Here is a 121,581-nt window from a genome sequence, read left to right on the forward strand (position 1 = left end):
AGTGAGTAGCCCATAAGGATGCTACCAGTCAAATTTTGTTGAAATCTGACCAGCGGTTATGGAGAAGAATTCGATTATTGACGGACAACGGACGACGGACGCTGCGGTATCCCATAAGCTCACCTCGGTCCTTCGGACCAGGTGAGCTAAAAAGACATTAAAATTATGTATTTAGTAATACAGTCAAACCTGTGTATAAAGGGGACAAGGCTAAAGTGTCCTTTATAGAGAGGTGTCCTTTATATAGAGGTCAGTGTTTTGACGAATTTTGTCCCCTGAGCGGTTCAACCTAAGCAATCTTTCCATACACAAACACATGCATTTGTCTCATTTTCTTTTTCATTTGGTTCATTTTGGAATAAATGAATAGTAACATTATTATTATTTAAAGGAATATGAACAGTATATTTATATTTTTCATTTCTATCAAATCAGAAAAAATGAATCTGAAACAATTATTTGATAAATTGTATATACATAATGTATACAGGTATCTGTGTTTTTCTTATTCACTTTCAGCTACAAACTGCATAAGAAATAAAAAGCAAGGTTATTCAGGACAAGTAATTAACATCTTCAAATAAATAAAACAAATCTTTCCTATTAATTAATACCCACAATTGCACAGTTTCTATATAGTCTCTATCCACAGTCTCTTAAAACTTTTGTTAATTTTAACAGTTCTTTTTTTTTCAAATACACATTTAATCTAAGTTGAACAGTCTCTAAAATATTATTCACAAAAGTTCTATCATGATCACCGGACATTTTCTATTCATCATGACGCACTAAGAAGAAGTCACTAATCTTGGGCTGGTAAATTGCTGCAGAGGTGTGGATGTCTGAAACAGTGTTGTCCATGGCCATGACTGATGACAAAAGCTGAGTATTTCCTCTCTGTAGGGCGAATTGCTTCAAAGTCTCTAGATAATCCAATGCTGTGGTTACACTGACATCATCACATTTGTTCACATCTGTCTCATCGTCGTCGTCGTTGTAATGGTCATCTTCTTCAGCTGGATCAGTGAGAAGTGTCATCGCATCTGCATTCCAGTCTCTCATTGTGTCGTCACTAGTTGTAATATCACAATCAATGGAAGACAGTTCTCTGAATTCTACACCAAAGATATCACGGGAAATCTTTAACACTGCCAAGGGAACATCATCATCAGCACCAGCATCAGTGTCGATATCAGCAGCATCTGGGGTGTTGTCTCAGAGTCTCGGTAGATGGTGCTGGTAGTGGTTGTAGAAAGCCGGCCTTGCTGAAACACTTGGTGATGGTGCTGCTGTCAACATCTGTCCACGCTGAGCTCACCCAGTAGATGACACCCAGGATGGTGATGTGCTTCAGCAGCTGTGATCCTGTTAGACGTTTCTGGCGATCCATCTGTGCGATGAGGTACTGAAGCTGGCGTTTGCGGTACTTCAGCTTCATGGCCTGGATGATACCTTGATCCATGGGCTGGAGGTGGGAAGTTGTATTCGGTGGGAAGAACTTGAGTTTCACATTGCTGAGGTCCACTTTAGGGTGTGTTGGAGCGTTGTCAAGGAATAACAGAACATTGCGACCCTGCCTCTTCATCTTCCTGTTGAATCGGTTCAACCAGTCGCTGAAAATTGTGCTTGTCATCCAGGCTTTCTTGTTGAATCTATAGAGTACTGGGAGTGATGCAATGTCTATTCCCTTGAAACATCTAGGGCGTTCACACATTCCAATCACCAGTAGCTGCTCTTTCTCCCCAATCACATTACTACACACAGACACGGTAATCCTCTCCTTTAAGCGCTTTCCACCATTACAGCCCTTTCCTTTCTCGTGGAACGACTTGCCTGACAGAGAGTCCTTGAAAATCAAACCAGTTTCGTCCATATTGTAGACATCCTTTGGGTCGTATCCTTCACAGATCTTGGGAAGTTTATGTTTCCAGTCACTAACAACGTTTACATCCACATCACCACTTTCACCACTCATTGTCTTAAACACGATGTTGTGCCGATGAAGAAATGAATCCAACCAGCCATTGGAACCCTTGAACGTATCGATATCGAAGTCTTTGGCAAACTTGATGGCTTTCTCTCGCAACATGGGTCCGGAAACACAAATTGATCTTGACGTACAGTCCTGAAACCATTCCCAACACAGTTTGTTGATCTCCTCGTTGCCTGTCTTCCTCATCTTTCGACGACTATCTAGTGGCGCGTTGTTCTCGTAGTCATTCAGAACATATGCTTTTCTCTTTAAGATGCTTTGATCTGTGTCCGTCCAACACCAAGTTTCTCTGCCACAGCTCTAATACTCATGCCTTTCTCAGACAATCTGTAAAAAAACAAACAATACATTATTACAAACTCAAGCACACAAAAATCATTTTGATTCATTTAGCAAATTGGTTTATTAATTTGTATTGAATGATCGCAGCTATATTAAAAAAAACTCAAATTCTATGAAGATGAGAAAAAATATAAATGCATTACAAAAAATACTAATTTGGGCTGATTAGCCTCATTTAGTGAATTGGCCAATTATTTTTAATTGAATGACACGTTTAATTTAACATTATTTCCGCACTTTAATTAAGACAGATTAACCTATGATCAATTTCTGTAAACCTACCTAATAACGTCTATACGTTGTTCTAAGGACAGAGCCTTTCGTGTAGGTTTCGAACAAGCCATAATACATGTGTATCGTCTGTGTTCCCAATTAAAAAGTGGCACAAAATGAGAAAATCGATGTTTGGGATCGTTCAAATATTTCCATTTGGGGTTGACAATATCTTTTCGCCACTCATTGGTCCGTACATGTTATTGTTCTAGACACATTGTTAATGAGCCGAGTAAAGTGTCCACGCTGTCTTGAATCTCTGTTATTTCAGACAAAACAAATGTAAACACATGTAGTCGTGAACTGTCTGACATCAAAAAGTCGCTATACTAACAATGGTTCATACCCAACGAGTCCCGAAGGTGTATTTCAACAGATATAATGCAAACCCAAGAGTGTAACGAAATGTGACGTAAGGGAAATAACTCTAATTGGCTAACACAGAAGAACATTGCCAATATGGCTTCCTTTGTTGTTATACCGATGCACAGGTTCAAAATAAGATGTTCGCTGTTTGTATAATAGAATATTTACTGTCTTAAGGTTAAATTTAAGTGTCCGCTTTCTTCATAGAAAGTGTCCGCTATAGACATTCAATTCATTAAGTGATTTTCATTCAAATACGATGTCATTTCTTGTGTCCACTATACTGTATATTTATGTAGTCTAACTTCTACTGTACTGAAAGCTTACGGTTTTTGGTTTTTTTTTCGAGTGAAGGTACCGACGTTCGGAAAATTTATTTGTGTCCGTTATATGGAAATTTTACCGACTTACGGACTAAATTAAGTGTCCGCTGTCCGCATTGAGGTGTCCGCTATATACATGACATTTATATAGTGATTTTCGTTGGGGATTCCTAGCACTGTCCGTTATGGACAGGTGTCCGCTATTGCAGGTTTGGCTGTAAATAGCTGTGGTATTATGTGATTTAAATACTTATTACCAGGTACTCCTGTTAATTCTTTTGAGAAAAAACCCCAACAAACTACAAGACATTCTATTGGAGCTGCAGTGCATGTGACTGGGTGCATGGTTAAGATATGACAAAATACAACAAGACACTCAATGTCACAGAGTTTGAATCCCATTTGTGGCAGTTTTCCTGTATTAATGCTGGGTTTTTTTTCTCTAGGTACTCCAGATTTCTTCGATCCTGGCAATTTAACATGCTAATCAAACCACACCAAGCAAAAAAGTATCTGTTTTCTTTTTCACACTCACTAAAAACATCCTAACCAAAGATCTAGAGTCAGAATTCATTATTAGAATAAAAAAGTTGTTTTATTCCTAATGACTTCCTACTTTTCTTGCATCAAGATACAATTGAACCCTGGTATAATGAAATCCTCACCAGAGAATGGAGTACAAATTGTAGCTAACACATGTGTATGTACATTCTGTACATGGAAATCATTCCAATATGATTTGAAACAATTAAAACAGTTTAGCATCAGCATTTCTTTCAATATTTGATATATAGATGTTTCAACATTTGAGATATAGATGTTGATTATTGTAAATTCTGCCTTAGCACAATCTCTGTATAAAGACCACCTGCTTATAATTTTAAACCACTTTTAAGTGTCTAAAATGGATGTTTATAACACAATTTGGTCTGTGTATAAAGTATAAAGATCTATATTATAGATAAGTTTGACTATAGTTATCAAATGCACACAAAAACACAGTATATCAGATGTGTCCTCTAGTAAATAGATTACTTTCACATTTAAAAATTTTGAGGCAGAGTGGTCAAGGTGTTCCAACAGTACCACTACCCCTTCACCTCTGGGTTTCAAGTTTGAACCCTAATAGGAAAGCTACCAAAGTACTGATCATCGGTTTATTGATTTTCTCTGGATAATTCAGCTTCCTCCAACTAAACATGGTGCAAGGTACAATTTAATAGGCAGTAAAGATCTTTGCAAATACTCACATAGGGTAAGAGAAAAAGAATCGTTCACTCTCTTTTGGTGAGAGGAGATCTCGACCCTCGGGATAAGATTTTTATACTTTTTGTTTGACAACTTAAGAATTTTACTCCTTGGTTTGTTTTCCTGTCTCAGCCCAAAGGGGTTTTGTGATTTTATTACTTTTTAATATTCAACCTATATATTGTTTGTGTGATATATTGGTTCTTTGGTAGTATGCGTTAACGTTGGAAAAATAATACTGTATTATAAGTCCTAGGCCAATCAAATATTACCTAAAGATCCTTGGAGAGTCTCAAAAGAGTGTCCTCTACCAGATGTGAGGGAAACTTCTATAGGTAGGGTCTTTAAGTCCAAAATCATATCTAATCATCTTATGAGGTTTTGAAATATTAAGTTTGGGGAGTCTAATTGATACATACCAGTCGTCAGTGTTCGCTTATTTATATATACCTTTTACGGTAATATTGGAAAATATACAGAAAAAACATGGTTATAATTAACCTCTGGAGAACAACAAAACAACCTTGTTATACAAATATACTTTCAGTAGTTTGTTATATGCACACGGCGGTGGCCGACTGGTTAAGATGTCTCTGACTTAATACCACAAGCCCTTCACTACTGGGTCACGAGTTCGAATCCAGGTAATGCCAGGTACAGGCCGCTGGTCAGTGGCTTTTCTTCGGGTACTCCTGCTTTTCTCCACCAACAAACCTGGCACATCCTAACATGACCCTGACTGTTAATAGGAGGTTGAAACCCAAACCACATGTGGAGTGTTGTAAATTAATTGTTTATGGAACACTAAATAGATAGGGAGGAGCTGGGAATGTGACTGGGTGTTATGTTTTAAATGAAACCTGTAACTATATAAGGTATAATTTAAGCCATAGTTATAATTTATGATCAATTACAACATGTGGTCATATATAATCCTTAAATGAATGAGTGGCATCTTCCAGTTATAGGAAATAAAAGAAGTGTGGAAAGGGTACTTGCGTGTCCACAAATAGATTCATATTCATATATATATGAATGGGCAGAAAAATTCAATCCATTTTCTGATTTTAAACCCATTTATCTTTATTTCTTCAGTTCACAAATTCAGATATCTGAATTAACAATATATATACTCTTAAATATCTTCATATAAAATACAGATATCTATATTTATTGCTATAAGTATATATTATACAAATATCTGTATTATATTACAGATATCTGTAAAATACAGAATTGTTACATTTCTAAATTCAAAGATATATTAATTTAAAATAAATTGAAGATATCTGTAATTGAAATAAAGATATCCGTATTCAATGGGTATAAATATATGCCATAGTACCTGACAATAAGAGTTATTTGATTAAAAGAATTGATGGTGGTCTACAAAGGATCCTTTTCATGTAGTGCATTCATGCTGATAGCTACTCGAGGGTTTACTATAGCTGACATTATATCCACCTCTGGACTATCTCATAGTTATAGCTGTTGAAGTTAAACATTACTACAAACTAGTAAACTTGTATCCATAGTATCCTAATAAATTTGGTATCCATCTACATGTATATAGGCCCTATGTTTCCTGTGTGTTCTAGGTCTCTACATAAAAATATTGACTGATTGGAGTTCGGTCTGCAATTATCTGCAGCCAAGGAGATGCAAATGAATTTCACAGGTGACATGACAAAACTATAAAACATAAAGAAACGTTTGTATGGTCACTTTAATGTCCTCAATTTCAAATCGATGAATAGTTAATCAAATACGCGTATTATATCAATTTCACACAGACATCTTCCCATGATATGAATAACAATGACGGCGGCTGCAAAGTCTCCTAACTTAACAACGAATACTAACAGTTAGGCCTAACTCAGAAAAATACAAATGAATGACAATGCATTCAAAATAACTTGAAATCTAACAATAACGAGTATCTCACCAATCCTGCTCTGGTAGATTTTCTATCTCAGCATGCTGGCAACTGATCATTAAAGAAAATGACAGGAATTTCGCCCTTGTTTCAGTTTGCGTATCCTTATCAAACTTACTGAGCTGTGCTTTCGCCACTGTAAACATTCGCAGCCATATTTCTCTATTCGGAGGTTTTTCGAACTATGTCGTGATTCACGGCATGGCGGCTTCGGCACACACTCCCGAGGTGTTATATTTCCGAAGATTACCGGAAATTTCTCCGAGGGGATCCGATTGTGTGAGGAAGGCTCTGGGTTCTGTCCCCTAGCCGAGACACACCAAAGTCTTTATAAGTAGTAGTTTCTGCTCCTCCTTAGCGCTCAGCATACAGGGAGTGGGACGACTGGTTCGCCCGTTGTCAGTATAATGTGACCGGCGGGGCGTGTTGCTTGGTGTCTTCGGCGGCATGCTTCAGTGATATAGCACTATAAAAAGGGCAACAGTTCCACTATACAAGAAGACACAACACGAATATACCGCAGTCTCCCAAAACACGCACCTCGCACAACAAACACGCAACACACTGCATACATGGGAGGCCGTCCTTACATGACCATAGCTGTTAATAGGACGTTAATAAATCAAACAAAATACAAAATATAATGATAATATATATCTATATATGTACGAGCAACTTGAAGTGACAAATAAACTTATATTGTCGTGTAATGTACGGTAGCCTTATGAAGACTTGCTAAAGTCCGATGTTTTGCATGGAGTTTTCTTGATGTTAGCGTTCTTATGAATTCAAAAGAAATTTGAATGTTATAAGTAACCAAATAATGTACCTTTTACTTGGCAAAAGTATATGACCATTATTTATTATAAGTCAAAAGTAGGCAAAGCAAAACTCATGATAAAAAGTTCTGCACGATAATATTTCGCCAAACAGATACTGTTAGGCTTACGAAGACTTGCTAAAGTCCGAAACATTACATGAAGTTTTCTTGATGTTAACGGCTAGCGTTCTTGTGAACGTAATGGAATAATGTACCTTTTATTTGGCAAAAGTATATGGCCATAATTTATTATTGAAACGTCGTCAAAGCAACCCATTTTAGTTTTCTAAAAAGGAAACCAAAACATATCCGGAAGTGGTAATATTTCTTATAGTATATTTTTTCCGAAAATATTTCTAAATGTTAGGTGGATATTAAGATACTGATATTTTTACTTACTTTTTTGTCCCTGCAGGTAGGGCGTTAGAATTGTACCTGCTGCCCCTATTGCATGATCGTAAAAGGCGACTAGGATCTCAGCGGCGTAGCTAGGTCTGGATAGGTCTGCATGCATGGGGGTGCAGGGGGCTTTTGCCCCCTTCTCATGATCCAGGGGCGGAGCCCCGTCCGCCCCCCATAAGCTGACGGGAAATTGTTACAATGTAGTAACCATTTTACTTCTATGGTAACTTTTAATTATTGTATATACCAATGGTAAATGGAGGTCACGATATTTAGGTGATAACCATGCAAAACTATACACAAAATTAGAACAGTGGTGATTTTTAGCCCACCATCATCAGATGGTGGGCTATTCAAATCGCCTTTCGTCCGTGGTTCGTCGTCCGTCCGTCCGTCCTTCCGTCTGTCCTTCCGTCCGTCCGTCCGTTAACAATTCTTGTTACCGCTATTTCTCAGAAAGTACTGAAGGGATCTTTCTCAAATTTCATATGTCGGTTCCCTTAGGACCCTCGTTGTGCATATTGCATTTTGGGACCGATCGGTCAACAAGATGGCCGACAGACAGCCATCTTTGTTTTTGATAGTTAAAGTTTGTTACCGCTATTTCTCAAAAAGTGCTGAAGGGATCTTTCTCAAATTTCATATACAGGTTTCCCTATGACCCTAGTTGTGCATATCACATTTTGGGACCGATCAATGAACAAGATGGCGGAGAGGCGGCCATCTTGGATTTTGATAGTTAAAGTTTGTTACCGCTATTTCTCAAAAAGTATTGAAGGGATCTTTCTCAAATTTCATATATAGGTTCCCCTAGGGCCCTAGTTGTGCATGTTGCATTTTGGGACCGATCGGTGAACAAGATGGCCGACAGGCGGCCATCTTGTAATTTGATAGTTAAAGTTTGTTACCGCTATTTCTCAAAAAGTACTGAAGGGATCTTTCTCAAATTTCATATATAGGTTCCCCTAGGGACCTAGTTGTGCATGTTGCATTTTGGGACCGATCGGTGAACAAAATGGCCGCCAGGCAGCCATCTTGGATTTTGATAGTAAAAGTTTGTTACCGCTATTTCTCAAAAAGTACTGAAGGGATCTTTCTCAAATTTCATATATAGGTTCCCCTAGGGCCCTAGTTGTGCATGTTGCATTTTGGTACCGATCGATCGTTGAACAAGATGGCCGATAGGCGGTCAACTTGGATTTTGATAGTTAAAGTTTGTTACTGCTATTTCTCAAAAAGTACATAAGGGATCTTTCTCAAATCTCATATGTCGGTTCCCCTAGGACCCTTGTTGTGCATATTGCATTTTGGGACAGACTGGTCAACAAGATGGTCGACAGGCGGCCATCTTTGTTTTTGATAGTTAAAGTTTGTTACCGCTATTTCTCAAAAAGTGCTGAAGGGATCTTTCTCAAATTTCATATACAGGTTTCCCTAGGACCCTAGTTGTGCATATCACATTTTGGGACCGATCAATGAACAAGATGGCGGAGAGGCGGCCATCTTGGATTTTGATAGTTAAAGTTTGTTACCGCTATTTCTCAAAAAGTATTGAAGGGATCTTTCTCAAATTTCATATATAGGTTCCCCTAGGGCCCTAGTTGTGCATGTTGCATTTTGGGACCGATCGGTGAACAAGATGGCCGACAGGCGGCCATCTTGTAATTTGATAGTTAAAGTTTGTTACTGCTATTTCTCAAAAAGTACATAAGGGATCTTTCTCAAATCTCATATGTCGGTTCCCCTAGGACCCTTGTTGTGCATATTGCATTTTGGGACAGACTGGTCAACAAGATGGTCGACAGGCGGCCATCTTGGATTTTAATGGTTAAAGTTTGTTACCACTATTTCTCAAAAAGTGCTAAAGGGATATTTCTCAAATTTCATATACAGGTTCCCCTAGGACCCTAATTGTGCATATTGCGTTTTGGTACCGATCGGTGAACAAGATGGCCGACAGGCGGTCATCTTGGATTTTGATAGTTAAAGTTTGTTACTGCTATTTCTCAAAAAGTACTGAAGGGACCTATCTCAAATTTCATATGTCGGTTCCCCTAGGACCTTAGTTGTGCATATTGCATTTTGGGACCGACTGGTCAACAAGATGGTCGACAGGCGGCCATCTTGGATTTTAATGGTTAAAGTTTGTTACCACTATTTCTCAAAAAGTGCTAAAGGGATATTTCTCAAATTTCATATACAGGTTCCCCTAGGACCCTAATTGTGCATATTGCATTTTGGGACCGATCGGAAACAAGATGACCGACTGACGGCCATCTTGGATTTTGATAGTTAAAGTTTGTTATCAATATTTCTCAAAAAGTACTGAAGGGATCTTTCTCAAATTCCATGCATAGTTTCCCCTTGTACCCTAGTTGTGCATAGTACATTTAAGGACTGATCCATAATGCCTTTCGGCACTGATCGGTAAACAAGATGGCAAACCGGCCGCCATCTTAGATTTCATTGTTGAAGTTTGTTACCACTATGTCTTAGAAAGTACTATAGCGATCTGTTTCAAATTTTATATGTAGTGTATTTGAAAAAGTTTGAAAAGCAGGGAAAAGATCCCTCTTTCCATTGTCAGACATAGATCATTCTTTGGTGGGCGCCAAGATCCCTCTGGGATCTCTTGTGATCGTTAAGGTTTGATATCCCTATTTCTCAAAAAGTGCTGAAGGGATCTTTCTCAAATTTAATATGTAGGTTCCCCTAGGGCCCTTGTTGTGCATATTGCATTTTTGGACCAATCGGTGAATAAAATGGCCGCCAGGCCGCCATCTTGGATTTTGATAGTTAAAGTTTGTTATGGCTATTTCTCAGATAGTACTGAAGGGATCTGTCTCAAATTTCATATGTCGGTTCGCCTAGGGACCTAGTTGTGCATATTGCATTTTGGGACCGATCGGTCAACAAGATGGCTGCCAGGCAGCCATCTTGGATTTTGTTATTCAAAGTTTGTTATCGCTATTTCTCAGAAAGTACAGAAGGGATCTGTCTCAAAATTCATATGTAGGTTCCCCTAGGGCCCTAGTTGTGCATATTGCGATTTGGGACCGATCGGTCAACAAGATTGCTGCCAGGCAGCCATCTTGGATTTTTATATTCAAAGTTTGTAATCGCTTTTCTCAGAAAGTATTGAATGGATCTTTCTCAGATTTCACATGTAGGTTCCCCTAGGGCCTTAGTTGTGCATATTGTGATTTGGGACCGATTGATCAACAAGATGGCCGCCAAGGAGTCATCTTGGATTTTGATAGTTGAAGTTTGTTACCGCTATTTCACAAAAGGTACTGAAGCGATCTATCTCAAATTTTATATGTAGTGTGTTTGAAAAAGTTTAAAAAGTAGAGAAAAGATCCATCTTTCCTTTGTCAGATATAGATCATTCTTTGGTGGGCGCCAAGATCCCTCTGGGATCTCTTGTTTTATATACATATAATCGTACTATACTAGACTCCCCTGGCAAGTGCTCGAACAAAAAACACGGATTTTGGCTGTAAAAATTAAAATAGTAAGCAATGGGAGAATATTGTGTTATTTTAACTGATGAAAAACTAATGGCGAATATTTTAAACAAAATTAAAATTTAAGTTTACGTGTTGGTTTGTTCATGACAGTGAGTCAAAGACCACTGTCAAAATGGCGTAAATTGCGTAAGAAGGGACCAGTCCTCGACCACCTCAATAAAAAAATTAAACATTGTATTTATGACCTATTTTTCTACCTATTCTGTTCTATTTCTAACAATTACAACAACAAAAATTATTTTCTAAATCAACAATCTGTTCATATTCGACAAAAATAAAAGTCAACTATTTTGCGAGTAGACACCGGAAATCATGGATTAACATGCGTTTTAACGGGGCGGGAAGTGAACCAAAATTAAAAAATTCACTTTTGGCCAAGAACATGTTTCAATTACTATTTTAGTTGTTTTGCTATCATTTTAATATAGTTATATGTTTTTAGAATATTTCTAACTTTTCATGCGATGTTGTTTATTTTGGTATTCGTAAATTTTTACCGATTCAAAATCCACATTTGCTTTAGGGATTTTGGTGAAGAAGTCTGATATTGTCTTCTACAAGATTCAAACATAATCAAATTTAACAAATAAATGCACATGGTAACCGGAAATATATAGACTATTCTAATAAATTTCCAGAATGGTCAATCTTCAAGTCTTTCAAATGTGCACAAAGTTATGTTAGGCATACAGTTGGACATAATATATGTATTTATACGTAATTTATATTCTGCAGCGTTACGTGTATTCAAATGTTGTGGTTTTTTTCTGACTGTTTAAAAATGTAAGACACAACATGAATACACCGCAGACTCCCAAAACACGCACCTCGCACAACATACACGCAACACACCGCATACATGGGAGGCCGTCCTTACATGACCATAGCTGTTAATAGGACGTTAATTAATCAAACAAACAAAAAGATATGTTGGAAAGCGATATGTAATCGTTCTTATATTAGCAAATAATTGTAAATCACGAAGAAACATTATTATTAAGGAATTTTGAACATAACACAATGGTTACAATGATTGAGAAATACTTGTTTCTCGTATTTTCTGTTCCAATGCCACGGCTATAGTCAAATTAGCGACACTCACGTGCACTGTTGTGTACGTACGATGTAGGTGTGAGGGAACATGGATAATTTTATACAAAACACTTTAATATCCAAATTTGTGTAAAGACTGCTTGCCACTGAAATATTTTGCAAAAACAACAGGGATTTTACAAGAGCTTACCTGTGTTTCTATTTTTAAATGAACACTCCCGTATTTACAAAGGTGTACCAACTCTTCCTAATAAACCAAATTGCTATGTGTGTTTACGGTGAGAATAATTTGCAACTTTCTGAAACGAATTCTCTAAACAGTGGTAGTTTTCTAGTTGTAAATATATGTCACTTGCCATTGGTATGCTTCCCTTAGATTCTAAAAATCAGATTTCATTTCTGAATTATAGTGCAGAAAACTCGCCTCCATTTTGTAACATCTGACATCAGAAGTGTAGGGACTATATTAATAAAATTTGTATTTCAAATAATTTTTCAAGTAAAATATTGATAGCAGTATCTTTCAGATAGATTGATAAAAAAGCTGTTTCATTTTAATAATAATGCTGGTTCCTGATATATGGAGCTAGATTTTCACAAAAGAGGACACATTTTGCCATTGGTTTTGTTCATGGAGCATGATGCATAGGTTAATTACACATGTAGCATGTCCCTGACTGGTACAAGTATACAAGTAGAGCATTACACATGTAGCATGTCCCTGACTGGTACAAGTATACAAGTAGAGCTGGGGTCCTTGATGGGTTGAAGAAGAAGATAAAGAAGGGAAATCAGTGCCCTTATATATAGACGCAGACTACAGGTATTACTCGAAGTCATTCAAATACATTTCGCAGACTCATTATGACAGTTCATGCATAATTTTTACCCATATTTTGTGGATATGGATAAATCTGTAACCGACAAACAAACAAGAACTGTTTATAATACATGTTTGTACATGTATATTTTTCAGAATATTTCTGCGTTATGATTACTGTCGGCGTACATTCATGCTTCCTGTTGCTTGTACGACGTTGGTGCATTTTAGAGGAAAGATTCCAGCAAGGAGGTTGTGTGTATTGATTGTGCAAATGGCCACTGAATCAAGGTATATATTCATTTATATTATTGAAAATTGTACCATCTTGAATGCCTAGGCGAGTCTCATACTTTCTAGCATACTAGTATATGCATGAGTGTGTATAAAATATATAATTGAAGTGACATTTAATTTAATGGCATTTATTATTTCATAATTTTAATTAGTCAATACCCCACAAGGGGCAATAAGAGAAATAATGGAGCAAGAAGAGCTTCAGCGTTTGCAACAAGGTATCAAATCTAAGAGAAGTAGACTGTCTGCTTTTGTATGTTAAGATTAGCTGGAACACTGACACGTCAAATAGGGCCCGCTTTGTGTTGAAGAAATGGACACACGGATGGACGCACAGGCAGATGGACAACCGGATTAATTACTATAATCTAATAACAAGACTGAGTGAACTATCTCAAGAGACAAATATCTAGATAAATAGAGAACATAAACAGAAGATATTGATGTTTAATATTACTGATTAATTTTTAGTTATGGTATTTACATTTGCATATAGAGAAACAATGAATACATGTAACCTAATTATAACACTACTATAATTTCAATCATATGTATTTTGTAGATAAGGAGGCTTTTCGAAAGTTTTAAAAGAAGCATGTGAGCCTACTAACAAAACTGTTACCAAAGAATGATGTAGGCCAACAGAAGGCTCTTCACATGCCAGCAAAAGATCAACAGGGGTCATGATCATGGAAAGATCAACAGAAGTTAGGGAACGATCAACAAAGGTCATTGAGAGATCAACAGAGGTCAGAGAAAGATCAACAAAATCAGAGGAATCTGGTAGCAGAATAGATAAGCCAAGCCAAGGATTTTTGGCCAAAGGTGCAACACAATTTCTTATTGAAGTGTAATCTACAATCTCAAAACAGGTTGAGTCCGGAAGAATTACCAAAACGTTAATGTGGCAGTTAATATCACGGCAACTGTGTAAAAAAAGGGCTATGATTTTAGTAGTGGTGTGATGTCATGTCGGTGGAAGAGTCTGATAAGAGCCTACAAACTTATTTGAAACTGATTTAATTGTTTGTGTACTTGGTGTATATAATACTCCAGAGAATGACTTCAAAAAGCAGCACTGGTAGCTGATCTTTTCTTGTAGTATCAATTTGATTCATAACCTTTATGTATACTGCCTTCTGAGAATGACTTTCATAAAAGGAGAACTGTGATAGCTCATGTTAGATCTTTACAGTATTGATCCAAAACCTTACATCTGTCAAGGTAGACATACAGGTAATTGTATATTTCATGTAGTAATTTCTGTTTACATTCAAACATTTATTACATTTTTGTTTTAGTTGATTCAAATTTTTTTACATATATACATGTTTGTATCTGGAGTTAATGTTGGCTAATAATTAATAAATGATTGTTTTAGACAGCAACCAACTAAATAATTTTACATAGACCACAGTGTTAAACTTTGTTAACGTTTTGCACTGTATTATTAAAACAAAAGAATATTAGTTAGCTATTGTGTTCTATAATTAAAGTCTAGGTTCTAATTCTAATGCTTTTTTACCTATTCATTATCAAAGTTGATATTTTGAACCTAAATCTCAATATGAATTTCCAAATTCATATCATGGTTATCTAGGAATAATTACCTGTCAGAAAACATTTTTACTTTTGAAATTCATAATTAGCCAGCCAATCAGCGGCCGGGTTAAAATTCTATCCTGGGCTCAATCTTGTATACACAGGGGCCATTTCGAAGGTCTTTTTTATTTAGTTGGTTGATCCCTTTAGGAGGAGTATTTTGAACACTATTCAGTTGATATACTTTCTTGTTTCAGGTATGTTACGTATGTATGTTTGATTTATTTCAGATTAAGTTATTTTCAAATAATTTCAGATATTGACATGTAATCATTTCTGTTTAAAAAATTTTTTTATACAAAGACCTAATTTGTTTTCAATATTCTAAAGTGAATAGAATCATTTCATTGTGTTCTCTTCATTATACAGTTTAAAAACACCAACAACTTCTGACAATAAACATGTAGTATATATAGTCAAATAATTGGCTACCTGTACAAAGTTAGCATTTGTTGAGCTGTCGCTAAGTTACAACAATTTGTCATGTTCTTAAAGGTACCAAATTCTGCAAACGGAGATGTATACATGAACACATTCCTTACATGTTTAGGTTCTTGTCAGAATTTTTATGACAAACATCTGTTTGACTGTAAGTATAAAGTATACGTCCCAAGTAATATTGTAAAAAAGGACACAGCTTTTATACTAATTCCTGATTCTTTAATTGAACACTGCTAAATATATGATGACGAAAATGGATTCAACTATTCCACTTAACACCATGCAGCTGTAAAATAGTTCAACTAGCAACTAAGATAAGTTGGCAATCAGTTTAATATTTAACAAGATTTCTTGTGATTACCGCTCGGTCTTTGGCGGCATGCGTCAGTAATATAGCACTATAAAAAGGGCAACAGTTCCACTATACAAGAAGACACAACATGAACATACCACAGTCTCCCAAAACACGCACCTCGCACGACATACACGCAACACACCGCAAACACGGGAGACCGTCCTTACATGACCATAGCTGTTAATAGGACGTTAATTAATCAAACAAACAATTTTTATTGCTCCCTCAGCTTCACTCTCATAGACATAACCATACTGATGGTTGCCATCGTTACATTCATCTTGAGAGAGATAATCCTCAACACTATCTCCAGAAAGTTTACATACATTATGGAGAAAACAGCATGCCAGTATAATTTCAACAGCAGTTTTAACCTGATTTTGTGTTTAGAAGCTGAAGGCGTCTGAAACGTCCTTTGATGGTTGCCAGCGTTACCTTCATCTTGAGAGAGATAATCCTCAACATCATCTCCAGGAAGTATGCGTAACCCAAAAGCCCTCTCAATATTCATTCTGCTGGCAGAATGGTAGTTGTTATATCTGTTCTCAGAATTAGTTAGATGACCATTTTCCCTATAGGGATCAACCAACTAAATGAAAAAAGACCTTCGAAATGGCCCCTGTGTATACAAGATTGAGCCCAGGATAGAATTTTAACCCGGCCGCTGATTGGCTGGCTAATTATGAATTTCAAAAGTAAAAATGTTTTCTGACAGGTAATTATTCCTAGATAACCATAATATCAATTTGGAAATTCATATTGAGATTTAGGTTCAAAATATCAATTTTGATAATGAATAGGTAAAAACATTATAATTTCCGGATATTTTAGTGCAAAATGCGCCTGATTTCAATAAAGCTACCCTGGTTGGAGTTTGAGCAGAAGGACCCAAACTTTTTTTTCTATCTAGTGTTATATGAGAACCTAGACTTTAATTATAGAACACAATACCTAACTTATATTTCTTTGTTTTAATAATACAGTACAAAACTTTAACAAAGTTTAACACTGTGGTCTATGTAAAATCATTTAGTTGGTTGCTCTCTATAGGGAGTTAGAAGCCAGCGTCTGAGTGGATATGCTGCATCAGAAGCAATGTGATACTGCATGTTGCACATATGAAGACCATTATCCCAAAAGTCTCGAATTCCGCAAAACCGTGCATCGTGACAACTTCCCGGATAGCCAACAAATACATGGGAAAATTGCATGTTGTGTCTACACACATCCTGTACTTGTTAAGAATGAAATCCTTTTCGGTTAACGTAACGTTGGGGATGTGATTGGGGTTTACTTATAGGAATGTAAGTACTATCTAGAGCACCAAATATTCCTGGAAATCCATTTCGAATGGCAAATATGACTGATTCGGCCTGCATTTCATGGACAGTTGGCCACAAAATAAATTTATATTTCAGGTATTATTTGATTATAACCCTAGACACTTTGTTTCTGCAATCAATCACTATTGATTCTGATACACCAAAGCGATCTGAACTTTTCTTTATAATGTCTAAACCTCCAAAATACCATAAAGTTATCAACACTTGTTTTTCACTTGCAATAGGCTGGTGCCCACCAGTTCATGGATCTACTTGAAGTTCTGGTACGTCTTTAATATTGTCAACCAGTGCCAAGACGACATATCTGGACATCCTAAATATTCTCTTAAAGATGTATCCAGTGTATTTTAGCTCGCTTTCGTGGTCTACAATATAGATATCCATAAGTAATATGTCTTAAAAAACACTTTAAATTGTCATGGATATATATGACATTATTATCGAAAACCAATTCTGAAATTAACTTTTTTCCTATTTGATCTTGGAATTGAGCCTGTATTTATCAGAGACATATATGTCTGTATTTATATAATACTGAAGATATACATAGCTGAACTGGGCTAGGGTTACAGCCATGGGGCAAATGCGCTTGAACCTGGTAATTAATTTAACAACCATAGTTAAAATCCACTACACACGAAATAAGTTAAATATGTTATCAACACTGAATATGACAAAACAACAATTTTACTGACGACGTCGAAATCAAAGTTGTTATGTGTGATGGTGCTAGACGTAGAAAATACAGATTCTGATCTGTTGAAGAAATGTTATGACAAAATCCTGATCGTTGTCGTCCTTGTCATCAATTAAGTCTATTACTGTCATCAGCATTGCTATGTCCGCCATATTGGTGTACCTACTTCCTGTCCATTTACGCTCGGGACGTCTTGTTGTGCGGAACACTTCGGAACAGTTCAGAACACCCCACCCAAGCAGCATCATTGTTTTTGTTTTTCATAATATATGCCATATCATACTCCAAATCGTAGGGAAATGTATGAGAAGTACACTGGTGACCATATAGATAGTTTTGTCTATAAAGTTATTTACAATCCAATCCGATATTGTAACTAAAAATAGACAAAACAAACGCTATTTTCAATTTCTGTTATTTATATTAGAATACAATAATGACGTAGGAATCTAGTGTATACAGGGTGTGAAATTCCCTGTGAAGGTCAAATAAGTTCAATTTTGATATTTGAAATAGATATCGCATAGGTCAAAATAGAGACAGTCTTTACTGTGTACTACTTTGTTGGGTTAAGTATGGAGTCCCATGTAAACCCAATATTGGATTTATGCTCAAAAAGTACTTTCCGCCTTAGGAAGTGTTATCACTGCTTCTACTGTCTGTAATATAAATTTTGTACCTCGTATAAGCTAGTCTTTATTAAATGCTGGGAAGGTGGACTCTTGACACTCTCAAATCTGAATTATGTTATTAATTAAGCATATTTAAATTTAACACAAAATCATACGTTGAGATAATTTCATTTCAAAATAATTTTATTAAATCGTTAGATTTAATAGGGATTGGGCAGCAGGCTATGCCTATATAAGCCCTCTCCCTGAAAATACGTTGAGATAATGAACTAATATATTTAAAAGTACAGGAAGTGTCGCCCAAACATGATGGCTGTATCTGTTCCTCCTGACACCAGATTTTGCAGAGCTGTGACGTATGACTACTACAGTAATTTTCACAACAGTTACGTATACTAACTCCTTTCACTAGTTGTTACCTGAATATACATACAGCCACGACACACTATGATTACTCGTCAAAAAAGACAACTGACGAGGCATTATAGTCGTCTAAAAGATGATCAACCTCACATGCTTCGTCCTCTTCTTCATACTGCACCTTATTAACGGCATTCACACCATCGATATCTGGAAAAGTTATTATTGAACCTAATATATATGAATAGGCCTGACAAAAAGTTAAGAATTAGACAAATCTAATAGCCATCAACTGATTTTTTGACGGGCAAGATAATAGCTACGAACTGAATTTGTTGACGACGAGCTTATGGCCATGAACTCGACTTGTTGAAAGACAAATATAGTGAACACACAAGGCACATAGATTTCTGATAAGTGGCCAACACAAACTGACGGATGAATAATCACTTAGGGCACGTGTACTTTTGATATGAGCCCTATTAAATTGATCTAGAATAATGAATACAAAGATCCTCGGGGAATATAAATTAAATGTTCTGTAGATAATATCCCATTAACTAGACAAGTGAGATGTTATCAGCAGAAAAATAATTTTGTATCACACATGAATATAGAGTACAATTTATTATTAGTTATAAAGTCAGTTACTAAAGTAGTTGAAGCGTCTAACATTCCCTCAAGCGCGTTCAAGTTTCGTTTGCGTTTCTTTCGTTTAGTTTCGTTTGCTTTTTGTTTCGTCGAGGAGTTTTGTTTCGATTTCGTTTGCGTTTTGATTCGATTTCGTTTGCGTTTTGATTCGATTTCGTTTGCGTGCGTTTGCGATCCAATTCGCTTACCGGATGTTATTTATTGATACTTGATTAGAAATGGTTGACTGCGCATGTGTTGGCAAAACTAAAAGTAGAGTCAATTGACGGTGTAAGCCGATAAATTTACGTGTTCTAGACAATGTAGCAAACATACACAAATAAAATTGAAGAGAATCCTTTTGTATCCAGATATTAATTAATGCGGTACATGTAACGTATACACATTGTTTGATAGTACGGATCGTCTGTATACCTTGATCGTCTGTATTCCTTTCTGAAAGAACTTATATAGTACTAGCTATACACGTGTATGTGCTACAGGGGGACAGGTACAACACCCGCAGGGCTCGACAAAGTGGACTGAAGGATTACACACAGTACAGGAGGTCGTATTGCTGGTCATAATAAGTCACTGGTACATACATTATAAAGATAGATATCCGACTCATCACTGTTACCATTGGATCACATTGTTTTCTAGTGATACACACTATTTAAATAATAAAATAACACAATTGATAATATCTCAACCATCGCTTAGTACAGTATTTAAAACGAATATATTTTCTTTTGAAATTTTATGTCAAATACAGAACGTACGGAAGTCAATATATATTAAATCATAATTGAGGTATATACATATTATATCTCAATCATCGCTTAGTACAGTGTTTAAAACGAATATTTTTCTTTTGAAATTTTATGTAAAATAAAGAACGTACGGAAGTCAATATATATTAAATCATAATTGACGTATATACATACACGTACTGACATACAGTTGATGCCTTCACTTTGTGTCGAATGTCATCATAAATTGTTAATCAAAAGCATCGTGTTGAGGTCATTAGGTTATATAAGCCTATTATATAGTTTTTCGTTAAATTGGCAATAGTATTATATTATTTATGTGAAAAATCTAATATTTTTAGCCCACCATCATCAGATGGTGGGCTATTCAAATCGCCTTTCGTCCGTGGTCCTTCCGTCCGTCCGTCCGTTATCAATTCTTGTTACCGCTATTTCTCAGAAAGTGCTAAAGGGATCTTTTTCAAATTTCATATGTAGGTTCCCCTAGGACCCTAGTTGTGCATATTGCATATTGGGACCGATCGGTGAATAAGATGGCCGAAAGGCGGCCATCTTGGATTTTGATAGTTAAAGATTGTTACCGCTATTTCTCAAAAAGTGCTGAAGGGATCTTTCTCAAATTTCATATACAGGTTCCCCTAGGACCTTAGTTGTGCATCTTGCATATTGGGACCGATCGGTGAACAAGATGGCCGACAGGCAGCCATCTTGGATTTTGATAGTTAAAGTTTGTTACCGCTATTTCTCAAAAAGGACTGAAGGGATCTTTCTCAAATTTCATATATAGGTTTCCCTAGGGCCCTAGTTGTGCATATTGCATTTTGGGACCGATCGATGAACAAGATGGCCGACAGGTGGTCATCCTGGATTTTGATATAAAAGTTTGTTACCGCTATTTCTCAAAAAGTGCATAAGGGATCTTTCTCAATTTTCATATACAGGATCCCCTAGGATCCTAGCTGTGCATATTGTATTTTGGGACCGATCGGTAAACAAGATGGCCGACTTACGGCCATCTTGGATTTTGATAGTTAAAGTTTGTTATCGCTATTTCTCAGAAAGCACTGAAGGGATCTTTCTCAAATTCCATGCATAGGTTCCCCTTGTACCCTAGTTGTGTGTGCATAGTACCTTTTAGGACTGATGCATAATGCCTTTCGGGACTGATCGGTTAACAAGATAGGCAACCGGCCGCCATCTTAGATTTCATTGTTGAAGTTTGTTACCAGTATTTCTTAGAAAGTACTATAGCGATCTGTCTCAAATTTTGTATGTAGTGTGTTTGAAAAAGTTTGAAAATCAGGGAAAAGATCCCTCTTTCCATTGTCAGACATTGATCATTCTTTGGTGGGCGCAAAGATCCCTCTGGGATATCTTGTTCTATATATTTTTAAATTGATGTACATGTAATTGCTCATAAAACAATGTGTACATTATGTTGTAGACACACATACAAATGTACACCAGCAAAATTTGAAAGACGATAATATACATTATATATAATATATACTGTATATATCTTCTATATTTACACGTATTCTTGACTGATATGATTGATCATTGTATTTTATTAATATGCTGATGTAACAAAACACATGAGAAATAATATCACCGTAGAGCTGGTTTGCTGTAATGATTTAGAATAACAATATTTTTATTTTTGTTGTATGCTTTGGTACATGTACATGCACGTTATTATATATCGTAACCTACACAAATATGTGAGGAACCGTGCGCGTCTGAGGCTACATGTATCAACGAGTCATTGTTCATGTGTGACTGCACTTGACCAGGTGTGATACAAGTTGACATAAAATCAAAATATGCCGCTGCAAAATAACAAATGGTAAAAATGACAACAGGTAGATCGAGTGGGGATGGGATAGGGTAGTGTGTTGTGTTGTTCGTGAATTATAAAACAAATATAAGACCTCCAACTGGGTCAGGTAAATGCTACAGTCCACATTGATATCCATGTAATGGGTACGTATACGAAGACCTGCTCCGGAGATTTATACATGTATAACATAACTACCTAACCGCTAGACCTAGGGTTTATACTTGCAGTAGTCAAACGTACATATACACAATACATGTAATGTAAATTATGTAACCCCGGCGAAGCGGATAGTCTCAAACGGTAGAGGAGATATCAAGGTAAAAGAAAATAGAGATAAAAGGAAGGAGGAGATAGCATCGATTTTAAAACAAGAAAACCATACCTACGCGCAGGTTTCTGCCTCCCATGACCTGTAGAGGACTTCCGATGAATGTTTTTGCTTGTTTTCCTTAAGTACTGTTTGTCATTATCGGGGAAAAATCAGCAAACCGAAATCTGGATACAATACCGCTTTTATAAACGGCATGTGTTACGATATATCATCAAAATTGAGTCGTGTTCGAATACTGCCGGCCGTCGAAAGAATATATGCCATAACTTGGGGTTTTGACAACATATATGTTCCTCAGTAATCTAGTTGTTTCGAACTACATGTATGCTATGCAAACCATTACATGGCGCGCACAAACATGATTGATGTTTTATAAGCTTTTGGAACAACACATAATTTATGGACTGTAATAGTCCTGTTTGTATGATTTATGTAGGTTTAGGTGAAGAAATCATAATTACTAATTTTTAGCTCACAAGGGCCGGTGAGCTTATGTCATGGTGCGAAGTCCGTCGTCCGTCCGTCGTCCGTCCGTCTGTCCGTCAACATTTCCGTTAAATCGCTACTAGTCATAGAGTTCTACATGGATTGTAACCAAATTTGGCCACAAACATCCTTGGGGAAGGGAACAGAACTTGTATAAGTTTTGGCTCTGGTCCCCTGGGGGCAGGAGGGGCGGGGCCCAATAGGGGAAATAGAGGTAAATCCTTTAAATCGCTACTAGTCATAGAGTTCTACATGGATTGTAACCAAATTTGGCCACAAACATCCTTGGGGGAAGTGGAACAGAATTTTTATAAATTTTGGCTCTGGCCCCCACGGGGACTGGAGGGATGGGGTCCAATAGGGGAAATAGGGGTAAATCCTTTAAATCGCTACTAGGCATAGAGTTCTACATGGATTGTAACCAAATTTGGCCACAAACATCCTTGGGGGAAGTGGAACAGAATTTTTATAAATTTTGGCTCTGGCCCCCACGGGCAGGAGAGATGGGGCCCAATAGGCCCCCACGGGCAGGAGAGATGGGGCCCAATAGGGGAAATAGAGGTAAATCCTTTTAAATCACTACTTGTCATAGAGTTCTACATGGATCGTGACCAAATTTGGCCATAAACATCCATGGGGGAAGGGAACAGAACTTGTATAAATAAATTTTCGCCAGGTGAGCGATACAGGCCCTCTGGGCCTCTTGTTTTACTTCACTGTAGACGTGTATAATACAATTTGGTAACAGTTCAATGCTTATTTTTACATTTTTTTTTTGTTGGTTGTTGAAAGGACCTATTTCACGAATGATGGAAATTTACCCACGAAACAATTTTATTAAAACTATGCAACAACATTAATGCAAACCCTCGCGAAAGAGGTCCTTTTAACACAACGTATATCGGCTTTAAATTTGCCGCTTAAATATATTTTCTCAAGTCTTCATTAACAATAGACACGCAAAGTTGTTTTTGACCATTTAAAAAAAATCCGACATTATAATGTCAATCTGTAACAAAAACAGTTTTACTCTATACTTTTCATACGAAAAGAAAAAAAAATATTCCGCATGATTCGTGATCTTGGTCGTTTAAAAATTGGAGACAGTGAGATGTGTATTTTTTATCAACTCCAGCGGATTTACAAATATCGGCATGGAAGTTGGAAAATGGTCTTTTCGAAAGTGGTTTTCAAGTATACCAGAATTCGTGTGTACTAGGCGATTAAACTGCGGTTCTTTTGTATTGTGTGAAAAGTGCGCAAGGACCGTCAACCGTGTCTGATTTTGAAATTAACAATTTCAGCATTTTTTACAGGACAACTGGCTTAACCAGTACTGTACTTTCTTTTATCCCGTGGTGCTTTATTAGAATGCATCCCTCTTGATATTTTTTTCTATTGAGTAGAATAGTTGATTATGACGTATTCACTATCAAGTGTTTCTCTTTTTTGAATGTGAACGAATTGGTTGAAAGCTGATCGTAGAACTCAATTCCGCGCGTGGCGAAGTGGATAGTCAAATTAAACAAGACATTTGTTGAGCAATTTGAGAGGTAAGTAGATATTCTTTCCATGAGTATTTTGTCAAAAATTGCTTCGTGCTTTGTATGTTTTAAAGTGCCAGATCTGGAAGTTTCAGGAGACCATCTAATACTCCGTTAGCTTTTTAAAACCGTTCATCTCTAATTATATCTATGTTGTGAAGAATGTATGCCATGTGTCTATTGACTGCCCCCAGATTGATGATCAGAGTGTTTTTGTAGTACATCTGCTTCTTATCTGCAGACGTGTCTGTTTGTTTTGGCTGAGCTTCAGCATGAATCTGCCAGATTATCTACGGTAACATTGACTAGGTCCATTTGTCGTCCCCTGACATCAATATTCGAGTCTAAAATCAAAACAATGGAAAATCAGATTGATCAATGGAACGAGCTATTTCTATTTTTTCAATACATACGTTTAACCAGTTTTCCCTTTTACACATTCCTCATGTCTCTTTTCCTAGTTTTTGTCATTTCTCATATTTTCTCTCTCGCTTTTTCTATTACTTTCTTCTTTTTTTGTTTTCTCTCTTTCAGTCTTTTGATTTTTATTCAATTTTATTTTATTAACAACAAACTTGAGTCAATATTAGTACATTTTTATTGACATACTGTACCTTGATAGACTTTGATGCCCCAGGAATTTCTTCTAAAGCAGGGCCATTAAAATATAAATCCATCATTTTGGATATCATTTCAGACACTACATTTGATGCTGTCAAATATTCAATATCTTCAAAGGACAGTGATAGCAGTAGTCTTCGTCTATACTGTTTTTCTAAAAAAAATTGGAGGAATACTAATAGCTGTTCCACTTCCAGAGCTTTGAAGAGAGAAATCCTTCTGCATTTCTAAGTAGATTTAACCCCTGTCTGGTGATGGAAGTGATATTGCTCTTGGTTCTGTCCCCTGGCCGAGAAACACAAAAGTATATAAAAGTGGTAGTTACTGCTGCTTGGCACTCAGCATAAAGGGAGTGGGACGACTGGTTCGCCCGTTGTTAGTATAATGTGACCAGGTGTGTGTGTGTTGCTTGGTGTCTTCGGTGGCATACTTAAGTGATATAGCACTATATAAAGAGCAACAGTTCCACTATACCAGGAGACACAACACGAACATACCGCAGTCTCCCAAAACACGCACCTCGCACTTCACACAAGCTACACACTGCATACATGGGAGGCCATTCTTACATGACCCTGGCTACTAATAGGACGTTAAAATAATCAAACAAACATTATAAGAAAATTACGGCTACTGCACGTTGACATCATTATAAAACAAATATATCAAAATAAAAACGATTTAATAGCCTTTTGATATAATAAATATTTATTTAATCAAAAATATCACATTAAAGTTTTAAAAATGCGCCATAATGAATATAGCATACTCATCATTGCATCTTAAAATAAAAACATGTTCATTCACATCATTGGGGTTTTCATCAAACAGAGTACTAGTATTTTATAGGAGTATCATATCGGTGTTTCACAAAATTAATTGGTATGATTTGCTGATCAAGATCACAACAAAATCTGTGCGTACCTCTAATTAAATCACAAAGCGGTTTATGATGGGTGTACGATCAAATTGCTGTGATTTATGTCCATGACATCAACTTTCTTACAATTATAATCTTTTACCTATCATTCAACTTATATTGATGGAGGTGTTTTAAATGAGAAAGTATAAACATGTCAACCTGTCAAATCCGACGTTATAAACAGCATAAATGTTAAGGCAATGAAAACCCTTGTTACAAGCACGATTAATTTTTATTGGTATAAAGAACTTGCAATCTGATTAAAATACGGATCCTTATTATCACTACGCTCATAAGAGGATCTGGCAACATCCCATTAGGGGGCCCGTTCTGGTGACCTTTGGAAATGGCCAAACAAAATGCTGCTGCCTGAATCTTAACTTATTCTTGACTTAAATTTGACGAGATAGTTTGAAAAAGCTCTCAGAATTATTTTTGTGTATATAATTATTTCGCCCAAAGAACACAACAAAGCTAAATGTATATAAAAACGGGGACGAAATGGATTTATCAATTGACATAACTATGTATTTGATCTCTAGTACACGTGGCAAAAATTCATCCGAACAGAACCCCTTATGGAATGTTGTCAGATTCTGTATTGAACGTAGTGGTTATATGGATCTGGATTTTAATCAATTTGAATAACTTGCACATGTTTGGTAACAAACCGTCGTTGTTATACGTTGGTCCTATCATATTAAAGGATATTATTGCCGGAAATATCAATGTTTAACGTAGTTACAAGACTTTATAATTCTGTATGGCAAACCGCAAAAATATGGCAACCATATCAATCTAAATCACAGTATCTCTCTGAAAAGAAGCATACTGGACATTATTCTGTTGAAATCATTGTTGGAAGGTATTATTTACTTGAATCAATATTGCTACCATTTTCTATGGACTGCTATTGTGGTTGATCTAATTTTCGAGGGATACATTTTTGCTATATTTGCGGATCTGCAAATAAAATAGCAATTGTGGTATGTGAGGGAACTTGCAGCTTATTTATGTAAGAAATCGATATATATGGGAATATGTATCCAAGGGGGATCGCGAAATGTTCTCAAACGAAAATAAACAAATTTGCAGTATCTGAAATCCAGCAGGAGTTTCGAAAGATTGGAATGCTGCGGTAATTATTAATGTTTGTCCAATGATCGTTGAAACTTTTCACAAAAATCGACTTGAACTTCAGGAAATAGAAACAGTATCGGGAAACGTGACGGTTCTTCTAGGGCAGTCTGGATCACAAACATCGACATAAACTCAAGGGAATAGAAACAAAAGTGTCACTAGAAGACGTATCATCCAGAGCAGCGTGAACCTAAGGCAGCGTCATACACCTGTCATACGACTTAACTAGTCCATTATCAGTCACACGAGCAACGCTCAATTGTTGTCCAGGTCATCCACTGTTAATCGACACCGACCTGTTTGTAGCTTCGTAGATATAATCTAATATCTGGAATAGACGAAATATTTAAAAAGGCATATTGTTTGTAGCTATGTAGATATAGGCTTCTATTGAATAAACGTAAATAATAGACAAATAATCATAAATATAGGGAAATATGTGTCGCCTTATTCGAATAAAATTGAAAAAATGAACTCCTAAGGCATGAAAACGTCAGAATAATTTTGTTATGCATTGCAAGTTTACAAAAAATATTTGCATTCCGAGAACAAATCTATGACACAACACAACCCTATATATGCTGATTTACTGATTGCAAAAGCAATACAAATACACTGATGTGCATATTTTGTGATAATTTGATATAATAAATATATATACACACAAACAATAAAACATAAAGTTTTGTCCAAATAACATATATAATTTATATTTGTCGGCAGTGAAGAATCTTTAATAAATATTGTAAACTCTGATATATGAATAGTTACCAATAAAGTGGCCAGTCCTTGTTCCTGGCTTTCTCCCTGTCGATCGAATCTGAAGTAACATCAATATAACTATTTGATTTTGTTGGTTTGAATTAGCATAAGTGATTAATATTTAATATTTCTTGTTAGACATCAATATTGCCATGATGTGAATGATTTATAATTCAAGTCTATAATAAAAACTAGATACGAATGCAAGGTAACAATCACTGAAGCATGCAATGATTGACTTGCCTCCTATACGCTCTAGCCTCGTATTCATATTTCGCTTAGAACAGGTACAACTTTGGAAAATCTATAACGCATTTACACAAAGACATACGACGAACATGCCACAATCGTCCAAATCATACGAACAAGAATTTCACGTAATGTTGTATACATATGACGATAAATCCCTTTGTCGTAAAATTACTACTTCTCAAAAGTTGTTTATCTTCATTGCTTCCTAATGACATCATTCACCATATATGTATTTATCTCCATTTATATATCATCATTATTTGTTTCTTGATTGTTTCTTTAGATGTTCACAAAATGCAACACCTTATTTGACACAATGAATGTTTTGCCCATGTCTACTTACCCAGAGACACATTGTCGTAATCCCTTGGCGGCCCTGATTCCTCTGCTTTATCGAGGTTATTAACTAGATCAACCTGTATTTTGTTTTTATACATCGCCTCCTTAGCACGTGCTTTAGGATCATTTTCATATGTATTGCTTGCCCCTGAAATAAAGAACCCCTTGATTTAATTTAATTACGTATGTCAAAACATTCGACATTAAACTTTATTTTTGGAGTAGAATATTATTGTTTAAACGTGCATGCGTTCACTTCTTGGGCGATTCAACGTAAGATAAAATATTTTAGATGATATAAACCTACTTAAACATATCTGTCGTCGCAATAAAAACTTTTTAATCATTAAGCCTACCAAAGTATTATATTTGCTGAATACCTACCGAGAGAGGCGTTTTTGTAAGTGTGAGCCTCTAGAGCCTTAAAGTCTGTATATCTGCCTTCGTCATCGTCTGGATAGTAAGACGAACAGGATGCGGCAGCGCTACAGGGTCCAGGACTCGTGGGCTGCATCTGGTTATCCTGCTCTCGCCGTCTATTGTTCATGTTGTCGTTGTGGGAGTTGGTGCCCCCATTTACAGCGTATACTGGATTGACTATCCCGGCCATGCCATCTGGAATAGTGGCGTAAAACGTGTGGATGGAAGTTTGTGTATGTAGAATAGAATACCAAAAATAACTAGCCTAAACAAGTCAATTTAATCATTCAAAAAAAAAAAAAAAAGTACAGAAGGGCTTTCACACAATTTTTTTATATCTAACGGATTTTAATTTTCCAATTTTCACATATTTGATCATAGGTGATTTGATATAAATGTAAATAACCAAGAAAAATTTTAAGCAAAAAATGCAAAACTAAGTAGACGTTAAAAATCATTTATAGTAAAGTTCAAAGTTACCTTATCTACGAGTGCCCCTCTAAACAATTTATGAAATCATAACTACCTATGCCAGGGAGGTTTCAGAGGTTGAGCAAGCAGTAGAAACAATACCTACCAACAAATATTACCTAGGAACTGCTCGACATACGATTTACAATTCTAGACCGAGAGGTGAAGAGCTTGTGAGCCTGTTGCACATGATTTAATATGTCGCAGGGACCGCTTCCCCTTCATTATCGTCAGGCTAGTTAGAAGCATGATTATTGTCATTTGTGCATGAATTATTAAATCTCCACTTACTTCCTTGATTTCTGGCTGAGTAAAACTGCAGGGTGTCAGTCTTTGTTTCTTTTAGGCGTTTGACTCTGTTCCGGAAGTAAAACACCAACAAAATCATCACCACAGCCAGGACAACTGCTACTACTGACATGGCAACCACAGTCCCGTTAACGCCAGATTCCTGCGGCGGAGCCACCCTGGTCTCAACAGTAGCAGAGGCTGTAAACAATCACTATATCGTCAATTTCATTTTACATTTTCAAATTGATATAATGGTGGATATTAACGTTAACGGTAAATAGGACATTTCTTGTTTTTAATATAATAATAAGGATAAGGAGCGTCTGTTGATACAACATTTGGATTATAAATGGGATCGAATATCGATTTTTTTTGCGACGATCTAAAATAGCAATCTTGCTGTAGATAATTCATTCCAAATTGTAATTAGAAGATAACGGCGCCCTTTTATTTGACTATTTCCTGATTTGGTAAACAAGAGACTAAGTTATGGTCTACCATTTCCTTTCACATTTTACGGGGATAATAGTAATGTTGTATTTTCTTCCAAACATACATAAAGCATGATAAAGAACTTTTACATTGCATAACTTATGCTTTTTGGTAAATGCTTATAGAGAACCATACATTTTCGAATGTGCCTTTGAAGAATTTTCACAGTTTAATTCATCAAACCCTAAGGTTTTTTCTTATTACAAAATTGGATTTCAAAATTTTCGACCAATTATGACTCGTATAACTAAAGTGATGTAAAACACTTACAGATACAGCCGTGTACGGGGTGACACGTTTCTTTCTCATCACAGCTACATAGTTTTTGACAGTCTTGTCCGTAATACCCCTCACTACAGCCTACGAGTACAGTACATTGCAAGTTAGTTTAGAGATGGACACTTAGTGTTTTGTATGTCGGGACCACCACTTACAGTGTGCAATGTTAAAACAAATTGTATTTTATATTAAATGACCTAGCTTATTTTTATATACGGTAAACATTTGGTTGAATGGTTGTAATATCGATCAATGCATTCGTGACAGATTACTGGATTCTACATACATGGGTACTATTTGCAATAGTGTCCGGGAAGCGGACACTTTCGAAGTGGTGACAGATTTAACGTGGGTGTATTGTGGCGTCACTATTTCATGACGTCATTATAACGTTGCACTAGACATGACATGAATATGTGGTTTACAGGGATGGAAAGGAATGTTTCTGCAAAGCACGGCTTCCTATATTCACGAAATTGAATCTCGTTTGAAAAAAAATAGATTTCTGCGACAGTTTTATGTTGTGTTTATAATGTAACAACATTGTGTACAATTACGATAGCGTTGCGAGGTGTCATTGGATGTGTTGCTAATATGACGAAAGAAATGAAAAGGCGTTGTACAAAAATGTAAGGGCCATGTTCTAAACCGATTATGGCCTGGTAAGGAGAGCGCTATTGCCTCATATTATTGTCACTCGTTCCAAATGAATAAATACATTGTAGTATTACCGTCAGATCCAATGATAAACTGTCTTACTTTCTGCGCACCTGAAGTCGGTGTATTATTGGAAACACTTACTTTGTGAGCATGTGAAGCCGGTGTATCATTGGAAACACTTACTTTTCGAGCACGTGAAGCCGGTGTATCATTGGAAACACTTACTTTGTGAGCACGTGAAGCCGGTGTATCCAGGGAAACACTGACACGATCCGTCAGTACGTCTACACTCGCCACCATTCTCACACGTACATCTCGATTTACACTTGTAACCATAGAATCCAGGACGGCAAGCTTTAAATATGACGTCACAGTGTGAGATAAATTACGTATTAAAGTAATATTACTTATTATTTGCTTCAATTTATGGTTACGATTTATGTAAGCCCATGTCATTGATATCATCACTTATTAACCGATAAGGCAGCAGTTCGTGTTTGCTTAGCAACTTTGGTAAAACTCTTGATAACACAATTCTGCTTACGTTTTTCACACAAGTCTCCTATCCATCCGGGCATGCAGATACAGTTGCCTCTGACGTAATCACACAGTGCGCCGTTTTTGCAAGGCGGACATGTGGCATTACAGCTCTTTCCGAAATAACCCTTTTCACAAACTAAAATAAAAAACGATGGTTTTCAAACAAATGTTGCTACATCAGTGTATTTTGCTGGCTTATGGTTCAGAAATATTAATTTTCCTAAATATCAATTTTTGATGATATGATATAAGGTAATTCATTTAAAATATTTTGTCTTATTAAAGGAGGGAGAATATTGTTATGTAAGACAATATTTGAAATATTACCTTGTCGACATTCCGGACCATGAAATCCGGCGGGACATTCCTTTGCAAAACACCTTCCGGTCACGTGATCACAGACTAAGCCTTTGCTACATTGCCTACACTGAGTTTGACACCCCTCTCCATAGTAACCGGCGGGACATTCTGAAAGAAACGTGTTGTTTTCAGTATGTATTTTATTAACGGTAGTAGCTAATGTAGAACATAATAGGATAGAAGCGTGGAATAAGTATGTGACAATTATGCCTTTGTATACCAGATACCACAACCAGACACATGCTATTCATTTTACGCAAACACGACCTATGCCAATTGGAATTCGAATACTGGCTCAAATTAATACTTTTCAAACATTACAATATAATTTCTGTTTCTTATTTTAGGAATCGCCTTTGCTTTATAGTTATGGGTGTTGGAATATCAATACTTGCTGTAATAAACAGTATATCCGGAAATAAACTTCAGATAAAGTCGATAATTTATTTTTCTATCGTAATTCTTATTCAGGATCCAAATTTTCAGTTTCTAATACTTACTACTTTCACATTCATCACCAAGGTACCCAGATCTACACAGGCAGTCACCTGACCTGGAATCGCACGTGCCATTGTTTTTGCAGAAACATGTTTCAGAACAAGAGCCGCCCCACTTCCCTTCTGGACAGGTGCTTCTGCAATCCACACCTGTAGATACACATTAACAAATAATGACGAGCATATATATAAACTTTCTATTTGACTTAGTACGGTAATCTTAGTTTAGCTCTTTCTGCGCCAGCAATGTAAATGTGATATCACTACTGTAATTTATTTCATTTGATTATCTAAACAATAAGCATACGTTTATAACGGACACACTTCAACGACCTGCATGTTTATAATGTAGTGATTTTATTCCTCGTCAATGTTCCTATAATATATCTAAATGATGTGTATAACGAGCTGTTTTATAATGAAGTTTTGTTTGTGGTCCCCAGAGGTTCGTTATCAATGGGTGTTACTGTATAGCTATTATTGTTACAGTACAACCTTGTTCGTTTCCGCTTTAATTTGATTAGCCAATAAAATATACGTTTACAGTGAATACTTTGCCTGTATTTTGAATTTCATGTTGTTTGTTAAGTATGCATTTTTTCTTAAATGTTCGTTTATATTGTTATATTTGTTTTGCTATGTTCATCAATTCCTAGTTTTACCATCATTACAACATGACCTATTTCAGAATTATAATTATTTGAATATGATGAATTGATGAATATCTACAATTCCCAGAGTAAGATCTCAAACCACCTACCACTGTATCCGGGTTTACAATTACAGATTCCAGTCTGGTGGTCACAGGATACAGAATTCATGACGTCACAGGAGCAGTCCTGTCGACATCCGAATCCAAACTGCCATTTCTGAAATATTCAGACAAGTGAAACCTTTACTGTAGCATAACCTTAAAATGTGTTATAGCTATAAAGAACGCCATCTATCTGGGTTATTTATCTTACCGTGGTGACAATTCTTAGCATGACGAAAACTTCATTGAATTTATGAAAAACAACATTCCAGTTAAATTTCATTACGGATTTATGGACGACTGGTTCGCTCGTTGTCAGTACAATGTGACCGGGTGGGTGTGTTGCTTGGTGTCTTCTACATGCTTCTAGCACTATAAAAGGGCAATTGTTCCAGCATGACGAAAACATTCATGAATTTTGAATTCCCAAAACAATGCACAACAAACAACATTCCACATAAGCCGTCCTTAATGACCAGCAGATAATTAATCAAACAAACAAACAAACATAAAAAAGTTATAGTGCAAATAAGCGACACTAATAATACGGCGTTTGGTTTTAATAAAATGTACTTAGGAAAATGGTCACTATTTCCTGGCCTTTTTAATAAAAAAAGATATTGTCCTACACTTCTTTAGTTTATAGAACAGGTGATGACGCAATATTTTGGCTAGAGCTGTAAAGAACTGAAAGAATTAACCTACCGGGCATTTCTGATCACAGAGCTGCCCCATATAGCCAGGTAAACAGGTACACTTTCCATCAACGGGATGGCATAGTGCTTTGTTTTTACACCGACATTTGGACGAGCAGTCCGGTCCGTACCATCCAACTGGACAAAGGGCACTACAGGTCAGTCCGTGGTAACCTGCATCAAAATATCAGTTAAGGAATGTGTCACTATAAAGCATCAGCAATAACTTCTTGTGGAAGCTCGACAAAACGTTTGTATTATCAATGCCATAAATGCACTTTCCTCTTCTGGTATTTAATAAAGATTTATGTTTTATTAAATCAGATTGTATTAAAAAAGATGATTTAGTAGAGTAAGCTTGGTGAGTCATATTTAATGAAAGAAACAAAACGTTTTGCTCATAAAACATATCATCATTAATCTTCCTTCCAAATTTGAAGGTATACTATACCTGGAGCGCATCGACAGTATCCGTTCCTAGACATGCATGTAGCTCCGTTCTTACATAGACAGGGCTGGGTACATCCAAATCCATAGAAACCTTCCGAGCATTCAGTTTCACACCTATAGAAAATAATGACATAATATGGATATTTACGTCCGTTTGCCAGACTTATTGTTATATAATTCGAATATTTTGTACGCTATATCATGCGACAAATACTTCTAACATTTATAATCAAGATAAGTAGAATATCTACAGCAAGGAACTAAGTAGTTTCTGGTTTACCGCCTACAAGACTCCGCTGTTACTGGACTTGGTTTCGCCGACTAACGCCAATGCTTTTTCGGCGAAGTAAAATAATAATTTAGTTTTACATATAGGATTGAGTCAAACTGAGTGGTATTCTAAAATTTTCCTTACACATTGTCGCTCGGTTTCCTTCAGTTTGATATGTATGTGAAAAACATAGAAGTCAAGATGGTTATAAATACATGTTATTGTTAATGCAATCTGATTAAAATACATATCCTTATTCTCACTCCGTTTAATAAAAGATCTGACAACATCCCTTAAGAGGTCACGTTCGAGTGACCTTTCGAAAGAGTGATAATAAGGATCTTTATTAATCTGATTAAAATACATATCCTTATTATCACTACATTATTAAAAGGAGTGGTTATAAGGATCTGTATTGCAATCAGATTGGATCTGTATTGTAGTCAGATTGTTGTAAATGTAGCTAGAGTTGGTAGAATATGTACTTGTTTCCTACGAATCCAGGAGCACATTGACATTTGCCAGTCACGTGATGACACAGTCCGCCATTAAGACAGTCGCAGGTCTTTAAGCAGGAGTCCCCATATGTAGGTGCAGGGCATGGTTCATCGCACGTGTGGCCATTCCAACCTGGACTACAAATACAGTCGCCCGTGATTGGATGACAGTCGCTGACGTCATGAAATAGAGAAAACAAAATAGCCTATGATTGTAACTGTATACAAAGCGGTAGATATAGTAATCTTAATTATTGGAATAAAACAATCAACGATGTTATTTTAACACTTTCATTTTAAATTCAATTAAAATATTTTTCTGATGGAAATATTTGTTAATTAGAATATCAGCTTTAATTTTAAATTTAGTATCTTTATACAAAAAAATATAAACGATGCCTTTGTTTGCAATAATTTATATATGCAATATGAAGGTGGTATGAGCACTATTCACACTTAATTCTTTGTTTATAGACAACACGTTATTAAAAATTATCTGCAATTTTCCAATTTTGTAAGATTATGGCGTTATGATTGAAATATTATATACTGTATACCAACTAATTTTCGAGTATGCAAATCCATTCAGATTCTTTCACGCAGACTGAAATTACTAAAATCAATCGGCGTAAAAATGTTTCAAGCATAGAAACAATATAATCAAGTCTACATCATACACATAATCCGGTTAAAAGTTAACATATCCACCTGAAGACAGGTCAATAATTGTATGATAATGAGTTATATAATAAATAGATGCATTACCTTTCCGTGTGTGCGGATGTACAGTTACACGTCTGGTCACACTGTTCACCGTAAAGTCCATCCGGGCAGTCTGCAATCAAAGTCATGTGATATGTTATAAGGAACGTTTCATTTATATTTAAAGATGACAATAAAGATACATGTGGTTTAGTTTTCAATAAAACGGTTCATGTCAAATTTATCAGTATTTTTAGTTCTTATTTAAAAAAAAATATTGATAATTAATAAAAAAAATGATTAATCTCATTTAAAATCAAACAATCATTGTTAAATTTGAAAGGTGAAAAATGATGGCAATTTATTTATACATTTTTCAGAAAAGTCACAAATCATTGAAAATACCTCTTTTCAAACTAATGTAAATATCTTTATCTTCTAGACATCGTTATGTATAATAAGATAAATACAATAAGTAAAATTAAGCTTGAGGCGTATGAACTTTTTACTGGTATCAATTTCAAATAAATCTATTATCAAAATAAGAGTTGAATGTATTTATGTCTTTAAAAAGGGATAACATCCTTATTATTGAACACGTTGAGTTCCATATGCAGTATAAAAAGAAGTTTTATACACGCACGTTGCGCAAACTGCACAAAATATTTACCTCTGTTTTGACATTTATCTCCGCTATAACCACGTGGGCAATCACAAGTTCCGGTCACGTGTTCACAAGTGCCACCATGTTGGCATTCACATTTAGATTTGCATCCGACTCCAAATATTCCAGGTTTGCACTCAATTTCACACCTGTTAACAATTTGTTTTCCCATTACATTACAAGATACAATATCCATATAAAGTATCCATGAAGGAAAACAGATTAATAACAAGCACGTTTATAGCGAATCCGTGGTTATGACGTTGACCTTTTCGGTCCCTGTCAATGTTCCTATACGTTATTTCTAATGCGTATATAATGCTTTATAATTATAAAGACGTAATTTAGTTGGTCCACAGAGGTTCGTTTAACCTCGTTTTACTGTAGATGTAACAATTAGGTAGTCAAAACAGCATGACATTTGCATAGGCGTAGTATATTTGTAATTTTTAACTCGCCTATTCGAAGAATAGGGGGAGCTAATGTTGTCACCCCGGCGTCGGCGTCAGCGTTTGCGTCCCATTTCACGTTAAAGTTTTTGAGCAAGTTTCTATTTCGTCAATTGTTTAAGCTTAAGTCATCATAAATGTTTATGATTTTATTTTCCTAATGTGTATGGATGCTGAACGTGATAATACAACCAATTTGGAGCCCTTTAGGGGGTTTTTGAGTCTGTTAGTTTGTCATATTTCCAAGTTAAAGTTTTTGAGCAAGTTTCTATTTTGTCAATTGTTTAAGCATAACTCATCATAAATGTTTATGATTTTATTTTCCTCATGTGTATGGATGCTGAACGTGATAATACAACCAATTTGGGGCCCTTTAGGGGGTTTTTGAGTCTGTTATTTTGTCATATTTCCATGTTTAAATAGTAAATACTTGAACATCAACTTCTTCTGAATAGGCGAGCTTTGCTGTTTTCCAACAGCTCTTGTTAATATACTTTCTTTAGTTAATAAAAGGAAAAGGGAGAAACGTTATCGAACGATAATTCAGAAACCACACACTTTTATTTTTTCGATATTATATATTGCACATTAGAAGTTGGTATGATGAACATGATAGCTATATATAGATTTACTAAATCACAATTTCATCGCTAATGGTATAAACACAAAATATAATCGCGACACGTGACTTACTTTTGACCTGTGAACCCTGATGTACACGAACAATTTCCAGTGAATCTATCACAAACGCCTCCGTTGTAGCAGTGACATATCTCAGAACAGTTGGCTCCCATATAACCGGACGGACATGGCTCAGTGCAGTATTCGCCCTATAATGAATGTCCAGAAATGTATACAATGAAACTACATTTATAGTTCATGCAGTCAAATCTCGATAAAACTGTCATAACATTAGCTATATATACCACTATGTTTATATATCTCTCTCTGATTGTCTATGGACACTCAAACACAAAAATAATCCAATATGGTATAATAGGTATTGAGATACCAACGTATTGTAAAAGACAAAATAATTCAATAGTTTATAAAATCTATTGCAACAATCTGATTAAAATGCAGATTCTTATTATCACTACGTTTGAACGGGGTGATTATAAGGATCTGTATTTCAATCCGATTGCCTTAGTTTATGTTGAACGTCAAAAAACTAACATGGTGTCTGGGAAAACCGTGACGATTTAAAATATTTTTTAAATTTTTAACCATTTTTTATAATATCATTAAAGAGGTTTAGCAACCTGACGTGTACGGGTGCATGTAGACTTTACGTAGACGTACACGTGGACGTTATCTGTTTAAGTCATGTAAACGACGTTTTATGACGTGTACGTGCATGGAGTTACATTTTTTTTATCATTTACATTTTATTGATTTTCATCAAAACATGGCATTACAAACATAAAAGACAATACACAATTTACCATTTCATAGTTGCATGATTTAGTGTTACCACTTAAAGTGCACACTGACTCACTAAAGATATGATGTAGATGACAAGGCAATCTTTACTATGGAAGCTTGAAACATATGTGGTATTAAAAAGCATGTAATTATAAAAGGTGTATTATTCTAAATTATGAATACATGGTATGTTGTCATTTATCACTATACCACCTTTTGATGAAGATACCACATTACAAGATTAAGCCAATCATTAAACTAGAAGCAAAATAAGCAATTTTGACACCAAAAATGTACAGATAAATATTGTTTAATTTTGAAACCCGAACTCAAGGTGCACGTGGGTATGTATATATATGTTCATATATTTATATGGAGGCTTATATTTACAAACATTTGTGATGTCAAAAATGTATAGATAATGAGATATCATTTTAAAAGTGAATACACATGGTGAGTAAGTTACCACTCCAACTGGCTACTGTACATGTTTCACTAAAGATAAAATATGACAAGACGCATGGAGTTATATTAGCTAGCTATACTCATCTATTGATTTCTCAATGATTTGTGTCTTATTTAAACGCAAGTAGACACTGTAATATAACATAGATACAAAAAATAGAAATTACTGTAAAATACTTCGAACAAAAAAGTCATTAAAACATAATTGTTTACACGTTTGTGCTTAAGTGTAATCGCCGCGCTATAAGCTGAATTCCGGAGATTCTCCGTCTATGCGTACCCGTACACGTACACGTAATATAGCTTAACCTCTCTATTGTATCGGAAAATATTGTGAATAGGTAAAAGATATATTAAGATTTAGCTGAAGGAAATGTTTCAATTAGAGAAATAATAGTCTTTAGAATAAAAGTTAATTGTGACGTTCATACATTCCTTTGCATCTTTCAAAAGCATTAATGTTCGATTATCTAAAATGTATCTGGAAGATGTCTGACGAAGAAAGTTCCGACGGTTTACGCATAACTACGTTGCTCTATGTGATGTGTTTACAACCAGTGAGTATGACGTTTCGATGTGTCGCCTTCGTCAGGTTAATAACCAATGGAAAATACAATTACATAATCCAGTCTTCTAACTCGAGGAAAATGTTGGTAAAATTTGATAATACATCTGAATAATAGAGGTACCTACCGTCCAGCCGTGAGGACACACACAGTCGCCATCCCGGCCGGCACATCTCCCTTTGTTTTGGCATTTACACAGCGTCTTACAGTCCTCATTCTGACGACATCGTGTTTCACACCTGCATAAAAATGTCAAAGAATGAAATTTACTTTAGTTTTTGGCAGTCAACTTTATACATTAGTGTGATATTTTTTTCAATTTTAGTTCACATCACAAAATAAGCGATTTTATGACGAACTGTATTGATATTAATCAACACCAATTACCAAAAATAAAATCTTAATACAGTCCATTTCAATCCAAAACATTCCACGTATAACAAAATCATAATTCGCGTATCTTTATATTTGTTGTTATGCATTAAACCGTTTGGTGTACAAAACATTACTTGTTTTTAGACCATCGTGCATCCAATTTATTTCGCTTCCCCCCTGTCAACAACAAGAGTAATTTAAAAGAAAAAAAAGTCGGAATGCACGGAGACACATCCTCTGATCTACGGTCAGTGTCTGACAATTGTCGAATGTGTTTTGAACTCTAAATCCGGAGACCGGAGATCGCTGGGTTAGAGAGAACTTCTCTCTATCTCGATTGGTTGAGTGCCGGACTAGTAATCTAGAGGTCCCGAATTCGACCCCTAGCAGAGGCAGGTATTAAATTCATTGTAAATTCTGCACCTTGTTACAAAGAAATAACTCATAAATAGAGAGAAGGGGATGTCACTAAGTACTTACAAAGGTCCCTTGTAGTCCGGTTTACAGGTACACATCCCATTAGCTGTGTCACAGTCGGCGCCATTCTTACACTGACACAATTGCTGACAACGGACCCCGTACGTCCCTTTAGAACATGGAGTCTGGCAACGCTCACCTGTCCATCCTGGTCACAAAGCAATGAGGTTATCACGTGATTATAGGTATCAACCAACTAAATAAAAAAAAAGACCTTCGAAATGGCCCCTGTGTATACAAGATTGAGCCCAGGATAGAATTTTAACCCGGCCGCTGATTGGCTGGCTAATTATGAATTTCAAAAGTAAAAATGTTTTCTGACAGGTAATTATTCCTAGATAACCATGATATGAATTTGGAAATTCATATTAAGATTTAGGTTCAAAATATCAACTTTGATAATGAATAGGTAAAAGCATTAGAATTTCAGGATTTTTTAGTGCAAAATGCGCCTGATTTCAATAAAGCTACCCTGGTTGGAGTTTGAGCAGAAGGACCCAAACTTTTTTTTCTATTTAGTGTTATATGAGAACCTAGACTTTAATTATAGAACACAACAGCTAACTAATATTCCTTTGTTTTAATAATACAGTACAAAACTTTAACAAAGTTTAACACTGTGGTCTATGTAAAATCATTTAGTTGGTTGCTCTCTATAGCGAACGCAACCGGAAGTATAAGAGTCAGTCACTGGAGCCGAGTGAGTCCATAGATACAAAGGTAAGTCGCCAAGTTTTAGAATAATACGTGTCACTGTGACTATGCATGCAGTTTATTTAGAATTGGCCAGTAAGTTAATGGTACATATAACGTAGATTCAGGTAATTAGCACGGCTATAAACGTGTGACATGTGCGTTTAACATCAGATGGGTACGATCACATGGGTGCGCGGTGCATGGTCTCCTCAGTTGTCAGAATTTAGTTCACGGAACTGTATGCATGTTCCGGTTTAGGTGAACCAGGAATTAGCGGTCAAATCAAGAGGGAGGGGGGGGGGGGGTTCAGTCGTCTCTGCCATATTGGAGTGCCGAAAGCCATAAAGGTATAAAACATACGTTACAGCTTATACATTTGAAATTGGTAACATTAAGGGGAGACAATTACATTGTATTACATAATGTCTAGTTTGGGTGTGGTATTTATACCTGCCAGGTATAATTGGTGGGAAGGGGGGGAGGGGGGGGGCGGTTGGGGGGATGTTCATCTCAGGTAAGCCAATTTAACTAATTGTACTGGTTAATTGTAATATTAGGGCTAATAAGTTTATTAAAAGTATGCATTTTATGTTATAATGATAAAAATATCATTTTGTGAATATTTTTTCTGTTAATGAAACATATTAATGGTGTTTCAGGGTCATTCAAGATTTCCGGAAATATACGTTGGTTGCACAGATTCCAGTCACGGACAAAGACATGCATCTTTTGTGCTCATTACAGGTTTGATCTTTGTTTAATTTGTTTATTTTAAACAGAAAGGCTCTAGAACCATGTTCCTGGTAAATTTAAAATATGTAAAAGGTTTGGTATATCTGGTTTTCTTCCAAAATCTTGACATTTTCTATATTATAGGGGTACCTGATTATGTAATGGATTATCTCCCCTTGGCTGGGGACTTTTCCTATTTTTTTCATTATATTCAGAAAGTTTAATGATGTCACCAATAATAAACTTAAACAACATTAATACTCTTTCAATATTTAATACATAATTTGCAATTAATCAACACAGTGTGTAAGTTCAATATTTCATGTTTTCAGAATTACTCCGCGGGTGACTGTCCGAAGGTGAAGCCCTGTCCTGGACAAACCACTTGACCGATTAAGTTTATATTACAGATTTGACATACAGCCGACATACACTTTACATCATAGGTGAGTATTGGAATTTTAATTTCTGCTATAGGGATCAACCAACTAAATAAAAAAAGACCTTCGAAATGGCCCCTGTGTATACAAGATTGAGCCCAGGATAGAATTTTAACCCGGCCGCTGATTGGCTGGCTAATTATGAATTTCAAAAGTAAAAATGTTTTCTGACAGGTAATTATTCCTAGATAACCATGATATGAATTTGGAAATTCATATTAAGATTTAGGTTCAAAATATCAACTTTGATAATGAATAGGTAAAAGCATTAGAATTTCAGGATTTTTTAGTGCAAAATGCGCCTGATTTCAATAAAGCTACCCTGGTTGGAGTTTGAGCAGAAGGACCCAAACTTTTTTTTTTTCCATTTAGTGTTATATGAGAACCTAGACTTTAATTATAGAACACAACAGCTAACTAATATTCCTTTGTTTTAATAATACAGTACAAAACTTTAACAAAGTTTAACACTGTGGTCTATGTAAAATCATTTAGTTGGTTGCTCTCTATAGGGATATATCGAAGTCAGTGATATTAATAAAACGGATGAAGTGTGGGTGCGTGTTTTAAGAGACTGTGGTATATTCGTATTGTGTCTTCTTGTGTAGTGGAACTTTTGACCTTTTTATAGTGCTATATACGGTTAAGCAATGTAGTACAAAAAGGCTTTAAAACTTCTGGTTTCTAGTATGGAAATCAACGGTTGACAATGGAAACTGATTGACGTGTTTGTAATTAATGCAGGTCAATATGCAGAGTTATATGATATGCAATATTTATATACATCGTTCCATGAAAGAATTCATAATGAATACTCTTAATTAAGAACAAAATCAAACAGATATCTGAAATGTTTGACCTAAAATTGAACACCAAGGATTAGCTAGAACTCTTATATTTGACCATATGTTTAATGACCGAACATAAGCTTAACGGTCGTACATTGACATACACCCGTGGTGGGTTCACACTGACCATGACTGACCATTAGTCAAACGTAAACTTGCCGGCCATACATTGACATACACCCGTGATGGGTTCACACCGATCATAGCTGACCATTTGTCAAACGTAAACTTACCGGCCATACATTGACAAACACCCGTGGTGGGTTCACACTGACCATGACTGACCATTAGTCAAACGTAAACTTGCCGGCCATACATTGACATACACCCGTGATGGGTTCACACCGATCATAGCTGACCATTTGTCAATCGTACACCCGTGATGGGTTCACACTGACCATTGTTCAAACGTAAACTTACCGGCCATACATTGACATACACCCGTGATGGGTTCACACTGACCATGACTGACCATTTGTCAAACGTAAACTTACCTGCCATACATTGTCAATCGTACACCCGTGATGGGTTCACACTGACCATTGTTCAAACGTAAACTTACCGGCCATACACTGACATACACCCGTGATGGGTTCACACTGACCATGACCGTTACAGTTGCATGTGTACTGACAGTTTAGTCCCCAAGTTTCATTTCCACAATCTGAAATTGAAGATTGATTATCTACAGGGTAAACCAAAAAAATCCATGAACATCGTGATTTGACCATTATGGTTACTATTATAAAATATGTGTTTACATATTTCAACTGAACTTCAGCTGCATGAACACTATGTTCATACGACCTGGGATAAAAATGTATTTTTAACAGGTGCAGATAAATCTGCAAATAATTTCGATTCGTTGAAATAGTAAAGTAGAATTTGTTAATTATCGTAGCACATTTTGAGGTTTCCATTCTTTAAATTAAAGCAGTTAAATGAATGTAAGAGAGTCTGTACAAAAGGTAAATGGAAAATTGTATGGAAAGACAGAACATGCAAAGATTAATGTATATAATTCGGATGCTAAAGCATAACTATGTATAGAAATAAAACAATTAATTTTGTCGCATAGAAACCATCACCATAGCTAGCCTTTATCATTTTGATATAGGATAAATATGAGACTACCTTGCGCCAAAGATAAGATGAAGAAATAACATTAAATTCTCAAAAGAGTCAATAACTAGCCACAACATGGATAATACATTGGGACATACTGAAAGACGTAAGCATACAGTCGATATAAGGTGTAGAACTCAGGATTTAGTAAAAACTTCCATAACTTTTAGGTTATTAGAAATGTTATGATCGGGCATACAGATCAGACCATATTTAGTATTGTTTAAGAACGAATTGTATTTTTTTCTGTAGGGACAAATACATCGAGTATAATTGCGGAAAAATATTAAATTTGATTGCTTGTATAGTAAGGCAATTAAGAGGTAATGAAATATAATTTTGAATGTACATGTATATTTATACAAATACGAAGCATGCTTTTAATGTTCCTATTTCATGTTATCAGATAACACTAGCCAATAATTTTGAATTTCACATTAAAAACATACAGTAAAAACACAACCCACTCAAAATAGAAATTACAAAATAAAAATAATTTATAAAAATCAATATTGATATTGAAAGATATACATTAGGACAACCATACAGACATACAGAAGATGTGATTGGATAAAGAGTAAAAGCGTAACGAATACATGTGTCTAATACTAGTATGGGAATATATAATACATAATAACACCAGACGAGACAGACATAGATGCCCGACACTTAGAGTAAAGAATACATAAAAACAACACAAGTGACAGACACAGGGCCCTGACACTTGGAGTATAGAATACATATATAGACAGACACAGGGCCCTGACACTTGAAATCCGATCTTACGTGATGAACAAGATTCACCACTCCAGCCAGGGTGGCAAAAGCAAAGATTAGGAAATACGCATGCTCCATTTTGACAACCTTTAGGACAGTTTGCTGAAATAGGAAATACAGAGCTCAGAATTTGTAAGGAATTAGTATAGTGTTGTATTTGGAATTATTAGTTTCCAAGAAGGTGCATGCAGTTTTATTGGAAGAGCTTAGATGAGCAGTGCCGTAAACTATAGGTGCCTTTTGTAGCCGAGCACTGTCTTGTTTACATACTGTGAAGTAACGTAAGATCCTACTCGTGATTTACGGACTAATTATCTGATACAGGCATTTTTGTCTTTGTGTGGCAATGCACATTTGGATGCAAACAAATATGAATATAGACAAATCAGTAGAGTTTAGAGTAAATCATTACACTATCACTAACTATACAAACACACCCACTGTATATCAGACAATTTCGTTTTGGGGCGTTCTGTCATACAATAGCAGGTACAATGTATATAATTCTGACTCATCTACATACCATAATCACCTGGGGTGAATTGTCAATAGAGACTATTACATGTTCAGTGAATGATCAAGTGTTTAACGTTTATTGTTTCGAAAGACTTAAGAAATGAAGTTGAAATTAATATCCGTTAATGCTCACTAAAAACTAGTGTGAGAGTAGTTAAATAAAGCGAAAGTTACCATACATGCATAATTTGATGATAATAAGGATATTGTGTTATTTATCAAGAGTCCGTAGTAAGTATAAGAAAAATTATATTTTTTCTCTCTAACTATGGCATGTTGTACATTGCTAATGTGTACACTGTTAAAACGTCATTAATACATTTATATGAAATATGCAGTAATATATGTGAAACGAAAGACTAATCAAACTATGATATAATTAACAGATAATAGATTATCCTAACTAGGTAGTAAATGACAGAAGTAAGCCTTATACAATAAAAACAGCAATGGTACTATAAACACATAGCAAAAACAATACATAATAATGTTTACTGTGTGAAGCTTAAGTTAGCATGAATGTCTCATGTTGCTTAGAATACATTTTACCAGACTAAATGTCAGTTATTCTTTTCTTAGGGTAGATTTAGCGCTAACCAGGTATACCCAAGCAATAAATCAATAGCAAGAAACAGCTAAAGCAAATTCGAAATTTTAAATTGAAGCAAAACTGATGATAAAAGCAAAAAGGAAAATATGGCCAAACACAAAAACTTAAGCCATGAATCCAATGACTAGCATTATGACGTTAATATTTGAATTCATTTTGATTTTTCTCTTATCTTTTTTTATCAAATACATTATTGAATATTTTCACCACATCTATAACATACTTACGCAGACAACGCCCGTCTACCTGCTGGTAACCGTTACAACAATATAATTCTGTTTTCTCCGAGTCTGTGTCTTTAACAACCAATTCGCTCTTGTATAATGTGCTACGAAAAGTTACAATAGTTCAAATATAAAATTATAGGAATGCAGATATTAACAAATCCAATTTCAAAGCATTACAGAAGTTAAAGAGAAATCTTAATTTAAAGATCATTCCTTTACTTATACCTAGAAATGTTCATTAAGGCAAGAATTGCCAAGTTCAGTACAAACGTGAGTGCATAAATTAATCGGTAACATAACGTGTAATATTATATGATATGAAATATATTCACTAAGCAGTTGGTATAATAGAATAAATATAGAAATATCCTGACGATTTCTTGTTAACCACGATAATACACTAATTATCGACCAAGGGTATTTACTGATAAAGATGTATTTAATAAAGACGTTTATACAACTATTAATGAAATACTGTAAACCGACTTTCTTTCGCGGCAACTAAATTTCGCGATTTCCATTTCATAACAAGTTCGTAAAGATTCAATTGAATGATAATTCCTATCAATATAGATACTAATTCGCGGCGACAAACTTTCGCGAATCTACTTTGATCGCGAATTTCGCGAAAGTAATTCGCACGCGAATAAAAGCTGGTTTACAGAATTGGAATTTGCGTTCAAACCCGCTTGTGAAATTACGCGACAATATGTGGCTCGCCAAAACAAGGTGGTGAACAATAATATATCCATGAAGTTCAACACAAAAAACGAGCACATCTACGATTTTACAAAACAAACATGGATTACAGTAATGATATATCATATTTAAAAAAATAAAAACAAACACTAAACTTTTGCATGGATGTATCAGAAATATTTTTGTCGTAGAGATGAAACATTTGATAATGAATAAAATAATAATATTGTAACCGAAACTGTTCTGAATAGTAGCAATAGTAAATGTTTTTTTTCCCTTTTCATTATCATAAAATGGTTTTTTGAAACGTTACAATAGAACCAGAAGAAAAAGAAAACAAAATATAAAACGAATTATAATTATATTACAAATATTCTAGGAGATAAAAGTTGTAATAGAATGTTGCTTGTTTCCATTTTTCGTCAATCATACCTTTATAACAGAAAAACCCAAACTCAAACCGTAATATGAAAAAAAACGGACAAACAAATGATATAAACAGGATTGTTTATAGGAGTAGCTAATTAAGTTGTTATGATATTATAAAATTGATTGTAGTTATTTATGAGGTGTTCGAACCCGAGACCTCGGAACACTAGCCGGATGTTACCTGGTCGACGATGATCGACCTAGTCCAGTCTCGGTACAATTGTATAAGCAGAAAACACGATCGCGTGAGAACCAGACCTGTCAACATTAGCGTACCCTTACCACGTACACAGACGTGGTCCAGTCATACCCGTGTGATGGATTGATCACACGAACCGCATCACATGCCTAACGCCTGCAGCCTAATGACGAATACAACGCGTCACTAAAGACAAGGCATTATCAGGGGGAAATACACTCCTGCAATCTGATTAAAATACTGATCCTTATCATAACTACGTTTGATAAGAGGAATTGATAACATCCCAGTATGGGTCACTTTCAAATGACTTTTGGATATGACCAATCAAATTACTGCTGCCAGAATCTTGACTTGGGACGAAAGTGTTTGAAACATCTATCCGAATTTTTTTTTTTGTGTACGTAGTCATCTCTCCCGAAGAGCACAATAAAGCCAATTATATAATTTAATGTATGTTATATATAAATAATGTATACAATGTATGCGGTCAATTGATGTAGCAATGTGGAAGAAATGTATTTGATCTGAAGTACACGTGTTATAAAGGTCATCCGAACATGAACTCGTATGGGATGTTGTCAGATTCTCTATAGAAAGGAGTGGTTATAAGGATCTGTATTTCAATCAGATTGACACTTCTGGTTCCATAATGTTAAATCTGTTAAGTGAACTTGATTTACTTAGCACTGAAGCCATTATATTTTGCAGGAACACAAAAATCAAACATTCAAGATTCCAAAATAGCAATAATCTGTAAAGTGAACGTGATATATAGCTTAACGAAAGCGGCCAACATTAAAGTTACGACATACCTCAGGGAGGAACTCTCCTGATTTTTATTTAATTTGTAAAGAAACGGGGTCAACTTATTTTCCTTAGCAATTGATATTAAAGGATAGAATTCATTTCATAAATCATATTTGCTTCACAAAACATAACGGATATAATCGTGCTGTATATTTTGACTATTTTACTGGGAAGCCACATATTGGTAATATGTGTTTCTGTTTAATACCTAAACAGATGAGTTATTCTTCTCCGCTGGAGATAATAGTATAGAGTATCCGTTAAGCATTACTGACAACCCTCATCGACCACTGCGGTCTTTTTTACATATAACATATAGCTGTCATATAGTAAACTATGTGTACTTGAATCCTTGCTCGAACACAAGGGCCATACAGGTTTCGCTATTTGGCTCGTTCATAATGAAAACAAGTTCTTATTGCGGCGTACCGTGATAATGAGAAAACATACACGGTAAACCCTGTATAATGGTTTGAACGTAATGTATTATATATTTGCATTTTACATACGTACCTGCCCTTGTGGGTAGGCATTAGTTGTGACGTCATTTGTTTAAGTGCGTAATGTCAGAGTTCTCAGAGAAACTGACGTGAGATTCACCAACAAAGCAATCACATAATAAAAGGTGTCTTTCCACAAGGGCAGATACCTCTCTTAAATGCTAAGACGGAATAGGTTTAAATCCAACAAAAACATCACAGAACAAGAAAGAAATGTACAACAAAATATCTGAAAATGAAAGCATTTCCGTTTCCGGTGAAAGCAATAAGCAACTTACTAGCAGCGTGTGCAACGAAATAACTTGAGTATATTAGGACACCAAGTTTGTGTGCAGCGTTCATAAGGCTTCTGTATGTATTTTAGGCGGGACTTGGTGACGCTGAAAAATAATAATAAGCTTATTTATGTTACTGTAAACGTTGGTATTCTAGCGGTAATATTGTTTTAGTGCTAAAGATGTTGCGCAGAAATATGATTGTGCTAATTGTCTTTTCTCTATATCCTGGTAATCATCAGTGTGGTAACCTGTTCAAGATCGCTTTTTGGCTAAATATGATTGTGCTACATGTAATTGTCTGTTTTTTCTACATACCGTCTATAAAATTGTTTTAATGAGTTTGCGAAATTCCTCATGCATGATCACGTTAGCGTTTTGGCTGAAATATTATTAATACCAAAATACGTAGGTTTACAGTATTTTTGTGCGCGATACATTATAGCATGGTGATCTTGACTTAAGTAGACATACAACACACACAATGTGACTAATCACTCAACGAGCACTGAGCACAAAAGCTATGAACATGTTAATTGAAATCAATATACATAATGTTTGTAATAGTGTATATTTGCAGAAACAACTGCGAATGATGTACATACAACATCAATGATCATTATCTCATACTTTCATCATATGCCTACTGCATTCAATGTTTGTAAACCTTTTATTTGCCGTTTCCGCCGGTTATATTTTGTATTGGTAGTTAAATATATGTATCGAAGATTCAATATTGTTTCTAACAAGCATTTCCATACACTGACAAGTATATTACATTAGCCCACAAACGAAAATGACATTGCCGTCTGTAACATCGTTTATAATTACCTACAACAACGGCGTTATGATTTCATAGAACAAAACAGTCATTCAATTAATTTGGAACTATGAAAGCAAAATTAATATATGAGGATTATTTTGCAGTTTATTTTATCGTACGCTACGATTATGTGTTATTTTTCCATAACATAAAAATACATATCAAAGCATTCATAATGTCAAAATAGCTTTGTAAGTATAGAGATGTGGACAAATCTTCTGACAAGGCAACTCCTATGACAATGATCATAAACAATAATTACTTTACTTTTTTCCAAGTAGAAGTCTAAATTATTGATATTAAAATATTAAACTTAGCTGCATTACATGTTATTTTCCACGAAAATGAAATCAATAATTAGCCAATCCAATAATTATGTAATGTTTATTCTGTATCCCGAAAATAGGTTTGAAGATTTATTGACATGACAGTTTAGAATTTAAAACATTCTTTAATAATCTAATTTATCAATATTATATACGTCAAAAGCAGCAACAATAGATGTACAAGCATGTGTAATGTTAGCTCAGCAGCAATGGTAGACGATGTGTAATATATTATTATATAGCTATATATAGCAAATAGGTTAATAACAAAAGTTAATTGCTTGTTACCTGTTTTCTTGACTGGAAATACAAAATAAACAAATACATATCCACTACATTCTCTTTAACTATTTAAAAATGAAATTGTCATTATGGTCAAGTGAATATTGTACAGGCGGGATTATGCAGTCTACTTTGAAATAACTTTTTGTACTAGATCATTTTAAGATTTTCCTTTGACACTAACTATGCTTATCTGAGAAGTAATTGGTACATACGACGTACAATGGAGAATATTTGGAATGAATTTTGTAAAAATGCATTTTTATGAGGTTGGAAGTATAGTGACTGCAATTCCTTGTAAGACAAATGAATACATCTGCATAGTGACTTAGGAATAATATCATAGAAATGTATATGCTAGTTATAATATATCATTACATATTTAGCCTAAATCACACTATAACATTTACTAAAATAGACTTTAAGGAAACATAAAAAATAATACGCGCTTAATGAACAACATTCTTTATGCACGACATTTAATGTTATTCACATACATGCCTAACTTTAGTATTTCATAACGGCTTAAATAGATGACGTAAAACTACACGAGTCAATACTTACGAGACGGTCCGTTGACACACATTTGTTCCACCTAATTCTAACGACAATACCACGCACGATATCATTAATAATATCAACCATGTCAATGTTCTTTTGACAGCCATATCTCTGGAACAAAAGAAAAGATAACAAAATGCAGTTAAACTTGTTATAAAGGACACCTGTCTATAAAGTTCAGACCCATCCACCCAATTTGTTGCAATTTACTACATATTTGTCCTATATAATGACACCTGTCTATAAAGGACATACTTAAACCATTTTGGGCAATTTTCTATAAAATCAACATCTGTATAGAGGATACTTGTTTATATAGGACGTCTGTACAGTACAATATACAATTAACTAATATCTATTTAATGTAGCTTATTAGGTACAAGTAATATTGTACCGAACAGGTGTACAGTACATGTAACAATTAGGAGCAAATAATCAATTTAGCTTTGATAAGAAGTCCATATATCACAGAAATAATGTATAAGTTGAACTAGTTCATTTAATGTCTTTCATCGAATGATTTGACTGTACAATGCTTAAAATATAGACATATATATTCTGTGTTGATGTCATGTTTTGTAATTGATATATGTTATGTAAGAAAAACATGTTAAACTTCTCTTTGAAATTAGATACTTTTTTCTTCCAGAGTATCACAAAAATAACGGTAATTCAACAGCATATTCGTTGATCGAAATATTTTCCATGTCATCAATATTTTAATTCTTACTTTATTCTAGACGAAATCTATTGCTAAATGTCACACAAACAGCTGATCAGATCACGTGATCTCTGTAGATAACAGTCACACTACACGGGGTCACCTGTCACTCATGTGTTCGTTCAACCGTGATCTGCTCGCTACACTTTATTTTGTCTATCTCACGAAAGCGGAAGTAATATTTTAAGCATGTTAATACTTGAATTCGTTGGGCTAATACAAACTGTTTATAAATACGAAGAAATGCAAACATTACTAAAATAGTCTGAGTGAAATACATACTTTTATCTCGCTCTGTTTCACATTTTTGTTCCGCAATGAAACGGAATGAGAATAAGGATATGTTTTTAATAAAATGTGTCATTAGGTAGGAATTCTGTTACTCTGTTTTACATGTTTATAATTCATACAAGTCATGGGTAAATATGTATTTTCATTGAGATATAATATCCATGTAAAGATTGGTATGCACTGTTAATGTTTTAGGGAGATACATGTAGCTTGTGTAGGCTAATTTCGCTGCCTAATTTCCTTTGTCGCTACAATCTCCACAACAGTTTGAAATCTAAATCAGTTTCATTTTATTTCATAATAGTTCATTGTCTCTTAACATATTATATTTGTATTCAGTTAAATAGGGAATGGTAGTTATCGACAAATGGATTAGACAACAGTCTCAGTGTGTTCTAATCCTTTCCCTGAAATATATTGTTATCAAAGTATTATATTTATAACTTTGATCATGTTTTGTTGATATTTTATGTTTCGTATTGTAATAAAACAGCATAATAATACAATCTTATTTGTTTCTATCGATATTTATTCGATATTTTGAATAATAAACATTTCCAAATCTCACTTCATCTATTTTTTTATTAATTTCAAGGTACAAAATGCAATATCATGAATAATGTAAACTATTTAATTTTCATGTCACAATCCTAAGAGAGTGTAGAACGCCTCGTTATTTCCAAACGATATATTATATTGCCTTGGGAACCAGCTGTTATAATGCCATATCAACTATGATCTCGGTATTTGCTTCAGAATGCTTTTTTTTATATCTATTCCTCAAATATTTAGGAGGATATTGCTTTTTTCTCGGTATACTTTTCTTTATATCTATTCCTCAAACATTCAGGATGATCTTGGGTTTTGCTTCAGTATACTTCTGTATATCTATTCCTTAAACCTTTAACATGATCTTAAGTTCTCGGCTTGACACTATTTCAAACGTTGTTATAATTCAAAAGAACAAAATGTATTAGAACATGATGTTTTATTTTTTAGGTAGAACTTAGTTTAAAAAATACTTGATTAGTACCTTGCATTCTTTACTAAAATAAGACCTCTAATTGATATATGACACTTTCTATTTCAATTTATTATTGAAATACAATTTGTTGAAATTCAAATTGAACTATATATTAATTAGAAGTGTTATTTTAGTAAGGAATGCAAGGTACTTTTGATCTACTAAACGCAATTACGTAAAATAATTTTGCAAATATTACATACAAAATAAAAGGTAAAAAAATGAACTGGTAAAACAGTAGACGCTTACAATTCATGCTTCAGTGATATAGCACTATAAAAAGCGCGGGAGTTCCACTATACAATATGATAACACGAATATACCGTCCCCACTTTATTTATAGGACATACACATTTAATCAATCAAACAAACAAATAAACATCGAACAATGTACACTGGCAAGGATCGTTGTCAGCGCAACAGGTTGTTGACCGGACTCTGTAATGTCTATTTACACATTAACACGTATGTTTTTGCAATTTATGATTACACATGTAAATCACCATAGAAGTCGTGATTTTGTTGAAAAAGCGAATAAATTCTCTGAGAATATCGGCTTTGGCATCATGCAAACAAATGGTCTTGGGAGGCAGAGTGTATTCTATTTGTTGTTGGTTTTTTTTGTCTATTCAGATGTAATGTATGTTGAACTGTGTTGAACGGAGTGGTTATAAAGATCTGTATTTTAATCAGATAGTATGTTTCATCATATCATAGTTACATCTGTATAACGGTTACCTACGTCGAACTGAAAAGTTCATGAAACTTATAAGAATTCGTATTCTTAAGTTCAGAAAGCTTTTGTGGTACACCAAATATGTACTGAGTTTCTTAAGCGATAGTTGGTATGTTTTTTAATTTAATTTTTGAAGCATTAAACCTATTCCAGATGTAATGTGGTTCACAAACTCTTCGACCTTATTCTTTGACGGACACTTGTATATTTTATATCCATTATTCACCGACGTATTATTTAATTGTTGTTTTGATTTTCGTTTGAAAAACACATAAACTGCTTTCGGAGTACAACTATCAACTTCTATTGTCTTCTCTTGTACTGCCGAACAGTAACAAAGCACATAAGGCATCTCATAATGATCCCATTTTGACAAGACCATTAAGAATTAATATAAGGTTTGACAGAGTGTATTGTATATTATTTTAGTTTAAAGTGTAACCGTTGAATTTGAGGCTGTATCCCGGTGAGTTTCTTCAATTAACATTTTACGAATCGAATAAATTCCGTTTATACAATAAACAGATTTAATGTGGTATTTGTTTAAAATTCTAATCGTCCACGAGCTAAAATGTAAAAAAAAAAGTGTTTAAGCTGACTCTTTGACATGACCTGATATGTGGTATGTGCAGGTGTCAAATATGAAATATTGCACATGTATTAATTATTCATTACATCGTCTCGACACAAGACTGGGGTTGGTGACAGATGACAGATCAGCTGCTTCTGTGATGTACCTTACAGTGTTGCTTCTTTGCTTTTGTTTGTTTGTTAGATCCTTATCTTTATCCCCAGTAAACATCATGAAATGATAAGTTGTAAGATTTTCAGCATGACATAATTTGATATACTATTTAGTAGATGGTTCGGATATATTCGCGATTTTGAGAAATATTATCGCGGTCCCTAAAATAAATTCCACAAAATATAAGTAGTAATCATATACTCTTGTATAGCCTGCAATTTACCAGTTTATACGGTACTATGACGTTATTTTTCTTAATATTAATACATTTGCAGGATTCGTATGTGATGAAGGAAATCCGGGTTATAGTAGTTCCGAAACACCCAATCAACGGTCAGTTCATAAACTGTGCCCGTAGGCCTTGAATCCACGAATATTCGGTCGAATGTGACATGACAGCCGAAATTACCAGTAGACAAATATTACCGTCTACCCTTAAATCACGTACGATGCATATTTTACGTCTTAAACCGCAAATTTGGCATTTGATTGCTGTTTTTGCTATTTAAATAAATTTCATTCTATATTTTTATGTATTTTTTTATTTAATAGTTTATGGAGATTGCTTTTTTAATCAAATAGACAATAAGATCGTTTCGTATATTAAATGGAACTTCCGGACTTATCAATCGATAGTAAGACAAAATACCGGGAAAACTAGGCGTATATTGTATGGAATAAATAATCGACGATCACGTATAGATCATGTTTACATTTGTCTGCTTGGTTCCTGATCAGTGTTACGCTTGGGGGGATGTGGTCAATCAACCGTAAACTTCCTGCATGTCGCGGGACATATCCTTTGCTAATACGTCAACATGCATAGAAGTCTGCAATTTTGTATCTTACATTGAACTGGCATTTGAAGTTTAACAACTTTTATATTAAATTTCGTGGTCAATGTTCACGCTTGGGGGGATGTGGTCAATCAACCGTAAACTTCCTGCATGTCGCGGGACATATCATTTGCTAATACGTCAACATGCATAGAAGTCTGCAATTTTGTATCTTACATTGAACTGGCATTTGAAGTTTAACAACTTTTATATTAAATTTCGTGGTCAATGTTCTGAAGAACATAAAGCGTACTTGGACAAATTCGTCGCAATTTGTTTGAATCACTATTTTGGAAAGAATATAAATGACGTTTGATATTTAAATGTTTGCGTTGATTTATCGATTTTTATCTAACTTTAAAGAACAGTGAAATTGAAATGAACAAACATGTTTATTTTCATATTCCTATATTGTGTTCGTATGTTAAGAACCTTTTTTGCAATAGAAACTAACGTCACAGATAAAACAGCATTTCACATTTAATATTTGTTGGAGTTTTGATGGAGCTCTTAAGTGTTTGTTAAGAATGCCGCTCTTCTCATTTACGATCCATCATTGTATATATATGTTACAACAGTAATGATAATGTATGATAAATCAGAATATTATACACTATGTGTATTTCATTGTAACTATTTTGTTTGGTAAACACGTGCGCAAAAATCTATACTTGTGTCAGCGGTTTTACATAGAGAACGAAATTACCCAATATTTCATTTTTATAACAATTGTTGTTTCTCTTCAGTGCGCTGGATTCTTTATTGTGGTACCAACAACAAAGCTTAAATATACATATTCATTTAAAATTGTTTAAAAAAAAATTTCTGTTACAATTAGGTTTATCATATTACGCAATGCTATGCTTTACATGTTGATAAAACTAGATGTACAATGTATAGGTTTTATCAACATATTGGTAGAATACAGGTACGTCTTATTATCATTTCAATGTAACCAATGAATGGAACTAATACTATGGAAACTTAAAGTTAATTAGTTTTTCAATACAGATGTATGTCTTCTTTCAAATTAAGGGATCCTCTAATATAGTTTTAACAAAAATGGAAATATCTATTAGATTTTATGATGCAACAATAACTAACACCAATGTTTCATAAATAACGGATACCTACGAGTACCTTTGGATAGGTAAAATATATATCCATATTATGGATTTAAAGTTGGATGAACTCTGAAATTTGCATCTCTAACTAATAAATACATACAATAGGGAAATATAGAGTAAAAAATATATACCGACATCTTAGAACATTTTTTTGCATCTGTAATGAAAACATCCAGGGCATCAACATGTTTTTAGTTAAACTTTACAGATAAAAAGTAAAACACGGCAATAAAAGAATTTAAGAATATATTGAATGTTAAGTATGCGTGATATATTATGTGTAATTTATAGTACGTGCTATACATATTTCGTAGAATTTTATTACCACCAGTTACGGTTATATAAAGGTTATCGTTCATATTAGAAAAAAAAACAAATTTGAAATTAAAAACTGAAATGCGTAATATATCTAGAGCTACGACACAATTTTATTATTATAAAGTGAAACTGACAGTTAAATATGAGATGCGTGATATAAATCGTCTTTGATATGTGTTTTTTAGATTTATTAATTGACACATGGAATTAATTATATACGCTAATGAGCTTATCAATACGGATCACTTACCTTGATGTTGTTGTTTATGTTGTTATCGTCTGCAGGTAATCCAACCACTTTTTATAATATGTTAACGATTTTAAAGAAAATATTTCAACAAGTTGTTCCGTCTGAAAATAGTATCCATTTGTTATACCTATGAAGAACTTCCTAAATGCATGTCACATACAGGTGAACCGAGATTACATTGCTACATACGAGATTTCATTTTCTAGGAAATATTAATAACCTTAACTACACAGTCGTTGTTCCAAGAAACTAAAGTTATAGTTTGATCCCGAGACGTGAATCAATTTCGTTCCATTCCAATGAACATCCTGTATAATATTTCGTTGATATTTTTCAGTATAAATATTACACGGTGCAGTGAGAATCTATAGAGGCGTGAACCGATTAGTCACTTAGTACTGATGATCCGTCAAGTAATGACAGGTGGTGAGTTTACATACTGTTGACGGTTGTCAGTCACGCTTGACTGATCACGGGACTTTGATACGTACGTAGATACTATATATATAACATAAGTATATACATCTTGCAATTCGTCTGACTGGACGCGGAAGCTTAAGTAGCTAACCAGGAACAGATCTTGATACTTGAACAATTCAATTATAAAAATTTAGAAATAAGAATATCATTACCTTATAAATATTGTTACCAAAAGATTAATGTGATAAATATCAGCTTAAGTTACAGAAGACAGCATTCTAAGTTTTATTTTGGTGGTGATTAATTACGCGATGTATCTATGTAAGCAATTCATATTTTGGCAAATGATTTTATAACTAACTTTCCGTTGACGATAATTATGTAAATGAAACCTTACATTTTCAGCAATAAACATCAGAAAACGACCAAGAATATTCCTTTGAAAAGTCAATTTAAAAAAAAAGGTTTGAATATTTTATTGAGATACCTGCAGACGAAATAGATGCCCTCAGATTACAAAGAAGATTTGTCTTGGAAACCCTCCTACATTACATAATTGACATAGAGAATGATGGTAATAATATCATGTTCCAATTACTGATTTTTTTTCTGTTAAGGTATGGCGATTTGGTGATCCACATCAGCTTGGGACCCATAGTAACACTTGTTTGAAAAAAGTATATCTGCATAAATATATATGGTATTGTGTTTTTATTGTACAAAACAAAAGCATTATTTCATAATCATAAATATGACAATTTCATTAAGGGAGTATATTCCCTGACGATAACGAGGATATCAGACGCAAATGATTAACTTTTATTACATTTAGTTAAATAACTTCATAGTTCCTACACTAAGGACAGCAAGATATGACGTCATAACGCAATAATATTCTATAATTTATATACTTTGTGAATGAAACAGAATAGACCTAAATTGCGTATAGTCTACTTTAAAAAAACTTATTTTTCATGTTCAAGTGTCACAGGAAGTTCTTGATAATATGACAATTAAAGTAACACGCCTTATCAGTCGTTACAAAATAATCAGGCCTGTTTTCTTGAAACCATAAAAAACAAGCCATATCATAAAATTTTTCCTTAGATAACTTATGGGAACATTTGTTTTACTTAAGTCAGTTTTAGACCTAAGATTGTTGCGAGAAATCGGGGCCATGCTTACCAAGCCCGCATTAAGGAACTGATCTTTGGGTTTGAAATAGTCATAGAGGGAAAATGTTTCAATTTTCAGTTATTAAATATTCAGTGTTGATGACCTGTGACATGAAAGTAATTGAAAAATAATAATTGCAGAAAAAAATAATCTTACGCAAATATTTTCAAAATGTTCCATCTTTGCGATTTTTTTTTTAAATGGAAATTGGGATTGTCTCAATGTTTTTAAAATTATGATTACAAAGCCATGTAGAGGACGATTCCGTGAAGGGATAAAAAATCAAATCCTATATATTTGCCACTTTAAACACGACTGATGATTGTATGCGGGCAACATTTAAAATAACGTTGACATTTTCGACAAAAAGTGGTTATTGCTGTTAAAGAGAATATACATAATGTTACAAACATACATGTATCTAAATAAAATATCTTTTATTCATCAACATCATTGACAACAATGTGTTGTATACTTTATTGCTATGTCAATGTACCATTGCAGAATTCAGTACGTAAGGATTATATTCCTAACAACAGAGGAATGTATAATAATGACATCGGTTACTACTGTCAGAAAAAGCTAGTTACATGGTTCAAAGGTCATTTTTTCCATTTTATGTTGTGGATACATATTTAGTTATATTTTAAAATTTTCAACAGATGCTCATGTGGTTTCTGTGATCCTATGGTTACGGAATTGGAATCTACGGTCTGCCTTTAATTTCATAGTTTCTAATAAAACATCTCTGTAGATTGTCGATATTGTTATCAATTTTACATGTTGATATGTTTATTATTTATTATAAAATGTGACTTGTTGCAATAATTTATATACATTACATATATCCTCTTCTCGATATAATGTATTTATATGACTCTTCAGCAAGATACTATTACTGATATAATGCAATTATTTATTTAATAATGTGTACTGTAGCATTCGTATGAGTAATTAAGTAGCTGGCAATGGTGAAGATAATTTTTTTCTTATGTTGTTACAAGCAAAAAAAAAATTAAACACGCACATTTCATGTATAATGTTTACTAACAAACAGGGCTGAGTAAATGTACAATAAATACCATTATATTGTCATATTCAACAGGTCAACATTTCTCATATGAATTAAATTGACACTGAAGTAATTTAATACCTCCATATAAAACCCCATTCACACAAACGATGATTTTCTATAAACTCAAACTGGACTCTTATTTACTCTTCTTCTTTTGGAAGCGAAAACTTATCTTATTTTAACTTGTTTTATTTCTGTGATTGCACCACACTGGATTTATAATTACAGCCTGTAATTATTCATGTGACACACATAATAAGACATAACTGTAAGTTTAGGTATTTAGCTCTATGCTCAGCAGCGGTGAGCCAGTCGGTGAACCAGTGACGGTATGCTGGCTGCAGCCTCGTTATCGTAATAATTTTTTGCATATCGATCATCTGCCCAGATGGTCGTATGTCTAGCCTTGTATCTCGGTGTGTGCATTTGCCATCCCCATGGAATGAGCTATTTCGGTAAACTTAAAAGGGGGCTCAATATATAGGCAACTTATCACTGTTTGTGTCACAAACCCTTTAAGTCAGAAGTAAAAAACTGTTCACGAGCAAATCCTGTGGCGACTGAAAGAAGACTTGAGATTTGTTTTGAAGTGTCGGTCTCAGCCTCAGTAGTACTACGTATGATGTAAACAATGTCATTGTCATAGATCTTAGACGATGAGAGTGAGTCGCCAGTCTGTAATAATTGGTTTTAAAACAATGTAGTTGACTGTTGAATAATAAAGATGTGATAAACAATATACCATTCATAACAAAAATTATAAAACACTTATTACATACTCCTAAACTTTAAATGCTATCAATTACATAATTGGAAATTAAGAATATTCCTCACCTCCATTTTGATTTAAGATTGGACTTGACCGATTTCTTATCATTGTCATATCTGGACGATTAGGTAGATAATATTAAGTGGTATGGTTATCATGGTTCCTTCTTGTGCCTATTTATAGGCCAGAATACACACACACACACACACATATATGTATGTGTGTGTGTCTTGTTTCAATTGAACCTGTTGTTAATCGGAAATGAGCTTGAAACATCCTATCAATATACTGGATCCTATCAAAATAGAATTACTGAATATTCAACCCGCATTTTAGCGAATATTTGCTCATTATGCATAATGAAATGATATCCATAAAAATTTGCAGCAAGAATAGGACCGAAATTTAGGTTGCAAAGTCACTCAGTACCGTACCAGGAAAAATTATTTTTAAAAATAATGTGTTTGGTATATTTTAATTTAATGATACTTGCATAACTCTCACAGCAGTCTCGTTTTATTTTCATCCTATTGTGATCTTGTGATCAATCTGATTAAAATACCTATCCTTATAACCACTCTGTTATATAAAGGATCTGGCAATATCCCATAGGGGGTCACGTCCAGATGACCTTTATACCACAAGGTCTTCATATCTGTTACATTTTCTACATTTGCACATCCATTGAAAACGATATTTCGTCCCAGTATACATATACAATTAGATTTATTGTGCTCTTTGGGCGAGATGACTACGTAAAACAAAATAAGTCTGACAGTTTTTTCAAACTATTTCGTCCCTGAAATTTACTGTCAAAATTTTGCAAGTAGCAATTTGATTGGCCATTTCCAAAGGTCACATGGACATGACCCCCAATGGGATTTTCTCAGATCCTCTTATCAAACGTAGTGATAATAAGGATCTGTATTTTAATCAGAATGATCTTGTGATCGAAAATGATCCGACATGCTGCAATACTGTTACTTCTACCAAATAGTATTGTTTTAATGATGTTGTTAACAAACGGATACAGTTTCTCTAACCAATTATTGCTATCGATGTTGATAATATCCTCGAACTGCAAATACGATGGGATCACTCTACCAGGGAACGTAAACAACAACAGTGCCCTAGCACTGTGTCGAACCTTCTCGCATATTACATCAGCTATTATTCTAATCAGTCTGGAATCGGTCTCATACAGCTCTGGGAACAGTATTATTCTCACCCCGGGTCGATCAAACGCTTACAACCAAACAGATTCCCTTTTGGCAGATGAATGAATTCACTCTATATCCAACAAATTGGAAATCCGTCGATTTATTTTCCTTGAATACTCGTTTCGTTTCATAAATAAACAACAAGTCTCTGGCATTTGAAGCAACATATCCTGTTAAATTCCTTTCAAGGCTTAGTTTTCCAATGTACTGTTCAGTAGAACGAACGTAACATACCGACTCCATTAGAATATTTCTAAAAGTTACACTCATCCAGTTTTCTAAATCTAAAAATCCAGTTTTAAGATGAATGATGCATTTTCAGCCTTATGAATAAAATGCCGATATGTGTTTTAGGCTCGTATTGTCGACTTCTCAAAGACCTTTTTTAATAGCATCTGCAATGTTGGCAACATGCCAATATTATGATGTGACGAGTTGTAATAATCGATACTCCGAAATATTCGTTAGTATGTATCAGGGGAGCCATCGGTCAAAGCAAAGAAATATGCATTTTAATGAATGACTCGTTTATTGAAAATCATAGCCTACTCTGTCTGTGTATATATTGATGCAATACATATGTTTTGTAGACATTAACTTACTATGTAGTGTTGTTATACGTGTAGTTCCGCATGACGATCATCCGGAACACATCGGTATTGTTGTTTGGAACCTTAAGGTGGAATACTACACTGGCTACGTGTACCTAAGCTCCGATCCGTTCAAACCGTCACTGTTGTATATTATACTATATAAAGTATATATATCTGTTGCATGTTCAATGGGAAACCCTTAATATTACAATACAGCTAAGTATGCGTGGAAACGCGTGTTAACGATATCAACATTTATTCAATTTAGGCCTGAATTATCAATGTGTTTACTTTCTTTTCATAGCAAGTCTACGCTCAGTATTACACATAGCTAACCATGCATGCGAAAGTTTGTAAACAATATTCATATGCATATATATGTATTAAATTCAGGTCTACCCTATCAATGTTTTACATTTATTCTACATTATAATCATTGTACAATTACATGCTTCACCGACTTTAGCAATATCAGTTAACATAACTGGGCGTTTAAATAACAAATAGCATGCAAATTGGTTATTTTACCACACTCGACTTATTTACTATATAGTACATATTATTGTATATTTTATTGCATTGGATTTCAAACAAAACAAAAGAAGAAACATTTACGAGGTTGATGAACAGTTATATCGTATTTCAATTCACGAACATTTATTCCAGCAAATAAGTATAAAAGAGAGAATTGCGAAATTAAACATTTATACAGTAATTTTTCTTATGTGTAATGTATTTCCGTGTGCCATTAATATTTACATTCACAAATTTCCTTCCCTTGTTTACTTTATCTAGTGATGATGAGTGATATTTAAATACCAACATAGCATCATAGCTCCGTAAAAGTTTGACAAAAATGCGTTTTATGCATAGCCCAAAGAGTTAGTAAACTTATGCCATGTCCCTCTTTCAACATTCCCTTTAATGCGCTTTTAGTCATGAAGTTTAGGAGAAATATCTAATAATATTAAACACTAAATGTTTCCAAACGCAGGACAATCATCTGTAAGTTTTTGTATTTACGTTAAGCGTAATCACATAACATAAGATCCTCAAAGACGATGGTATATCAATACTGTTTTGTTTTATTAAAGGATGCGTATTTTCACCATAATAGCAGCATTTATTTACGATATGAATCTCGATCATCATGCATTTTCGTAACGTTCAACAAACAATATCCATCAAACCCTCATGTTGCTGAATAAAACTCGACACATCCAAAAAGAACAACGTTGTTAAGTCATGGCGCCCCTTATCAAATTGGAGGTCAAAGGTCAAATGTCACTTCCTCTTATCTTGTGATCAGACTGTCGATTATTTGGTTCAACTGTCGGGGGTGTAGTGTTCCCTAAATAACAATGAAGGGCTACACCGTGTCGACCTTTCTGTGGTGTCATGCTGTTGTATTTGTCGTTGTGACGCTACTGTTGTATTACCGTACCATTAACCTACGGGACCAGTATGAGTATGAAACCGCCAGGATGGTTATTCTACAGGGCGAATGTGCAACACAGGAAGGGAAGATAATGGAGGTAGGTAGGCAATCAATTGAATAAACATAATTTGGTTTGGTTTGGTATATTATCGATAACTTAATTATTTATCTTTTGATAACGTCCATTTAACAGTCATATAAGGATAGCCTCTCGTGTATGTGGTGTGTTTAAATGCGGGATGCGTATTTTGGGAGACTGTGGTATATTCATGTTTTGTCTTTTTCTGTAGTAGAGCTCTTGCCCTTTATATAGTTGTATATTACTTAGGTATGCTGCCAAAGACACCAAGCAACACTCCCCGTTCACATTATACTGACAAACACGAAAAACGCCTTAGTATGACAAATTGTACGACAAATGACATGACTAATATTTGGTTCGGAATTAGTAGTTTAACGTCGTATTGACAGCCAGGGTCATGTTTTGACGGGCCAGATTCGGAGAGACGGCCAATACCTGATAACTGCTCCATATGAAATTCGAACTCGCAACCCAGAGATGAAAGGCTTGTGGTAATGTGTCCTAGCCGTCACCACAACATGACCATATTAACAAAAAGAAGGCATAGTCACAGTGCGGATAGTGTATAATAGATATGCCTTTTAAAATTAAAATTTTAAAACTATTATAGAACTTCTGACACTGTATAAATATCCTCAACATCAATAAAGTAGGAAAAGTTATTCTTATATATCTGGTGCGGCTCTTACGGCAAGTGCCCAGGCCAGTGCTATAACAGAGATATATATGTAAATGTTCAAGTCACATATATGAAACCAGAGAAAGTACAGCGCTCAACAGGTAGGGCGTTAGAATTGTACCTGCTGCCCCTATTGCATGATCGTAAAAGGCGACTAAATTTAGGATCTTATCTTTTCTCTTCTTCCTAACTGACTTTATCTTTCCTAATGCCTCCCTTGGCACCACCTCACTTTTGGCCTTGAGTTGAGCGTTCGCCTCTGTGAGGAAGGCTCTGGGTTCTGTCCCCTGGCCGAGACACACCAAAGTCTATAAAAGTGGTAGTTTCTGCTCCTGCTTAGCGGTCAGCATACACGGAGTGGAACGACTGGTTGGCCCGTTGTCAGTATAATGTGACCGGGTGGGGTGTGTTGCTTGGTGTCTTCGGCGGCATGCTTCAGTGATATAGCACTATAAAAAGGGCAACAGTTCCACTATACAAGACACAACACGAACATACCGCAGTCTCCCAGTATACATGCATGGGAGGCCGTCCTTACATGACCATAGCTGTTAATAGGACGTTAATAAATCAAACAAACAAACAAACAAACAAAACAGCGCTCAATAAGTAACTGATGACCAAATATTTATGAGCTTCGGTATGAATTGCGTCCGTTACCTCTCATATCATATTTGAAAGTCCACATTGGATTCTAACTCTTGTCTTAAGGTATTCTGTCTGCGTATTACAGAGTAAGCTCCCTTTCGGGTAGGTACCGGTTATTACGCCATTAATTTGTGAGCGCAATTCACGTCGTTTTCGTCGAAAAGTAAGACTTTACGCTCGCAAACACATGACGTCACAATCAATACCTACCCGCAATGGCACATAACTCTATAATATGCATATATAGAATAATTACCACTCAAAATCACTAAGCTAAATCGTCGCAAAAGAATACCACGAAAGGTGTGAAAACGCAAAATTAAGTCACGGCAAAATTAAGTTGAATCACAGTAATTCTCTTGCATGGTGAACCGTTCAATATAATAGTTTCACGTGCATTTATTAAACTTAAGAAATTCCTTAATTTAAAATTCTTCAGAAGTTAAAGAAAAACTCTTCAGTTAAAGGGCCTTCGTGAAACTAGGCCCAGGGATTCATAGCTGAGACAAGTCAGATGTGTCAAAATAGTCTACTTTAAGATCCACAGGGAAGTGGTCGTATTAACAAGGTAATCTATATTGTAAATAGTTGATGACAACAGAATATTTTATGTAAATAGAAATATATAAACTTATTAATAGTTGTTAATTTTTTTAAGGGAGAAAAATTTTGATTTCCATTTTAGTTTTCGACCATTGCCAATGTGTAAATTTCAAGATTCCACACTAAATCGAAGTGGAATACAGTGCGATTATCGTGCTTAGTTTTACCATAAAGTTATTGCGACGTTATAATTTGACATAAAAATCGCCGGAAGGTTAGGCGGATTGTACACAACTAACGTCGAATTATTATCTCGATATCGTCGTTTTCTAACGGCCATTCTAGATATATTTTTTTCATTTTAATTGCAAGCATCTGAATAAGCAAGAATCAGCTTTGCCGTGTATAAAGCGAAATAGTACAACTGAAAATAAAAACAACTATATATGGATGTGTTACTTATTTTGTTATTATATGTGATCTTAAATGAGTATTCATTTCATACGGGGCATTATGAAATGAGTCTGAGACGGCAAGGCTTGCTAAACAGACGAGTTTCATAAAATCACATATGACATTCACATAACTACAATAACCTAAATTTCAATGAATCTCACGTTATAAGACATTGCTGAAATCTATCGGAGGCCGCCATTTTGTCCCGCCGTCCTTGAAATTCTTACGTCACGTCATGACGTCATTTTATTGTTTTTATCTTGGTGTCACAATAAATTTCCTACTAATCTAATTCTTTACGGGTCATACAACACTAGTGACATATGAAATATGAAATGGGCGAAATCAGTTAGAATATACCTTTCTGTTGTAGGAAGTGAACCATGTCGTTGAAGACTTTCTCAGGAGTCGCCCTTATTACTCATCACTACTGTCGTCTAGAAGCAAAAGACTGCTCTCTATGCACGGTATGTTTCAGGAGCTACTACAAATGCAGGTAAGGACGATATATTTTTTCAATGATTTACTTTTTATTTTTCTTAGTATATGACATCGTAAATCCAATGGAGCACGAGGTAAATTGCGTAAACGCAAAGCGAGAAATTCCCTACAGCACGACCCTATCACTGTTTACACCATTTACAATCAAAATCTATTACGCTCCAATCTTGCTACAATCAGCAAAGCCAATGAAGCGGACTAAATAATAAAAGTTTTCGTTACATGAACGTGTTTTACTTTGTAATCTGTTTTTAGGATAACATTAATTCTTTATTTGTTCATAAAGTGTTAGATAATATTTCCTTAGCGGAAAAATACGGAACTCTTAAGACAAATTCAATATATTTTGCATTTTGTAAAATGTTACCTTATCTGCCCTGCAGGTAGGGCGTTAGAATTGTACCTGTTGCCCCTATTGCATGATCGTAAAAAGCGACTAAATTTAGGATCTCATTTTATCTTTCCTAATGCCTCCCTTGGCACCGCCTCACTTTTGGCCTAGAGTTGAGCATTCGCCCCTGTGAGGAAGGCTCTGGGTTCTGTCCCCTAGCCGAGATACACCAAAGTCTATAAAAGTGGTAGTTTTTGCCCCTGCTTAGCGCTCAGCATACAGGGAGTGGGACGACTGGTTCGCCCGTTGTCAGACAGTGTAATGTGACCGGGTGGGGTGTGTTGCTTGGTGTCCTTGGCGGCATGCTTTAGTGATATAGCACTATAAAAAGGGAAGCAGTTCCACTATACAAGAAGACAACATGAATATACCGCAATCCCCAAAAACACGCACCTCGCACAACATACACGCAACACCGCATACATGGGAGGCCGTCCTTACATGACCATAGCTGTTAATAGGATGTTAATTAATCAAACAAATAAACAAACCTTTACCTTATTAAAAATCTTGAACTCAAGATATACATAGTTTACGTTATTTTTTTTTTGTGAATAAATAATTTGTTTAAATTAATTTTCGATAAAATAAGGATTTTTTTTATATTTTTATTATAAATTTATCAAGTGATATACAATTTACATTGAGCTTTTGCTTAACGATGCCAGGATAAAATCAAAATAAGTGATATATTTAAGCAATAAACTATTACTAGATTGGACATACAGTTGATATGAAGCCCAACCAGAAGAAAGATAAATAGAACGGCATGAATATTAATATTTCTGACGATTATTTAAATTCAAAACAATACGTGCATATCTTTTGTATTTCTCGTATTGACGTCACCAAGTTCAATAAACGGAACAGCAATACCATCAGATTTTAATAAAGTTCCAACCAAAATCGGTTTAAAACAAGCGATCAAATGAAAATTATGCGATATTGGTTTTTTCAATACATGCTAAATAAATATTATTTTGTCAACACGATGATACTATTGGATTTAAAGACCGTACAACTTTCAAATAACTCTATTAAATTGTTTATTTATATTATCTTACCTTTATGTAGAGGCGTAAGTGTACATCGTATTCATTGTCAGTGACGCGATAGAAGCGTTAAATATTCATACGCCTGACCAGATGGGAGTTCATAGCCTGATATTTCCCATCTTGTTTAACATATTTAAACGGGAAAACTGAAGTAGAATGGAAATATTTATCTACATCTTCTCTACATTTTACAGATATATAAGCGGTGTTTTGTGAAGTGCATGTTGCGTGTTATTAGAGGCTGTTGTATATTGGTGTTGTGTCTCTTTATATATATATATTCTATAAGAAATAAACATGCTTCAGTGATATAGCACTATAAAAAGGGCAACAGTCCCACTATACAAGAAGACACAACACGAACATACCGCAGTCTCCCAGTCCACTCACCTCGCACAACATACACGCAACACACCGCATACATGGGAGGCCGTCCTTACATGACCATAGCTGTTAATATGACGTTAATAAATCAAACAAACAAACAAATAAAAACAATAACGACTGACTTATAGATTTCGTCCGTAAGGATTTTTCTTTAAATGTATCATATAAATTCTATATATATCTTGCCCTTTTTATAATGCTTAAGCATACCCCTGAAGACACCAAGCAACACGCTCCACCTGGTCACATTATACTGAAAACATGAAAAAATTATAATAACAGTACATATTGTGTATAGCAGATGTGTCATAACGGGCGAACCACTCCCAGTATGTGAAGCGCTAAGCAGGAACAAACACTACACATATTCCTTTTTTGTTTGAAACATGCTTTTAATAAAACCAAAAACCTTATTGCAACTTAATCATCGCATATACGGTATCCTGCTTTGAATAAAATGTAGAGTAAACAAAAACATATATTTACTTCAAATATTGTTATTTCATTTTCTTCCTATTTATATGATATATATATACCAAGATTGTGTTAATGCTGAAATTACATTTAATATATCTGCTTTTGTTATTGTTTTAACTTAACGAAAACATCGTTTATTTAAGTTATTTTTCTTTTTTGAATTAATTTGTAATTTAGTTTAAAGGCAAAAGTTGACGTTTCTATATCGTCGTCTGTTTTTTGAGTAACCATCAGTTTTACTAAGGGATCACGGTCGTTGTCGATGCGTCGTATTTGCGGTCATCTTTATCATCGTAGCCTTCAAGGTATTCGACCTCCTCGCTCTTCATTATCATCATTAGAAGTAATTTACCACCATCAGGCTCTTTTTTGTCCTCATACGTTGTTATCGGGTATGTGTTCGGTGTTTTCCATGATGTGGTAATAGGTGAGCTAGACGTGCTGGCTTGCGAAGTCGATGTAGGAGCGGCAGTAGGTGTCGTTGTACTGCTGGTAGTAAACGCCGTTGTAGTACTACTAGTAGGTGTCGGTGTAGGGCTGAGAGAAGGTATTGTAGGGCGAGAAGGAGTTGGCTCAGGTGTTGTGTCAGTCGAAGAAATCAGTGTTCCTCCTGTTGGAGGTCCGGGTATTCTGGGATCTCTTGGTGGTGCATCGGTCGTTATAATAAATTTCGCTATAGGTGCCATGTGGTGTTCCGAGTCTCCTTGTCCACCTAAAGCAAAGACAAATGTGATAAATTGCGATACTGACATCGTCATCATACTTTTGATTTCAATAAGATTCTTTTAAATCACGACATTATCATTGTAACGTCACATTTGTCATGCCAGCTACCACGGAAGATGGTTGTACAACAAATTCGTATTATAGATGCAAAATCTCTGCCATTTGAAAAAATTCTAAAAAAAAAAAAATACAAAAATTTCTTTCATGCACCGATGAAATTTGAACAAGGATCCGCAAAGCGTGGCATTATCCCCCGCGCCCTGCAGTTGGTATAAAAACTCAAATACATCAAGATAAAACTAACAATTATTCAAGTATAACTTTAAATGTATGCGAGTTTTGTAAAACTGAAAAACAGAAACAGAAAAAAAATCCTAAAAAGGAAGGTTCGCAACAGTAAAAGGCACAACTATGGTATTTGTCTGATATATACATAAAGTGGTAGTTTCTGCTCCTGATTAGCGCTCAGCATACAGGGAGTGGGACGACTGGTTCGCCCGTTGTCAGTATAATGTGACCGGGTGGGGTATGTTGCTTGGTGTCTTCGGCGGCATGCTTTAGTGATATAGCACTATAAAAAGGGCAACAGTTCCACTATACAAGAAGACACAACATGAATATACCGCAGTCTCCCAAAACATGCATCTCGCACAACATACACGCAACACACCGCATACTTGGGAGGCCGTCCTTACATGACCATAGTTGTTAATAGGACGTTAATTAATCAAACAAAAAATACCGATAATTTAGAGGAGGTAAGGATGGTTACAGTGAGAATGATATTAAGAAAATAATTATATAATGTGTATTGCATGTGAAAACCTCAATAAAATTAGTTATAAAAAGTTTCATGAAGCTGCGTTGAATGCTTTTGGATTTATAGTCCGGAAAGAAAAGGAAACAATAATTTGGTAGTTTTGACAAAGTTTCCATGGTAACGGAGAAAATCCCAAAAAAGAAGGTCCGCAATAGCAAAAGGCACAACTAGGGTACTTGTCTGATGTATACAGAAAGTTTCAAAGGCTGCATCGAACGCTTTTGGAGTTATAGCCCAGAAACAAACAAAAAACAAAACAAAGAAACAAACAAAACCAGTAATTTGGTATTTTTGATTTGTGACCAAGTCTCCTTGGTACTTAAAAACACCTAACATGGAAGGTCCGCAATAGCAACATGCACAAGGGCACTTAGCTAATGTATACAGAAAAGTTCAAGGAGCTGCGTTGAACGGTTTTAGAGTTAAAGCCCGGAAAAGGATTTTAGAGCTAAATTAAATATACCCGCAAACGCGTTTCGCGGGGGATACAGAAAACATATATCCCTAAATGATTATAACATGTCATTTTAATGACGTCATAATACTGTGTTACTCATGAAAATAATTAATACAAGAGACGCATTAGCCTTAACGGTCATATGACAAAAATATTATACAAAGGCCGAAAACAGACCTTAAGAAATGACAATTCGGAGCCTGTTTCTCTGCCCCTTCCCCTCTTGTAATCGTTAAATCGTTAAAAGGGAGTAGGATATTACTCTTTTAGAGTACCGCCATTTAGTCTTTGGACGAACTTGAACAGCCCCATTAAAAGGGTTCAGACCGGCTCATTTATATAAAATATAATTGCCTCCTCTAATAATGTTTCACACCAAATCTGGCGTAATCCACTTAAGGGATAAGAAGAAGGGGTCAGGTTTTAGGTTCAAGTAGATTTCAACAAAAAATGAAAGTATTATGAACACCAGACGGTGCATAACGACGGACGAACACGAGATAGTTATGGGTCTTTCTCTTGATGACCTAAAAGTGCCAATGCAATTAACACTGGCTCAGTTTATTACTGTTGAAGATGTTACACAGCTTACCATTTTTTTTTGTTCTTCATCAGAAACCGAAACAGACATATAAATACTTGTCTACATATACAAAAGTTACTTACTTTACACCATTATCACAATTGAAAAGTTCAACTTCTAATTTTACTCCAGGTTAAAATAATGTAAATAATTAATTGCGTCCCGAAACAAATCCACGACACTTTATCTTATATGGAATTTAGTGCTGATTGCACATGCATCAAAAGCAAAATAAATTATTTTATACTTTTTGTGTTAGACATATATATAAATATATATTATACACCAATTATTGTTCAAATGATGGATATCATTTATGCTCTGTCGGCGGTGGAGTATCTTTAAGAATCTTTCTTTAGCAAAAATGTACAAAAAGAAACCACCTCAACTGAGTAATGCATTCTCCACAACACACAATCATACAGCATATAAATGACCAGAGATAGGAAGACAGAAAACACAGAAATAAGAAATAAAAAGTGTTATATTACCTATGATTTGACCAATTTTTTTAACTTTCTCTATTATAAGTTCTGTACAATAACCGTATTAGATAACTTTGTGGAACCATCTATGTGCAAGTCAGTTGAGATACTGCCATAAATCACAATTCTATGAAGCGCATATATTGTCTCTAAATAAAATACATGAATATCGTTAGAATTCACAGCAAGGCTTCTATAGCAATCATTCTTTTTCCTTCATATTAGATTCTTAATACGATTTAAGAACTTTGCGAGCGTTTGACGAATAATGAATAGGAAATATGACATTAATAGCATCATAAATCTGATATTGAGAACAAGTTAAAACGAATATGTACTCACCAAATTTACCAAATTTTACGTTTTGCAAGATCAACTTCGCCTCCTCTTCGTTCACGTCTATATCCGAAAAACTAGCGCCATCTATATCCGATAAACTAGCGCCGTTTACGGTCCCGATAAAGAACAAAGTGACAAAAAATGCCCAAATTTGGGCCATCTTTAGGCCTAAGTCTGCAGTGTATGTTAAAGTATACTGTAAGTCACTGACTGAACACTTTGATTAATGTTTATATTTTATACCGTTTCATTCGTCATAGCCACCGGGCATAGTGCTTGACTGCCATGAGAGTGTATTTAAAAGGTTGATTCAATAAAGATTTCTTATCATGAATCGATCTTAATGTGATTCTACTGACAATATAGTTGACTTTAATCAGTTAAAACGAAACGATTTCAATTGCTGTAAAAACATGTTGCGCTTTCGTGAAACTAAATTTCCTTCCTAAAGATATCATTTCAATTTATCGATAAACTAAGGTTTAGTTTTTGCTAAACTGGAGTTCGTTTATATAAGTTTATCGGCCCATCGACAGCCAGGGTCATTTAGGGCCAAACTTGAGAGTACAATACAAGAGTAATGTGCATGGCCTATACGAGGATCATCCCAGTTAAACTTAAAGTTCTTCCTGAAGAGACGTAATCGGGTATAACTGCTTTGGTACTCAATTTCAACGAAAAATAATCTTGCATTGTCTGCCCTGCAGGTAGGGCATTAGAATTGTACCTGCTGCCCCTATTGCATGATCGTAAAAGGCGACTAAATTTAGGATCTTATCTTTTCTCTTCTTCCTAACTGACTTTATCTTTCCTAATGCCTCCCTTGGCACCGCCTCACTTTTGGCCTTGAGTTGAGCGTTCGCCCCTGTGAGGAAGGCTCTGGGTTCTGTCCCCTAGCCGAGACACACCAAAGTCTTTAAAAGTGGTAGTTTCTACTCCTGCTTAGCGCTCAGCATACAGGGAGTGGGACGACTGGTTGGCCCGTTGTCAGTATAATGTGACCGGGTGGGGTGTGTTGCTTGGTGTCTTCGGCGGCATGCTTCAGTGATATAGCACTATAAAAAGGGCAACAGTTCCACTATACAAGAAGACACTACATGAATATACCGCAATCTCCCAAAACACGCAACACACCGCATACATGGGAGGCCGTCCTTACATGACCATGGCTGTTAATAGGACGTTAATTAATCAAACAAACAAACAAGCACTGTCGTGAAAATAAAATTTCCTGAGTTTTCCTATGAAATATTAATATATTCAAGGAGTGGATATAACGACGCTGATAGTAACCACTTGAGTATCGAGGATGACAGTTTAGGCACAAACACGAGGTTTTGTTTAATAATCTATTAAATGACGCCTTCCTATCAGCCAGGCACATTTGAGGACAGTCCCTAGTGCAGCGGTTTATTCGTGTTGTGTTTCCTTGTATATAATGGAACTTTGTCCTTTTGATAGTACAATATCACTGAAGAATGCCGCTGACACCCTACAAACACACCCCACTTGGTCAAATTATACTGACAACGAGAAAACAGTCGTTCCACTTCATTTATACTGAATACTAAGCAGGGAGGGACTGACACTACCACTTTTATAGACTATGCCGAGTATTGGGTCTCGGCAAGAGGATATGACCCAGAACAATTCTCACATATATGCAGGTGGGCGTTAAAATAGCATCTTCTGTCCCTATTGCATATTAATTAATGATCGTAAAAGGCGGCTTAATTTAGAATTTTATCTTTTCCTTTCTTTCTAATTGACTTGCTTCTTCCTAACGTTTCACTTGACACCACCTCACTTTCGGACTTTTGTTGGGCGCTAGCCCCTGTGAGGAAGGGCATGTGTTCCGTAATGCCCTGGCCATAAATACGACATTACAGATTGCTATACCCTATGCCTTATATTGCTTGTTTTTTTAATTAATCAAAATAAATAAATGTCCTATTAACAGCGACGATCCATTTAGGACCGCCTCCTACGTATGCGGTATGTTGTCATGAAAATATCATATTCTAAATTTACTTGTATTTTCCGTGCAGTTGTTAGGTAAAGAAAAGGTTTTGATTTCGAAAAGTCAACAAATCAATTAGTTTAGGCATATGAACATTCCATTAGTATTTTTAAAGATTCATTACCCTTTACAGATTTACCCCATTTGATATCTTGATCAGTGTTGTAAAAGATTTTTTATATGTTTTCACAGGAGTTAGTACTGGAATCATATTGCCAGAACAACAGTAGACTATGTGAAACAGGTAAGAGTAAATCGTTGTTTTATATACTACCAACATTATCATACAGGCGATCACGCAGAGACATAGTCGAAGTTTACAAAATACTGTCAGGGAACTGTGATTGTCAAGTATCAGACAATTTCAAAATCAGGAAAGATTCCTCAACACGTGGACATGGCCTCGAGGTTTACCAAACACTCGAAATTAAAGTTAACGAAATCCTCATTTACACAGAGAGCTGTCAATATAAGAACACTCTTCCTTCCCTTGTAGTGTACGAAATAATTGTAAAGGAACTCGAATATAAATTAGATGAACACTGGAATAACAAACCACAAGAATGGTGTTTAAAACCCATTGTTAAAGTAATAATTTTATTTCATTAAAAACATAATTATAGTATTATAGAGCTGCCTGTCAAAGGAATACTGATTCCTACTTTCATAACTTAATAAATCATTATAAGTACTTGAACAGTTCGTTACTTTTTCGAACAGATCAAGTGTGATAACGCACAGAAGAGTCACAGAGAAAATGAGGTTCATCTTTCACTTAATGATTCATCATTGCTCCCGACTTCACGTTTGCGTAAATATTTTCATGTACATATACAGTAAAACAATTATTAGGAAAACTTTGATATTTATTCATGAGTCGGTAACTTGCCTGGTTAAAAGTTACGAAATTCATAATCTGATTAAAACACAGATCCTTATAACCTCTCCGTTAAATAGAGGATCTGACAATATCCAATAGGGGGTCACATCCAGATGACCTTGATACCACGTGGTCTTCTCTTCATATCGAATTCATTTTCTACATCTTGTCACATCAATTGAAAACGATATTTCGTCCCAATGTAATATACATTTAGTTTTGTTGTGCTCTTTTCAATTTATTTCGTCCCCTGAAATTCACTGTCTTTTTTTAAGGTAGCAATTTGATTAGCAATGACCATTTACAAAGGTCACCTAAACATGACTCCTATTGGGATTTTCTCAGAGCTTCTTATCAAATGTAGTAGAAATGAGGATCTGTATTTCAATCAGATTACGAAATGCATAACTTTAAAGGGAGATTAAAACGTGCATCCATTCAAATTCTGAAAAAAACAATTTTCAATTCATTTATTTGTGTAATGATTCCAATGTCCGGCTCCGCAAAAATAACGGCTTAACTATAATAAATTAATATTTTTGATTATTTAACAACTTATTGTTATCGTGATGGACATTCAAACTACTTTTATCAATTACATACATTTTACCCACAACATGTTAATGTGATGAATTTTCCATAAAACGATAAATTCAGTATTCAACTAAGAATATTCAATCAGATATACGATTTACACGTATTCATAAATATTTACATTTTGCCACAAAAACTATCAGTACTCTAATGATTATCATTATCTACATTATGAGTCCATAAATGCAGTCAAGACTTGGTGTAATAATGTCTATATTAATGAATGGAAAACATGTTTACTGACACCGAAATGCAATTTATTTTTATAGGGACTATTTTTATTATATTGATCTTGGTTGTTCAGGTTAAGTTGAAGCGGGATATTCAAATATTCACTCGGATCTCAATTATGGTTACATAGAAATAGAAAATATAATATAAATACAACAATTAAAGTATTGTTAGAATGCATTTAATGAATAAATGCGATCTGGGTAGCATATACATATTCATAGCGTCCTGTCTGGAATACATGCAATCAATCTAACAATCAAGACATGATTCAGTCAACCTAACTTCGACCACTACACAGGATATGGTGATTTTGTGGTATTTATATTTCCATCAGATTAAAATACATTTCCTTATCAAACATAATGATAATAAGGATCTGATCTGTATTTTAATCAGATTTGGGTTTTTTTCTAAAAAAATGTCGTAAAGAGCAAAGAAGTCAGTCATAAAGTCTCAAAATTTGATTTTTTTATGTGTAACTGATCCGATATATTAATTGAAGTCCTCGTCTTTAAATTTCCATCGATGATTGCAATAAATCATGGCCAGAAGGCGTATAATGTTTGATGCAATTCTGGAATTTAGTTATCAGCTCGAGTCGATCATTCTGAATCGTATTTGTTTTACTGATGACTTTCGTTTGGGTTTTTTCAGGTATAAAGGGTATTCCAGGTCCAAAAGGATTTAGAGGTAAGTTGGATTCATCACGTCCAGATAGAAACACTCGAATTGTGTTAGTGTTTATTCCTATCCTTATCTTTGTTTGATTTATCTTGTTACATTATATTGCATAGCAAGTATACATTTTGACAAAAATAACCATCGTTTGTGAAATGAAATTTGTACGAGCTAAACTAATGGATAAGATTGCATTTTTTAAAGTACGTATTTTGAAATGAGTAGCATTGTGGTTACAGCTGATATGTTTAATTGGATATTTTGCAGGTATTACTGGCCAACGAGGGGACCTCGGTGACGTTGGTCCCAAAGGCCGAACCGGAAGTCCGGGGAATAAAGGACAACCAGGGGTAGCTGGCAAAGTCGGGCCAAAAGGAAGTAAAGGCGTTACAGGCGCTGCTGGTCCAAGAGGTGTACAAGGACCGAAAGGAGAAAGGGGTGATATGGGCGTTATTGGACCCAAAGGAGATAGGGGTCAAGTTGGATGGAAAGGTCAAAAGGGACCAAAAGGTTCATCCGGATTGATCGGCGATACGGGGGTTCAAGGACAAAAGGGCGCAACGGGAATAACAGGAGATCTAGGTACGTATGTAGGTTGAATGTTATCCAATCACTTTTTGATTTACATTGTGTGCATGATAATAACGACACGACACCGACTTCCGGTAACAATATATGAGTGAATTATCTCTAACCGTACGTATCAGGACGGCCTCTAGACAAACACCATAGGTCGAAAAAGCTTGCTATGTGTTAGGTTTTTCGAAATATTTTCCTTTATTTTTTTCTGTTTTGTCTTCCATATTCTATTTTCCATCTCCTTCAGAGTTGTAGAACACTAGTATGATGGTATTCTAAATTTTACCTAAATATTAGATCTAAAATCTTTTGTGTTTTAGGTCCCCAGGGACCACAAGGCCAGAAGGGCGATCCAGGACCTGCAGGTCCACCCGGAGATATCCTCGATAAAGACTGCCAGTGTAAAGGTACTAAAGTGATAAGACTACTGAAAAGGGATAGCTGATCAATTCAGATTTATTATGGGTGCGCTTGTTTTGCACCGAAATTTATCTCGCCGGTTAAGCCGGACATGTGACACAAAACAAGTGAATATCCCATGTGCGCATGCATGAAGAGTGTAAATATCTGAATTGCTTTGTTTGCAAATATCTTACAGAATTGTCGCCGGGTATGCCTGTCTTTTTTACCGGGCTGACACACGTGTCAGCGCCGTGTGATCCGTGCCGCCGCCTGAAAGCGTGAGAAAACGGCTACACCGTCACTTTTAATTACTCAACCATTCTTGTAGTAGTTGGATTACATTATTAGGTGATCCTGTCTAAAACTTGTATAAATTTCACAGTGGTTATTTATTTTATTTGTTTAACTAATGTGACGCCGGCTCAGATAAGTGTATAGCGTACATAAATGCATGTAACGTACCTGCTAAATCGTAAACAATATTGCAGACTTTGTCAATATTTTTGTTTTAATTTACAAGCGCCATTTGCATGACCAGGTAAACAAGGAGTCAGAAAGCGTGGCATTATCCACCGCGCCCAGCAGTTGGTATAAACCCCCAAATACATCAAGGTCAAAGTAACAATTAGTTAAGTATAACTTTAAATGTATTGTAAACCTGAAAAAATAACAGCTGGTAACAAAAAGAAACAGAAATTTGGTATTTTGACTTGGTAGCAGAAAAAAACACCGAATATGGAAGGTCTGGAATAGCAAAAGGCACAACCAACTTGGGAGCGTCGCATTTCGCGGGCGATAAAAAGGATTCAATTTATATGCTTTCATGAAAATGTATCCGGTCAAACAAGCGTTCCTTGTACTTGCTTTAGACACTAGTAAACACAATGGCATCGTCTCGTGGTGATATAAATATGATACGAACCCCGTGACTTGTTATACTGAAAAAAGTTTTTTTGCAAAATATGTAACAATATCTGGACAATATTGGCAAGATGTCAGGGTATGGCCATCATCACGTGACGAAGACGCCCACGATGACTGAGAGTAATAGATCACTTAAGCACATTTGCCAATTCTAGTCAAAGAAAAGGAAATATCCTGATGTCAATCTGCATTTATCAACCCCCTTAACAATAACCGCATGACTTTTCAACCTTTCATCACAATTGACACATAATCGTAATTAACAATACACCCTTAGGCAGCGTCTTTGCTCGTGATATAGCCGTGTGGATATATCTGCAACACAATTAACAGGACAATCGTTTTAATTGCAAAAAATACATATAGCGTATATTGATATAATAATTTTAAAAGATGAATTGTTACCCGGTTGTTACTTTTGGTTTGCACGCCTTAGAGGATCTGACAACATTCAATAAGGGGGTCATGTTCGGATGAACTTTTTGGCAAGTGTACGTCAGATCAAATTCATTGTTGTGTCAATTGATAAATCCATTTCGAGGGAGATGACTATATACACGAAAATAATTCTGACAGCTTTTTCAGAGTATTTCGTTAGTGATAATAAGGATCTGTATTTTAATCAGATTGGTGTTGCCTTAGGATTTATTCGACATTTTTCAAATTAACAGGTTCTTAACAGGTTGTGCCCCCCGGCAGCCTCACACATCTAACAAATAACTCACGTTGAAAGACAATAAAATGTACAAATAAAGATGTTATATTTATCTTAGGCTCTTGGTTCTGTTCCCTGACCGAAACACTAAAGTCTACACAAATGGTAGTTAGTATAATGTGACCGGGTGAGTTGTGTTGCTTGGTGTCTTCGGCGGCATTATTTCTGTTATTCCCAAAACACGCATTTTTCACAACATACCCGAAACACACCGCATACATGGGAGGCCGTCCTACATGATCATAGCTGTTAATAGGACGTTAATTAATCAAACAAACAAACAAAAAGAATTACCAAAAGGGCAACAGTTTCACTAAACATGAAGACACAACATGAACATACCACAGTCTCCCGAAATCCTTACCGCGCACAACACATACGCAACCACCGCATACTTAGGCACTATAAAAAGGGCAAGACTTCACTGGCTGCTAATAGGACGTTAGATATTCTTAGCGCTTATTACAACGGGAAAAGTGCGACTGGTTCGCCCAATACGAATATATCGCAGCCTCCAAAATCTGCTTAGCACTCAGCATACAGGGAGTGGGACGACTGGTTCGCCCAATACGAATATATTACAGCCTTCAAAACACAATGACATCCACGCGCAACACATGGTACGCTGTCTTTAGATGATCCCATTTGTTCGTGTAATATAATCAAATAAACCAGACTATTAAAGCAAAGATGTGAACGTCATATACAGGTCTCTAGAAAGGTGCAGAGATCCTAATATATCTATTTATCACATAATCCGCCTGATATCCAGTGATTTCCCCTGTGTAATATTTTTGTATACTTCGCTAGTATAATATGACATGGAGCGATTTTCATTGGCACGAAATTCATTGTGACGTCATACAGAAACAATAAAATGATGTCAGGAAAAATGACATGACGTCAGGATTACGAGAACGGCGGGACAAAATGGCGATCTTTGCTGGATTTTCGGAATATGTTTTGACGTGAAAATCTTTGTTATGTAGGTATTTGGAGTTATGTCATAAAAATTATCTTAAATTTGTGTTCTTTCATATGAGATTTTATGTAACTCGTCTCGAAGTTTCAATTTTTGTTCGCCAAGGCTCGTAAAAATAAAAATAAAAACTTTTTAGACTCCTTTCATAAAATCTCTTTGAAAGGAACACTTATGTAAGATCCTATATATATTGCCAGCTCAGTATCGTTGATAAGGCCACGGAATCTACTGTTCTGTATGGCTATAAAGAACTTTTTTATATGATGTAAATATCAAGTTAGAATAGTGTAGCTTTTTGAGTTAAACTAATCAATTACAATGTGTGATAAAACAAGCTTAGCAATCAACGTTTTTGTCCGTATACTATTAGACTATAATTCCACTACACAAGGTAACCATTTTGGACCAGACAGATCTATTTGTTTTTCCAGTCAACACGATTACCACCACAACGGTACCGACCACGACGGGGACAACGAAGGCGTCCATCACCGGAACGGTAGATCACGTCCGAATTCTTGACCCTGTTCATCTTCAATGCCTGACCACACCTTTACCTGGCCAAACGATCACGTGGGAGAAAATCGGCGTCCCAATGAGTGAGCGTTATGACATCACAACAGATGGGAACATCTTGTCGATACCGGAGGCATATGCGTACGATACCGGAAGATACAAATGTACTGTGACATCGAGTACGGGACCTTCTATGCAGGCTATCATTTCATTAAAAGTAGACGGTAAGTAACAGCATAAAAGAAGTGGGACGAGTGGTTCGCTCATTGTCAGTATAATATGACCGGGGGTATGTTGCGTGGTGTTTTAGACGCCATACTTCAGTGATATAACACAATAAAAGGGACAAGAGTTTCACTGTACAAGAAGACACAACACAAATATACCAAAGTCTCCAAAAACACGCACCCGTACTTTATACACTCGACGCAGTGCATACATGGTAGGCCGTTCTCGCATGGCCTTGACTGCGGTTGATAGGACATTAATTGATAAAACAAACAAACTATCAGCATTACAATATTGAAATAGAAAAATTAGTTTATAACAATTATATCCTGAATAATAAGGAACATTTCTTTACCTTCCAAATATGTTAGTTCTCCCCCTTTGTAATTCAGGAGTGACAGAGTATGATTGTAGCTTTGAGGTTGGGACCTGTAACTGGAAACAAACAACATCAGATGATCTTGACTGGACACGCCATTCGGGTGAAACGGATTCTGTATCTACTGGACCGCATACAGACCATACCATCGGCAGGGGTTTGTGTAGATTTTAAGCTGTTGTACGATATAATAATTAATATGTCTTTGTTGATAATGAAATATAATGGTGGTATAAATGATACTTTTTTGTAATTGTAACAATTGTAACAATCGATGTGATTGCATTTCCATTGCGTCAAATTTAGTTTTTAGTTTGGTGAGAATCTGCTGTTTATTTTACATAGTGTGGAAAGCTTACAACGAATTGTTTTAAACATTTTTTTCAGATTATTTCAATGACCTGATAAAATTATATTAGAGCATGCTCTGGCATTTTTCTTCTGTCACTATACAATTGTTTGAATTCACCTCAAGTATATTTCGATATTTCCTTTATAATGTATGTGGATAGAAAACTTCGCACATGATCAACATCGCCATCATCTTTGTCTATCGTTCCATTGTACTTGAAAGGTCGCACAAAATAGAGAATATAGTGAAATTCTTCCCTTTTATTTACTTCATTTGAATTAATGTCAATGTAATTCATTTGAGTTAATGTCAATGTAATTTCATTTTAATTAATGTCAATGTAATTCATTTGAGTTAATGTCAATGTAATTTCATTTTAATTAATGTCAATGTAATTTCATTTTAATTAATGTCAGGGTAATTGCATTTAAATTTAGATCAAGGTAATTCATTTGGTTTAAGGTCGAAAATTTATTTAAATTAAGGTCAATTCAATCTTATTGTTTCGTACAAAGGTCAAACCAATGTCAAAACAATTTGGTCAAATAATTCCTAATTTGTCTTTAATGTAATTTCTTTTATTCATCGACTTTCTTCTATTACGAAGGCATATATATTGTAAGACTATTACATGCGTGGATACGGATATACTACCCGCGGCTTGTCCAGTATTTTACATTTTGTAACAATTTTGTGATCCCGATGGTATAACAGTCCTGTCCTTCATATCCACATTCAAAAGAATTTTTTTTCTCTCATACCTTGACGTTTTATTGCAATTTTACTTCTATGATTTAATATTTTGAAAAAAACGCGACTGCAAGTTTATTCTCCAGACATTAAATGTGCATATTTTCAAAGCAAATCCGTTGCATGTTCTGTAGTAAGCATAGCCTAGTTTCTGAGATAGAAAAAAACATGTTAAAATTGTACCGAGAAAAAAAAGTAATTTTGATGACGCCGAGACGTAATGAGGCTTTATTGCATGGGGTAGCCATGCAATACAGCTTAAGGCGACTTGAGTGTATTGGCCGAGACCAGCTAGTATTGCATTGTGGATATGAAGGAAATTAGTGTATTGCGTGAGAGGAATATATTACGTTAATTACGGACGCAGTCAGAATTGGTGCTATAAACATATCTAGTATTAATTAGAATTGGATCATGAGCCCTAATGCTGTATTTATCTGTTTTCAGTTTTATCAATCTTTATCTATCCTTGAATTCAAAAAATTATCTGAAGATAACATCTTGAAGATGGTCTATTCAAAGACAATATGTCCATGTTAATCATACTGACAAAATCAATACAATTTACTGTTCCATTTTTCTTTTCACAGGAAATGAAGGCTATTATATGTACTTAGAGACATCCAGTTATATTTCTGGACACAAGGCGGATCTAGTGTCACCCATTGTCGACCACACCAAAACATACTGCGCCAGTTTCTGGTACAACATGAATGGCATCCAAGTAGCTACGCTAAGTCTCATCGCTAAGGTAACCCCTGGTTCAGTGGTCTTCGTCAGTATGGCGGGGTGTGCTGGTCTGTGTCTTTGGCTAAATGTTTCTGTGAGATTGCAATAAAAACGGAACGAAGTTTAGTTAAAATACAAATGAGTACATCGCAGACGCACAAGTCATTTATGTGGTCAACCAATTGTACTACTATAGAGGCGGTCCTTATATGATTTCGGTTGATTGATTGGCCTTATCTAAGGCCGGTCTACTCCATTATATGTTATAAGTTGAATATTTAAGTTCGTGTGTGTTTTGGAAAGCTGCAGCAATTTGGTATTGTGCCTTCTTACACTTGTGGAAGTGTAGTTTGGTCTGCTATATCACTAAAGCATGCTGAAAAAAAAATCCCACCCGGTCACTTGAGTTCTCGTAAGTTAGCAATGCATGCTCAAGTATGTCATATACGGATAGTTTTCCGGCGATGATATACTCAAAACTGGGTTAATTTTCGAAAACAATTGTCAGGAATTAATCATGATTGATGCTGGCAAATGATGATTAATACTGTCGCTGGACCAATGAATAATGGAATATTCGTTAGTTTTTTAACTGTTCAGTCAATAAATGAATTTTAATTTGTTTAACTAATTTTACAGGAGAGTTCCGAGAGCACTCTTTGGACGAGAACCGGAAATAGGGGTTCCGATTGGTACTCTGTCCGTATACAGCTACCTCCCAGAGCCAACGACTATAACCTGGTTTTCCGAGCCACGCAAGGTAGTGGTTACCATGGAGATATTGCGATCGATGACGTCACTGTGCGTGAGGGCACGTGTTAAGAGACGCGTCGATATCAAGATATTATATATGATATATAGTCGTTACTAATCGCCAGTCAATGAGTGATTTTACCGTTAAACAAAAATATCAAATTTTATTCATTTGAAAGTTCGCGATCTCGCTTTTAGAAGATTTTTCGCGAAACCACTGCATTGATTTGTAAAACCACATACGACGTTGTCTGTATATTTATAGTTATAGAAGGCTTTGTTCTATTTTAACATAATTAAATTTATTTCAAAAGTTCACATTTGTATAACATGTGATTTGTGTTGTCTTCAAACTATGTAGTTTTTATTGGATATATTCAAACTATGTAGTTTTTATTGGATATATTTAAGTAATCCGAATAAAGATCTCCAATGTTGAGGTTTAAGTCTCTCCCATGTCTTGTTTCAACAATGATGAAAGAGTTTTAGTTGTTTCCCAAAATAAACCAGGATATATGTGGCATATACAGGAGTTTTGTGAAATGGCCAAATTGGCGGCCATTTCGAAAATGTCAAAACGTTACACTTGTGTTTAAAATGTTCACATTATTCCCACTGTCACAAAGTTATTACATAAAATACAGACATGTATTTACATTTTCACTGCAACCCTACTAATACTATGTAAATTTATATTCTAACACGTTTCGCGGGAGCTTGCATTAACTTCCGATGCGCTACATGTTACTTTATATGACAGCATTAAAAAAATTATTATTAAATTCTATATACAATGTAGTCGCTATGAATGCAATTTGGATGGCAGATAAACAGAATGTCGCCCATTGTCACGTCTCATTCTTTCTTTATCACTTATTGCGTGTACTGCAGGCAGCCATATTTTAATTCTCGTAATCAGCACGACGATATGTATATAATTGTCTGTAAAGACGACACGTGTTATAGGGACACGCCTTGAAGTACTTTTTATATAAATACACCGCCCTCCAAAATTTCTCTTGCATAATTTAAATTTTGCAGACGGCAATTTTTCTCTGAGAAAACTCGGAAAAAAAACAATTAATGAGTTAGAGAAGTTAAATTGGTTGATAAATAATGTACACTGACGCCTTTATTTCTATACTTTTTGTATATCTGTGACGCCACAGATTCTCGCGCATTTTTGAGCAAAGTTTTCCGCCTTTTAATGAAACAAGATTGAACTCTTCCAGTTGAAAATATTTCTTTCTGCCACAATACGTCGTGTAATTTCTCTCTCAAGGCATTGCATAAATGTGATAGTTGTTTGATAAATCTATTGATATTCCACTAGTGGAATAACACATTCCGGTCTCAGATTGGTTTAAACTTGGACCCGAACTACGTTTTTCTCATTTTCAAGTAACATATTGCTAAGGTCATCACTCATCAAATGACGAAGTGTTGTACTCCGATCGCTGCTTGTAGAACAAACTGCTGATGAAATGGATGTGTGATGACGTCGGACTCTTTCATGTTTTCCCATTCGTAGCATAAACAACGTTTTCTTGATTTTGGCCTTCTTGAAGATGATTTCACTGTGGTAGACACAGGTCACACATCTCGGGGTTGTTTAATATGGAATTATTTCACACTCGTAAGTTATTTTTTAAAAGTTAAGCTAAAGCTCGTATATTTTGTAACTTTTTGCAAAATAGCTCGCGTGAAAAAAATTCCATATCCAACAACTAATCGTTATATAACCTCTATTTCTATCGTTTATATCATAGTATGACCGGCCGACAATCGATATCTTGTCGATGATATATGTATATAAGAAATAAAAACAATAATGACTGACTAGTAAGTCAAATCAATCGATCCGTATATTATAATATATAATAAATTTATATGTATATATGTAGTGATAGTGACACAACACATCCGTCAATGGTATTTTAGAATTGAATCCGATTTGAAGACCCACTACCTTTCAAAAACAAAAACAAAATCAAAGTTTCTTAAAAACAATATAAACAAAAAGAAAATAGATGAAGTAACAACACCAAACAAATGCAAGATTCCCTGCATAATTTATGTTAACAGTGAAGATTCATTTTGCTGTTTTGCAATAATTTAGGACGAGGGCGGGAAACATAAGGTGACCCGCTTTGTAGAAAACACTAGTTTTATTTTGTAGAAAACACTAGTTTTATTTTGGTTCGAGACTTAGAAAAGCCGAGAGGATAAACCTTTTATTGTACGATACTAACGTTAACCGTGTACTCAGTTTATCTAATAACCAGTGTGACATTCAAATCGTAACCAAATTGCCGAGTATTTACTTGGGTTCGCTAGAAGCGAGACGATTCTTTGATGGGCAAGGAAAAGATTCATTCACTAAACCGAATGACAGTGTACTCTTTTTACCAAGTGTTTGTTCTTCTATCCGTTCGAGCTGCGCTTTCTATATATCTCTTCGGGACAATTTGCGTACTAATGCATGTAAGACAGAAGACAGTAGTGGAGAGTGGTTTACAGTTCAATAACAAGAGACCCGTAGGGCCTTAACGTTCCGTTCACCTTGTAATATATTATGCTATTGTGTTTGACGTACACACTAAAGTTGCAAACATAATACACCTTTATTCATGTTATTGTGTTCTGTTAGCATTGTTGAAACTTATATGACAGATTTGCTTTGAATTCATAATAAAATGTAAATTAAAAAACGTTTTAAATTGGACTCATGGCTGATCTTAAGTGGAAACAGACAATATGCTCGTCAGTATGGAAAGAAACGAAAGAGAAGTTTTACGATGAAATGTAAACAAAGTTTCCTCGTCATAAAATGACGGATTTCAAAACAACCCGCTACATTGAATATGTCCGGATCCAATTGTGTTCATACCATATTTAACGCAATTAAAACATTAAATCTCTATGTATCCGGTTTAGCAGTGGGTCTCTTTTGATTCATTGTTATTGTTCAGCTGGTTGTCCATGGCAATGTCCTGACGCCACATGGTAAAACATATGTTTCATTAAGATTATTAGAATCTTAAATGGGTCTGTCAAGTAGACAGGAATATCTCAACCCGATTGACAGTTTTTGTCAACCCGAGGAATGACGACCAAAATCAATCACGAGGGTTGAGATATCCCTGTCCATTTGACAGACCCATATTTGATTCTTTTTCTCTCATATTTAGTAGAATAATGATGAAATTGTAGTTGATTTTTCAGCTATTTCATCACGCCAATACCGCAGGAACGTCGTTATGTGTCAATATTGATGACGTCATCAACAATGCACGCTGCACTTACGCCACATGTATTGATGATGTCACGTTATTGTCTAGCATGTGTGAGCTGTCTTACACCCCCGTGTACGATAGAATTATTTTTCCCTAGCAACCACTTGATATCCCTGCGAAGTATGGGAGAAATATGTTTCTCTATGCAGTCGTGTAAGTTTAACTTTCAACTTTTTATAACATGGATAGCGGGTAGAATGTAAATGTAAGCCTTGGTTGTCATATTCATGACATGCGTTGAAATGTAACTATTTGGTGTTTCTAGAAAATACATCATGATGAGCTAACTTACTTCATTGTCTAGTTCACCCCGTGAAAGCTTAATAGGGCCCACCAGAGTGCATATAGACACATACCGCAGCCTCCCAAAACGCGCACCCAAAACGCGCACCACACACTTCATTCACGCAACACACCGCATGCATGGGAGGCCGTCCTTACATGACTCTGGCTGTCAAATGGACGTTAATGTAATCAATCAAACAAGCCAACAATACACATAGACCGTTTTTAGTAGTATCAGGGGTTAAAGATTACACGTATTTTCTTTACGGACAACTCCTCGCTTATCATTAACGGATATGGGATTTATTTTACACTCGTAAATTAATTTTAAAATTTACAAAATTGACTACAGAGAGCTACATTCCTTGGTAGTTAGAAGGTCAGTTCACCAATGTGTATCATTTTTTAACGATCAATGCATCAGGAATGCTAGCATAGTTTAGTCTTTTATATGAACTAACATAGGTTGAAGAGATCCTTTTATGATAATTTCCAATTGCATGATATTGCATCACCTATATTTTCTTTCAAAAGGAGTCCAGTTCACTTTTGTGTATTGTAGATATATCTGTAGTATACTGTTACCAGTACGGCTGTTCGTATTTTCATAACACAGACAGTGAATAAAACAACAACAATTCTCTTCCCTTCTTCTCTGTATTTTCTCACAAGCGCCCTCCTCACGCAGATGTACATAATAAAAATACAAAACGGAAACGAATACAAAGATATATGGAAACTAATTATACAATCATCCTAAACAAATATTCAGAATAAAACAAAACCTTGACTTAGAAATTCACAATTTACATTACTATAGAAATAAAATAGATTTATTATAACATTCTTGGGATTCAGAAATAAACTAGATTGATATAAAAGTAATATTTATATAATTGGAACGATAGATAAAGGCGAATAACTCTGATGAGCTTATAGCAAATCAACAGACATATATGTAGTATATAACATCCCCCCCACCCCGAATGCCAGGCAACACAAATTGTGTTGACGGCAAAAGATGGGTGTAGAGTTGCGAAAGCTCATATAGAGCAAAACCTTAATTTGGAAATTCATTGAAGTGAAAATCAAATAATACATCAACAGTAAAAAAATTGCAAGAAAATGAATAAAATAGCAATATAACACTGAATATTAATGACTAGAAGTAAAAAACAAATAATATGAATGGTTTTCAGATATTGAAAGATATTATACATGTCATCTTTATCTGTACTGAAAAGGTACATATGAACTATGACCAGATAGAATTTATGTGACAATAGACCATGCACCAAATGTGACCCTAGGAGCAACCAAGACTCATGTAACTACAGAACCATTTAATGACTATAAAATAGGTATGTTGATATATCCGATACACTCTCTCAAACAATAACCATCACTCACTATCATCAAAAATATATAAAAATACCTAAAGTATGATATCCATTAAAAAGCTCAACAATAAGGTAAATTAAATTTCTAGAGACAACAAACGCAAGGACACATACATTCAAAATTCTAAATTCATAAGCAGACTTGCATTGACAGTAAACTCTTAATATGTAGTATCATTTTTATGTGCTAAACACAACATGAGTATTTCACCATATTTCTGCATGCTTGCATTCATATTTGTATCACATATAAGACAATTTTCAAATACTTGGCACCAAAAAATACAACACCAATCAAAAATAGAAAAAAATGTCAAATTAAATTGAAGAAGGGGGAATATTTAACCTGAAAAAAAAACACTGCAAAATTCTTCCTGAATTGCAAAAAAAAATAAACAAGAGAATTTATAACAAAATATGAATCAATTATGAATTTTCACTTTCTAACAACAGAATATATATATGAATACATATATATATGCAATACTGTGAAACTGATGTGATGTCAGAAGATTATCAGTTAAAATTCCAAAACAAAAATATTCAAAAGAAATTGCAATATTATCAGATCTATCACAATACCACTCAAGGACAAAAATATGAACAGTAATATTCATGAAAATCAATTGCATCCTTAATAGCAACATAAAATGTAGAATTAAAACAATTCTACGATTTGCATATAATACTAACAAAAGAGTATACACATGTGACAATATAATTATATTTTCACATTTTGCCCCTCGTTTGGTTTGAGATTACATACAGTGTATAAATACAGTCAAACAGTATTCCATTCGAAAGTGAAAAAACATCAAATTTTAACACATGGCATTTGCAGTTTTGAAAAATATCAGAGAGATGTTTTCATGAACACCAAATATATGATCACCTGGGCATTTATCAACTTAAATTTAAAATGAATTACTCCGAAAATTTGACGAAATAATAACACAACAAAATATTACTGGCCTAATGAGTTGTATTACAATCACTCATTAGAAATGCTCCACCGCTGACAGAGCATAAATGATATCCATCATTGAACAATAATTGGTGTTTATTGTGTATATATATGTCTAATTAACACAAAAAAATAATATAAACTAATTTATTTTGCCTTTGGTTGCATGCGAAATCAGTACTTCATTCCATATAGGATATAGCGGCACGGAATTTTTTCTCGGGATGCAATTAACAATTTATTTTTTTTGTATTTTTAACTTGAAAGTAAAATTAGAAGCTCAAACTTTTCAATGGTATTAATGGCGTAAAGTAAGTACTTTTGGTAACTGAATAAAAATACTACATCGATGTTCACCGCATCATGAAAAATTAGCATTAGTGACAAGACTATCAAAATTGAAGTCCGGATAATTTACATGATATCAACAATATTATCTAAGCATGAAAAATCAAGTAAAAGGGCAGTCCCATCAGTCAAATCACATTAAAGGCAACACTTTCATCAAATCATGAAAAAAATCTAATTAAAGGGACATGTCTAGTATTTTTTCAAAAAATTACTTTAAAGTTACATGTCCATCAGATTTTGAAAAGTCACAACGAATGATGTCAAAATAATATGTAGATTCACAGAAAAAGAGCGTATATACACGTATCTGTCCATCCAAACATTCAGCTACGCATCACTATATCAATAAGGTCAATGAATGGTCGGTGGGGGTATACGGGCTACAGCAGCACGACACTTCTCAATTAAAAGACTCCCATGAATCCACATAGCCTGATGAGCCGGTTCACCAGCAAAATGTACTCAAAATTCCTTTTCCCCTTTCTTTCTCTTTGTGCCAGCAATCGCTTCACACAATAATAGTTCTCATCAGATGAAGACGAAAAAGATAGAGGGGACAAGAAATCAGAATTTCGGTATCGTTCTGGTTTTCGAACTGGGCGAGACGGTTGCTTCTGAGGGATTTGGTTCACAAGAGATTTCGCGGGTAACACAGTATTTGAGTCATCACTAGTACTTGAGGTTAGGTACACTGCATTATGATTATCATCACTTTCAATCACCAAATCATTTTCAGAATGTATGAGTGTATTCGTGTCATTATCACTATTCGACTCGAATTGGTCATCCACACGCGTGTCAACAGAATCAAGAAAGAAATCCCACGGGTAAGGTTTACGAACAAAAGCCTGTTTGAGGCGATTGATATGCACAGCGTCCTTGACATGACCATTAACAGGATCTCGGAGCTTCACAAGATGATGACTCTCCACAGAATGAACTACAAATGGACCAGAATAACGCGGCTTAAATTTAGCTCCTCGTCCAGCAGGTTCAACGAGCAGGTATACATAGTCCGCAACCTGAACAGATAGGGTTTGCACGACTGAATTGACTCTGTTCAGCATTTTTGTCTTTGTCTGTGACACACTTTCTAGCACGTCCTCTCAAATGAATTGCAAACGACTAGCAAGATTTTTAACATACTGGTGACTGTGTAGGGTCAACACGACCGCTTTGTGTCACAGTTTCCTGAGAAAAATACGGAGTTTGATCAGGTACTGCTGCACTAAATTTAAGTTCAGTATTTCTCAGGAAATCCTCAGAAAAAAATGTCATCATCATCTTCATACATTTCTAAACCCCGTGCTTTCTGCATGATCAAATGTTCTGTCATAACATAGCGCCGAAATCCACATGGTTTCTGGCGCGAAATTTATTGATAAGTCGTCATATCAATTTCGTCATAAAACAAACCATCATTTACCTCCAGAAGTTCAGTGACTCGCTTGGCAGTGAGAATGTTCATAATTTTGGATTCTCCACCATGTTACCGGTACGGCTGTTCGTATTTTCATAACATAGGCAGTTAATAAAAGAACAACAATTCTCTTCCTTTCTTCTCTGTATTTTCTCACAAGCGCCCCTCTCACACAGATATACATAATAATAATACAAAACGAAAACGAATACAAAATTATCCGGAAACTAATTATACAATCATCCTAAACAAATATTCAAAATATAACAAAACCTTGACTCAGAACTACACAAATTACATTACTTTAGAAATAAAATAGATTTATTATAACATTCTTGGGATTCAGAAATAAACTACATTGATATAAAAGTATTATTTATATAATTGGAACAATAAATAAAGGCGAATAACTCTGATGAGCTTATAGCAAATCAACAGACATATAATGTAGTATGTAACAATACCTCGAGTTTAAAGTGAATAGTCGGGTAAAGGAAGGCTGTAGTCGGAACAAATAGTGCTGATATATCCAGTATAATTATGAAAAAGGAAAATAAAATTTCCCGTCAAAATCGCTCTTTACAGTATTATAGGAATCCTAAAACGTCTTCCCGACTAGATATTATTTGGTTATGTTTGGTGTGGTCACTGCGTTGGTATCGGAAGTTTAAATTCCGTTCCCAATGTTTATCCGTACTTTCAATGGGTAAAACTTGACAACATAAGCAGAACTTGACAGACGTTGTGATATGTTTTGATATGTAAAGACTTTTGGAAGCCCAATGAACACATTAAGACCGGTTTTCTTCGCTCTACTATTCACATTAAAACTCACATTATCAACTGGAAATTAGATATTTGATGTCAATAATATCAGTTGTTGCATGGAATCAAATGGAGTCGAATTCACATAAACTCAATTCGATCGGTCCTTTTAGCTATAAGTTCCATTTTAAGGAAGTTCGAGGTCAATTGGAGGAAACCTTGAGTAACCGGAGAGAAATAATCAACCAGCGGTATATGGCTTATGGCAAAATGTCGAGATTCTAATTTTCATTCCAGAGTATTTTTATTGTAATATTACAATTAGAATTTTGAAACAGGCAATGCTTAAATTAGCCCTCTCCCGGTAGTTACATGAATAACAGTACAACACATAACACCCATAAATAGAAAATAGAAATAGCATGTCTCTGGCAGAAATGACAAAATAATTTAGGAGAGTCTCAAAAGTTGAGAATAAAGCTTAGAAACCATTGTCGTATTCAAATTTTTACAACATGTTAAAGATGCTCCACCACCGACAAGGAATAAATACATCTCATTATTTGAACAATAATAAGCGTTCACTCATGTAAATATATATTTTATTCATACAAAAAAAAGATAAAAGGTAATTTACAATACATTTGGTAAATGCTTTCCATATAAGGCACAGTGCCAAGGGCATTTTTCGGGGTGTGATACATTTTTCTATATTTTTGTTTTGAAGTAAATAAGAAGTTCATACTTTCTTTAGAAAAAAAAAAACATTTCGTCTGTTCATGTATTTGATGGAGAGAAATTACCATTTGTTGATTGGAAAAGCATATTTAATAAATGTTCACAATATCTTAATGAATAGAATTGAAGTACTTTTAGTGTCAATGACATCTCATACACATGTACAATTTTCAACAATAATTCAATTGAATTAAAATAGTGGCTTTTAAATCCAAAGAGGTAAGTGTCGATAGAATGAGGAATTTTGATATCTAGTGCAACAATAGAATTAAATAGGCGGGTTCTTTCATTGTAAAAAAGAGGGCAATAAAGGAAATAATGATAGGAATCTTCAATTGGGAAACCACACAGGCAGGACTATCGGTTTGATGAGAGTTAAATAAATCAGAGTTTAGATTACTAGCGGAATTTCTTAAAGGTAGGTTTCACCCAATGAAATATAAAGTTTACGAAATTGAAATTTATCCTGTGCATACATATAATCTTCAGATCATTTTCTACACATACAGCAAACAATATGGGTGGTCAGTTGCCTAGCTTGACCAGGAAAATTCTCCTCTAAAAATAGAGCGAAGTCAAGCTTTATATAGAACATGACGTGGGTTTTTTTCCAAAACGAGGCCACATCAACAAACTGAAGTGTGTAACAAAATGTCAGATAGAAATGACAATCATGCCACGGCATGTTTAGTTAAATAACAACAACAAATCGAAGTACGGCGGATTGTTTATACATGTCATATAATCTATAACATTTCAAGTTACTTACATTCGCTCGCTAGCTTAAATAAATTAGTACTATGTAGTTAGTCTACCGCTGTATGTGCGCTGGCATATGTGTTGAAATTAACTCACCACGTTCAACACAACAGTATCCGGGCGAGGTCCACTTGAGATGTGGCTTCTGGTTTTTGTATTGCTACATTCAATCTCTGAGTTTCATTCCCTAGAGTTACCCTAGGGTGCTACAAAATTATAGGCATTACTGGTGTTAATAAACGGTCGAAGTCGGTTTTTTATTTGGTTGTTGAAAACAATATAATATAGTGATTGTTAAAAATATTTTAAAAGTGTGATGTTTTGATGAAGATGTCTTCTCTCAATAAGAGATACAATTCCTATTTCATCATATAATGTATTATGACTAGTCCCCCTTTTCTTAAACGTGTAGTTATACTTTTCGCTTCAAGCTAGATTGACCCAAGAGGTCACATTCTGCCTGGGTACAATTTGACCAAACGATACTAGCATATTCAAGAATAGGTCGGATAAATGAAGTATATTTTGTTGTTAAAGACTTATTATCAATTTTACATTTTAACATTCTGAGTATATTTATCTTTTTACGTGCCTTTCATAAATTAACTTGATAAGATTCGACCAATTATCAATAGAATTATAGAAGAGGCAAAGATGTGTGTGGTAAGTTACATTCAATACTGTACGGTTATTAAAAACCAGGTCAGGATGTGAAGCCTGGGAGTCAGTCCGCCTTGAAAATAGAAATACTACTCTCTTATCTGGATTAAAAGCAACTTCCCAAGCGTTTGCCCACAAAGCGACTTTTCTGAGGTCAGAATTTAAGATATGTGCAGATTCCTGTCAGTCTCCCTCTATAACTGTATACAATGACATTAGAATTTAAATTTTCACTAATGTCGTTTATGTATAAAAGAAAGAGATAGGGACCTAACACAGTACGCCTGTCTGAATGGTTTTCCAAGTAGTTGAATCGATTTTTAGAAATAAAGTTTATTTGAAAACATTTTTCTAGTATTTTACTAAAAATAGAGGTTACAGAGAATGGTCGAAAATTTAATGGACTTTGCCTTCATACATTGGAGTGATATTGGAATGTTTCCATACATTTGGAAGAGTATCGATAGAAACAGAATTGCTATATATATATTGTGCAGTGGTATTAGTGAATTAGAAACATTTCTAATAAATATGGAAGAAACAGTATCCAGGGGTCTGCTGGTTTATTAGCGTTAAAGACGTAACTGGTCTATAATGTCTTGATCCGTGATATTTATGGTACAGAAAATCTGTTGAGATTAGGATTAGCTAGGGGGGCAAATCATCAGTATTCTTATTGGAGACAGATATAGAAATAAAATAAGTGTTTAAAGATTCGGCTTTATCAATAGGATGTAATTTTAACTCCCCATTTATGATCAATTGGGCACCAGTTATATTTTTGATTCTCAATTCATAACTGATTTCGCGATACGACACCATGTACCAGGTGGAATAGACTTCAGGTAGGGCATTAGAATTGTACCTGCTGCCCCTATTGCATGATCGTAAAAGGCGACTAAATTTAGGATCTTATCTTTTCTCTTCTTCCTAACTGACTTTATCTTTCCTAATGCCTCCCTTGGCACCGCCTCACTTTTGACCTTGAGTTGAGCATTCGTCCCTGTGAGGAAGGCTCTGGGTTCTGTCCCCTGGCCGAGACACACTAAAGTCTATAAAAGTGGTAGTTTCTGCTCCTGCTTAGCGCTCAGCATACAGGGATTGGGACGACTGGTTCGCCAATTGTCAGTATAATGTGATCGGGTGGGGTGTGTTGCTCGGTGTCTTCGGCGGCATGCTTCAGTGATATAGCACTATAAAAAGGGCAACAGTTCCACTATACAAGAAGACACAACATGAATATACCGCAGCCTCCCAAAACACGCACCTCGCACGAAATACATGCAACACGCCGCATACATGGGAGGCCGTCCTTACATGACCATAGCTGTTAATAGGACGTTAATTAATCAAACAAACAAACAAACAAAACTTAATTAAGGATGATTGAAGTTTAGAAAGGAACTTTTCTTTTGCCTCTCGGATACAAGAAATTTATTGGTTTCGAATGGTTCTAAACTTGTTCCAAGAGGCTGTGGTATTGGTTAATTCAGCTTTAGAACGCTGACGATTTCTCTGGCGTTTTTTTTCTCTAGTGTCATTCGTCATCCAAATTTAATCATTGGACCTAATAGTTACAGTTTTTTTTGTGAACATATTGGTCAATAGCTGAAATAATTGTATCAGCGACAATATCATTCATGTTATTAATATCACCAAGTAAGCGTTCATTCCAATCGACAAAATTAAGAAAATTGTTAGACCCGTAATATTCAGTATTACTAAAGTACAAAAGAGATTTTTTAAAAGCATGCTTCTTCAGATATTTAAAATTTAGCTCCGTAGTTACTGGACAGTGATCACTACATGACGGACCGTGTGCCAAAGTATTAGAAACAAGATTAGTATTATTAATTATGATAACATCTATTAACTTTGAAGATAAGGAAGTAATTCCAGTGGGTTCCGAAACGGTTTTTCAAATCCATATTTTAATATAATGTTATGAAAATGATAATTTGGATTCAGATTTATCATATGTTGATTTATATCGTCCACCAAAATTAAAAAATTTCAATTAATTTTATTTCGCTTTTTCATAATAAATACACAGATAAAACATATTTACAATATCATATACAATCATTAATATTCGAAAAAGGTATGCAGCAGTTGTTTATATGAATAACATGAGCTAAGGAGAACAAACACTAGTATAAAGTCTCTTTTAAATCAGCTACATTGTTCAGATTATCACCAATATTATCCCGATAATTCACTTATGAGATAGGACTCTATAGATATATCCAATAAGAAAAACTTGTTATGAGCTTATATTTCAGTCCAAAAATATTACCGCGATCTTTCCTTAAAATATTGCCAAAATTTTCCAAGGAAATATTGCAACTAGGTATCTAGATCTGAAGTCGGTGTATTTGGATCCGTTGATGACGTATTTTGATCTAGAGTTGGTTTTGTTTGTTTGTATGTTTGATTATCTTAACGTCCTATTAACAGCCAGGGTCATGTAAGGACGGCCTACCATGTATGCAGTATGTAGTGTGTGTGAAGTGCGAGGTGCTTGTTTTCGAAGTGTATTTGGATCAGGTGTCGGTGTATTTGGATCCAGAGGCGATGTATTTGGATCCGGAATCGGTGTATTTGAATCCAGAGTCGGTGTATTTGGTTATGGAGTCGGGAATTCGGATCAGGCATAAGTGTTTATGGATCTGGAGTCGGTGTATTTGGATCTGGAGTCGGTGTATTTGGAGTCGGTGTATTTGGATCCGGAGTCAGCGTATTATGAGCAGAGGTCGGTGTATTTGGATCCGGAGTCGGCGTGTTATGAGCAGAGTTCCGTGCATTTGGATCAGGAGTCGATGTATTTGGATCCGGAGTCGGCGTATTATGAGCAGAGGTCGGTGTATTTGGATCCGGAGTCGGCGTATTATGAGCAGAGTTCGGTGTATTTGGATCCGGAATCGGCGTATTATGAGCAGAGGTCGGTGTTGGCGTACTTCCAGTATTGCCTGTTATAGGATCTGGGTTTGGAGGGGAACTCTTATGTGTTGTAAACCTCCATTCGTGTCAATCATATTATCTGTAAAATTGAATTTAAGAAATATACTGACCATGTAGAGATTATGATGTGAAATTCCAGGACAAAAATGAAGACACACAATGTACTTTCAGTATCGGATATGCACCTCTTAATTGAGTACATAGACCTAACATTTTACAGTTTTGATATCTTGTAAAATGTTATTGTCTTTTTTCCTTTTTCACAAGAAACCCCAGATTGATTTTGATGCCCAGCATCGAATGGGATTAACTAGATCTCTACACGGTTTATCTTTCCCTATGGTTTGTCTTTGTATTTTTTAATCATTTACAGACGTGAGTAGAACCTACATTGGTTGTCAAAGAATAATCAAAAGATTTTTTTAGGAATTATATTTTTGGACATAGTTAACTACAGGCGGCTTCATCCAAATTATTATTACCATAATTTAATTTGTATTAATGTCGCTCTGTATCCAATCTTTCAAATTGCCTTGATATAACTCGGGACCAAAGTAAACTTTGTTTTTTTTATAAATATCTGCCATTCTTTCCTATGGAATTTCTTAAGATAAGTAATGTTCTTTAGTTGTTTGATTGAACACCCAGGGTCAAAACGCCCTCCCATGTATGCGGTATGTTGCGTGTATATAGACAAAGCAGCACCCCACCCGGTCACATTATACTGACAACGGGTGAACCAGTCGTCCCACTCCCGATATGCTGAGCGCTAAGCAGTAGCAGAAACTACCACTTTTTTAGACTTTACTGTGCCGTGGCCTGGGGGGACAGAACCCAGGGCCTACCAATGGAGGCGAGAGCTCAACTGTTATGTTTTTATCAACTTATTGATTCAGGTCATCTGCAACACTACTGAAATCATACACTGATACGGTAGCTTGTTATGTTACCATCATGGCCGCTAGTCCCTGAGAGCCCGAACGAGGCTTCACTATCATCATATAAGTGAATGAATAACATCACATCTCCCTTTTCAAGTTAAGATATTATTGAAGAACATCTAACTAATAACTAGAACTCTTACTAGACTTCAAATATAACTCTAAATGAATGTGTACTTCAAATAAGGTTTCCTTATTATGAGTCCAGAAACCAAAACAAATTAAACTGTCAATGACTAGTCTATTTTGACTAAATCACTATCACTTTAAAACTGGTATGCGTGAGTTACAAGTTCACTTTCCCATGTGCTAGTACAGCCTTCCCCTCCTGGTTCTGCGATCAGTTCGAGACCATGTTCTTCCGATCCAGTTTCTTGGGTTTGTAGTACACATCTTTCTAAACCAGTCCTCAGGGGGGACGAGTTACTTTCCACATGTACAGTAGGTTTTTAATTATGTTCAGACCTTATCTGGTTCCTCCACGTGATGATCATCGTCTAATGGTTCCATCGTAAGAGCACTAACAAGTTGACGTCTGTTTTGTCGTATTATACCCGCTGATGTCGTCATCCAGTAGGATCGACCGTTCTTGTCTATAGGAGACGCAACTGTTCCATGAAATCCACTACCGTTTTCTTTAACCCAAACAGTCTGAACAGGCCTCAGTTTGGGGAGGCTCAGAGCACGATTAGCTAGGTCAAAGTACTCCTTTTATTTTGTTTCTTCTTCGTTGGCTTTTACTTTTTTAAGGTGTGGCAATTGTGGAGTTAGATTAGGAGGTTTTCTTGTAACGTTGTCCGCAATTTTTGCCATCTTGAAAACACATTTTGAATTTCTATTCAATTTCTACGGGTGCGATTGGCTGAAACTTGCATAAAATGATACTGACATGGCCCAAGTAAAGTGTTGTTATTTTTCGGGTCGAACCGAAATCCAAGATGACCGCCACAGTCTACCGGTGCAATTTCGCCGAAACATGGCCGAAATGAGCATGACATCGTTCCGACAACGTGTTTTATTTTTGGGGTCAATCCGCAATTTAAATGACCGTCTCTGTCACTATCTTGAAAACCAATTTTGAACTTCTAAAGTTCTACCGGTGCGATTTAACTAGAACTTGCATGGAATGATGCTAACATAGTCCCGAAAAAGTGTTGTTATTTTTCGGGTAGATTCTAAATCTAAGATGACTGCAACAGCCGCCATCTTGAAAACTTATTTGAACTTCTCAATATCTATGAGTGTGATTTGGGCTGAAATTTACATAATAAGATACTGACATGGGCTCGACAATGTTTTGTTATTGTTAAAGGTCGATCCGAAATCAAAGATGGACGTATCAGCTGTCATCTTGAAAAACATTTTTAATTTCTTCTAAAGTTCTACCAAATCTATTTAGCTGAAACTTTTATGAAATTAAGCTGATATGGTCCCAACAAAGTAATGTTATTTGTCGGTTCGATTCGAAATTCAAGATAGCTGCTGCAGCCGCCATCTTGAAAACACATTTTGAACTTATTCTTACGTTCTATCAGTGCGATTTAGCTTCCCTGAAATGATGTTGACATGGTCTTGATAAAGTGTTGTTATTTTCGGGTGGATCCTACATCCAAGATGGTTACCGTCTTGAAAACACATTTTGAACTTCTAAAAAAAATTTTTCCAGTGCAACAAGAGTGATATTGAAAAACTTTTGGAAGAACGGTTAAACACTATCAATAACTACGTCAAGGAAATGGAAAAAAAATCAGGTCTTTGCTCGACAAGGATTGACACAATAAATGGTATGCAGAAAAATATCTAGAAGAATCTACAAGAACTATCCCATTGAGAGTCGAACTTCTCAAAACAATGCTAAATATCAAGAAGCTAGGAGCAGAAAATAAATATCCTCATATACGGTCTGGAAGATGATTGGCGTGAAACAGAAGTGCAGGTGCGTGATATGATGTTGAAAGACGTGAAATTGAAATGACAATTGCTGAAACGATCATCATCCAAAACACACACATACTACCACGTACTAATAAAATTGAGTCTGAGAATCGTGAAGGAATGGAGATAACTAACAAATGGCCTGACCCAATCATTGTGAAATTCGCCTGCATTATACACAGAGATTTCGTGATAAAACAGTTCATTTATATAGCGAGATCCAGAAACGTCTTCATAAAAACAAAACCTTATCCCAAACCTAAGGAGGAAAAGAGCAGAACTCCAGAAAACTGCTTATAATCTACGAAGGATGAAACAGTTGTTTACATCCGCGATGGAAAACATTGATCCGAAAAACAAGAAGTGACCAATGGAGAAAATACCAGGGAGACTGAACTCGTGTGACGGAGAATAGAAATAACGGAATAAAAAAATCTGACACTTTCTTAGTTGTTTTTATCTTGGCAACTGGCTTAGCGCTATAATTAAATGTGTGGTTGTTAGGTGCAAGGTTATTTTTCGCCATAGTATGTTGATTTTTTTTCTTATGTATTCGTATGTTTATCACAGGGCAGATTATTATGAAAATTCAGGGATACTAGGTTAATTGAGTTACTTCACGTTTACAAAATAAAAGTAGTCTATATCATGTTGCAGTGTACATGTAAGCAAGAAAATTTGTTGATTCTCATTAATCAGGATTTTTCAAAAGAGTATACACATCAAAATGTCATTAATGAAAATCAGCAACCGGATCAAAAAGTTATAAGATGATGATAATAATTTAATTATTGCAAATTGGTACGGTATTTTATATGTGTGTTGAAAGTATTTAACGAAAAAGAAATAAAATCCCTAATTGAACTTTTCAAAGGGGATTTTAAAGTTTTTATTTTTTCCATCAGAATTAGAACTTAGTGTTGTTTTACTGTAGTATATGTCCTTATATTTTTTGTATTTTTGTTTTACTGTATGCGAAAGGTATGTGAGAATGAAAACATGGACTTGTGCAATTACTAACAGTATAAGCTTAGCTACTTTGTTATACTATGGCTAACTTAGAGTCAAACGGAGAAATGAGATTTACTCTAGCTGTGGTACAGGGGGATTCAAGAGGAGTAGCTATTCTTCCTTGTAGAAATAAAAGAACCAATCCGAGTACTAGATCCTCTGAGAGTGCATAACCTGAATAGAAATCAGTATACATGTACATGGTTTCGGAAAAGCCAAATAAAAAGTAAGGTTAGATTATTTTCTAAATGAAGAATTACTTTTACTTGTTGATAAAATCTCTGCAAGACACAAAACTGATCACTCTACTATGGAAGTTGAATTTATACTTACAGTTTTTAAGAAGTGCAGAGGATTCTGGAAGTTCAACAAATTTCTTCTATATGATATAACATAATATCTTAAGTAAAAAAATATGTTACCGGTTTATAATATTCAGGAATAAGATGAAGTAGATAATAACCTGATTTAATTTACTTTTACCGGTCATCAATTTTCTGAACAATTACTACTCGAAATCAGGGCTATGTCTATATCATACTAGGCTAGAAAGAAGAGAAAAAGTATAATACAGGAAAAGTGTCTAGAGACTCAGATAAATTTATTAGAAATTCTCACGAATGAGTTAGCAGACTCGATTTTATTGTTTTGTTGTTGAAAAGCTAGAGTAAGTAGATTTGAGAAAAGAAAAACAAAAGGGAGCTTTTATCAGAGCTTAAGCCCAATGGGTTGAGGATTATGAGAACCCGCAAAATACTTTCTTCTAAGGAATTATGTGAACAAAACTGTAAATACTGTTAAATTAGGCTCTGGTAAAACAATGACAGATCAGGAGAGGATTCTAGATCAAATACAACACTTTTACAATAAGCTTTATCGTTTTAAGTGATGTTGATTTAGATATGGTCTTTGAAAATGTCCAAAAGTAAATGGAACTGAACTTGTAAGAAAGGAAAATTACTTATGAATAAGACATAAGAAATAATAAGTCCCCTGACTCAAAATAGAGCACTATCTATCACACAAAAGCCAGATAATGTTACCGAAAGGGGAGAAGCCAAGAGAATTCCTCAAGAATTTGAGGCCCATACCTCTCTTACATATTTCATATAAAATTCTTTCAACATGTTCAGCAAACAGGACAAACAATAAATACTCGCTCTTTTATGACTTTTTATTTAATACTAAAAAGAATAATGTCCCAGGTATCTTATTGTCAATTCACTTCGAAACGACATTCGACTCATTTGTATCATTGCGATTCTTGATCAAGGTTTTTAGGTTTCTTTTAGTTTAGACCTGATTTTATCAATCAGATAAAAGTTATGTATAAAGACGCAAAGCTTTGTGTACTTCAAAATGGTTTTTTTTCCGCTATTTTTCAACATCAGTCATGGTTGCAAACAAGGGGATCCGATATTGCCTTATCTGTTTAAATAAACGACGGAATAAAAAAAATCTCCATTAAATAGTACAAGCTATTCCAATATACAGATGATAAAGGAATGTTTTGAATGGTACTACTGAAAAAGCTAAAAAGACTTTAGATCTTCTTCACCAATTTTCAACGTATTGAGGACTAACAACAATTTTGATAAAACAAAGTCAATCTGGATTGGGGCAAGGAAATATTCCCAAGCCAAACTTTCTCAAGATGGGAATCTGGAGTGGTCAAATGAATCTTTTAAGCTTTCGGGTAAAACATTCATTCTTAATTTGGAAGAAAATCAAGATATAGATTTTAGTGCTATAATTAATGAGATAAATAATATTATAATACAATGGAACAGGAGAAGATTAACAGTTCTTGGTAAGATATGTGGTTAAATCATTACTGATTCCAGAACATCATCTTTTTGTTAGAATTATTATAATTCTGAAAGGTTTTCCTCCTTAAGCAATAGCAAACTAAATGTGTTTATCTAAAGTGGGGTTTACTATCAAATCTGACTAAAGATTAATAATATTTGAATATAAATACTACTATTAGCAAAGAGAAATTTTATACAAATGAATTGTAGGCTCACTACAAATGTAATCAAGTGTGTGTATTTTCATAACAAAATTGGAATATTAGAAACAAAAATCAAAATGTTTAATGTCTACTGGCATTCAAAATATACTAAATGTTATAAATCAGAAAATGAGAGTGAAACAGATGTTTCTTTTGTATTTGTATTTGTATACAGTGAAAAAAAGCTAATAAAAATGTGTTTCAAGTAAAAAGAAAAAAAGATGGCCGCCAAAGCCGCCGTCTTGAAAACACATATTGAGCTTCTAAAAGTTCTACCAGTGCGATTTGGCTGAAACTTCCCTGAAATGATCCGCATACGATATTGACAGAGTGTTGTTAAATTTCTGGTTGATCTATTCGAAGATGGCTACTATGACACCATATCTCATAAATTTCCTAAACGACGATTGAAAATGTAGTCAGATGACGGTTAAGGTATATTGGCCTCTTGTTATAATCCCGCAAATGAAGTAGGGGACATATTTTTTTCTCTAGTTTTTAGTATTTATAATTATTTTTACACTCTAACAAAAGCTGTTGTTTATTCTTCGTGACAATCAAACATAATGGTACAATTCATCTTGAAAACACATTCGACTTAGTTGTGGACGATGCTATAAATAGCAGCTATTTTGCCAACAATAATGTGATTCTTTGTAGATCAGCATGGCCGCCAAAGCAACATCTTGAAAACATATTTTGAACTTTTTTCTACATAGCCAATCTGGCTGAAACTTGCTGAAGTAAATTAAATATTAATCCTAACGTGTCCTGACAAAGAGTTGTTAACGTGTCGATCCAAAATCCAAAATAGCCGGCCACAGTCCGCCATCTTGAAAACACATTTTGAACTTCTACTCAAGTTCTGCAAATGCGATTTAGCTGAAACTTGCATGAAATTTCCTGACATGGTCCTGACACAGTGTTGTTTTATTTTTTTCAGGTCGATCCAAAATCCAAGATGGCCGCCCATCATTGAAAACACATTTTTGAACTTCTAACTCAAGTTGTACCAGTGCGATTTATCTGAAACTTGCATGAAATGATCCTGTCATGGTCCCGACAAAGTGTTGTTATTTTTGGGTTTGATCCGAAATCCACGATGGCCGCCACACCCGCCTTCTTGAAAACACATTTTGAACTTCTTCTCAAGTTCCTACAAATGCGAATTTAGCAGAAACTTGCTTGAAATGATCCTGACATGGTCCTGACAAAGAGTTGTTGTTTTTCGGGTCGATCCGAAATCCAAGATGGCCGCCACAGCCGCCATCTTGAAAACACATTTTGAACTTCTTCTCCAGTTCTAAAATGCGATTTTAATGAAACTTCCATGAAATGATCCTAACATGGTCCCAATCAAGTGTTGTTATTTTTCAGGATGATCCGAAATCCAAGATAGCCGCCACAGGGTGGATCTTGCAAACACATTTTGAACTACTTCTCAAGTTCTACCGGTGCGATTTGGCTGAAGCTTGCATTAAATGATCCTAACATGATGCCAACAAAGTGTTGTTATTCTTTGGATCGATCAAACATCGAAGATGGCCGCCACAGCCAATGGCATCTTGAAAACATATTTTGAACTTTTTTTCTCAAGTTCTACAACTGCGTTTTGGCTGAAACTTGCATGAAATAATCCTAACATGGTCCTGACAAAGTGTTGTTATTTTTTGGGTCGATCCAAAATCCAAGATGTCCGCCACAGCCGCCATCTTGAAAACACATTTTGAACTTCTTCTCAAGTTCTACAAATGCGATTTAGCTGAAACTTGCATGAAATTATCCTGACATGGTCCTGACACAGTGTTGTTATTTTTCAGGTCGATCCGAAACTTTTCCCAGGGGTTAATCTCTCATGTGTCTTCCTGACGTTTATTTGCACCGTCCAGAGCCAAGGTTAAAATGATATAAAATCTTTTTCCCTTCTCACAAGGATGGTACTGGCCAAATTTGGTTACAATCCGTACAGAACTAATTTTCTATTTGCTAAAGAGTTTCGTTTTTTGCAGTGAGATATCACTGTAAAAGGGGTACGAATATACCGCAGCCTCCTAAGATACAAAGACATTCACACATTGCAACACTTTTACACATAGCTACTGAACCTAATAAAGCTTCCAATCAATGACTTACAGGATTAACTGGTAATAGGAAGCCAGTCTCAGTATCCCGGTGGAGGTGACCAGTGTCCTTTCCCAACTTACCAAGAGGTCTTCAGTTGAGTGCTCGACCCTGTGAGGTAGGCTCTGGGTTCTGTGCCCTGGCCGAGACACATCGAAATCTCTAAAAGTGGTAGTTTCTACTACTGCTTTGCGCTCCTCATACATGGAGTGGGGCGACTACATAAAATCATCTTTTCCAGTACTAAAAATCATATCTTGGTTAGTTTTCTTGTTCGATCACTTGGGTTCCAGTATCATGTCTAGCAACTTACATTAATTCAGAATATCTGCATTAAAAGTATACGAAAATCATATCTATTTATAAATTAATTGAGAAGTAGCTTAAACGATAATTATCCATTTGCAGTATATTACTTTATTAGAAACTTATTTGTATCACGGAAACAAATATATATATATGTGTGTGTGTGTGTGTGTGATGTTGATATCTTGTTAATTCCTAGGTTGTAAGTCGTAGATTCTAATAGTGTGTGTAGTGTAGAAGTGTAGATGTAGAACTCAAACACTGACTGGTAGCTGGACGTTTATTAGAGTCTTAGGAGTCAACTGGCCTAACATGGTAACAATCGTAATTTATATAGACCTGAATATCGGTTGTACCATTCATGTTGAATCATACATACACATCGTTATTATTTACAGTGTTATTAAGGTACTCTTGACCATTCAGATAAGATAGAACACAGCATACCGTGTTATTCAAAATTACTCTTGACCAGTTTGATAAGATATGACACGACAGACCACACCCAAGGCTAACAGTTACGATCGCTGTTCATATAGTAATACACATACTTCGACTTCAATAATTTTGTATTTGTATGAAATATACTGTACATTTAACGAACACCACGATAAGCCACAGGCTGTATAGATTTACATGATCGCCGATAGCCCCCAATTATTGTAAATTTTCTAACATTCCGATAATAATATTACATATAGATAAGTTATAGTTGTATATATTTATAGAGAGAAATATTTATATTTACGTATATTTGTTATTACTGTATCATTATTTGTCCTGTGTATATATCCATGTCAAAACGCCGTACTTTTGTATTAGGAGAGGAATTGATATAAGCTTTTAGCCTGTTTTACCATCCAAGATGTATTTGGGGAAAAAAGGTTTAAACTAAACTGTAACTAAATATTTGAACCCCGATGGTTGTACAGCAGATTAAACTATGATTTGATAATGCAGGGATTGTATTTTTGGATTCATATCAAAATAATTACATTAAATTATTGAATCATCATATTTTTAGCTAAGCAAATTACACTATTGTCATTGTTCTTCTTTAACTTTCTTTTGCGTTTATTGAACTTCTTGAAAAAAATACAATATGTCTGCTCATTGAATCCATGAGTGACAGACGACCCGTGGCTCAAATTCAGAACATTTATTCTAGTACAATGCGTTAAGTCAGGGAAAGCACACAATAATTCAAGATATCGGGCGTTAAATATTGCTAAGAACTATTGCATACTATCCCAGGTCTCGAATGTTCGTACATGTCTGAAATTAACTTCATAAAGATACATTATATGTGCCACAACAAAGTTTGACATGGTATTCTTTCTTCAGGAATCTTTTGAAAATCAATGGCTTTGATGAATACAGTTTTAAAACCGATGCAAAAAGACGGATAAGCATGTATGATACCCTATAAAGATTAGGCACAACACATGAATTATTCATTGTAAAATTATTGTTTTTATGTATGTTTAGATTATTCTACTAACACCTTCTAAATGTGGAATGGAATTTATCACAACTTCACTTCATGATCTGACCATATGTACCGATTTCACTGTATTGACATTGATGTATTAGTGTAAACCCTCCATTTGTTTATTATCAAAGTCGAAAAAACGCTTGAATTGTTATGTTTGACTTCATCAAGTTTCAGCTACCATAGGGGAAGCAACTCGTCTTTAAAAATTCATTTTATTTTATTTAAAGTATCAAAACGATTTAAGTTAATTTCACACACAAAAATAAAGCTAATTTTACAAAAAATAACACTTATTATATATTTTCCTGTAGTGCAATTGTATATTTAGTTGCAGGGCATGTGTTTAAATTTTGAGGCGAGGGCGACAGCCGCTGTGTTGCACCATAATCAAATTTACTCAGTCCCTACAAAGTGTTAGGGTGTCACCACGTGACGGTTCTCCGTCAGTCATTTGTGAACATTTCTGTCCGAGGTGTGATAAATCAGTAAAATGTGACCGGATGGGGTGCATAGTGCGGGGTCTTTGGCGGCATGCTTCATTGAACACTTTAAAATGGCATGTATTCCTGTATTGTATGGAGATACAAGACGGATATACCGCAGCCTCCCAAACATGTTTCACAACATATTGCACACAAGGGATGCTGTCCCTAAATAACCATCGTTGTTAATAGAACTCCAAATATAATAAATCAAATAAAATTTGTCAAAATGAATAAATCAACATATTTCTATTTGCAGTCTAGTTCGCTCCACATTTTATCGAATGAAAGACAAAATAGTCCATTTCAGATTTTACTGAAATCGCATTTATGAATTCTGAAACGATTGTCAGTTGTGCTTGTTTAAAGATAAGAATTAGGTCGAGTAAGGAGTCTCTCCTTGTTTGGAAATGGCTGAGAGCAGGTGGTTAGCCACACTGTTGCATACAAAGTAGTATTGAGAAAATGCACCGAGGAAGTCAGAGCTGTTTTATTTTGAAACATTTACACCATATTCTATATGACTGTGTTTTTCTCAATTGCTTACGTAGTCCTTCTGAGAATACATTGTTTCAGTTTCAGACGACTTTATTAGAAGCAACAGAAAAATTGATTTCTTCTTGCCCTTTCCATCCTTACCATCATCATAAGTATTTGTATTTGCCGAAGAATTTGTCGTCGAGCAATCCTTCGTACTTGTATCCGGTGTCGGTGTAGCCGTACTTGTATCCGGGGTCGGTGTTGGTGTATATGGATCCGGGCTCGGTGCTGGTGTATTTGGATCCGGGCTCGGTGCTGGTGTATTTGGATCGGGAGTCGGTGTAGGCGTATTTTGATCCTGGGTAGGCGTACTTAGATCCGGGGTCGATGATGGTATATTTGAACCCGGGGTAGTTGTTGATGTACTTCCGGTATTGCTCGATAGAAGATCTGGCTGTGGAGGGGGAACTCTCATGCGTTGTAAACCTCCATTCGTGTCATTCGCATTCTCTGTAAAATTGCGTTTAAGAAATATAGCGATTTTCATTAGTAACTTTAGATACCAAGTCCTTTAAAAGAAACCATCCCTTTTACCTGATAATGGTGCTGCATACAAATTACTAGCGATTTTCACTCATATATTCATACACATAGAGAAGACATCGCAGAACCATTTATCATATGATCATTTCATACATTTTATTCACTGTCCACATGTTATAAAAAACTGCGTTGTGATTGGTTAATTCCGGATGTATATTGTACCTACGCGTGGGAAAAGACATTTTTTCTACTGCGATTTTCCAAGGGAACCATGTTAAAAATAACAATCCATTAACATATACTATCAATATTTACAGATATTCAGTAAATAGGTTTTAAAACATAATAAAATAAGTAACCTATAATACGAACATGAATTTTCCGTAATGCTGCTGTAGATTCATAACGGTGCGTATTGGTATCAACAAAATAATCGATGAAAACATCTTTCACATCTCCTCTGACTTTTTAAGACTTCCGTTATTTTACAACCATATTTTGCATTGATAATAATTTTGTTAACGAAAGATAGTTTCGTAAGTTGTTTGAAACGTTTGTGATTTACTAGATCAGTAGAATAGCTTTCTTTTTATTTTAAACAAATATTTTGTATAAAATTTGATTTTTTTAGCTAGCTTTACCCGAGTATATGTAGTTGCATCAAGAAAAGATGTCAGAATATGAATTCCAAACGTAGGGTGTAGCAAACTACCTTGTCATTGTTATGTATGACACTAAATACTTGTAGTTATTAAATAAGGGAGATAACTTCTATAGCTATATTATCAATACATCCTATAAAGTTCAAATGATTACTTTAGGTTATAAAATTTTCTAGAATATTAACATGTATAAAAAAATATGTTTGTAAACATGTTCATTTTAAGTAGGGATCTAGAATGATCTATTTCCAGAAAGTTCTGTGTGTTTATTTGTTTACTGTTTTTAGTTAGATATTTCTAGAAGTAGAAGGTTCTCCAATATTCCTGAATTAGGGTTTAGCAGATACTTCAGCTGTCCCAGGGTAATCAGAACTGTAATGAGACCTGTAATTGGACATATCAAGACTTGTACAGCGCCATATTAGATTCTATTTGGAGAGCTATTTTGACTTTATCTGTGGATTATTACAATACTTTGTGTGGATTTATTCATATTGCCTGGAACTTTACAAATCATCTGTGGACACTTATTTTCCTCGTGGATTTGTGATTATTTTAAATTTGAGACCTGGAAGGATCAAGGATTATACCAGGACATTCGCATACAGATAAGTAACAATTTAAATCATCGTATTACTCTTGTACCACCACCAATTTCTTTAGATATTGTAAACCATCTCCGTGTAATATTGTATATATAATTAAATTGTGTTTTGAATTTAGCTGCTGGTTTCTCATTTCTGTTATTCTTTCATGTACCAGTCATATTCATATTTTATTTAATAGTAGTAAGGGATGCAAAGATTCATGAAACAAATGCTGATAATATCAGAGCAGAAATGGTTTGTTGATTTGTTGATTACATTAAAGTCCTATTAACAGCTGTCAAAAGGACACGAGTTCCACTATACAAGAAGACACAACACGGATATACCACAGTCTCCCAAAACACGCACCGCGCGATTCATGCACACTACACACCGAATTCATGGAAGGCCGCCCTTACATGACACAGGCTGTTTAAGCTATATGTGTCGTAAGTGGGCGAACATTTTGAAATATTAGTTTTTTCTTAAGTAATCTATTGAAAATAATCAGGTGTGATGACTTGAGTTGTGAAGAATCTTGAAATGGAAAGACAAACATATAGGAAGCCTTATGAAATTAAGATACAACAAAGAGTTTATTGACTGAATTTGTTTATGCCTTACGTGGGTTTGGGGGTTCAAGCTTCGAACTCAAGTACTCGTGTGGTGGGGGTTCAAGCTTCGAACTCAAGTACTCGTGTGGTCGATATTCTCCGCTCCTGTCAAATTGTTAGGATTATAGAAGACACACATGACAACGAACCATACCATTGTTACAGTGAACACCACTGTTGCAGGTAAATTGGTGTTCCAGTAGAACAAAAAAATGTATACCTACAGAAATCACTTGATAATACTAAGAATACTGTAGAATTATACAATGAAACTGTAGACCAGAACTTGGCTTCAACGTCTGACCGTATGTACTCATTTCACTGCACAGCCAATAAAATATACTGATTTTAGAAATCATTTTCATTTAGTATTTTTACTTGCAAAATAAAAGCCTATGCACTATTAGTATTCAAAGTTCAAAAAAATGGTTTTGTGGTGGTGAATAAAATAGGAAAAGCTCTTCTGGATTCGTGAGTATTAAAATTACGACACCTATAACTTCAATAGGGCGTAAATTTAATCAAACAAATGACCTTTATATTGATGAAGAGTATTAGATTTTACCATATATGACAGTCGATGACTTGAGAAGGCAATGTATGAGTGTTTTGTTCATTTTACCCCTTGTGGTGTCAAATAACACCGGGGTGCCTAATGCCTTACAAAGTCTGCGCAAACTTTCATAGAATTTTATGTAGCAGTGTTGGAGAAATCGAAAATATAAATTATGTATGGACACTCCTACGGATAGAAGGCGGTCAAAATATAAAACAAGAGGCCCAAGAGGCCTTGAAGGTCACCTGAGTGCTGCTACATAAAGAGCATTGCAAAGTTGTTTCAAATCTATAAAAATTATTTACGAATTAAAATAAACTTTAAAGTTGAACTTTTTATTTTTTGTTTTTCATTTTGATAGTTAGTGTATTATGTTACCAAACCTTATGCTTAAAATTCCAATTTGCTTTGCTAAAAGTTAACAACAAAACCAAACTAGAAGTCAGTCAGTGTCAGTGATTTTATAAATTTCACTTTTTAATCTATGGAGATTATTTGGTTCAATCAAACCTGTGAATTCAGAAGAAGATTTGTGAAGTTTTAGCCTATTTGACCCATTTTAGCCCCGCCCCTCTGGTCACAGGGTGTCAGCCAGGACCAATATGAATATGGTGTTAACATGCTATTTCAGGCTAATAATTCTAACCCAGTTTGACTAATTTCCTATGAAAAATAAGCAGATAACATTCATAAATGTGTTTTTCCTATATAAACTATAGTAAATTTAACCCCCTCCCCAGGGGGAAACGTGAGACCCCAGGGTCATTTAATTCACAATTTTTGCAAAGGACCTTTAGACCTTTATATCTATGAAGAATATTTGATTCTACCAGTTCCAGAATTTCAGAAGAAGATTTTTGAAGTTTTAGCTTATTTGACCCCTTTTTGCCCCACCCCTAAGGCCCCTGGGAGTCAGTCATGGACAATTTATTGATAGGATTCAATGGTCATTTCATAGGGATAATTCTGACAACAATTTACTCATTTCCTTTTACAAATGACCAAATAATGCTAAAAAATGTGTTTTCCCTATATAAACCATAGTAAATTTAACCCCCTCCCCAAGGGGAAACCGGAGATCCTAGGCTTAATAATTCACAATTTTTGTAGAGGACCTTTAGACCTTTCTATCTGTGAAGAGTATTTGAAACTACCACACCTGTGAGTGGAGAAGAAGATTTTTGAAATTATAGTCAATTTCACCCCTTTTGGCCCCTCCACAGCCCCCATGGGAGTGGGGACCTTATAATTCACAATTTTGATTGGCCTTATGCTTTAGAAGGTTTGTGCAAAATTTCATTGTCATAATGAATTTGCTTCAGGGTTTTTTGAGAAGAGTCGAAAATGTAAATTGTTTACGGACAATCGACGGACGACGGACGACGGACAAAAGGCGATTAGAAAAAGTTAATGTGACGGGAAACATGACATATCCCCTACACATGACACCACTAAATGATGATTAACATGACGAATGTGGCCCTGCAGGTAGGGCGTTAGAATTGTACCTGCTGTCCCTATTGCATGATCGTAAAAGGCGACTAAATTTAGGATCTTATCTTTTCTATTCTTCCTAACTGACTTTATCCTTCCTAATGCCTCCCTTGGCACCGCCTCACTTTTGGCCTTGAGTTGAGCGTTCGCCCCTGTGAGGAAGGCTCTGGGTTCTGTCCCCTGGCCGAGACACACCAAAGTCTGTAAAAGTGGTAGTTTCTGCTCCTGCTTAGCGCTCAGCAAAAAGGGAGTGGGACGACTGGTTCGCCCGTTGTCAGTATAATGTGACCGGGTGGGGTGTGTTGCTTGGTGTCTTCGGCGGCATGCTTCAGTGATATAGCACTATAAAAAGGGCAAAAGTTCCACTATACAAGAAGACACAACATGAATATACCGCAGTCTCCTGAAACACGCACCTCGCACAACATACACGCAACACACCGCATACATGGGAGGCCGTCCTTGCATGACCATGGCTGTTGGTGGGACGTTAATTAATCAAACAAACAAACATGACGAATATCCACCGGAAAGCCCATTGAGCATATGTTAAAACCCTCCCAAACACTCGCAGACGTGTTTGTACACCGCAAAACGTCCAGATCGAGGATGACAGCTATCTGGGCCCAGAATACGCCGTTGATGACTTGATGGTATAGTGGTGGATTATAACGATAGTTTTACTCAAGTGAAAATTGCTGTTTTAGTTTGAATATAGATATTTTTCTTCACAACCAAATATTGACTTCCGTCTATGCTAACAGAGCATTTTTGAACAATACAGTCATACAAATGCATCGATAATAATTCGCGGAGATTAATTTTCGCGATGTTTAGTCGATGGCGAAATTCGCGAAAGCAAATCGCGCAAATAAAGGTTGGTTTACAGTATGTGGTGTGTTGCGTATGCGAAGTGTGAGATATTTGTTTTCGAAAACTGTCCTTCCTCGCGTAAATAAATACAGTTGTAAAAAGTCTAGATCGAGTTAATTGCCGGCAACCAGTTAGTTCAATTGGAAGTAAACATTCCGGTTAGTGTTCAGAGAGTCCTGGGTTCAAATCTTAGTCTGTTCGTGCATGTTACCGCTCTTTCAGTAATACAGTCGTGATTAACCCCTGTTGCAATCATTGGTGGTATGCTTCGCTGAGAGACACCTGATAATGTGTATTTATGCTGTGAACAACATTCGTGTTTATTCGTGTATATATGTCTAATTAGCACAACAAATGATATGAAATAATTTATTTTGCATTTGGTGCATGCACAATCAGTATTTCATTCCATACAGGACATGGTGCCAAGGAATATTATTGGGATACAATTATTAATTGTTGATATTCTTATTTTGAAATACAATCAGTTGCTCAAAGTTTTCACTGGTGATAATGGTATAAAGTAAGTAACTTTTGTAACTGAAAAAACTACCAATTCGTTTCAATCTCATTAAAATACAGATCCTTATTATCACTACGTTTGATAAGAGGATATGAGAAAATCCTATTGGGTGTCATGTCCATGTGACCTATGGAAATGGCCAATCAAATTGCTACTTGCAAAATTTTGACAGTGAATTTCAGGGACGAACAAATTTGAAAAAAAACCTGTCAGACTTAATCGTTTTCAATGGATGTGAAAGTGTAGAAAATGTATCCGATATGAAGACCACGTGGTATAAAGGTCATCTGGACGTGACCCCCTATGGGATATTATCAGATCCAATATATAACGGAGTGGTTATAAGGATATGTATTTTAATCAGATTGTAATTCGTTTGGTCCTGTTTTTGATAGAGAACACATACCGCTTTGTCGCGATGGAGCATCATTAAAGCTTCACTAACCAAAACCTAGAATACGTAACATTTTGGACGCTTGTTTGATTGTATCATTTGGTTGGGTTTTATCAACCTTTTAACACCATCTATAGATCTACTAAGACTAAGGCTGATATATTTCTTACTTTATGTTATATCACTTACCTGTTTCAAATACAAAGCCCTCATCATCCCCTAGCCCTTGGACAAGTCCTGTTGCCAGGACAATGGCATATATCTGAAATAGTAGACGACTCATAGTCGTCTATAATATTGTGCGTCAACTTATTTTTCTTAAAGTTACACAAACTAGATATGTCCTTTATTTATACCTGGTCACTTCTTGTCTAATGGGTATCACTTCGAATGCAATACGTATATTTACTATATATAAACTAATGCTATTAGCTACATACATTCAATCATAGGTCAGCCACTAATTGACTCCGGACATCTTGATGTCTGATGCCTTCTGGGGTTGGTCTGAATGTTATGTTTGTTTGTTGGTCTAATGAATTCGTGTAAATGGACAATTGGGCAGAGGATCAACCTAAAAAGCCCTATTATGTTAATTGCACGTGTTAAGATTTCTTTATTTCAACTTAAGCCACATGGCGTTGCCTATGCATTACCAGGGGCAATTAGAGAAAAAATTATATTTCATCTCAATTTAATCAGAAATCCTAGAAAAATATATTAGTTTTAAGAAATCTTGTTTATCACAGTGAAAATCAGTTTCATATTTCCGTTCACTTGGTCCAGTTGGAAGGTTAGCTTTTTTTTTATTTAAAGATGCTCCACCGCCGACACAGTATAAATGATATTCATTATTTGAACAATAATTAGTGTTTAATCGTATATACATAAGTCTAATTAACACAACAAAATAATATAAAATAATTTATTTTGCCTTTGGTTCATGCGCAATCAGTACTTCATTTCATATAGTATATAGTGCCACGGAATTTTTTCGGGATGCAATTAATTATTTTCTTATATTTTTAACTTGTAGCAAAATTAGAAGCTCAAACTTTTCAAGGGCGGTAATGGTGTAAAGTAAGTAACTTTTGTAACTGAAGAAAAATACTAAATCGTCTGCTGCTGTTTTTGATAATGAAAAAAATACTATTTGTCAGCGGTGGAGCATTTTTAAGTTTTATACAGTTAACGTAAATGTATAACAGAATGCATAATATCATCATTATCATACATTTTTGTATATTTATTCATGTTGTAAAGATGTATGTTTATATCAACCAGTATGCTATTGTTTTATATAGTACCATGTCTTGGTACATTCAAAATGTATATAGGTTTATATGATTATGAAGTTTACGGAACGGAGACGACATGTACACAACTACCAAAGTTGGTCATGGTGAAAAAAAAACATCGGTCTAATTTCAACCACGAATAATTCGAAGTCTCGATGTTTCGAAGTTTTTCTGGCGGTCCCTTGAACTTCGATAGATCGAGGTTTGACTGTATTTAAAATAGACCAAATTAAAACATGGCTATGATGTCATCTTTTGTTGTCACCAGTACTTTATTTAGACTATTGTTCAAGTACTTGTTCTGTCTGTAGATTAGTACACCTTTCACTGTACATTAGTTTACCTGTAGCTGTAGATTAGTTTCAACTAATCTACAGTTCCAGGTAAACTAATGTACAATGAAAGGTAGAGAGTGACACTACATGCAGCATTGTAAAATTGGACAGATAAATAACAAATAAATGTAATCAAATTCAACATAAATGTAATAGAAAACTTCAATAATACATATTATTACACATTTTCTGTTTTATATATTGATTCGTGGACATCGACATAAATCCAATCACATCAACCACAACGCATAAAATTACTCCTTGTGTTGAAAACCAAGACTCTTTAGTATTTTGACAGCACAGGCATTCCTACAATGATGTTTTAATTTTAGATAGATATGTGTACTTTCTTTCTTTGAAAATTGAATGAATGCTTTCGGTATATTTCCCAATAATTTCACTGTTATTTGCTTCATTTCCTGAATACATATACGTAACACATACATCCACGTTTCCCAAATTGAATAATTTCGGTATAATTCCTTATCCAAGTATCACACAAAGCCTACAGAACAAATTTGAAATTTTAAGCTTTCTTTTCATCACTTTGCCGTTTTCACTGAATTTCAATGTAGTTTCCTTTGGAATCCACTAAATCTTGATATTATGTTTTAGGACCAATCATATTCTTCATTTCTTAACGTAGAGCGGTATATTCAAAATTGATACGTTTCCATAATCCTCCATATCTTGTGAATTTCCGACGAGTTATATCCAAGTGAATGGTCTGCCTCTGACATAAAGAGCAGTTAAATTAACATATCATAAAATAAACTTTGTTATTGGAAATTTGATAATCATTTTAGATAGTTTGACTTCGTAAAGATCTTATCTATACTGTCTGCCATGTTGCCTCTTGTACTGCTCCACTCAGAATGAAGAGAACTCAAACTCCAAAAAAAAATCTCTGGTAATAACATTGGTATGGAATTTCATGAAAAATTCATGCAATGCATGCACGACCAGAGTAGACATATTACAACAATTACTGTGCTGACATGTTCAGTGTCAAAGATGGTTGAAGGCCTTACCTGTAGCTGTAGATTAGTTACACAATAGCCATAGTTAGCATTGTACATCAGAGTGCCATGTTTTAAGTACGAGAAACACCTCAAACTGTAGATTAGTCAAGATAATGAACAATGCTCGGCCCTTCGGGCCTCGCATTGTCCATTATCTTGACTAATTATATAATCTACAGTTTTCGGTATTTAAAATAGACCAAATGACAATGTTCTTATTAAAATAAGCAAATGTGGGCTTTACATTTTCTTGTAGCGACCTACAAATACTTCTTTCCAAAAAGTATTGATTTTTTTGGTAATTTAATCAAACTCGCTTTTGTAAGTTTGAAAATCTCCTCCAACACATTTTCATTTATCTGAAAGTAAAGTCTTCCATGTCGAATGGTTAAGGGGATCAAACATTTTCTGTATCCAAGACATCTTAAGAGCATGGCAGAAAGTCAAAATATGCGGTATGTATAAACCTCCATTTTTGTAATCATTGCAAATAATATTCCTCTTTAAATATTTAATCCGGCTTTCCATCCCGCAAGAAATTGTAAAAAATGTGTAAGGGAGGGTCAGGAAGGACCGTCAATGTTTAAATGAAAAAGGCAAAGCCAAACTCCTAATAATGGTTTACTATTCCAATAAAAGATAAATTTCTAAATGACCAACCTTGCCCAACACCCCTTCTTGCCCCAATCCATATTGCTGGAGGTTTTTTTTAGATTCATTCTGAGACCTGATCCTTTCGCAAAGTCTTCCAAATTGTTTAACGTTGTTTCAAGAGAAACTGGGTCATCTGATAAAAGAAGTAATGTGTCATCCGCAAATTGTAGTAAATACTCTGAATTGTTTATTGTAATACCATTTAAATTCTGGTTGATTTTTAAAGCTGAACTAAGGATTACTAAGGAGTTCTGCACATAAATTAAAAAGATATGAACTCAAGGAGTCGCATTGTCTCACCCCACGTTGTACATCGAAAAGTTTGAATAATGGCTATTATCAATAATACAACAGAGATTATTTTAAACAAGAATTTAATCCCATGGATAATTAATGGTCCAATACCAAAAAGTCGAATGTAAAATCAAATTCCAAAGAATCAAAAGTTTTTTTTCAAAATCATTCAATCAAAGTAGTCCAGGGACATTATTTTTCTGTGTTTTCTATGAATTCAGCAATTTATCTACTACATTCTCAATTATATATGTTATTTTATAAATCCTTTTCATGTATCACTTATAAGACTATCAAGTAAATTTTAGTCGATTGGATATAACCGATTATGCAATTTTATAATTAACATTTAAAAGTATAATGGGCTTCCAATTCTTCATATATAATTTGAAATCTCCTTCCTTAGGGGTACATGTAATCATACTACGTCTTTGTGACAATGAAAATTGATACCAGGTGACTTGTTATTTTTCATATTTTAATTGAGAAAAGAAAATCACGGTATCCAAGTTTGCCTTATAATTGTTCACTTTGTGCAGCTGAAAATTTTTGATATGGATTTGTTTCACCAAAGAAAATATGTGGATTATTTTGACATTTGCTTTTACTATAACGTTAATTAATCAAACAAACCTTTTTTTTTTTTTTTTTTTGCTTTGTGTTGAGGTTTTCGTAATAGAGTTTTTGTACGTGTAATATATCTGCCAAATCAGTAACCGCTTCACCATTTTCTTTAAAAAGTTCAGGAATGTGTTTCCCTTGGAGGTGTCTTTTCTCTAAATTACATAAATATTTGGTACTTTTCTCACCTTCTACTTTACATGTTGCTTTTGCTCTTAAAATAATGCCATTTATTCTATTCTCTCTAAAAGTAAGTTAGTTACAGTAACTAATATGCCACTATTTTGTTTATTTATGATAATAAAACCAAATTCAAATTAACGATACAAGTAACGAGTAAAAGCCAATCGAACTCTTTGTTTTGAGTTCTGCAAAATGAACTCATTATCAACGGTCCGAAACCACACAATCAGCAATACACAGCACAGATATTCGTATGAATGTTTTCTGCATATTGCTTTAACTCATATATACATTGTTTTACTAAACTTACATATATCTGATCTCACAGCAAACTTTTATTGAATTTCCGTGTTCCCTTTCCCTTTTTTGTTTCATGACTTCAATAGCTACATGTATTGGGATTGGACTATGATCTGACCTATGACTGATCACAATATCACTATCTTTTATTAAAGACGTTTAGTCCAAAGATACCAGAAAGTAATCCAACCCTGCTTGTTCAATTTTTGGGCCATGCCAAGTACATTGTATATAAAAAAAATCTTTGTTTTGTTAACGCCAGGTATCTATAAGATCGAAAGAGTCTATAATATCCGACAGTTTGTCACGATTTATAGCATTCTTTCTGTTAAAATAATCTCTAGTATCTTTAGCGTAATCTTGTGGTGTATTCCAGTGCCCCCTCCATTATTATAGTTTGTGCTAGCGAAATTAAATATATATTTAAAGTTCTGATCTGATTAAATAAAATTATCTCTGAAAGGATGAGTGTCAATATGGGCCCTTTGGTGGCCATGACATATTAGCATTATTTTTTGTACAGTTTGTTTGTTTGATTAATTAACGTCCTATTAACAGCTATGGTCACGTAAGGACGGCCTCCCATATATGCGGTGTGTGTTTTGGGAGGCTGCGGTATGTTCAGGTTTTGTCTTCTTGTATAGTGGAACTGTTGCCCTTTTTATAGTGCTATATCACTGAAGCATTCTGCCGAAGACATCAAGCAACACACCCCACCCGGTCACATTTATTGACAACGGGTGAACCAGTCGTCCCACTCCATGTTTGCTGAGCGCTAAGCAGGAGCAGAAACTACCACTTTTATAGACTTTGGTGTGTCTCGGCAAGGGGACAGAACTCAGAGCCTTCCTCACAGGGGCGAATAATAAGAGGTATTTTCTCACGACTCAAGATGGTGAAAGTTTACATCTGTACCGTTTGGTCCATATACAGCAACTAAGGTTAAAATTTTATTACATAGGGGGAGATTGATATTTAAAATCAAACAATTTATATTATTGTCTTTTATCTTAGATGATATTGAGAATTCAAAGGTATTTCTAAACAAAATTGCAATCCCATACTATTTGATGTAAAGGAACTAAACCATGCTGCATAGCCTCCATTCAGCTTTCTATGAATTTTAAATTTTTAACAGAAATTGTATCTACAAGAAAAGTTTCCGACATTTAACAAAGAAATCTCGACGTTATTTAAGGGTCTCTCTACAATTTATGTTACCAATTTGCAAATCTTATGCTGTAATGTAAAAAAGAATACTTTGAATTGAAATACCACATGTGGAGAGGAGAGTATAATTCAATGAATGTTATAAGAACAACACTATATGTGGTTCAAGTATACAAAAATAATAGAATTAAAGACAATGCACATGATGTGATTAGTTTTCTTTAACATTTTCCCGTCCCCCGCTTCCCATTCTATCCTTTATAGAGATTTTATCCTCTATAGCATCTACCAGGCAAAACACTAATAGTTTCAATAGGAAAACAAAAGAAACTCATTGCATACCGTACACTACCCAACTTAATTCTCCGTAGTATTTATGATAAGGTAAAAAAAATAAACAAAAGAAAACCTGAAACACGTTATATGTATAAACCTTGATTAGGTTAATATAACATTGTTATCTTACGTGATTCAATGTATAATTATAAGATTTTTAAGACACAAGTTCATATAAAAATACCTCATCTATACAGTTTATCCTGACAAGAAAGTATTCATGAGTATATTTTCTTCTGTTTGCAAAACAAATACATATGCTTGAAGTTCTCACTACAAAATTATGCTTTTCGTGGACATAACATGTACACAATGTTTTATAATAGAAATATTACATTACAAGCTAGCAAAAGATTTCCTCGGATATTCGTTTTCCTAGTTTGTTGAACCTTCGCTAAGGTCTGACAAATCGTCACATTAGTATGTTGGCCAGGTCCGGTAGTACCGCTAAATCTGGCTATATAGCTAGATTTGACTATATAGCCAAAATCTGACTATACACGTGTA

General features: G+C 35.0%; 4 protein-coding genes, 1 long non-coding RNA gene and 1 pseudogene across 6 annotated transcripts; 2 read left to right on the top strand and 4 right to left on the bottom strand.

The window, feature by feature from the left end:
• Positions 1 to 1,192: 1,192 nt before the first annotated feature.
• On the bottom strand, positions 1,193 to 1,873 carry LOC138305641 (tigger transposable element-derived protein 4-like). The gene has a single exon (XM_069245937.1). The coding sequence runs from the start codon at positions 1,871 to 1,873 to the stop codon at positions 1,193 to 1,195; it is 681 nt and encodes a 226-aa protein (XP_069102038.1).
• A 14,953-nt stretch (positions 1,874 to 16,826) lies between these two features.
• LOC138305642 (putative nuclease HARBI1) lies at positions 16,827 to 18,089 on the bottom strand (annotated as a pseudogene).
• A 7,659-nt stretch (positions 18,090 to 25,748) lies between these two features.
• LOC138306071 (multiple epidermal growth factor-like domains protein 11) lies at positions 25,749 to 57,414 on the bottom strand. Of its 2 annotated transcripts, XM_069246422.1 has the most exons (25): positions 57,197 to 57,414; positions 51,152 to 51,259; positions 49,160 to 49,261; positions 46,245 to 46,345; positions 44,901 to 44,993; positions 43,552 to 43,653; positions 40,277 to 40,421; positions 39,549 to 39,660; positions 37,659 to 37,795; positions 36,523 to 36,665; positions 35,916 to 35,985; positions 35,139 to 35,324; positions 34,384 to 34,496; positions 33,943 to 34,106; positions 33,244 to 33,352; positions 32,487 to 32,633; positions 31,954 to 32,094; positions 31,631 to 31,762; positions 31,312 to 31,440; positions 30,418 to 30,507; positions 29,656 to 29,853; positions 28,858 to 29,088; positions 28,478 to 28,621; positions 27,892 to 27,940; positions 25,749 to 27,448 (listed from the first exon to the last, which is right to left on the bottom strand). In XM_069246422.1, coding segments are annotated over exons 2-25 (2,943 nt in total). In that variant the 5' UTR covers positions 51,256 to 51,259; positions 57,197 to 57,414; the 3' UTR covers positions 25,749 to 27,447. The 2 variants fall into 2 exon arrangements, with proteins under 2 accessions (XP_069102523.1, XP_069102524.1); XM_069246423.1 differs by lacking the exon at positions 44,901 to 44,993 and having other exon boundaries at positions 57,197 to 57,413.
• Positions 40,463 to 42,148, top strand: LOC138306072 (uncharacterized). The gene is made up of 3 exons (XR_011205771.1): positions 40,463 to 40,993; positions 41,629 to 41,713; positions 42,034 to 42,148. It is a non-coding gene; the product is annotated as an uncharacterized lncRNA (long non-coding RNA).
• Positions 57,415 to 63,658: 6,244 nt separating the features above from the next.
• Positions 63,659 to 84,560, top strand: LOC138306408 (uncharacterized). The gene is made up of 10 exons (XM_069246853.1): positions 63,659 to 63,984; positions 66,669 to 66,791; positions 74,729 to 74,780; positions 76,899 to 76,934; positions 77,190 to 77,504; positions 77,822 to 77,908; positions 80,956 to 81,264; positions 81,661 to 81,804; positions 83,340 to 83,500; positions 84,118 to 84,560. Exons 1-10 carry the CDS (start codon positions 63,811 to 63,813, stop codon positions 84,298 to 84,300), a joined length of 1,584 nt encoding a protein of 527 aa, XP_069102954.1. The 5' UTR covers positions 63,659 to 63,810; the 3' UTR covers positions 84,301 to 84,560.
• Positions 69,111 to 72,712, bottom strand: LOC138306222 (mucin-7-like). The gene is made up of 2 exons (XM_069246623.1): positions 72,520 to 72,712; positions 69,111 to 69,818 (listed from the first exon to the last, which is right to left on the bottom strand). The coding sequence occupies exons 1-2, from the start codon at positions 72,674 to 72,676 to the stop codon at positions 69,346 to 69,348; spliced, it is 630 nt and encodes a 209-aa protein (XP_069102724.1). The 5' UTR covers positions 72,677 to 72,712; the 3' UTR covers positions 69,111 to 69,345.
• Positions 84,561 to 121,581: the final 37,021 nt, after the last annotated feature.

The sequence above is a fragment of the Argopecten irradians genome, chromosome 13, assembly GCF_041381155.1.
Source record: "Argopecten irradians isolate NY chromosome 13, Ai_NY, whole genome shotgun sequence".
NCBI lineage: Eukaryota > Metazoa > Mollusca > Bivalvia > Pectinida > Pectinidae > Argopecten > Argopecten irradians.

Coding starts and splice junctions, on each gene's coding strand:
- LOC138305641 (XM_069245937.1), bottom strand. CDS start 1,873: ATGGACGAAACTGGTTTGATTTTCAAGGACTCTCTGTCAGGCAAGTCG.
- LOC138306071 (XM_069246422.1), bottom strand. CDS start 51,255: ATGGCTGTCAAAAGAACATTGACATGGTTGATATTATTAATGATATCG. Junction 34,107..34,383: donor ATACTGTCGATGCGCTCCAG/GTATAGTATACC, acceptor ATTTTGATGCAG/GTTACCACGGACTGACCTGT. Junction 31,441..31,630: donor AGGAGACTTGTGTGAAAAAC/GTAAGCAGAATT, acceptor TCATATTTAAAG/CTTGCCGTCCTGGATTCTAT.
- LOC138306408 (XM_069246853.1), top strand. CDS start 63,811: ATGAAGGGCTACACCGTGTCGACCTTTCTGTGGTGTCATGCTGTTGTA. Junction 77,505..77,821: donor GGGAATAACAGGAGATCTAG/GTACGTATGTAG, acceptor TTTGTGTTTTAG/GTCCCCAGGGACCACAAGGC. Junction 83,501..84,117: donor CGCTAAGTCTCATCGCTAAG/GTAACCCCTGGT, acceptor CTAATTTTACAG/GAGAGTTCCGAGAGCACTCT.
- LOC138306222 (XM_069246623.1), bottom strand. CDS start 72,676: ATGGCCCAAATTTGGGCATTTTTTGTCACTTTGTTCTTTATCGGGACC. Junction 69,819..72,519: donor CGTAAAATTTGGTAAATTTG/GTGAGTACATAT, acceptor TCTTTGCTTTAG/GTGGACAAGGAGACTCGGAA.